The following is a 116,862-nucleotide window of genomic DNA, read 5'->3' as shown; positions in this document are numbered from 1 at the left end:
AGCAGTTTTGTTGGGTGCTTGATGTGGCAGCTGGGAGGCCTGGCAAGCTGTTCCTGGGCCTCATTGCACCATGAATGCAGTTGTCTGAGCACAGGCTGGCTGGTCATGCAAGGCCACCTGCAACACTTGCACCATCAGTGATCCATGCAAGATATTGGTGGCAAGCGCAGATGGTAGCGTCCTGGACGTTGCCATCCATGAAACACTAGAGGAGGGTGAACATCTTTCCACAGGGTTTCCTCTGAATCACATTTTTTTCTGTTACCTAGGCACAGGTATTAGCTGGCGGCTTCCAATTGGTGCAAACCAATGTGAGATGTCAAGTCTATTTCTGCCTCTATCCTGCCTGACATAAGTGCCAGGCATGAGTGTCCTTTCTCATCCCACTAGGCCCACTCGCTTTCCTGACCCATTGACCATTAGCTTGAGAGTCTTGCTCCCTGGTCCCTTTACTGCTGCAGTTGAAGGTGAGAAGTAGCTCTGAAGGGTCTCCTGTATCTTATGCCTGCTCAGATCACTACCCTTTCCCCTTATCAGGAGCCCTTGGCCTTCTCTTTCCCCACTGATTACTTTCCTCATAATTTCACCCTGCTGTTATTCCCCCATTTCTCTTTAATCCAGATTTTTCTGGCAGAAAGAATTAGTTTAGCTTCAAGTGCTTTTTTGATTTCTTGCTGCACTCAAACTGCAGAACCTCAAAGTGAGCCCTGCCTCTCCCCATCACCTTCTTAGCACAGCCAGGTTGTAAGAGTGTGCCATTACTTTAATTCCTTTCACTCCCTGATTGAAGAACACATTTAGTGGGTATTGTTCAGGTTTTGGGGCTAGCAAACCCTCCCACTGATTCTGTTCAGTAAAAGACAAAAATTGAAGGCTAGAAATTTTCTTGACCAGATCAAGCATGCTTACCGAGACCTGTTTGGCTGCACCTGTTCCACGTATGACTGCCTGCTGAAGACCTCAATTGTTGTGGCAATACAGTGTTGAATTGTCCATGTCCCAGGAGGGACTTACTTGGTGCTACTTAAGTGGAAATGTCAACAGGCTTGCAAGTATGATGCTATGACCAGAATCTGCTCATGAGCGAGCTCTGGTAGACTTCTATCCTCCTTAAGAAAATGATGGATTTGTCTGAAGATCGTATCCTCTGGTTTGCACAGCCAAGAAGCATCAATCTCATGGAGTTATTTATGGTGTCTGCCTCACATCAGTGATATTTTCCTCCTTTGGAGCGCTGTGAGCAATCACTGGGTACAGCCAAGTTTGTGAGATTTGGGTGGGACTTTTATTTCAAAAGACTTCTACATAACAGCTAAATAAGGTTTGATTTGAACCCTGAGGAGGAAAGCACAACAAATAAGCAACAAACTCCCACTGATTTAGAGAGAAAAACATCTACTGACATCCCTTGACAAACGGACTTGAGTGAAGCTTAACCAAGAACACTAAGCCATGGGCCCAGATGAAGAAGCTCCCAGAGAAGTCTTCTTGCAGCTTGTCCTTTCCTTTGGCAGCCCCAAGGTGCTGGAGGCTCTAAGTTTTGTTCCTCTCCCAACCCAAACCCTAACCCTATGCATGGGCTAAGCCCTTTTCCAAGGACCACAAGCTATAGCAGGAATCAAGAAGCTATTAGAGAAGAAATAATTTGGCAGCCTCTCTTTTCAGTCACAACCCAACTGGAGTTCAAGGATTTTCCGTCTCCTAACCCTAAATACTGGCCTTGGCTGGACTATCACCGAGTAGCACAAGCCACACCAGTGATGAGGTTTTCAAAGGCAAAATCCTAACGAAGCCAGTCCCTCCCTCTGAGGGAGCTCCTTGGCAGCTCCACATCACATGGAGCTCTAGGATTTGACATTCTCTGAACCTAACCCTAAACCCTGCATGAGCTGAGCATTTGCCAGAAAGACCAAGCCATTGCCAAAATAAAGAAGCTGCGAGGAGAGAAAGCTCTTTGCAGCCTCTCCTTTGGCAGTGCATTAACAACCCCATGCTGGCTGGAGCTGTAGGACCTGTAAGTGTCCTCACTGTAAACCTAAGCTGGGGTGTGGGCTGCTCCATGGATAAATACACTCAGTCATGGCTGAGATGCAAAATTTAGCAGGGGCTAAATTTTTTGCTGTTCATTCCAACCTTTTCCAAACCCTTTTCAGACTTGTGCCAGCTGGAGCTCTAGGCTTGTCCCTCCTCCATCCCTAGCCCTAAAAAGCTTGAGCACAGTTGATGCTTAGCCAGGCACCCAGAGCAATGGTCCAGAAGAAAAAAGGATCAGAGGAAAAGTCTGTGGCCTGCACTTTCCCTCAGAAGCTCCTCACCAGTGCCATGCTAACTAGAGCTTTAGGCTTTGTCCCTTTCCCAACAGTAACCCAACTCTAACACTGTGCAGGGGATGAACCCTTTGCCAAGGACTGAAAGCCCAAATCAAGTTGTCAAAGGATTGGTCTTTTAGGAGACTGCTACTTCTTTTGGCAGCCTGTGGGAAACACGACATCAACTGAAGCTTCAAGGCTGCTCTCCCTCCTAAAGCAGAAGTCTGACCTGAAGTTAACTATAGCTAGGGACAGCCACCCATGGTTCCCATGAAGATATCAGAGGAACAATCTTTAAGGTAGCCCACACCTTAACCCTAAACATAAGAGTGGAATGAGCCCTGGGCCATCATTTAAATAAAAAAGTTGTTGGGGAGAAATATTTTTGCTGCCTCTTCCTTCAGAAGCCTCTTGGCAGCCCCATGTCAGCCAGAGCTCCTCTCCCACCCCTCTCCCTGTTCCTGTCCCAGACTCTTACCTCATCTCATCTGCAGCCAGAGGCCTGCATCTGTGGCCAGAGGAAGAAGTTGTCAGGGGATACGTTTTTTTCAGCCTACACATTGCTTTGGCAGTCCAGTGCCAACTGGCGCTTTAGGCTTTGTCCTGTTCTCAACCATTAATGTTACCGTAACCTGAATTTTAACTTTAACCCTCTCCCTAAACTGGACTGTTCAGGGCATAACTAGGTTATTGCAGTGCTGAGATGTTGACAATTTCTAGCCTTCCTTCTAGCTATAGTGACTCACTTTTACTCTAAGGCCTGTGTTCCTTTTCACTCTTTTTTTAATGCCACAGCTAGGCACAGTGCAATTAAAGATTATTAACAGAGCCATGTGTTGCTAGTGTGCTTGTGAGCATTACTTAGGGTTCTTCTTCTTTAATTAAAAAAGAACTAAAATCCTCTGCCAGGTAGTGCTGTTGTGTCTGTGACTAATTATGGGGAGGGTGGAAGACCAGATCCTTCCTATAGGTACGCTAACCTATGTGGACTGGTATGGCTGTGCGATGAACTGGTGATGACATGGACTCCAAACACCAAGTATCTTCCTGCTTGTTCTGGTGCAGGCCAAGCCAAGCACCATTCCCCCCTCTCAGAGTCTCTCCCCTGGCATTCAGCTGGGCGGAACAGAAGGATCAAACCAGCTCCCTGTTCTTTTGCATCCGGCTTTTGCTGTTCCTGCCAACGGAGCTGAGAGGAAGACTGCTTGCTTATTTCCATGCAGTATCTCCCACCCATCAGCTGAAGCAAGCCATGGTTCCCCACCATCTGAATCCTGCAAGCAATTTCCTTTCCCCCTCTTCAACTCTGTGTGCCTATGCTGGAAAGTAACTTAATAATAATACTAATATTAAAATAAAAGACTTCCCATATTAGAACATGTTCCAGTGCGTACAAGTCACAGGAGTGCAACTGTGGGCTTCTGAATCTCCTCTGTTATGCTTTGATGCTGGCAAGGCTGGGGCATCCACTCCAGGGCATGTACGGAAACCTCAGCGCACATCTGCCCCAGAGCTATAGCCACTGTGTCCACAGGGGAGGGCTCGTAGCATGTGACACTAGTGGGTCATTCTTAAACAAGACATCAAAATCACCCCTGTGCCCATAGGTAACTGGGCTGTGGAGGAGTTTGGGACTTTTTGATGTGGAGCATGCTGGTAGGCTGGAGCTGTCAGCCCCAGCTGGTCTGTTTATGAGTTGTCATCCCTGCCAGCTCCTGAGACTGCTGCTTTCCTCCACGTTGTCCCCCTCAACCAGAGCTCCTCTCCTCTGCAAGCAAATCGCAAAGTCATAGGTGCCTCTGTCATATATTCCAAGGCTCAAACTCGGGGGCTGTGAGGGGATACCTATCATCCTGAATAAAGACACTCAGGGAGATGGTGTTGGGTGGCCAGAAGGAGAAAGCAAGCAGTAAGGGAAATACTTTCCATCAGGAAAAGGAACAAACCATGTGTCTGGAAAATGGAACAGTGGATGTTAACAGATCATTGCCCTGTGGCGTGCCCTCTGCTGATTAGTATTTCAGATGGCCCTGAGAGAGGGTTATCGGATCCTGAGCAAAACAAGGCAACCTGTTTCTTGAGATCAGCCCAGCTGCAGCTAAGTCCCTAATCTGAGCCACAACTCAAAGCTTTAGGAACTAATTTAGATTAGTGCAATGGAAATTAAGGTAAACCTGGTGTACGTGCAATTGCTTTTTCAGAAAGCTTGAGGGTGTGGGGCCAGGAAGGGAGGATGGCTGAAAGTTGGAGGAAAAATGGAAAGAGTCGCTGATAGGAAAGAAAATTTCTGTATTAAGGATTTCTGTAGGCAAACACCAGGTCAAGTGTTGACAAATGTTAACTGCCCAAGCCTCACTCATGGGTTATTGTGGGATGGAAAGTAATAGATTACATTGAGCATCCTCATTCAGCAGGGAGGGCCCAGCTGTACTTTAATGTGATGCACAAGGGCTTTTCTAAATGGTTTTGGTAGTGCTTTAACTCCATCTGTAACAATTAAATCAGGACAGCCCTCTGGCATGGATGCAGTTACACCGACAGGACCCGGTTCCCCCACATCTAGCAGAGGAGGCTGCGTGTGAAGAGCTCCAAGCTGATACAGCCATGACTCACCCAAAGGTTTGTACCGTTGTGATGACACTGGCAGTAAATCACAAGTCTCTACCCAAAGCTAGAGCAAGTCACTAAAAAACCCAAACCCAATCCATGTGTTGTAATTTAAAAAAGAAAAGACAAGTTGTGTTTTGCTGCATGTTCACCTTTCCAGCTCCTTGAAGCCAAGAGTCAGAGGGATACGTGGATCTGCAGGTAGCAGCAGAGGGGAAAGGCAAGGTGAGCTAAGGGTACAAGAGCTGTCCTTGGCACAGTGCACCGAAGCCGTGCTGTGCCCGCAGCAGAGCTGCTGTTGTGCAGTTTAACAGGCAGCACAAAAAGAGCAGGGTCTAAGGGAGGGTTTGGTGAGGCTGGAGTTGCTTGAAGGGCTCTGTAGGAGACAGTGACTGGGAAGGTGGTGAGGGGAGGAGTGAGTGGATGGTGGAGCACGCACAGGGATAATGCAGTTGGCATTGGAAAGTCATAAATCTTCAGCTGTGGCATAGATCTGACCATTTCGTTTGCTTGCTAGGTCAATGGTGGAAGGCTTATTCATCAAATGGCTGTATCCTGAAATGTGCTGCATTTTAGTAGAAATAACGCTTTGGAGCAAGATATATTATTTATTCTAAATCCTTTCACTACAGCCAGAACGTTTCTTCATGTGATTTAAGTGAATTAACAAGTAGGCTGTGTGATCTGATGAAGCAGTGAATTCTGCAGTGGTGCTACAGGGCAGAGTCTTCTTGTCCCTGGGCATGGGTTGTGCCATCAGATCAGAGCTTGAAAGAGCAGCCAGAAGGAAAAAAAAGGAGCTAAAAAGAGCATTTTTAAAAAATACATGTTGAGGTGGTGTGAATGGGCAGGCTGGGGTGAGGGCTTCAGCTGACCTTACCACAATGTTGTCAAACCTGAGTCAGCACTCATGCAGAGCAGAGAGAAGTAGATGAGGAAGCAGCAGAACTAAGTTTGCCAATAGTTGCTGCGACATCTTTTCGTTAACAGCAGTCACAAAAGCTTACAAAAGATCACATCTTGCTCACAGGACCAAATTAAACATTTTTTTCTAGAATAGAAACGAGGCTGAGTTTATTGGATTATATATCTACGATGAGCAATATGCCCATTCCTAGTACGGAAAACAGCTGTATGTCCAGAGGTCCTGTTGTCCTGCTGCATTACATTTAATTGTTACAAAGCTTCTGAAGTGCACTTTCAGCAGGAGGCATGGAGGACATGCATGACCACCACTCACACAGCACTCTGAAAACGTGCTTGTAAGTGATGGTCCTCTCTGGTCGCAGAATTTGGGGTGACATTCAGAAAGCCCAAGGAAATCTTGTGAGCCTTGGAAATGGCTGGCTGCCTCTAGGTACATTTTATTTTTCCAGGAGTAAGTGACCGTTGCTTCCCATGGTTTCTCTGGGTGGGGTTTGTGCTGGCTGTCAGGGCGGTGCCTTGTTGCACACCCTGTTCCCCAGTTTGGGGTCCCTTTGCTATGTCTGAGAGGGATGCACTGGATGAAATGTGTTTACTAAGCCTGTCTCAAAAAGTACAGTGGAAGGAAGAAGAGGGCCCTCTCCCCTCAGAAAGTGCCAGCATTAATGCAGGATGCGGTTGTAGATAGAGGTTAGCTTTCTCCTCGCTCCCCCCAGCTCCCTGGGCACATCTGTCGCACCTTCCTGTTGAAGCTGCTCTACCTCACTTCAGCAGTCACTTGGCTAGAGAAAAAAAGAGCCAACATAAGGCAATTGCAGCAACAATAATAATGATGATGATGATGATGATGATTTACTGTTGGCAGCTGCATGGATCACACTGGGATGTGACTGCTTTTCTGATGACTTTTTCCCCTTGCATGAGAGGGCAGGAGATTTGGTGGCCCTGCTATCCACAGGTGAGTCAGAGAGACACTGAGGAAGCAAATCTGCATCACCAGAGTCTCAGCCTGCTGTGCCTGCAAGACACTTCTTCTTCCTTTCCATCAGAACCAGGAATGAAGGGTTACAGCCTGCTCAGCTCTGCCTGCGAGGGAACACAGCTGACGCTCAGCAATCAGGGTGAATAATTCCTTTTGCACAAAATAAATTTAAAATGTAGGGAAATGACCAGAAGGAAAGAATATGCAAAGGTGCTGAAAATGATTAGTATTTGCAGATGCAGAATTTGCCTGATCAGGAAGGTAAATGGCTGGGGCAAGGCAGAGGCTGATGTGGGAAAATGTATGTTTTTTCCAGCTTTGCACATCATGACTGGATTTAAGGAGGCAGCAGATGGGGGAAGAACTGGCAGTAGTGAGTGTCATTTCCAAAAGCAAAACCGAAAGAAACCTTTTACAAAAGCTAAACCTTGATCCCCCTCTCCCCTTCGCCCCTGCCTTCAGATCACTAACCACTGGTGGCAGCTACTCCAGGCTCAAAGGAGAAAATGCTGAACTAGGGCAACTCTTCCTCCTCCAGGAGATTTATTAAACTAACATCTTTATTATTCAAAATATTTGAACAAGTGGTAGCACAGCCACCTCCCTCTTTCAGAGGTCTGCTGGCGCCGGCTGTAACACAGAGGAACAAAGCGGAGACTTTTGTTCAGCGCTCCATCTCCCCTCTCTCCTGTTCCCCCCGTGTGAAGTGACCCCTGCCCAAGGGCAGGTGGAGGCCTGAGCTTTAGAACAGATTATTTTGTTCACCCTTGGAATTGAAAGCAAACACTCCTGAGTCTCCTTTGATGCCAGCTGACCTGAATCAAAGCTTGCAGACCCCTAGCTGATAATGTTTACCAGGTGCAGCAGTGAAGAAGGGTTTCCAATCTAGTTTCTCGCTTGCGAGGCATCCGTACCGAAAATTAAGTGCACGGGTAGGAGTTTGGCATCTCGCTGCTGTGACAGAAAGCTTGCAGAAGCGAAAAAGCAAATAGAAAACGAAGCAATGATCTTCCTGCATAGCACAATACATTCAGGTACTTGAGTAATAGCTTGTAATAATCTGGGTGAGTGCAAAACCCCCCGTTACAGGTTCTGCAGTGCTGGGGTTCGCTTGCAGCTGGATCCATCCTAACATAGTTTGCCATTTGGGAGAGCAGGGGGAGTCCTGTGCGGCAAATACACATCGGCAGAAAGGCAGAGCCAAGGGAAGGGTAGGAGCAGCAAATGCAACGTTATTAATTTTGCTGACAGAAGCAAAAAAAAATGGGAAGTGTCACCTGAGGGACTGTCAGTGGCAGATACAGGCACTGGCAGGGCCTGACGGTGCTGGGTGACACGGATACCTCTGTCATCTGCCGCAGGGAGAGTGAGAGAGACAGTGACAGCTACCCAGTCACCACATGCCAAATAAAACAGATGCAGATATTACTTCATAACCAGCGATCGTTGTCTCAGAGGGTCCGGTTCTGCCTGCAGCTCTGTGACGGCAAAGCGGAGGAGCCTCGGTACAGGGGGAGGAATGAAGATGTCTTACCAGAAAAGCAAGAAAGGCCCACAAACGCCCAGCTTCCAGAGGCACGATGCGTTACGCGAGCACTTCAGCTGAGCCTATTGAGATGGGGAGAAGGAGAAAGAAGGGGGGGGATATATGCATTCATATTTCAGAGGCCCAGCTGCTCAAAGCAAACCCAGACAAAAGGCGCTGTTGTCCTGTTGCTGGAAATAGCAGCAAGATCAGGCTTTCAGGGCAGCAGGAGAGAGCTAAGCATCGCATGACAGGATATGCCCACCCTTACAAGGGCCACAGTGCTGTAGGTACAGCTCTGTATAAAATACAGAAAAATACCACACAAAAGACAAAAATCCAAGCCCCACAACTCACATGTGTGTCCTTGTGCTGTGGGGCAGCTTGCCAGCCAAGTAGTCACATCCATTCTCCTGGGCTCCTGGGAATGCACTGGCCATCCTGGGGGATGGACCCTCCTTTCAGAAATTGCCTTAAAAAGCAACAGCAGGCTGGGGGCAGGGAAAGCAGCCAAAAGATGCAATGTTGCGCTGAAATCTTCCAGGCTTTTGCAGCGAGCAGGGGAGCAGGGGGATCTGCTATTCTGAAACAAAAGCTGGTGAGTGCAGCCAGCGTGGGGAGTGCAGCCCCCAGCTTGTCCAGGGTTCAGGGCAGTGGCCCGGGGACCCATCACGGCTACAAGTCCTGCATCTGAGGAGGGGGAACATAAAACAGGGCTAGATCTGAGTCCGCAGGGATGCTCTCCCGTCCTCCTCCTCTGGCCTTCTGTGCGTGTGTGTGTGCCAATTACTGATTAATTGCCATCCCCAAGAGATGGTGTTAGGATAGTTTGACCTGGGCTAAGACCTCTCATCTATCTTTACTTTTTAAAGAATTGGGACATAACCACATTGTATGGCCAGAGAGCTTCACGCTGCCCTCCTTCACCCCAGGCTTTGCGGTCTTTGAAAAATCATTAACTTGCTCTCAGCTCCATGAGTCTCTCTAGGGGTGACAGCCAGAAGACCAAAGAGCACTGCATGGGATGTGTACAGCCCCTCCAGAGGTCGAAGCTGCTACTGCATAGTAGCTGGGCTCTCCATTAACTGCCAGACCTGCCTCAGCTGTGTTACAGCTGCTGGGGTGCTCGTGCAAGCCCCCACCCCACGTATCACTGACACACAAGGGCCATTGCCTCTTCCCCAGCACTGGTCCCAACTAAGTCCTACAGCCTTCTCCCAAAGATGTTTTTCCCTCTGTTATTCTGCAGCCCCTTTGCCTGAACAGGATCCTGACACTTGGGATTCAGGCAATAAATGACACAATTAAAAAGTATACATGACCTTGTCTACCGCATGCTGTTAACCTGTTCTTTGCAAGGAGCAACTGGTAGAACCCATCTCTCCTCAGCAGGTCTTATCCTTGGCTCCCAGGAGCCTGCCTTCTCCACTCCCCGTGTCATCACGGAGCTGATAAGACATCACTGTGATGTCTGAGCCAAACCCCCATACAGGTCCAAGTTTTGCTTCCTCCCAGCTCCCTTGGTGCATCCTGCTGCAGCCCCCCACACCCAAGATGCAAGCCAAGGATAGACTAAAAGGGACCCTCTGCAGTCAATGCAGATCCCCAATGCGCAGTGAGAGACAAGGTCAAGGCTCTCCCTGTCAGATCCTGAATCCTGGGATGCAGCATGCCTGGCATGCCTGTGCTTTACTGTAAGAATGTCAGTCTCAAGCTCACTATAAGCCTGGCTGAAATCTTGCCCCCAACCCCTTCCCAGTCTGCCCGGTGCCTTTGGTTCAGTCTTAGACTGGAGCAGCCTGAAGTGAGACAATGGCTCTCTCAGCCAGGAAACTTGTGCTTGGGGCTGGCGCTGGTTTTTGGGTTGGGCAGCGCAGGTGCACATGGCTGCACCCGCCTAGCCCTCCCTCCATGCCCAAGCGGTGCTGGTGTTGCAGCGCCTGCAGCCTGTCTTTCCCTCTTTTCACCCAGAGCACCTCAGGGAGGTCACCCCGGCACAGAGCTGCCTCCCAAAAACAGGGCTGCTAAAGATGACGTGCATTTAAATATTCTGTAGCATGCGGTTTGCATGCTGTCTAGTCTTTGCTTGAAAGAGCAGTGTATAGGAAAAGAATGAACAAGACACGTTTTTTTAAAGTCCTTGAAGAGCTATAAACCCTACTGCTCAAAAGTAAACCAAATCACTGATGAAAGGAAGAGCCATGTGTTGTTGCCACAGGTAAGCAGCCAGGCATCTGCTTTAACAAGGAGTGTTTAAAGGCCCCCAGTGAGCACACCCTTGCTCAAGTTCCTATCAAAAGGAAATTCAGTCTCAGAAGGATATTTTTTTTCCCCTGAGAAGTTTTCCAGCCATATGGTGCAAGTCTCAAAAAATCGTGTCTGAATCATTTATTTTTAATAGGTAAATATCTTCCTTCTGTCTCTTCCTTATTCAGGCTTCCTTACTGGGAACAGAACGAAATTATCATTTTTCTTTTTTCTTTTTTCTTTTTTTTTTTTTTTAATAGAGAACAGGCTTCCCAGTCTTGCTCCCTTGGATTTGTGGAAATTTTTCCTTGAGAAGTCTCCCCAGAAGTGGAAGGTGGACACACTTGCCCCATCCCATGGGGTGGCTTGAGGAAGTGCAGCTCTTCACTGCCTTGTATGCAGCACAGGGCTGCTGGTAAACTTCCCTGCTAACATGGGGGGAAGTCACTCAGAAACCGCATTTATGCAATAGTATACTTATGTTACAATATATCTGTCCAGCTCCTCTTACAACGTCGTTTTCTTTCTGCTGGCTGTCTTGCAGCATCTTTGGAAAATACATTTCATCAATTCAGCGGTCCTGTTGTTCTCCAAGTTGCCTGCGATCATCTCTTGCAAGCTGGAAATGAAACTGTACTTTCTATATCTCCTTTTACCTCATGGAAGCCAGTAATACAGATGTGTGTGTGCCTGGATGGGCATGGTTGTTTGAAATGTGTCACCTGTTCCGTTGCTCTATACCCAGCAGCTGAGCAAGAAAACCAGCACTGCAGTTGTCCTCCCCTTGTTCCTCTAACTGGACCCTGCCATTTTAGTGCTAAAATGTCCTCCCAACAGGGGACTGAGAGCAACAGTGGAAAGATGCTCTGCGTTCAACCTGATATACTCAATTTGGGCTGCAAAAGTGCCTGAATTACATATTGCAATTGCATTGCTATCTGCAGCGATTAGGTGTGCGCTAGCTTATATAAGCAAGTGGGTGCATCCAACTTTGTAAAAGATTTTAAATAGGCAGTTTAGACAGTCCTGTCGATTACTCTCAACATGAGGATTTTCTGCTTTACTGGCTTACTTTTGAACACGCAGACTGCAGAAAAAGAAATTTTCTTAATAGAGGTATGGAGTCTCATTTGTGAAAATAACTTTTCAGAAGTATGAGGGAACATTGTGCTGTTATACTTAAATCTATACATGTTTTGCTGACTTGGAAGTTGGTACCGCATTTCAAAGACTAACTCGCTAAGCCTGATCAGTGTCCTTTATCTTTTGATGTTTAAGAAGCTTTTCTTTCCAAAGTCTCCTTTTCTTTCAAGGCACTTCAATGGAAGTCTTCTCTTGCCCACCTTCAGAACTGCACATAAGATCCTTCTATTCTCCCTGATTTATCTTATCTATTCTCTTGACTAGAAGCAGACCATAAATTTGCCCTAATTTATGATCTGATGATTTTCTTTTATCTTTTATTTCAATTCTGCTATTTTCAGAAACATTTATTCTACCCTAATGAAATAATGTATCTACTGAGGTATGCCCATACCTCTGAAAGTAAACTGTGATGGTCTACCACTGCAGAAAGGACATTAAATGCATCAACTGGAAGCAAAATCAACTGATTCTTTGCTGACATTTTATCAAGCATCTGGCCCTTCCCCCCCCCCCCCTTAAACTACTACTACTTATGCAAAAAAGTGTGTTTAAAAATAAAGTGAAGGGTCAAACTCTGGCCTTGTCTTCTGTGGGAACTGCACTGATGTGGTGCTTAAGACCATGTTCTGGTCAGAATTCTGCAGTAGAAAGAAGAGCATTATTGTTTTATTTTGGCTTTTTTGGGGGGGAAGCAATAGCTACAGGGTAAAAGACTCACTTACGTCTTTTTTGGAGGCTTTAAAACAAACCATAGTCTTCAGTGACAGTTCTGGGACTTATACATCACTTCATTTTTGTATTTCTCTTCTTCTGGCTTTTTGTCACCAAAGATGTTTGCAGGAAAAGAGGATTATCATTATTAATTTTAAAGAGGTCATCTGCTCCTTATTCATATCTTTCTCTCCTGGAATCATTATTTTCTGTTTGTGACCTCAAAATCATTGCTGTGGAAGTGTTTATCATCTCAAAAATAGCAGCACATGACATCATGCAGGAAAATAACAGCAGGAGCTGAGGAACTTTTAAAGGTGCCCTGATTTTTATTTTTTATTTTCTTAAACTCTGTTTTAAACTGCATTTCCCTGAATAAATTAATTTGTCAGGCAATAGGCCTCCTGCCTACCATGTCCCTTGCCAGCATGTATGACTTCCCAGAGCTTTCATGTTTCAATATGAGATGATCAGCAATGTCTCAGGATTTAAACTTCCAAACCAGGGTTGATCAGGAAAATGTGGCTAGATCTTCAGCCACAGATTCCCTGGCAAAATGATCGTGACTCCTGCCAAGTTGGTGTAAAGATTAATTGATCCCATGTTCCTGATGGCCCTTTGTAGGACCCAGGGTGCATCATGTCTTCCCTTCATGCTCATTTTAGTTGAGGGGAATAGAAAGGTTTTGGAGAAGATGCCATGCTTTGTGTTCTTCCTCCTTTTGGAGGTCAGAGGGTGGCTACAGCAGGAATGGGGAAGGTGGACAAGAGGCAGAGGTCCTCTGTGTAGGACCAAGCAACCTTGTGAGTGGTGAGGTCATCTCTTTGGTCCTCAGACTTAGAACTGAGATGGTCACCAGGTCAGAATTAAGAATCAAATCAAGAACCAATGGAGATGTTGCCTCCCGAGGTAACACAGGGTGCAGTCCAGCCTGAAAGATCGTCTGGGCTTTTTCCCCTGACAGACTTCTTACTCTGGCATGGTCCTAGGGCTCTAGGACGCTTTTGCTACTTTTCTGTGGTCCTTTGAGGTGGCTGTTGCGTGCTTTATTTCTGCACCAAAGATCTTAAGTTTGTCACAGATTAATGAAGTGTTTTGTGGCAAAGCAAAGAAGGGGTGTGGATCCTTCCATTGTATGGTTGCTTGTTACTGCCAAAGACTGGATTTAATGACTCAGCAGGCTTCTTCCAGTTGCATTACTGATCCTAGTTGTTCAGGCTGAGCTTGTAGGGGAATCTGGACTATTGCCCTGACAATGCCTTCCTTACTTGCACTCGGGCCTGGGTTGGGAGGAGGACTCTTTTAATGAGCTCTGAAAGTTGCAAGGTACCCAGAGGACGGAGCTGAGGGGAGCAGTGTACCGCCTGAAATCCACAGCCTTCACAGAAGCCTTTTGACTTTGAATCCTGTACTCTTCTGAATTGTTGTCGGTTTGTTTTTTTTGGTTTTTTTTTTTTAGAGAAATGCTTTCTCATTCTCCATGTAGCAATGGACTGTCTTCTGTTATCACAGTCCGAAACTTGCCTGAGGCCTCTGGATGCTATAATCATGAAACAATAGTTCAAGAACCAACAAGGAAGACTTTTGGCAGCCACCGCAACCCTGAAGACCCAGTCCCCTCCTTATACAGTGCACCGGCTTGTGGCAGAATTTGACTGAAGTTGTTGTGGGATGACTCCTTCATGCCTGTTTTTCTTCTGGGGTTTTGGAGGCCTCTGCAGAGTTCTTATCTTTACCTTCTCTGTTTATCTTGTTTGTCCTCTGTTTATCAGGTGAGACCATGCGGTCAACATGTAGAGGCTGTAGGAGCAGCATCCTCACCTCACCCCACAGGCATTTAATGAGTCCACATGGCTGCATTACCATCCTGGCCAGGGAGGCATGACCCTGGCATGAGAACCAGAGACCAAACAATTAGGGTACATGGAAGGGCTGAGGTAGAACTACCCAAGTGATTCTTCAAGGCTTCATCATGAATTCACATGGCCAAAGGGTCTGAATGCAGCATTAACTATGACAGAACAGAGGTACACCCTGCACTGCACTGCCAGCCCTTCTGAGCATCTCAGAGGCTTTTCTGAAATGGAGAGCACAGGGGACCACGGTGCATGCTTCTCAAGGTAGCTCCATGGCGGCTTTAGGGAAGTTGGAAAGATCCACGCTGGTCTTGTGGTAATGAGCCCTGCCTGGCTTCTGGAAGGAGTTATAAGCGAGGAAGCCACCCCTGTCTTCTCAACAAAAGAAAATACGAGACAAAATGTTGCCACAGCAGTTTTAGAGGCCTGCCTTAGAACAATCTTGATAGAAAAAGCAGCAACTAAATGCACACAAGATAATGGAAAATAGAAGATTTAGAAAATAACAATTGTTATGTGGAGATAAGTAGATGTGATTTAATGATGGGAGCTTTATCCTTATATTTTTATTTAATAGAAAAGATGATTACATTCTCTTTCATATGAAAAATAAAGCAGACTGTAAAGGAGTGAATAGTAAATTGTTGGCTGCCTATTGAAAAACACAGGAGCTGCAAAGCATTATTCCAAAGGCATTTTCTTCATCTTGCTCACTAACTTGTAACTCAAGTGGAATAGCTAATGAATCTGAGACATTCTGAAATGTGCAAGTGTGTTTCCCAGCATGTCCTGTAATTGATCGCTCTACAGGGAGATGACTAATTTATCAAAATTAGAAATTCTTGATAGGGCTGTTTCACAGTTCCTCTACGCTTAAAGAGGAAAACAAAACATTGAATTAAACAAAGGGGGGAATTTCTCCAACATTATGATTCCCCAGCCAAATAAGACTGAACTTATTGTGATAATGGATTTATTTTGGGCTTGGTGAGAAACTTGGTGAGCTCAGAAGGTAGGCAGCAGACATAGAGACCAGTGCCTAGAACCTGTATGAGCTCTCAGTCTGGAGCACTGATAAATTATCAGTGCCAGGTCTCTCAGCACTTCCTCCTAAGCTGCTCAGCAACACTTTGAAGCAGCGGCTTAATTTTAAACTTGTTGGCTCACTGATTGACTGCCGAGGTGCAGTTTCACCAAACACGTGGCTGCTGGGATTGGACATCTGACCAGCTGCCCCCTCTGCAGGTTGGTGTCACCCTCAGGAGGTGCTGGTGGTCATGGTCCCTGCAGCAGCCCCTGCTGCGAGATGTGACTTCTGTCCACCCCAGCAGAGTGGAAGCCACCAGGCCTGAGGCTACCAAGGATGGCTGCTGGGCTCTGCCATTTCTCAGGCTCCAGCAGCCATTAGGTAGACATTCACTTACAAATCTTGATGTCTTCCTGGATGCTTATCTGGAGCTCAGCACGATGGTACTTCAAGTTTGGGACTTTTGAGTGCTCCTACAATGCAAATATTAGATAATAATTCATTAAAGCAAGAATAGGAAAACAAAAACCAAAAGCTTGGTTCAAGCTGTGTTGAAATCAGTGAGGCCTTTCTTTTGAGCCCATTAGGACTTTGATGTGGCTCTTGAGAAAAAATATTCTTTCCCATGAAAGAAACACTGAAAGCGTGTTTGTTGTTCTTGTGTTCAAGTATGGGACTCTCCCATGTTTTCTCTGCATAATGAAGAATTATAGACTTACCCCATATCAGTTAACAGCAAGGATTGAAGAACAGATCCTACACACTAGGCTTTATTGGAGAGATGATGAAACCCAGATGACATTTCAGGAAGAACTTTGAAATCCTTTTTCCTTAGATAAGCTATCATCTGCTCTGTAAGCAAAATTATTGTGACTATGGTTTTTTTCCCCTTGGTTTTCATTAACACAGCCATTTGCATAAAAAACAAGACTCTTGTTTCTGAAAAGTTCATATTCTCCTGCTGCTTATTCCCCCCGCCTCCCCCCCGTCCCCGAAGTTTTCACTCTCTGTTAGCAACCTGATAAATCACTTCCACTAAGCTCAATTATGATATCACCAACATGGCTTTATCACTTGGGGTGATAAGGAATACGCAGCAAGCACAGCCACAAAACCTGCAGGAATACAGATTATGTTTCCATGTAATTTGCTCTATTAACAGCTTGTATAGCACGTTTGAAAATAAGGAACAAAAAGAAGACATGATAGAAAGAGATTATGTTCTTTATGTACCTCAGATGCTTACAGCTGGGGTAATGCATAGATTATGAGCCTCAGGTAAGGCCTTCTGAGACCAATGGAAGGACTTCCATCAGATTTAGGGAGTTTCAGATAGAACTATGCATTTGGAGTGGAGCAGAGTATCGCTATGTAATCAACACTGACAGAAATTGGAAAGAAAAAAAAAAAAGCAAGTGAGAATAGAAGAAAGGCTGCAGGCATTTTTGCTGACTTGGATATGAGGGTTCACAGCAGACTCCACTGAAGCTGAAACAGATCCATATCTAAATGAAAATAAGGAAACCACTACATCTGAATAAGATTTTGCTGATTCTGTCTAATTAACCTGGTAAAGGTTCAGGTACTTTAGTAATTAAACATTAACTTTAGAAGCTAAATTGCTTCTAAATAAACTGCTGGGATTTACTTTTGGCATGGAGATCAACAACCTTCTTGTCTTCTACACTACAAGAGCCTGGAGCATCATTATGACGGCCAGCATTATAGTCCAAGCCACCACCAGAGACATATTTGAAGAGTAAGAGACCCATATTTAACTGTAGTCAAGAAGACCTGTGGAAAAAAATATTAAAGAATTTTAACCAGCAAAATTTCATCTAATATTTAAATCATTGAGTGTTACAATCAAGCTGTGCTGTAAAATAAAACGCGCTGTGGGAAAGTTAGTGGATGAAACTATGGTGATAATGACATATTACTGAGAAAGGATGTCTGTTTAGTAATCACCCTTCAAAACATGTTTAAGTATTTCTAAAACAGAGGCAAGTTGCAGCTTTGAAAATGTAAGGAGTACCTGTAAGATAGGACAGTCTGTCTCAGGAAGGAACCTCCTTGACACAGCTTCCCAGGGCAATGCTGCACATGAAGAGGGGCATCAAACAGAAGCAGGCACGTTGCCGTGCCATGTCTCTATGCAGCATGTGCAAGACCACTTCTGGAGAGAGATGCCCAGTTATGTGGTCCACACTGCACAGAGGATGAGGAAATACTGGGAAGAGTCAACAGGAGGACAGTCAGGGTAACTCTCGGCCTGGAGACCAAGCCTGCCCAGGTGTGACTTCAGGTAGACAGGCTGCCTTGCTTACTGAGGAGGAAGCTGAGCAGTGACTTAAGTCCTTACACACAGGAAAATCTATCTGATAAGGGAATGGTGGGGTGGTAGAAAGTTGCAGACAAGGGGCTAACAAGATCCAGCAGCTAGAAATTGAAGTCAGGTGAATTCAACTTTGACACAAGATGCCATTTCCTACTGCTAAAGTTGATGGGGTGTCGTTGTGCCCAAACAGGGGAGGAGGTGGGCTCTATTCATGACTTCACTAGGCACCTCTGTCAGTTTATGGTAACACACGTTCTCTTCAAAATGCTGCTCTCTTAAAATCAACCGCACACAGTCAGCACAAAGTCAAGGAGGGGTGAGTAGCCAAGACGGAGCAAGCTACAGGGGACGAGGGTCAGAGAGGAAATGAGGGCAGAGGAGATTCTGGCACAAATGCATGTTATTTGCACTGCTGCAGATGACTGTACAGATGAAAATACAATGATTTCCCTCTTTGTTGTCTCCTTGCCCCATGGAGAGGCTGGGGAGTGCTGTGGCTGGGTAGTGCTGGCATGTGCTGCTAAGGCCATTAGTGCAATGAAGTTCCCTGCATCCAGGCTTCACGCAGTTCCCAGAGGGGGTCTGGGGGGATACTTTTGTCCTGTCAGTGTGTGACTACTAGATATGTATTTCAAATGAAGGCAGAAAGAAGAAATTTAACTCTAACTGGGCACAATAAATCCAAACAGGACAGATCACAGCACACCAAGGCAATCATTTGGTGCTGGGAGACGGTATTGAGACGTCTTTTAAATTTTGTTTAGCCCATTAGCAGATACAGAATTAGACCAGAAAAAAAACTTTGGGTAACACCTGCTGGTGTCCACCACACCAGGCACAGACCACCTGCTAGCACGGTGTCCCACAGGCCCTGGGATGTGTTGCTTCCCACTGCCCACCCCTGCCTGGCAGCAGCACAGCCTCCTCGGCTGCTGGAGCCCAGGCTTTGCTGGTGTCTCCAACCAGGAGACACCAACACTATGTGGTGCCAGCGTGGGCTTCCTGGCCTTCGGCTGCCTCAACACTGAGCAGAAATGAAAAGCTGTTGGTTGAAGACCGAGCTCCTCTGGCTTCCTGCTGAGCCTGGCTGCAGCCCTTTAATTAGGGGAAGCTAATTACATTTGACAGAGGAAAAGAGGCTGTCAAGTAGCATGGGAGAAATTCTTTTTGATTCAGCAGAAAACATTTTAACCTGAGGTGTCCTGTAGGCAGCAGGCACAGGTAGGAAGCCAGCATGTCTGAGAGCAGGATGTGTTGTCTTTTCAGCAACATTTCACCTTCTCTGGGGACGTGTCCTGTTTGGACAGTGGCCTAAAGACAGGAGATGAAAGGTTGCTGAGGCTGAGGTTTCATACCAGCCAGCAGCACTCCAGCTTCCCCCTGCATGGAGGGGCAGCAGCCACCAGTGGGGTTGGGGCTGCCGGGGCATGCTTAGGCTGGCATTGGACCTGAAGAAGGTTTAGGATGTGCAAAGCCTCTTGACTTATTTTCTTATCAAAGGATTTAAGCTGAGCTTTCTAGAAGAAGCTGGCATGGGCTGAGCACAGCCCAGCCCCACCAACATCCAGGAGGAACTGGGATGCTTTAGTTCCCGGACCTCTTTGAAAACCCCAAACTTCCTCTCCCCGCTTGCCCCTGTGGGGCTGGGACTGGCTCAGGGTGCTTGCTCATGACTTACTTCATAATGTAGTTAAGTAATCACAATATCACAAAACTTAAACTTGTTAAACTCCAACGACTAGTGTAATGTGGAGTTTGAAGAGCTGGCGATCACAAATGGTTAACTAACAAGTGTTTACAGTGCCTCATGGTAGTTGCTGGCACTAAGACAAGGGCAGTAAAAAGTGGATTAGATGAAGATAAATGTGAGACACAGGCAGAAACAAGTACTCCAGCAGATGTGTGTGGAAATTAATGGGGTGGTGATAATAAGAAATTCTGATTCGCCACACCATAAATACGTCTCTTGATAATCGGTTTCCAGTAGGATACCAACCAGGCATGCAGGAGACAGAAACCTGAATGGGGTGACATCTCCACATTGCCAATGCATTGGATAGACTCCAAAAAAAATAGCTGCAAAAGTTGGATTTGTTTCATCCCCAACGGTCTTCCCACCTCAAAATTTTACTTTCTGGATCTGTGACCCAGCCTCTTGACAAATAGATCCTCAGGGCTACCAGGAAAGATTGTTCCAACTCGAGTATAAGGCTGGTGGTCAGAAGATCTTGGTCAAGTTCCAACTGCTGCTGCAGATATCCTGTCTGACAAGGGGCAGGGGGTCACTACCAACCCCACATGTCTGTTCATCTACGGAATGGGGATGTGAAAGCTCTCACACAGCACAATACTTCACCAGATGTGTTGTTGAACTTCAATAGTTTATGTTTGTGAAGAGAACGCAGGATGAAAGGCATTACAGAAAAACAAGATATGATTTGTTATGATTTAAACCCATTCTTTAGCAGTGCCACTTTCAAATATTTGCACGCTGCAGCATTTCCAGTTAGGGACTCAAGCCCAGCTTTTCTTTCCCAGTCCCATTTTTTTTAAAGAAGCAGAGTAGTTTCCAAACCCTTTGGAAATGGATCTTTGAGCTTGCCCATTGCAGCCTGTGTGACCACAGGGACCAGGCTGTGGCTCCACGGTCATGGAGGCATGAAAAGCAGTCCCTGCTCTTGCCTCTCTCCCCCTTGCCTATGGACACGCTTCCTCTCCCAGGTTCATCCTGCACGTCTATCCTTGTGGATGTGTGCAATGAAGGTGGCACACACCCATCAGGGCAACTTCAGCTGCATCCATTCCGTGGTACCTGGGAGGAAGCAGGAGAGGGAATGAGTGGAAGTCGAGAGGAGGGGGCTGTTTTGTGGTTCCCATACAGGAACCATAAGGTGCATGCCTGGTGCGCCGTGGCAGGGTGTAGGTCTGCAATGCAATTTTCTTGGCAGTGAAAGAAATCATTCAAGAGTCCCATTCCTCCATCCTCTGCATCACAGTTTTCTGCTGCCTGAACTGTGCGTATCAAACTAGGCAGCAGCTCTGTCCACTGAGGCCTTGGGAAGCTCCAGCTTAACAACAGCAAATGGAGTTTTTTTCTTTGCTTGCTTTGTTTGAGGAAGGATTGGGTGTTTGTTTTTTTTTTTTGGGGGGGGGGTGTCATTTTGGTGAAGCTGTTTGCAGACCAGTGCTGTAAAGATGTTTCCCAGCACAAGGGAGGTTGGGGAGATGAAATTCAGCTTCTGAAGGACCTGATCAGCCAAGTTGGGATTGCCCCAATGCCAATTTTGCCAATGTGTGTGGAGCTCAGGCTGTAGCAGGAGAGGAGGATGGGAAGCCCTGAGGCTGGGTCACCACGAGGCTATTTGTAAGAAGGACCCACCTTATCACTGGTGCTTGGTATTTCTGCCCATGTGCCTGGAGTGAGGTTGGGTGAGGGTGAGAATAAATCCTGAGGGACCTCTCTAAGCACCTGCTAAAATTCAGTAATTTGAAAATAAAGACAAAAAAACCCAGAATTTGTAGATTTCTGTCTTACATCCTAAAAGAAATATGACATTTGTCATTTCTGGACAAGGCAGCAAGTGCCTCCCTGCCCAAAGGACAGTCTTCCTTGCTGAACATTCTGGACACGTGTGATGGCACTGCTCAGATACTCTGTGCCCTGGCCCCTCTTTCCTGGCCTCCCCATGTTCAGCCACATCAGCCCTGGGCTCCCTTGCCTCGGGCATGGGCAGCAAGGGGTCAGCAGCTGAGTGCGCCGGCAAAAGCCCCAGAAAGCAGCGAGTGAGGACCTGTCAGCTTCAGGCTACTGTCGATGTAGCCCAACTGAACGCATCTAATTTCCCAGTCACTGCTTCTTGCGCACATGACCTGTTAAAAGGATTAAATTAAAAGAATTCCCAGAGCTCATCTAGTGATGATATGATGAGAGACAGGAGCTCAAGCATATCCCAGAGGTGGCTGATCGGGTTTTCTAGGATGTATTATTTATGGGGCCATCTGCTTTAGACAAGTATTGAAAGGGAGGAGGATTTTGATGGCATTCACTCATTTAACTGGGACAGGGGGTGGGAATGCTGTGGGTATCATGCCCTGCCACCAAAAAAATGCTGCTGTAGTTATTTATGGAATAAAGCTGGCAGCAGGGTACCTGTGTGCTGATGCCTTCAATAAAATGCTGCTCAGCCCTGAGAGCTCACGCGTGTCCTCACAGAAGGGGCCATTCATAGCACGGTCCATTAGCGTAAGGTACAGACATACAAATGAGTTCCAGTCTGAGTTGCTGGTACTGTGAAATACAGGCGTATAAACAGAGCTGTGGCTGGAGCTGGGGGGAGCAGCCAAAAGAGTCAGAGTCTGCAGGAGAACAGGAAGAATTTCCCCAAAACAGCTGATTTAGCTACTGTATAGCTCAGTAACTGCAGGATTTGTTTACCAGTATTACAGGCAACACGAAGCAAAATCGCAAATGTAAAAAAAGAAACTGTCTCTCTTTCTGATCGGGGCTGACATGCTATTTAAATAATATGGGTCAAGAAATTTGAAATAGAATATCTCCATGAACAGGATTTGTGTTCTTCTTGTCCATCTCCCATGGTGCTAAAAGCAGCCACCTTCTGCTGACATTTCCCCATCACAGTTGCATCATCAGATTTCTAAATATCGAAGGTTCCTCAGGCTAATGTCTAAGCCTTTCTTAGTGATCAGGAATGAAATTCCTCTCAAAGCTTTAGTTGGGAAGGTTCTACTAAACATGTATGTAGAAATTTGCTGGAAGCTACCTGTCAGTTTTCTGCCCCTTTCCCAGTAATTCAGACTAATGACTCGTCACACCCCCCCCCTTTTTTTTTCCCCTTCCTTTCGCATCTGTCTAGAAGTAGCTTTCTGCTCCAGTTACCGCTTTAATAACAGCTATCTACTGAGGCGAAATTCTCACCCAGTCTTACTTGGTTTGTCTCATGACTGTTTTCATAATCCTTATTTTGATAGTTATTAAAAAAAAAAATACCTGAGCAACTGGTTGTATATCCAAAGATTTGTACCTCTGAATTGGGGTACTGCTCAGGAGCTGTTCTCCTGGACACTGGACCTATGCAGGAAAGTTTTGATTATGAAAAACGCAGGCTTATAGTCACAGGCTGTAAGAAAGGCAGCTGTGTACAAAACCAGAAATCCTTTTATGCAGCGTTTTTGCTTAGATGAAATTTGAGTTTCTGTATTATGGAAAGTTTCTCCCAGAGTTGCTACTGTTTTATCTGGACAAGCAGGGAATTCGGTTTCTGTCTGATAGGCAACTCTTTGTATCATCCATGTGCCAAATGCTCAGGCTGGGAAGCGCAGCCCACAGAAGAAGCCTGGATCAGGCCGTACAATGGAGTTGTTCTCACTCTCAAGCTTTACTGCAGTGTCTTCCTGATTAGCTGCCTCCCACAAACCATCCCACCTCCCCCCGGCTGTGGCATGCCGAGGCCTGTCGGGCTTTTCTGGCCGGGGGACAGTGCCTTGGGACATGGGAGGTGGCAGGAGGGAGCAGAGGAGCTCCCCTACGAGTGACCTTGAGCCACGTCAGCATAACCAGTTATCTGTGAGGACCTACGGCACAGGGCCGGGTGCCCTCAGCATCCCTGCTCGGTGGCACCTGGACAGTAAGGGCCAGGGTGCTATGAGCTGGGTGCATACAGCAGAGGAGAGTCACACGAAGCCCCAGCGCTGGGGCCACACAGGTGGGTGTCCCTTGTGTGCTGCCATAAGGTGCCATGAGGGCAGCCCCTTGGCGCATACTTCAGCCTCTAAATACCCAGCAAGGTGAGTGCTTGAAACCTTTCAAGCAGAAACCTGCATGAATATTAGTGCTTGGGGACACGCAGGGACGTGCACTATCTTCTTGCTGGGAAAGTCAGTGTTAGCAAAATGATAAAAAGCAACCAAGCCACTGGAGTCCTTTTTTGTTCCTGTTGCTGTAAGACAGAGCAGTGGCAGATTTCTTTCCTTTCCCCAGCCCAAAAGCCTCCCAAGGACTTGTTTTCTCTCTCAGAAGTGGTCCGGGTGGCAGCCCTGCACCTAGTGCAGGGAAATGACTCACAAAAGACAAGGCCTTTGGGCAGGACAGAGGGCCAAGGATTTTAAAACCCTTGCAGGACAAAATACTGGAGAGCCTGGCATCAAATAGGTTTTGAGCAGGTGTCTCCACAGAGGCTTCTCTATTTTCCAGTAAATCACCAGAAGAGTCATAAGAGTTTCTTAAGGAATACCTACGAGCAAGAGACATCATGCCTCCCTGTGTGTTTGTACAGCCTTTGTCACAAAGCGTCTGGCTGCTGCCACTGCAGAATTAAATCAGGGATGAATCCAGGCTGCCTGATTGCACCACCATTAGCCACCGCCATGGCTACACTGCCACTCTGGGTGGCAATGCTTCCTAAGTCACCTCTTTTGCTCCAGATAATATTCTGCCAGGCGTCTGGAACAATCTCACTCCTTGCTGCTGTTCAAAGGAGAGCCCCATCACCTGAGTTCAGCTGCCCATTTCCACGTCCTCCCTGGTCCCATGTCATACACTTTTTGGGCATGTCACTGAGCTCAGCTCCTGAAGCCAGCTGGGAGAGAAACCTGCCTCTGTTGCTGCTCGGTTCTGTCTTCTGCTAGATAACTCTTCTGCTGGCTTAGTGAGCTAATCTGGCCGGGTAAAAAGACACACTGTCGGAGCCAGGGTGCCATAAGTGGTGACAGCAACTCCTGAAGGGGATGAAGGGATGGTGCTCATGGGGGTGAGACATCAGGATGGCTCAGTTGTGTCTAACCTGGTCCTTGTCCCTGCCTGGTGCCTTCCTGTCTCCTGTGCTGCTGCTCAATCAGTCAGTGACAGAGTGGATCAGGAGATCAGGTGAAGTGATGGGGAAGTTGTTTTGGTTTTTTTTCCCCTTGGGGTACTTGCAGCCAAAGCCACTTCCCTGACCCGAATTGCTGCGTGACTGTATGAGGAGCTGTGTGGGCAGACACAACATAGTGGGGAAAGGAAGGGTAGGGCTTGCTTAACCCACCTCTGCTGTTAAAAAATATTCACTGCATCGGAGCTTCAGGGACCAGACCTGAACTTACATTTTAGTTTTCTAAGAGGTCAGCTCTTTGCATAAGCGCTTATCTTTTCTGTGAAGTCAGCAAAGAAGGAAAAAAAAAAAAGCAAAAAAAAAAAAAAAAGCTTTTGGAGGCTTCCAGGTCCTGTTCCTTTAGCTTGACATGCCTACACTAGGTGGACTGGGCTTTGCACAGTAAACAGCAGCAAGCCACAGTAGTGATATTTTTGAGGTCTGCAGGATCATGGAATTTGAGGTCTGCATGATCATGTTACTTCCAAGTGGTGGCAGTAAATACAGCCTTGCTTCTCAGTACTCGTATGTAAACGCGGGCGTGTGGCTGGTTGCCTGTAGGTGAGCTTTGTGTGGAGTTTCTGGGCCTTTATAGACTGCATACAGCTGCTTTGCCACTGTATGGCCAGGTACATTCATACCATGGCCATGAATATTCACCCTCATGTGGTCAGGCATCCTGAGGTATGACACAAAGGGTACATCCCTTTCCACTAAACGCCTGGATATGTGTCTTGTCTTAGCTGTTATGGCACTAGAAATATATAATGTGCTTCCAAAATACAGTTGTAACTGCATCAAACATTTCTTTAAAGTGATTGTGATTTCCTTGGGCCGTTTGCAATGCTACTGGGATGTTCCACTGAAACCTGGAGCTATTTAATACGCAGATGTCATGGTCGTTGCCTGTCCCTGACTAGTTACAGATTCAAAGAAATTGTTTTGATATTACCGATGTCCATCCTGTTTATTTCTCCTGGATTATCCATAACAGGAGGTAAAAAACACTATGCCTAGAGTAAAACAGAGTTTTGCTGTTGCAGCCTTGTGAGGGTTTGAGTGTGGCTTGGATTTAACAGCAACATGGGTCTTTACAAAACAGACCCTGGGTTCCTGCAGTAAGCTGAGCCTGCTGGTCACACCTCCTACCTGTGGCCCTCCTGCTGACCCTGGGTGCACCATCTCTCCAGGTACCTCCTGCACATTGGGTCCCAGCTCTGCTGCACCAGTGTGTACTGGCTCCCAGCACCTGCAAGAAATTAAAGAGCACTCAAATACTGCCCAGAGCTGGTCGCTCATCATACAGCCGACACAAAAGCCCAAATTCCTTTCACATGAGAACATGGGTACATCTGCTTGCAATCATCTTTCTCCAGTCAGCCACCTGATTAAGCAGAAATGTGATTCTCCACACTTGGTCCAAGAAGCACTCAGCAGATGCCTGCAGCTGAGGGGCTGGGATTCAGGAGAGGCAGAATAAATGCGCCTTTCACGCCCAGCATCCCCAGCAGTCCTGTGGCTCCCGCACTCGCAGCCTTGGTTGCTTCGTGCCCTGTTTGCAGGACGCAAGACATGCTGAAATAAAGAGAAACTTGTTCTGTGGCAGGAAAGGTCATTTCTTCTGGCCAGGCATTTGGGAAGGAGACAGGAAGCATATGATTTTAAAGGTAAACTGATAAAATATTTATTTGCTGGAAGAAGGGGAGGAATGTCTAAAACATGTCAGTGTTTTTTAGTAAAAAATATTGTGACATCTTACTCCTGCCCTGACAACAACTGCGGGGTGTTGTGAAGAAATATTTTAGCCTTCAGTGGTCTGTAGCATCGTGCAGGGTATTTTCCTTCCTGGACGGATACTCTTTGTTCATCTGTGCACGTGTGTGTGTGTGTGTGTGTACAAGCACAGGGATGTGAATGCACACTCCACAGTGGAGGAAATGGCTGAAAATATCAGAAGTGAGTGGACACAGAGGGATATTAGCAGTCTCTGGTAATGCTATTGTTTGTTTCTTAATTTTCTCTTTATTGCAGCTGACCAACGTGGAAACAACTAAAAATCACTACTTTAATGAAAGCTGCAGTTTGTAACGCAGATGCATTACAGTTTATGCACTTTTGTAGATTTGCCAGATTCCGTTTCAAAACTTGCCTTTCGTGCTGAAAAAGGACCGAAGAAGTAATTTATAGGTGCAATTAAGAATGCCATGTTTGGGGAATAAAGGGAAAGTATTTTTAACAAAAACAAGCTTGACAATCGAGAAGCTCAGCTTCACTGTGATTCCTGAAAGCAAGCAGAAGGCAGCAGCCACAGTATACTTTTAATCCTCAGATCTGATTGTGAGTCAGTATGTTTGTCAAGGCTAGGCTGCGCCCCTCTCCTAAGACTGGTTTTAACCAGCTCATAGTCCAGGTAGCCTGAGGACTTAAGCCAGATCTGCAAAAGGCGTACTTTGCCAGCAATGCAAAGTAATGCAGTTGCAGCTGCAGTGCCCTCAGAGCACGTGTGTCCCAGCCCAGCCGCAGCATCCCTCCTGTTTTACTGATTAAAATGGTCAGAAGTGACAATTCACCACATCCTTGACGAACACAGCTGTGCAGGAAAATGCTGTGCTGGCAGGCTGGGCAGGGGGGCCCGACGCAAGGCGGCCTGCTTTATGTTTGCTGTTTGGAGGCACATGGTTAAACCAAGAATGGACTTCTAAATTCTTTGAACTGAACCCTTTCCAAGACCTGCCAAGGTCTTGTTTTAGGCCAGGCTATATTCCTGGTGTCAGACAAATGCCTGACAGAGAGGAGAGCTCTCCTGAATAAGTCTCACTCTGGGCATTTTTAGGAATCTATCTGATTTAGGGAAGTTCCTAATATAAGGGTAGGGTAAAAGAACATCGTCCCTTAAAAAGTGTAGGGAACGGTGGTGGACAGACAGTGTTATAAAAAAATCTGGCATGCCAGGGTCTATTAACTTGTCTGCATGTTACCATTACAGTTTATTTACCTGCATTCATGTACACATGCAGAATTTTAAGGTGACAGTAGAATGACCTATGCTAGTGCATGAAGATTCAAGGGGAGCATCTGTCATTAAAAAACAAAAAGAAAAAACATTTATTTAGCACAGGCTGAAATACAGAATTATTTGCATGCTGTATTTGGCCTGACTTACTATAGGCAAGACTTAATGATGTACAGAAGGGTTGTCTGAAAGAAACTGTGCAGGCTCTGATCTTTTCTAGGGCTTCTTTCCCGAATGTTCATTTGGATGTTGCAACACACTGACACTCTGTAATAAATCCATTTAGATATTATTTAGAGGTCTCATATTCAATATCTTTTTTTAATACAGCTTCATTCTCTGTGAATGCTAATGTGCATATATGGAGATGAGGAGCTCGCTGATGATAGACACAGATGGGGTGCCTTTAAGGCTGTGTCAATGGCCCCTGACAATATTGATCACCAAGTGTCATCACTGAGAAAAGACACTGAAGTCTTTGGAACCGAACAGTTAACAAAGTGTGGATCAAACCTGGATTTTCATCTGTAGGAAAGATAAACCCTTATATCAGTCTGTCCCTATGCCAGTCAGCCAGTCTGATGGTTGGGTCTCAATGTAGCGATGGGAAAATGCACATCTTTTTTACCGTGCTTAGTGAAGGCTGTGTTTGCAAAGAATATTCTTACCACTTGCCACACAGCTTTCATCCTCAGCAGGAGGATGCACAAGCACAAGTCTAACTTCTGGGAGTAAATGTAATTTGTCAATGCCTTGCAGAATCAGGTCCCACTCTCACCCCTTGGTCTTTCCAATCTGTTATGCTACCACTCTTTGCCTGCCCTGCTGCTTACCTGCAGCCCCTCTGCTCCTTGTAGCACTGTCATCAACCATTGTTCTTTTTCAGATATTGCCTGAAGCCACTGCCATGCAATTGATGGGAAAATGATAACATTTAGGTTGAAAGAAAGTTGGCTTCAGCTGACATTTTTGTACAAATTCGGAGCAATCAGTTTCATGGGTGATTTGTAAATGTACAAACTCTATGCTACCACCTGTCTTTTCCTTCCTTTCACAATCGAGAGAGATGTATTGATTTTAAGGCTAGAAGACATCACTCTGGGCTGACCACCTGCATAATTCAGATCCTCTGACATCCTTGTTTAAACTCATGTTTCAGCTTCAAGAAGAGTACTTGTGACAGAGACTGTCTTTTAGCAAGAAAGAAAAATATCCCCTTGATTCAGAAAGATCCACATAATTCATGACAAGCCTTGTTCCAGTGTTGTCCAAGAAAAACTTCTTATACCTTCCATGCGCTTGTTAACTTCCATCTGATATTTTCCCTCAGAAGAGAGACTCTGAGCCCAGTACACCACCAATTAGCTTATGAGCACTCCAGAAGGGAGGCTGCTCTGCTACTTGCACATGCATTGTCCGTGCACAGAATTAAAATACCAGTAAACAAAATATACATGTTTCATAACTGTAATTGTTCATGTCACAAACTCAGACTCAGATCGTTTTGGATAATTTATTCCTGAAGCTGCTTACATAGTCTGGAAAGGGAAAAGGCAGATACATTTTCCAATATATTGCTATGCAGAGAATGTGCTTAGATCTTTGAATAACATTACTGGTTTGTATTGTTTATTTACATATAAGAGTTTAGTTCTCTGTGTGTCAGAGCTCATTTTTAAATGAAAATAAGTGATTTTTAAGTGGAAACCAGAGATGAATATGGGAGAGGAACCTCTGATGAAATAGGAAGAGGTGGAATGTGTCCATAATGAAACCAAAATGAAGGTATTCTGTCAGCCTTTGTTTTACTCTGTTTCTTTTTTAAGGCTAGCCTGGAGTTGCCTGTGCGCTGGCAGGGAAATCAGTCTGTGCCTTGGGCAATGGGATCTCTCCATGGCTAGGGGACACTGATTGATTGTTTCACATATTGAGACTGTAGGTTTGATGGGAACTGTATAGGAATGGTGACAGTAGTAGAGATTGGAGCATTTGGGCTTCTTTACTAAAATATATACCTTACAACGTATGCTCCTTTTTTTCAGATAAAAAGCCTTCTCTTCACTATGCATTTCTCTTTTCTTTCTGCTGTATGTTTCTCCTCTTTTTTCCATGTATTCCTTTCCTTGGTCTAAACATTTCAGTATGGTTTAAGTAAGTCATGTAAGATTAGTCTATGGAAAAGTTTTTCCATTGGCATATTTAATGGCTTTGTAATGATTTAGTGATCTGGTTATACTGGTCCTTTTTTTTTTTTTTTTTTTTGTGTCTGTGTGTGTGTTTCACACTATTTCTCGTGAAACGGCCAACCCAAACCCCATGATAAAAATGATCAAGGGGAAAGTGTTGACTTTGCTAAACCCAAGGACAAGTGTTGCATTTGAATCAACAGGACCAGCATTCTTCTTGTCCAGGTGCCTAAAATTTGCTTAGTGGCAAGCCAGGCCAAGTCTCTGAAAAATGTGTTCCCATGTCAGGTACTGCGTGCTTCCAAGTATGACTCACTTCTGCTCCCCCAGTTTTCTCTTCATTGAAAAAAAAAAGCAACAAGTCTCCCATCTGCTCCTATCTCCTCCCTGCTGCCCAGGGAATTGGTGGAGTCACCATCCCTGAGTGGTGTTTAACAGACGTGTAGATGTGGCACTTAGGGACCAGGTTTAGTGGTGGACTTGGCAGTGTTGGGTTTGCAGTTGGATCTGATGATCTTAAAGGTCTTTCCCAGCCTAAATGGTTCTATGATTCTACGATCTTACTGTCTCTGATTAACAAGTGATTACCAACAGCAAAGTTATATTGCAAGTTACATGCTGTCCCTGCATCTGCGTTGATCAATGTGAAAAATAAAAAATTAAATGACCATTTTTAAGAAGATGTTTTTAACCTAGTTATTACTTGAGTGAAAATAACTAATCATCTAATACAACTGCATGGCCTCTCCTGATCATGACATACATTCATCAGTAATGACTGATCATACAGTCATTACTGTGCTTGTACTGTTTCTGTAAGGTACATATCTGTAAGGCAGTCCTGGGTTATCGGTTGGACTTGATCTTAAAGGTCTTTTCTAACTTAAACGATTCTATGACGAAGTCCTCAAAGGCTTGTCTGCATGTTTACTCACTGCTGTATGGCTAAACACTGACCTGGACACGCATGGGAGAGAAAGAGATCAGTGTCACATCACTGTGCTGTTACTCTGGTAACAATAATTAATGTTCAGCTAATATGTATTAGACTTACAGCCACTGCCTCATTACTGGTAATTAGTAGATGAAAGCATCTTTCCATTGTGATCATTAGGTGGTAACTTTATCTAATAGGATGGCAGTCACCATCCTTCACTTAGTAAGAGTACCACAGACCTGCAGTGCAGGGTGTGACAAAATGTTAAACAAGTAAAATGTTCTTTAAAGCAAAAATCACTTCAGTAGTCTTTTTTTTTTAAAACCCTTGAACACAAGGGTTTGTAATGGCAGATTTTGAGGAAGGAGGAGGCAAAAGACTTTTGTGCTGGTTTTGGTAGAAGTAAGTGATTAAATTGCTCACCCCGTCTTGAAGAACTACAGCCTCCGAATTCCTGTTTCTGAAGTACATTAGCTTTCTGGTTGAAGTATATAACTGGTCTGGCCCAAAACAGAGTGATCCGGCCCAAAGCAGGGCTGTCTTGCCCACCGGGACATTTCTGGTGGAGAGGACACAGTGTGCTGGAGACGGACAGCAGCGTATTAGTTCCTCTGTGCCACAGCCATCCCCAGTGGCAAGAACTCTGGGGCATACAAGCACTTACACCAATGCCTAGAGGAGCTTGCAGGGACTTCAGAGGCCTGTCTGCATCAACAAATGTGGGCAGTTTCTTTTGCTTGGGTGAAGGAGAGCCAGCCTGAGCTCAGTTGTGCAGCCCTATTAGCACAGACAGCTGATGGGCCCTGTGGTGGCCTGGGTCAGGCCCCGTGCAGGCCTTTGGGAACAGCGCTCAGCAGCATTTTCCTCCACTGAACACTGAACTCGAGGAGAGCAAAGAGCCAGGGATGAAATGCCTGACTTTCCAGGGGAGCCACGTTCCTGTATGATGGCATTCTGTGAGATCCAGGCATATAGCAGCAGCAGACCGGGATTTAATCTCTATGGGATTCCATAGGGCTCCTATGATTAAAAATACTTGTGTGCATGAATACTTGCAGGACAGATGCCTAAATGATCACAACAGGTAAAAAAATCTCCCCTCCAATTTCCATACCCTCACTGTGCAGTCGCTGGCATCCAAGGACAGCTGGGTGCAGCAGGGCTTCATGCAGGAATATTAAAGATGCCATGATCTTTTTTACTCAGCAGCAGCATGGAGAGACTACAGAAAGTGCATTCTCCTGGAAACAAACCGAACTGTAAATCAGCAAGGTAATCCAGCGTTGGATGAACAGAGGCACAGGCTTGTTCACAGGCAGGGCTTAGGTAGGGCATTGGTGAAACTGCAAAGCACAGATATAATGCAGAGCCAGCGGGAGCAGCCACGAAGCAGATCAAGAGAGGTGTAAGGTCACACGTGATAACATCAGGAAGACAAGGGAGGTTTCTGCTCTGATAACCTGAGAGTCATGCTCCAAGCTGGGATGCTCTGCCTCTTATTAAGGCTCCCAAAGGCTGGTGTTCCACCCGCGGAGAGAGCAATCGCCCGCTCTCCGCTGCGGATGACTTTGCTGTGTTTTGACCGCTTGGGCAGACATTTTGTGTGCTGGGGGCCTGCCTCAGGCAGGCTGGCGGTGCTGCTGAAAGGTTCAGCCCATGTGATTCCTACCTGCCTGAGAAGGCAGGTCAGGGAAAGCAGGTTGTTTTGTTCACGCTAAAAATGCCTGGCAGGCTTCAAGCAGTGCTCCAGCTCCCATGCTTTAAAACAGGGTCTTCAAACTGCACAAGGCGTGGCAGCAGCTGTCTGGGATGCATCCCATTTCTATCCCTGTGAAAAAATGCAACCACTTTGTCCTATTTCAAATTTTAAAAAATAGCACATGCTAGATAGGCTTGCATTGTGTCCCTGCAGGTCTCTGAGGCTTACATACACGCTGGTGAGGTTGCAGTGGCGGTGCGTGGGGCTTGCCCTGCCACCCCAGCAACAGTTGCGCTGCTGCTGGGGCTGAGGGGACTGAGGCACAGGGAGCGAAACCTTAGGCAGAGCTAACCCGTCCCTGTATCAAGCCCTTTGCTCTTCAGCAAGCAAACTTTTCTGCTCGTAAACTTTGCTGCACAGGCAGAAATCCACTCTGGAGCATGCCCAAGTGCAACAGGCACTAAGGGATCATGAAGACACCGATTTGGCCTGCAGGGACCAGTTTTAGACATTGCTAAAGCCTCAAACACAAGACAGGAGGAGGAAGCGACCCAACCGCAGTGCTGCAATGGGTTCAGTGTGGATTCAGTTCACTCCTGTCTCTGTACTGACCTGCTCTGGGGACAGTGCTTACTGAGCACCAAGTGGGCCCAACCCCCGGCTGTTCCTCAGGGTGTGGTAGATGTAATAGCCTCCTCCAGCAAGAACAAGAAGAAGAAGTTCTGTTTCACCCGTTTTACCCCATTCTCACTTCTGGCCATACTCTCCCACAGCCTTCTTCCTTGCAAACCACACAGCTCTTGCAAACCACCTACCTGAGCCATCACACACCTCACTAGTCCTGAAGACAACTAACGCAGAAAAAGTGAACTGGCTCTGCTTTTGTAACAAACTGAATTGGCTCCAAAAAGTCCTAGAGCCAGTGCTGGTAAGAGGGAAGGATGAGGGAGCAGGGGGCAGAGAGACTTCCCCATCTTCATGGTAGCAAGTCACCATGTTGACTTAAGCTCTTAAGGGTAAGGCAGCTACCTCGGGAAGCACAATCTGGTTTCCAGCCATTCTCCAGTTTGTGCTGGATTCATCATAAGGTACTGAACTGTGCATTGGAAAGGCTGGCTCCTCTGGTGACGCTCTTTACAAAGGAAGAGACTCGTGTGAGCTGTTCTGCAAAGGGTTTTAGGGCTGCAGGTGGTGCAGGCAGGCATATTGCTCTAGCCATGATGAAGGTACCCAAGTGTTTGAAGGTGGCTGGGCTTGCAAGAAACTCCTTGCAGCTTCCCCTGGTTTTGCAGTTGCTGATGTGATGGTGCTGCATCCCCACACTGGCTTTCTGGTGAAGGACAAGGCAGGAAATAGTACTTTTGTGATGAGGATTTAGTTGGGGGCCTGAGAAGATGGGGAAACCACGGCAGCTGTGACAGGGCAGCTGGCAGCGGTATGGGACACTCTTCAGGGAAGGGCTTGATCACTGCAAACAGCACATGGTCACTGATGACACAATGTAGCACAAGGTCAGATAGCTTTTTTTATTGTATGAATAACATCCACCCCATGTGTAAGCCCAGAGTTTTGGAGAAAGAACAGAAATGTGTATGAACCATTAAGACAGCATTAATGTGTAGAAAAGGGATGCTAAACCCAAATCACTAAATTTAATTTTTGGGGATTTTGCATTTACTATGATATCATACCTATGAATAGTTGCAGCCTGTTTGTTGGGTGGGGTTTTTGTTGTGGTTTTTAGGTGTTTGTGGTTTTTTTTTAAGGGTGTGCATGCATTCTGGATGTGAATGCTAAAATAAGAGAGTAAAAAAACCACAAAAATAGGTCAGAAATAAGAGTTCATTAAAAATGTTTTGAAGCATGGAAAGAAGAGTCCCAAGAGACAGCAGTAAAAGAATGTGATTTGAATGAAATCAGGCTGTGGTAAAAAGACACATAATGCACTACAGTCCTTCTCCATCTCTCTTCCTGTTAGATCTGACTTGCAGACTTGGTATATACTTCCAGGTTTATCCTAAAAATATACTGGAGGCAGTGGAAGAGAAAAAGGAGAAGGATTTCTTAGAGAGAGAATGATTTTGGTAAATAAATCAATAGCTCTGCAGAAAGGTAGCAGCTGTGATCAGATAACATTGCCGAACTAATCTGCTCCTCACACTCTTATCACAAGAGCCATAAGGTTAATTCTGTAGTGAGGGCAGCAAAGTACCCTCAGTGAGTGAAGGGAGGGAGACGGACAGAGTAACAGACACCATTTCTTGTCTGACAGCGTCCGCCAGAAGCTGCAAAAAGTATCAGCAGTAACCAAGCACAAGGAGAAAAAAGAAAGACTGTCTTTTAAGCTATTTTCTATGGAAAATATAAACACTAATAATTCTTAATAACATGGACCAAAGTAATGGTGCACCCAGTTGAGATGCAATGGATGAAAGGTGTCTCAAACCATGTGTCAGGGCCAACGAGACTCATAGCCAGCAACAAATAAAATTTTCCCTAAAGCAAAGGTGTTTGTCCTGGGACTTGGGGATAGTCCTACCATTATCAGGAGGACTCTGGAGCAGTGAAAGCAGAAGTATGGAACTCAAAATGTTTTGGAAAGAACTGACTGATGACTTAAATGTTCTTCCTTCTGTTTGGAATGAAAACATGACTCCTGCGGTTTCTTGGAACAGGCTGCAGAAAACAATCTGGAGTGCCAAATGCCTCTGTCCTAAGGCAAGTGACCAGGCCAATATAGCCGGGAAGTTTTGTAAAAACCTCATTAGCAGAAAATAATAATTTCCTGAGCGTTGGGAGCACTGTTCAACGCTGCCATATTCTTGATCAAGTGTGTCATTTTAGTGGATCATTAAAAACTTCATGGTTCTTCTTTGCAAAAGATGAAGGGTCATCTCCTGCAGTCCCTGGCCACTTTCCAACTTATCTGTTTGCCTACCAAGTTATGCTGATGCCAGGTCTCACTAGTTTATCATGTCTCATTATATGTGGTGGGGTTTTTTTTCATTGGGAATCCAGCTTTGGGAGTCCTGTGATTATATACTCATTTAATCTACATCGTATTTAAGAACATTATTGTGTTGAAAGGCCTGAAAACATGAGACCTAATAAAGGAAGAAGGAAAGAAAGCAAGATAAATCTTTTCAGTACAATTTTTTGTGCTTTGAACTGCTGAATATCTTTGAATGGCCATTACTGATACTATCTCTTACATTTTAATGAATGCAACACAGTTATCTCAACAGCTACTGTGGTGAGATGCAAAAGCAGAAGTGTCTCTTTGCTATTCAGGATTCTCTCTATATTAAGTTTTATGCATAATGTGCAATAATAATCAAAAAATTCAAACACTCAAAAATTCAGTGATGCTTGGAGGCAGATTCCCCTCCCCCTCTCCCCCCGTTTAGGTCAGATCAGTTAAACAGCCATGCATGCCCACACCACTTTAGGCATTTGTAGAAGCCACTAGGCTTAAAACCACTAGGTGTAAACTCAGAGATCACACAGATGAAACGGGGTTGCCCGAGTGGTCACCAAACGTGCCGCGAACTGCAGAGCTGCAGGCTCCAAAGACAGCACTGGCCGGCAGTAGGCTCAGCAATTGGGATTTCTCTGGCTCCAGTGAGCTCTTTGCCTGGCTTCTGCCTGTTGTTTCTCAAGGTCAGGCTCAGAGTGGCTTTCTGTTGGATCGCTCCCAAATTTCTGCCTCAGGCTTGCGAGATCATAGTCCATAGTCCAGCTCCATGCTGAGGAAGTGACAAAACCTGCCAGCTCCATCCCACTATCCTGCTGTGAGCATCCCTCCGGTTAGTGGTCCCTATTATGCTAGGGGGCTTGATGGAGTTTTACACCGTTCTGGGGAACAGTCCTGCTGATGACATTAATTAACATCTTTCAACAAAGTTTCAACTCCAAGAGTCTACTGTTGTCACCAATGGTGATGAAAGACATTTACCTGAATGATGTCATTAGCACAGGCTTGCTTACCTAGAGCACTTGGGGATGATGCACAGCCACGCCAGCAGACAGCTCCCAACCTTGGCATCCAGTGGAGGCAAACTAAGCCCTAAGACAAGCCTTAAACTCCTCCATGCTGAAGAAAGGGGTGTTTTAAAGAGAGCAACGTCACTGCTGATTGAGAGATCAGAGGAAAACATTGCAGTCTCCAGGTCGCATGCACAGCAGCTGTAGTTTTACATGGCAAATAGCAGAAAGGGGTACTGCAGGTGTGTCAATAAACATAGATGCTCACTTGAAGGTAAATACTTCTAATAATGATGCAGCAGTCGCAAGCTCAGCAGAAAAAAATGTGTCTTACTACAACACCAGGGCAACACTGCCTTAGTACTTAAAGCAACCTGGAACAGAAATAAAGATTGCTACTGGAAAAAACACCAGTCACCATTTACCACTGCCTTTGAAAAGAAGTGGTGTTATATTTTTACACAACTTCTTTACTTTTTGTCAGAATCTTCTGTCCCCTGAACTGGGAAGGTGACCTCTTCAGGGAAGATACTGCACTCAGTTTAACCCTGAGCATTATATTCTTCTGTCATCTGCTTCTTCCACCACTAGAGCAATGATTTTCAACAATAACCTTGTACTTGAGTCAATCCATTCTCTGGGTTTCACCAGGTAGCATTTTATCTCAGCACTTTCCTGAGTCATAGTGGTATATTTGGTATCCGGAGGAGGGTTTGTGCTTTATATTCCCAGAGGCACCAAGTACCTGAAGTTCTGCAGAGCTCCATTTCCATGCAAGGCTCACTACAAACTGACCAGCTGAACAAAACACCCTTTGCCATTACCAATATAGCAGTAGACTATAAATATTCACGAGTTATTGCCCTGGTTTTATAAATTGTCATGGCTGTTTCATGTAGCCTTCACTTCTGTCCCTCCTAGCTATATTCTGCAACTAACTATCCAAAAACCTCAGGTGGTTTTAGTAAAAAGGCTGTCAACGTTAAGCTGATGAAAGAGCGCGTTGATTCAGAACGGGTGTTTGCTCCAAGACACAGTGTTAAGTCTGCTGACGCTTGAAGCATGGGGCTGTAGGGACAAACCACTCAAAAGCAGTGACAGAAAACCAGACAAACTAAGTTTGGTTCCCAGCTGCGTGGGGGTTGAGCTGGGACTTCAGACTCCTATGGGAATGCTTCCACCACAGGGGTGTGGAAGGCGCTGCTCCCTCCCACTCTGCCCCCCCTCCCAAAGCCGTGGCTCCTGTGGAAAGCAAGGGGCGTTTTGGCTGGAGCGACTACATTCCTTTTACAAGCTGTTGCTGATGCTGATTTAACTGGGACGACCAGAGAGAGGCCTGAGCTAACGCTGGGGGATGGAGGGAGGCAGGGGAAAGACTTTGCGTGCAGCTCCAAGCACTTTTTTCACAGGGGGAAAGATGCATGGAGCAATCAGGAGTGGTTGCCTGGAGCAACATTTAGGCTGGGGCTGGGGAACCACTGATGGACCAGCCCGTGCTGGTGCAGCTTCTGTGTTTTGCAGCAAATGGTAAAGCCAGACACAGGGTCTTGTCACACTCCCAAAATTAGCTGTGCCTGAAAAACAGCACTGATGGGCTCCACATGTCATCGCAGGGAGTTGCCACACCACTGCACAGCTCCCTCGCCATACACGTGCATGTATGTATATGCACACATACCAATATACGTATTTATATACAATTACAATATATACAGTATATACAGTGTGTATGTATATATTCATCTGCAACGAATCTGGAAACAATCCTTGGATCAGGGAACCAAGGCCTCTGCGCTTGCCAGATTTCTCACAAGTAGGTTACAGAGAGAGCTGGGCTCCCCCTCGCCTCCCCCTAAATCCCCCCACGCTCCCTGCCGTACCCTGGCACAATTTCAGCAGGAGGTGAAACACCCGTAACTCTCCTGAGCGTTGTGGGTCTCTGCTGTGAGGGAAGATAGAGGTTTGTGTCCGAGGCCAGGCAAGGATCTTGCTAGACTTCATCTGGGATGTTTCCGGCATTTGCAGGGGAAGGATCTGAGAGAAGCTGAATTCGCTGAGGGAAGCTTAACTCTGATTTAGGAAAAGGCAGAGTAAGTTTAGGCACCATTGCAGTTATGATCCTGCTGTGCAAGGACTTTGCATTTGTGAGCTTGGCTTTCGGTCTCTGAGGTGTTACTGTAAGCTAAACCTGTCTATATGTAGAAAGAGAAATCCAAGTAATTTTTTAAAGCTGATCAACTAAAATGCATTGTGTTTTTCCATGGACTTGGGGAGTGGGAGGAAGGGAGAAGAAAAGAGACCCTGAGCTAAGTCCCCTTTGGCTGATGGATTCATTTTCCCACAAAGACAATTTCCATCTGCTTTTACAGGTGACTGGCAAATTGGCTTTATATAGAGAAATGTTAAAAGACATGCTGCTACCATTTTTTTATTATTATTATTATTATTCCTCTGTAAGAAAAGCCTGCATGAATTGCTGAAAGTTCTTTACCAGTTGCACTGGATCGTGTGTAACCACAAAAAGAAGGAAAAAAAAAGCAAAAAAAAAAGCGCTGCTGCGAGCGGGCAGACGGTGCCACGCCAAAAGAAAGGGGGGATGCCTCGTCCCAGCGGGACGCACCGCACTCCACGTTCAAGCACAAAGGGCACAACCCCGAGGAAGCCCACGGCCGCCGGTGTCCTCGCCCTCCCGCTGCGGGTGCCCCCGCGCCCCTCCCCGTGGCGTCGGGCCGGGCGGGCCGGGGCGCGGCGTGGGGCGGGCGGGCGCGCCCTGTCCCTCCGCTCCGGCTCCTGCTCCTGCTCCGGCTCCATCTCCATCCCCACCTCCATCCCCTCCGTCTCCTCCCGCCCAGGTGGGTCGCCTCGCCACGCCGCGCCGCTCGCCGCCCCCCGCCGCCATGCCGCCGCCGTGCTCCCGCGGGGCCCTGCCCGGGGCCGCCTTCCTCCTCCTCCTCCTCCTCCTCCCGCTGCTCGGCGCGGCCCCTGGTGAGTGAGCGCCCGCGCCCGGGCCGGGATGCGGGATGCGGGATGCGGGGAGGGAAAACGTCCTGGGGGGCGGGAAGCAGCCTGGGTGAGCGCTCCCCGACACGCCAAGGCTTGTGCAAGTTGAGCATCTTTTTTTTAAAACCTTGTTTTCGAGTGAATAAAGCATTTCGGAGCAGCCGAGCGCTTGCAGGTCTCCTGTTGCACTGCCCGGCCGTTGGCTAAATCCTTGGATCCTTCTGGGAAAGCGTTTCGGCAGGACGGCAGCGCCGATGTGCTGTGGGATGAGATGGGCTGCGAGGCACGGCGCGGAGGTAGCCCGCTTGTAGCGTGCCTCTAGCTCTGTGACCGGGGTTTTCCGGGGTTACTATGTCACCTTGGGCACTGTGTCATGCTACGGGCACCAGCCGCAGTCTTCTGCTGAAAAATACAATGATTTAGTTGGAGAAGACAGCCAGTATCAGGGTTGCCTTGCCGAGAAGAGCTGGGGAGAAGATGCCAGTGTCAGAAGCTTCCCTGCGGAGCCTATGTTTTGCTCGAGCGTGGGGACGGAGGCAAAGGCAGGCACTGGGAGAAACTTGCTGCAGAGTTTTGCCTGTTGGGCTGGAGCGATGACAAAAATACTTTCAGTATTTTTTGAGATATGATCTTTTTTTGTTGTTGTTATTACCTTCTTAGTAAATGCACGTTTTATTTTCGCTTATCCAGATGTTCCGAGGGAAAATAAGCTTAAACTGATGCTTCAGAAACGAGAAGGTAAGTAAAAGGCAGCAAAGTACTTTCCCTTGTTTTCCCTTTGTGCCAATTGCTATCAGTCCAAGCTGCCAGCTCTAAGAGGGCAGTCAGAGGAGCAGCGTACCAGCACCCGTTTCAAAGCTGGTAGCACACAGCCCCTCTCGCTACGTATCGTGCCAACCCCCCCTGCGCATACGAAGTCTGCACCTGCATGTCCATTTGGGATTTGGTACTGGCAAGCTGGAGGCTCTGCTTATCACAGCCCCCTCTGAAAACCAGCGTTCCCAGCCTCAGGCAGTACGCCTGCCTTTTGCTCTGCACCGTGTATAGTACCTACCTTCTCCAGCGTATGCGTGGCCGACGTGGCGTGTATCTGGTTTATTCTGTGAAGTCACAAGTTTTTCCACAGAATTATAATGCATGGAAATACTGCTGGCTCAGGTGCAGAGAAGAAAATGTGCAAACCAGGCTTGTCTGCAATGCCTTGACTTGTTCCCTTTGTTCCTTGGCCCCACGTGTGCTTCCTTCTTGGAAGACTGCTTTCTGCACAGGAGAGATGATGGCCAAGGGCCCAGTGGGCAGATGCACCAAACAGCTTGCTGGTTGAGGGAAGGGGGTAGAAATGAAGCTGGCTAGGGACAAGCAGCACAGCAGCAGATGTGGGGGCAGGCTGAAACACCCCAGAAGTTTTGGTTGCCTCCCCTCAGCCTGTTCTATGGTTGAGGCAGAGGATTTACACCCTCTGTGAGGGACTCCCACTTTATGCAAGCCTGCCTGACTTCTCACTGTTTTTTAGCCAGCATCACTCATTACCTCTTGCCAGCCCTAAAGTAGGTGTCCCATCCACAGCTGCTTTCCACACGTGTGGGTTCCTCACCTCACCATTCTGCAGTGCTTGCACGCAGGCAGGAGTGACCACTTGCAACAGCAACCCTCCCTGTGCCCCAGCAGCAGTCCACTTGTTTGTTCAAGTCCCCTGGTGAGATGCACCTCCCACCCAAGGGGAGAGGTTTTTGGAGCACACAGGCAACATGACCTAGACCAGGAAGAACTGCAAAGCCTTGAATTGATGATAGAGGCAACATACAGCCCCTTAATCCAAGCCTCACTCCCCTTTTCCAGTTGTGCGCTAAAGCGAGCAGGCTAAGCACACAGCACTGGCTCCCTTGCTGGCAGCGCCCCTTGCACAAGGCTCATTCACATGACATTTGTTCAGCTGTCCCCCTCCCCAGTAAAAACACCTAGCTCAAGCACACAGTGAGTTACCAGTTTCCAGCTCATCACTGCAGGGCAGCCTGCTGTTTCCCACTCTTCCTACGACAACACATCTATCACTTCTACCTCAAACCTCCTTCCCACTGCAGTCCTTTGTCTCCCGCTGTGAGTCCGCCTGGCTCCTACTTCAATGGTTTTCACATCTCTACCTGACTTCCCCATCAGTCCCAGCCTCTTCCCTCACATCCTCTGAAAATCCTGACCCACATCCATGTTCCTGGCCTGTTCCTCATTGCAATGAACCCTCTGAAGCCAAGAACATTCCTCCTACTCCTACACATGCTTCTTGTTTGGTCTTGTGAAGACCAAACATCACGTTTTATCATTCCCACCTGTGGCAGGGGGCTAGCTAGTCCTCACATCCATACCTTTCGGAGGTATGTAAATTTTTGTGGCTGCTCTAGCAGCCACAGCAAACTGCCTGCCTCCTAATTGGGCATGGGGCAAGCCAGATGGCACATCTGGGTCTGGCAGGTTGAGGGCATTCCAATGCAGCCACTGAACAGTGTGCTATGAAAGCCCAATGGGCTTTTATTTTCAGGCATACAGGGCATTTAGTGGCAGTCATTATTTAAAAGCCACGTTTTTACACAACAGATTGAAAAATCTTTTTATGTGTGTCTCCACCCTAATAAGTTGGCAGTGTTTCTCCAGCTTCTTCAGGCTTTTTAACGTTACCTCTCATCTTCATTCCCATTTCTGCAACAGCAGCACACAGAGGCCAGCTTCCTGTTCTCTCCTCAAAGCACAAAAATATTGTGTATATGCTCTTTGGGTTTATTTATTTAAATTCCTCACTTAGCTTCTGTCTTCGAGCTCAGAACAGCTTTTTGAAAATCCAAGCGAGTGAGAGTAGATAAGCAATCCTATTACATCTATGATTCCTGGGTTTATTACTGTTACTGCTATTACACGCATTGCACTGCCAAGCACAAAGGTGATGGCATGATGCGAGAAACATTTTCTTACTTGCTGCAAGCAGTACGCTTCGGGCTGACTAAAAATTTCCTGGCATGCCTTTTGGGGGGGAATTAATTTCAGCCCCTGCTGACACAAAGCCTGAAGTGTCGGTGAAAGAAACAGCGGCCAAGGAGTTCCTAAGCAGCCTGAGACGCCAGAGGCGTCAGCTGTGGGACAGAAGCCAGCCTGACGTACAGCAGTGGTACCAGCAGTTCCTCTACCTGGGATTTGATGAGGCGGTGAGTATTTCAAGGGTTGGTAGGGCTTCAGAGTGAGCGGCTGCGAGCGTGGATGCACAGCCATGGGGGCAGCCAGGGAGAGGCTGCCCTGCTGTTCATAGACACTCCAATGTCTTTTTTTTAAAGTAGCAAATGTTGCACAGAAATATAAGCTTTGTTATCTGTTAGAGATTTCTGCATTATTTTTGTAATAGAAAAAAATGACATTAAAAACCTGCATGGAGTTCTTGCCTGCTACCAAACTTAAGCTTAATAAATTGCAAATGGATGTTTAAATAAAGTTTGCTTTGAGAAACAGGTGGCCAGACCCAAACCAATCAATCGTGTTTCAGGATATTAATTTGGCAGCCTCAACCTAATCAATTTGCTTTTAAATATGCCAAGAGATCCACACCAAGCCGGTCATGATCGGCATTCTTCAATGAAATTGCACTAACATTATGTACCTCACGCATGCGTGTGCCTCAATGGTGTGGGCAGCTCCTGACCATCACGAGCACGAGCAGCTGTGCCTTGACTCTAAATGTGAAAGGAAAACCATTTGATAATGTGCAGCCAACCTCTCTTGAAATGAGAAGGATACATTTTTTAAAAACAGTTAATTTGTAAAAACACTGGAATGGAATCGGGAGATCTCAGATCTGCACAAAGCTCTACTAAACAGATGCTGAAATAGGGCAAAAAAATGTGCATTTAGTTGCAGTCCCACATGTAGAATAATTTCTACATTAATAAGAGGTAAAAATAGTTATAGATGTTGAATTCTTGGCTTCTGTCAGCTGCATGAATGTGTTTAATGAGATTGCATTGGCACAGGCAAGCTGGAGTACATTTTGGACCTTCATGCTATGTGGATTGCTCAGAAGATGAATGCACTTATTTTCTAAGCTGGAACAATTAGAAAAATAATCCCTTGCTTGGACTGAAATAATGAAGAATACATTTTTTTTTGGTATCTTCCTGGACATTATGCAGCTAAAAATGACTTTTTAACAGCATGGCTATATCCCCTCCCCCAGTAGGAACAGGAAAATAGGAAAAGTGGTTTTATGCACCAGAAATTGAAGACTGGGGGCAAATACCAAGGAATAAGTAATAAGGACAAGCCATGCAGATAAGATGAATTCTCCTCTGAGTTCCTGTGTCCATTTCAAAAACTGAAATGAGGCCTGTTGTGAAATACAATGAATCCACTTAGTAGGTTTTCCCGAGTATTAAAACACAGTTTTAACAATGAAATAACTGTTTGTTCCAGCAAAGGACTTGGGCCATACTCGCCCATTATGTATTTTGCAAAACTTTTTTTTCAAATCTCAGCCAAAAATATTTCCAAAGAGTCATTCAGATGGAAAGGCTTTGGCTTGGCAAGTATTTGATATCCTTGCACACTGTTTTTCCTCTGCTGTTGGGAGCAGAATTGAAGTGCTTATTGCATTTCCATAGCTAGAAGGCTGTACTGTACCTTCATTTTCACCCATGCATGATGGGAGTGGAAAATCACAGACATAAAGCAGAACTCTGCTGCACCTGCTTTACAGTCAGGGACACTGTGACTAGAGGCATGTGGCAATGGAGAGACATTCCTTTAGATTTTTAATGCAAAACATTGAAATGTTTTTATAGTCCATCACCGCAGAGGTAATGGGAATATTAGAGGTGCTTGGCGCGTGTTTCAGTTGCAGGCGCGGTCAGTTTGAGCATTTTACAGCGGGCAGAGCGTGCAGGGGTGGGTCCCAGGTGGGGCTGGGCAGGGCAATTCCTGCACTCCGGACCATGATAATCCCGTAGAAAAGGAAGGTACAAGTTGCAAACCCCCTTAGATCTACAGACTTTGTTTTGACAAATATGCAAAGAATCTGAATTTCTGAAAGAGACAAAAGGACCCTCCTGCACCACTTCTGTTTCACTCTCTTGGTTGAAAAGTTTCAGGCTTGGAAAGCAAGTATTTTCTTTTTTTTTGGCAGAAATTTGAAGATGACATGTCCTACTGGACGAGCTTAGGGCGTGCTCGTAATGAATACTATGGTGGATACTACCAACACCACTACGATGAAGATTCACCAATTGGCCCGCGAAATCCACACACCTTCAGGCACGGAGCAGCTGTCAACTATGATGATTACTAGTGCCATGTACCATACTATAGCTGGTGCCTATAGGGCTGCGCTGGGCGAGGCCGAGTCCTCCCTCAGTCAGAATGACCCTACTTTCCTTCTATTCATGTAAAATACCAAGAGTAAAGGAACTGCCAGTCTTCAAAGAAGCCACATTTTTTTTTTGAATTATCACTACTTAGTAGTACACTACATATAAAGTGTTCTAGAAATAAAGCTTTTTTGATAAAATAAACAGGTTGCCATTACTTAGTAGTTTGTAACAGGTTTCATTCCAACTGTATTACTAAAGATTAATTTTTAAATGGCTTTTGCATTTGCATCTTACAATCAGTTGCAAAGTTACATTATGTCATCTAGTTAAGTATATAGAATACATAATGTAAGCCAATACATTTCAGATGTGCCTGCTCGTTCAGATTTGTGTCAACAAATAAATCCAATTATTCTTGGAGAAAAAGAAAAAACCCAGAACACATTCATCTCAATTGAAGCGCTGCCTTATTGCCTCCTCTGCCGTTTCTAGACCTACTGTGCAGAGCCCTCCAAACTTGCGTGACACAGCAATCCTAGAGTTCTGTTGGGGCAAGGATGCAGATGTTCATAAAAGCCGAATTCAGCGCAGAGGAGCTCGCCTACCTGCAGAGCCTGTGAAAGGAAAGGATTCTCCAGGGAAAGTGCTCAGTGCAGGAACCTGACATCAGGAGTGACTGCTGAGATGCAGATCACCTAATGTGTGTGGCCCCAACCCCTTCCAGGCACAATAACCCGAAGGTTATCTTTGATGAATACTCCCCTTTATGTCCGTTCTACTTAGCTGCAAGCTTTCAGTCCAGCTCAAAACAGGGAATAAAATAATAAACTAAGCTATTTGAAATGAAGTTAGCGTCAGATAGCATCCAACACAGTCTCCAGTTCCCTCTACCCCCAATTCAAACTGGAATTTATACACATTAGGCTGAGCACCAAAATATGCCAGAGATTGGGCATTTGTTAATGAAGCGTAGTGGATTAACAGGGGGTTGGTTGGTGGGGTTGTGTGTGTTAGGAACCTTGAAATGCAACCAACTTTTCTACCACAGCAACATCAGCCACGTTGCTGCTTCTCTGTTGTTACTGCAGAGAAACTCCTCATGCAGACCTAAGCCTGGAAGGGGGATCTCAGCTGTCAGGGGCTTCAGGAGCTGGATGGGGGAGAGCACTGCTGGGGCTTGACAAGCGTAGAGGACTGGGAAGGGGCAGGTGAGGAAGGCTGGCTGCTCCATGGCTTCTGGAGCTAAGAATCAGGATAGAGGTGAAACGTGTAGTGCAAACTGTAGCAGTCAAGAAGACAGCGTGGATACTTTAGCTGTCCGTCATCCAAAGCTTACAAGAAATTTCCAAAGCATGGATCACGGTAACACCATTCTTTACACTTCACTTCTTTCTTAACTCAGTGTTATTTCCTAATCTTTCCTTTAAAGCCCCCACTACGTGATGGACTGGTGTCTAGGAGAGTCAGCCCAGCACTATCCAGTTCCCTGCAGGAACACTTCCAGGGAGACAGCTCTTTGCCGAGGGAGCCAAGTTGAACAAACACGTTAGTCACTTCTCCTCGCACAGATACATGCCTAGCCTAACATGCTCCAAAACCTCAGCTTTCCCCTGGGTTTTGGACGACTTGCTCTCAGCAGAATCCTTGCCAGTTTAATCAGTTTGAACTGGTGTGTTTCCTCGGTAGAAGACCCTTTGTTCCAAATACGGAATAATCATATTGAGTCAAGCACATACTCTTTTGCACAGTTAGAAAACACCTATTCCTAGAAGAATACTTCCATTTCATCCCCTATCAAAAAAAATGCACCAAATTTGGCAACATTTGAACCATGCTGATAATCTCCATCATTTCCCAGAATTTACAAGTGGGAATTCAGACCTGCTGAATAAGGAGGAATAAAAAAAGTCTTGTATATAAATAACATCCCTCCCCAGGCCTTTGTAAGCTGTGTCCATGCCTGCAGACTGACTCAGTCCAGCAGCTTTCTGTGCCTTGCAGGCTCACAACCAAGTTTATGATCTTTCTCTTCTGGATTCTCTAAGCAGGGGGGGTCGGGGGGTGGGTGGGAATAATCATCTTTTCCATTACGCTGTGTTGCATGCTGAAGTCTCACACCACATACTGGGGTCTGGGACAGAGTTCTTCATAACAATACGTATAATGCCAAGTTTTAGATTTGTGATTGAACCACTGTTGATAGCATACCAATGTTTCCGCAGCTGTTGAGCAGTGGCTGCACAGCATCAAGGCTGCCTGTTTCCCATGCTGTGCCCCAGCAGGTAGGCTAGCGGTGGGTGACAGGTTGGGAGGGGACACAGGTAGGACAGTTGATCAAAACTGACCAATTCTATACCATATAATGACTTGCTCAATGCTAAAAGCTGGGAAGAGGAACAAGAGGGTGGGGGTTTTGCCATCACTGCTCAGAGACTGGCTGGGCATCAGTCCTGCTCAGGGGAGATGGTGAGTGGCCTTTACATCACTTGGTTTCTTTTCCTTCTTTCCTTCACTTGTTAAACTCTTATCTCAGCCCTCAAGTTAGCTCACTTCTGCTTTTCTTATTCTCTCCCTTGTCTCGTTGGGGCAGGGGGAGCAACTGGCTGTGAGATGCTGACTGAGGCCAACCCACAAGGCAATAGCTCTGAGGAGAGCACCCTCCTTGCAGAGAGATGCAATTGCCTTGGAGTGCAGCAGTTGCAATGATGCTAAAGCACATGCAATAAGCTACAAAGCGAGTACAAGCTGTCACAGGTTTGGGCAAAAGGAGAAAGACTATTAAAAAAAAAAAAAAAGTAAGTGCATCAGATTTGCATGGAGTGCTTCAAAATTAGCTACATTAACAAAGTTAATATCCTTTGACTACTTCTGTCCCAAAACACAGACGAAAGCTGTGTGCCCCCTCCTAGCCTTTCCGTTCTGCTGTGCAGACAGCACAGAGCACTTCATCATCATCCCCAGCCACTGGCACCACGTAACCTCCCAGGACAGAAGAGTGGCCATTGTTCATCGTGGCTCCCCACAGAACAGCAATAGCTTGGCCACGGACCAGTGCTTCACGTTTCAAGACCCGATGCTGCCACATCCCGCAGTTTGCAGGTGTCAGCCAGGCCAGCCAGTCTGTCGGAATAATGCAGCCCTGCCTCCTTTGCTGGCAACACCTGCCAGGTCACCCCTCTATCAAAGCATGGAAGTACTACTGCCATGCCCCCACAGTCGCTCTCATTTACTCCCCGAAGTCTAGACACAGATCCTCCTCTCCAAATGCAGTGTCTTCATCAGCAACCTTAAATATATATTTTCTTTCCTTTTTTTTTTTTTTTAAGTTCCTATTTGCAAAGCAAAGACATTGGGGACTGGGTACCTCTATCCCAGGTGGAAGATGTAGGTTTCCTTGCTCAAAACAGCTTTCTCGGCAGCGGAGTGCACAGAGCCCAGGTTGCTGTGCTTGGCTTTGGTAGCTGTGCTGGTTTTGGCTGGGATAAAGTTAATTTTCTTCATAGTAGCTGGTATGGGGCTGTGTTCTGGATTTCTTCTGAAAACAGTGTTGACAATGCAGAGATGCTTTTATTATTGCTGAGCAGCGCTTACACAGCATCAAGGACTCTTCTGCTCCTCACCCCATCCCATCAGCGAGCAGGCCGGGGGCTGGAGGTGGGAGGGGACACAGCCCGGACAGCTGGCCCCAACTGACCCAAGGGGTATCCCGTACCATATGGCATCACGCTCAGTGGGGACGCTGGGAGTTAACAGCATTTTGTCTTCCCAAGTCACAGTTACGTGCGATTGAGCCCGGCTTTCCCGGGGATGGCTGAACCCCTGCCTGCCCATGGGAACTGGTGAGTGAATTCCTCATTTTGCTTTGCACGTGTGCATGGCTTTTGCTTTACCTATTAAACTATCTTTTATCTCAACACATGAGCTTTTCTCTTTTACCCTTCCGATTCCCTCCCCATCCCACCGTGGGAAGACTGAGTGGCTGTGTGGTGCTCAGTTGCCAGCTGACGACAACCTCACAGTTCCTTGTGGCTTCATGTTTTGGACAATCCAGCTGCTTCAGCCATCACATGGACCAAGGCATTCAGAGGATCCCTCTCCTTGCTGAAGAGCGTATCAGAAACTAGGGATATGAATGAACCGACTGTGGCTTGTTCTGGGCTGTAAATGGCAACAAAACCAGGTGGACAAAACGTCGGTTTTTGTTTGCTATTATGGAATAGGCAAGTGACAGAAGTGACTGGGAAAAGAAATAAGAGAACCAGAGTCTCTCCCCACTACCCCACCAAGAAATACAAACTGTTATTGCAGCAGAACCTTCCTGTTGATATGGAATCATATTCAGGAACCTCCTGCCATACAAAAGGAGCCCTGCTTTTCTCCAGAGCTGTTGCTGCTGCTCCTGGTACTCCTAAGGAGTCAGAGCCCCAAGTAAGGCATTCCCTTCTCCTGCCACTTGTGATCCAAGCACAGAGAAATGTTCGCAACAGGGCAACTACGGATTTGTGGTGGCTACATTCCCACTGATTTCAGGGAGGGGATGTACGGATGTTAGGACTAGGAATGTTGAGTACACACTTCCCTTGTTATTAACAAAGCATCTCCTTCCTGGGGACAGGTCGTCTGATCAGCTTCTAACAAACCTCAAGGACTTCTTGGCCTCAAGTAGTGTTAAACTCAATACTGTTAAGGCTGGGGACGAGCCCAATCCATCACACTAATCAAAGACCTGTTTTACTCCCTGTAGCCTGTTCTCTAAGGCCAAAGAATTCATGCAGTTGCGTTTGCCTGTTCCCCCTCCTCCCTTGCCACTTTCTCTCAACTTTGAAACTCAATTCCAGCCCTATCTGACAAAAGTGAATGCTTTTTTCACATCTATTACATTTGTAAAATTAATTGAAAAAACAGATCACTAAGAGACGTTCATAAATGCCCAGGGCGTGGTGAGTTCACTGGCTACTAAATCCACCAGTATATAGGTTAGGAGAAGCTGCAAACACCCTAGACACAGGAAGACTGTCAGATCATGATTTTGCCACACAGCAAATAATCTAACCTAAAGATAGACATGAGGCTTCTCTAGACTATACAGTCATGGAACTACTTAAAATTAGGTCTGCAGGCCCCACTGTAGCTTGTCTGTAGACCTGCAATGCAGTTTACAATGCTTCTGAGCAGTCTGCATATAGAAATAAAGCCAAATTACATCATTTTTTTAAAAAAAAATATAAATCCAACTGTGGGTCTTATGCCGTGGTAACTTCCAGCAGCAAGAGTGGTCTCTCTTCTGAGGTTCAAGGAATCCACAGCAGTGGATGCCTTGCACACCTCTCCTTCTAGAAGGCTGATGTCACTCACAGGCACCAAGCTGGCCAGCTCACCACAGACCTCTGCCACACTGCATAATCCCTGCTGAGAGAGGAGGACTAGCATCTAACAGGAGCTCAGGTGCCCGTTCGTGCAGGACACTGTGGCTAAACATGCACCTGAAGTCTGGTCAGGTTATATTTTGCTGGCCTGACCAGGTGACAGCAGAAAATCCCAATTCTCAAATTTCCTGGGAAAAAAAATATTACAATACATTGTGTTCAAGCATGGAAATAAGAACACATCTTGGCTACCTCCAAGCCCTACGTTTCCAAGCTTTCAATGCTGCATCCCACTGCCCGCCATCAAAAGCGGCTCTTCTGGAGAGGCTGCTTCTTACCTGTGGTTCCTTGCAAACTTGATGCCTCTTTTTCTACAAAGATGTGTAACCCCAGATGGGAGCAGAAAGCACCACCATGCAAACCCTCATCTGCCTTCTCGAAGACTCAGTTCGGATCAGACGAAACTTGAAATTACATCAGACTTTCAGTCTTAAGCACCAGCAGACTCTGTTTTAACACCCACAATTTATGCTTTTTGAATCAGCTAGAAGGCCCGTCACTGGCTTCAAACACAAAGGGCAACAGCTGTCTCAGCTGCTGTCTCTGGAAGAGACTATTTAGAAAGAATATGGGAACTCAACCAGGAACCTCTGAAACAAAAGCTAGAAACAGTACAAGGAAAGTAGCAAATCAATACAGTCTGTCGCTCAGGCCCAGTGGGAGGCGTGCCACATACTCACAGATGGGTTGTATTGGTACCAGCCATTTGCCCTCTCCCTAATTTTCTCCTTTTATGAAGGAAGTCAGGCTGTGAAGTAACCTAAAAAGCTTTTAAATTCCTATCTGTAGTATCCAAACCTTCAGACTCTGAAGGATTTATTTATTTTTTTAAAATGCACATTTTGTGCTAGTCTCCAGAAGCACACTTGTTCCAGTACAGTTTATGTATTTTGCACTGAAGACATCTCACTGAATGAAAAACAGCCCTGGAAATAACAGCTGGTATCTCACACACACACACACCCCCACCCCCACACACCCCCACCCCATTTATTCCCAATGGCTGCTCTAAATGCCGGACTAAGGTTGCACCTTTGTGTATCAGCTCTTCATAGACGCTTTAGCACCCAATGGCACAATTTACATGAGGAGTAACATATACAGAGAAAGAACAACTTCCCTCAAATATAATCTAGAGCTTAAGGGTTAAAACTACCATGGTGGGAACTGATTAACAGTTCTTGCCACAGAAGTATTGAAGAAGCGGGCACTATTTTCACATACATCCAGCTGTGGGTTTGAGTATAGGGAGAGGCTGTGCTTTGTGAGTGTATCGGTAATGACAAGTTACAGGCACATTTGGAGCATGCATGCACACCATGGTGTACTTTTCAGGAAATTTAATACAGAATAAACCCCCTAGATCAACTACTTAGAACAAAGCTTCAAACAAAAAGCAGACCTCAAGCTGCTCAGCTGTGAAAGTATGGAGGCAATGTGCAATACCTAAATTCTACCTCCGAGTCCAGACAGCCAAACGCTCCCTGGCTCCCGATCTTAGTTTCATGGCAGATTTCCACTGAAAGAAAACCTGTGCATGTGAGCAGGGAAGAAAACATTTTGTCTTAAAAGGATCACTGCAGACCCAGCCCAGACAGGGCACACAAATGAACACAGCAGCCCCATCCATCATTGCTGGAGTCCAAGGGAACTTGACCAGGCAGACTGGATGGTACTCCAAGCCTTGCAAGCACTGGGAGGCTCAGGTGGGTGGTATCCTCAGACAAGGGGGGCTAAATACCCCACTGCTCCCAGAGCCTTCTCTGGGTCTGGGCATCCAGTCATCGCTACAGGTAATGCCCACTTCGACCACCAAACTAAAGATACTCAAAAGCTAATAAAACATCAAGCTTTAATGAGATAAAGTCAAGTCGTTTTGCTTGATGAAATTTAGGATTTTCAATTTTGAGTGGCACTAGGCCAAAATACCTTTTAAAAACTCTTTGCCAATGTCCTCTCCTAGGTATCCAGTCTCAGGTATTACAAGTAAAGGGGAATTATTAAAAATAAAGGGAATTGTTGGGGTTTTTTTATTATTTTTTTTCCCAGTGAAGATGACAGGCATCGTCATCAAAGTTGAAAGCATTTACTGGCAATTCAGTAACTGCTTAAAACAGAAACAGTTCCTCGGTTAGGGAGGCTGAAGTTAAAGACTCTATGTTTTAAAGAAAATCTTATACCCCTGCATCACTATCAACTACCTGAATTGGAACAAATCATGTTTTTGTCCCATATATTTCATCAGACATCCTGCAGCCCTTTGTGTATATCTATAAAGAGACAAGCAACAAAAGACAGAAGTTATTAACTTTGAGCCGATTATGTAGAGACAGTTACTTTCTAATAAATATACAATAAATGCACAGATGTGTAATGCCCGAGAAATGCCCACAGTGAAACCCTGAAACTAGTAAATTGAAGTTTCAATATTTTATTAAAATAGCATATTCAACCACTGTAACCAATAATACATTAACTTTATTCCCAGAGTACGCACAACACAGTAGTGATTCAAAATATCCTTATCCATGGTAATCAATGAAAATATCTCAAATTCAAGTGTACAACTAAAACTAAACCTTTGCAAAAATCTCTCCTTTAAAGAATACATAAAGCTCTCATACAGAATTCTTTTAAACTGCTCTATACTTAGATATCAGTGTCTCTCACCTGACAATACCACTAGCTTTTTTCTTATGCATAGTAGAACATCTCATATTTTATAGTACCCATTTTATAAATAAATTGGCATTTTCCATCCCGTTTGTGTTTATCTTCAGCTTCACAAAGAAACCAGTAAATAAAACTGTCAAGGACAGTCTCAACAAAATGATCTCACAGCAAGATATAAAACTCGATACTAAAAGATGCTTCTACTCTATTTTACATAAAAAGACAGATTTAAAAAGTGCAAGGCAAGATTTGCAGGGGAGGGAGAATATTTGTTATTTTTAGGCACATCCACTTCTTTAAAGCAAGCTTCAGAATGAAATTCCAGTTTGTTCTTCATGATACCTGTTTAAAAGTCTCTCTCTCAAAAAAAAAACCAAGAAGAAAAAAAAAATTACATCTGTCAAATGTCAAGGAGGGAATTTCCAAGTCTTCAGTTATGTCTTGTTCTTCCTTTTTTCATCCTTGCAGGTTTTGGTTTGGGAATATACTGATTATTCGCCTGATACTCAAGTTCCTTACGGAAGTAATGAATTGCTTTATTCAAACCTTCTTCCAATGGGACCTGTTCCCAAAAGTGAGGAAAGAATCGTATCACTCCAAGTTCACATCAGCTCTTTTCACAACAGTATCTTTAACACAGCTATCGAAAGACTGCTAGGAAGACTCATTCTTAGCCAATGTAAGTATTAACAGCACCACATACTGGTTACATCTCTGCACTGCTAATGCAATGTTAGCTCTTAAACATCAGATATATTTTCTGACATAGTTAAGTCAAAAGACCCTACAAATTTAAATCTCATCAGACGGTTACGATTGGTCTGTTTAGTGTCAAAACAGACTTAGGTAATTCTGCTTTCAGTTCATAATTCATTGAAAGAGACAGGCACACAGAAATCTACGACCCTTCTGTTTTTACTGATTAAAGATCCTCATCTCACAGAATGGTATATACCACACAAAGGTGATGGGTCGGTGGGGTTTTTGTTTGTTTTGGGTTTGTTTTTTTAGGTTTTATTTCTTCAGTGCTCCACTGATATGTGGAAAAAAGGATACAAATTATCACCCAGTATCTCCTTTGACATTCTTAAATTAGACACAAATAATTGTAATTCTTCATATTCTATGCCTGTCTTTAAACGCTATGATTTGTAGACAGGAACAACAGAAATATCACCCACTTTCCTCAGGAGCCGTATGGTCTGACATGCTTGCTGATACCATCATCAATACAGGAGGATAAAACAGCAGCATAAAACCGACTTGCCTTGATGTACCAACAATGTACTTCTACTTCAGAGTAAGCTTTGTTAAGGACTGTGCCAAACTCAAAAGGTCAGAAGTACACAAAAGTTAACTGCTACAAACCTTTTGTGATTGTAACACTTGCTATTGGCCTTGTGCTTGCAGGCACAGTCTATTAATACCTGGTGCCTCTGTGAATCCTTTCAGAAAGGTCTGGAGCTACCTTTTGACACCAATAAGCTTCCATTTACTAGACAGGTTTGCATGTTTCCTGGAAAGATTTTTCGCTGCACATCTAAAAAAGCCTAGCTAGCCCAGTGGTTTGTAGAATGGGGAGCTGGCTAAAAAAAGTCACACCCTTTCTAGTGATTAAGTAGACCTTACCCTCCCCAAACAAACCAGCTCTTACCATCAGCTATGCCTGGTCACACACCGTTAACTTCACCGAAAAAGGTGAGGCAGGAAAAAACCAGCAAGCATGGGCATTTTGCATTTCTTTAATATTAGCTGTGCAGAACAACCACAACCTTGGCATCACCTCAGGTGACTGGTAACTAATCTTTAGAGGTCAACAGACGTTACTGTGGGTGGTGAGATGTTAGACTAAGCCTGAGCACGTTTCAAGCTTATCAACGCACAGAACAAGCCCTGAACATCTCTACGTATACCTATAGTCCACAATAAGGGCTCCTTATTCTGGTTTAATTTAGTCTACCAAAATTAAAAGAAAACAAAAATGTATCATGCCTCTCTAGCTAGCTTCTGTTTTGCCTGGCTTTCACATATTTCCCTTTAAACAAACTCTATAACCCAGAACGTTTTTCTAGTGCTCATATTTGTCCCTATTCATCCAAACAAGTATTTTGGTTACAATGATGTTACAGATAATCTTAAAAATTTTAGTCCAAATTTCTAAAAATTCTTGAATTAAATAAAAGCCACTTTTTCCCTCCACAGCAAACAGGAATGAGGATTGCTGCAACAGCAAACTCATTAGCTCCCGTAACTACGTACCATGTACTTCAAAGGATTCATCTGGCTTACAGAAAGGCAGACATTTCGTGATACACATGTGAAAAAGTTAGAATGTCTATCCTAACAATGGGTTTTTGTACTTAAGTCTATTACAAATGCTCATCTGCTCTTCCACATGGCACAGGCCATACAATCTTACCCAGCTGTTTCTGGATCGTGAGCTAGGCCAACATACGAGAGAGTGCCTTTTAAACAACTGTCCTGGAGACTGTGTTAAGCAGATATTCTGATAACTGAAATGTGTCGTTACCATGTAGTCCTCCCTGATCCTCCTTTGCCTCCCCATGTTTTTGCACACAGGAACAGCAGTAATACGGCTGTACATACCACAGGTTCCCAGCCAAGCAATAATTTGGCTTTTCTGATGTCAGGTTTTCGTTTCTGAGGGTCATCCTGGGCTTCGGAGAGAAACTGGATTTCACTCCCACTGCCTATTCAAGAACAGAGAGAGCATTACCATCCTCAACTCACTGTTTTACATTTAGATCTTTCTTACCTATTGGAGCATCAGGTCTCTGCAGCTTTCTGCTTCATAATCCTACCACTGAAATGCCTTCACAGATACAGCTGCACCGCATGCAACAGCTAGGTGAACCAGCTGTCCCACAGCAACACAGATTCACAAAGCATTTCACAAGATTTCAGCATGAATGCACGATAAGGAAGTTATGCTTAACCAGTCTAATAACCTTCTACGATGAAATGACTGCTTCAGTAGCCAAGGGCAGAGCAGTGGATCATCTGCCTTTACTTCAGTGAGGCTTTTGACACTATCTCCAATGACATCCTTACTGAGGGCTGGATGAGCAGTGAGGTGGATTGAAACCGGGTCCACGGGCCCAGAGGGTAGTGATCAGTGGCAAAAAGTCTAGTTGGAGGCCAGTAACTAGTGGTGTACCTCAGGGGTCAATACCGAGTTGCTGATACAGCAGAGGGCTGTGCTGCCATCCAGAGGGACCTTAAGAAAGAAGGCTAGAGAAAACGGCTGACAGGAACCTCACGAAGTTCAATAAGAACTGCCAAGTCTGGCACCTGGGGAGGAACAACCCCAGGCACCAGTACAGGCTGGGGGCCAACCAGCTGGAAAGGAGCCTGGTAGGAAAGGACCTGGGGGTCCCTGGTGGACACCAAGTTGAATATGAGCCAGCAATGTGCTCTTGCCACAAAAGCAGCAAATGGTACCCTGGGCTGCATTAGTAGGAGTGCTGCCAGCGGGTTGAGGGAGGTGATCCTGCCCCTCTACTCACACTGGTGAAGCCACACCTGGAGGTCTGGGTCCAGGTCTGGACTCCCCAGTAGAAGAGACACGGACATACTGGAGAGAGTGACAAAAGGCCACAGAGATGATGAAGAGACTGGAGCATCTCTTCTGTGAGGAGAGGCTGAGAGACCAGGGACTTCAGCCCTGAGAAGACAAGGCTCAGGGAGATTTTATCCATGTGTATAAACACCTGATGCAGGAAGTAAAGAAGAGGGAGCCAGGGTCTTTTCAGCAGTGCTCAGTGACAGGACCAGAGGCAATGGTCACAAACTGAAACACAGGAGGTTTCCCCTGAACATCAGGGAATGCTATTTTACTGTGAGTGTCGCTCAGCACTCGTACAGGGAGGCTGCGGAGTCTTCAGACTTGGAGATACTCAAAAGCAGTCTGGACATGGTCCTGGGCCACTGCTGGCTGTAGGTGGCCCTGCTTGAGCAGAAAGGTTGGACCAAGTGACCTCTAGAGGTCCCTTCCAACCATTCTATGACTCTGTTAGCCCTTTTGCATCTTAAAGGGACTTTATCTCCTCTTTGCCCATACTCTCCAGTCTGATTTAAATAGAAAACATAATACTTGCCTTTCCTCATGACAGTACACAGAATAAGGACAATTTTTCTAACCAAATCTATCAAATAGTTTATATGCCATGTTGCTGTCGGATTTTATGGATGCAGAACTAAACCGCCTCTCTGGAAGGACTGAAACAGATCAAATTATTTGTGAACAAACAGACGAGGGAAGGTAACAATTATTCTATGTGCTTGATGCGTTTGGTGCTGTGATTTTTTATTTCCTTCCCTGATCTGTGGATTCACAGATGCTTTCCAGAGGGGACAGTCCTCTATCAGAAACATTGCATGCATCAGCTGTACTGTAAGTTTGAATTTGTCTTTTTCAGATCCCTCAGAAGCGCTTCTGGAATCTACGGACTAAAACCCCTTGGCTAATGGCATCAGTATTTTTATCTCATTAGGAAGCCACATTAGAAGACTAAACACAGCCATTCACTTCTATTCTTGAGAGCTCCGATTTGCTACAGGTATCAGAGCAAGAATGAAGAGAAAGCCACGGTGTTTTCTTCCCAGCCGCACACAAGGGAGGTGCTGACAGCCCTTGCAAGAGTCACTGCTAGATTGGTGAGAAGTTGAGAAAGACTGTCATGACAGCATGAGATTTTTGATGGTAGTTGAAGGCGAACAGCCTACGTAACTGCGAAGAACCACCTTGCCGCAGTATCCATATTTCAGCTAAGATGCTATGCAAAACATTCTCATTCAGGTGTTTCAGATTTATGTATTGTCCTTTTGTCAAAACAAAGCTAAAAACTGCATAAACATTATACAAAATAATGTGTACAGATTGCACAGATACACAAAACCACTGTATTCATTCTACTGTTCATGCAATATTTTATATACAATTGAGAGGATTTGGATTATTTTAATAATATGTAATTATATGATTAGGATACAGTTAAATGCCTGTGATAAAGTTATTAAGAAATCCAAAGACTAATTAATGATCCATATATTACACACACTTATCAAGTAATAATTACCTAACAACAGTAAGTACTTCATAAGCTTTACTAAGAATTAGTTATCATACTCACCAACAAGTTTCTTGATTAACTGAGCAAATTCTAGGATAGTGTGCTCTTCTGGGTTTCCCTAGAAGTAGAAGGAATATTCATTACAATAACAATTAAACACCTTAAGACATGCTAGCTTTCTGATGTGAGACAACTCTTAACAAGTTCATGTTAGAGTCTGAAAAAGGTAATCACTATGCTTTATTCCTACTTTGACGAAAAAAGGGTAACTTTGACAAACTCCATACTCGTTAGAAAAGTTGCCTTCCATTACATTTGCCTTGGCAATTCAATGTATGTAGGGAAGTGCCCCAAACAAAATAATTTTGTAAAGAATGGGCAAACGCATGCCAATCACAGTAAAGGCATGTCACTCAGCAGCCCACACAACCACGTCATCAATTTGAAATCTGGATTCAAGGACTTAAGGACTACTTACTTTCCTATACAACATTCCTTAACTTTTTTTTTTAACCAACTGCATGTAACCTCCTCAACATTTTAGAACAAAATGCTGAAAGCTTCCTGTTAGCATTAGCTCACCTTCATCAGACTCAATTCCCTCCGTCCCTAGCTTTCCTTGTTGCAAAACTCTTCTTTACTATATCTTGTTTAACCTAAAGCTGAGCATTTTGGTATAGATTTGAACACTGAGTTTTCTGAAGATAAAACATGTGACAGGGCTTAAAAATATCAGCATTTGGATCGAAATGTAGAAATGAATTCATGGCCACAGCAATGAAGGAAAATCTGATGAACAACTGTCCTGCAGAGTTGAATGGTTGATTTTGCAAAAGCTGGCATACACAGAAATGACCTGGCACATGCATCCTTTTTCTATTATATCCACTGCTGAGAGTAAGGTGACAACGCATGGGACAGAACAAGAATCTTATTAGACAAGTTATAAGCAGCCTTAATCAATATTAGATAATTATACCATCAAACGCTACCCCATTTTCCTCTTATAAAGGATAGTATGAAGTGATTTCTAATTATTTAGAGCTAAGTATTCCTTCAGTGCTTTTTTTCATTAAAAGCAGTCTTTAAACATTTCCTTGGCATATTTTGCATGCCACACCTGTCCCCCCCTCCATATTTTGTTCCTGTTTATTTTCATATTCTAATTACATACATCTTTTTGCTAAAACAAATTAAAAACTCTAGAAAATTTATCCTGTTCTTGGAGCGGTAAGATCTCAATATCTAAGGGTTTCATTTTTTTCTTATAAAGAGAATACATAGAAGAATACATTATTCATAATGGAAATAAATTTTTGCTCCCTTTCTTTTTTCTAGAAATCAGCATCAGTGACAAGGAGGAAAAGAGAGGTGATGTTGGCCACTGCACAGTGAACACAGTAGAGTGGAGCTCTCATACTCACCAAGTTGACAGGACTGCTGACATTGCTGTTCATCAACGCCACCAACCCATTCACAAGATCACTATAAAAAGGGAAGAACAAACCGAGGCAATTTCCACTTCCCTATAAATAATACTCTTGTCTAAAAAGAGAGCTGCCTTCTCAAAGCCCCAGTAGCTGAGGAATGCTGAAATCAGATTTGCAGTGTATACTTCAATGGGTGTATGCTTTCTTGGATGTTTGTTCTACAGTCCCTGAATGTTATTTGAATGTTGTTTGAAAGGGTGATTATCTTTGGGATACACTGGCTAAGTTCACCTGAGCATACGAATGAATACAAAAAAATAAAGTTACTAAAAAACAATTAATACTTCCTCTTCTCTCCAATACCCAAGCATATTTAGAGGCTGGAAATCCAACACATTTCAAGCAAAGTAAGTTATAATACAGGAGCACATGACATGAACACCTGTTTTGCAAATTGTTGTTTGAATTGTCATCTCGCTTTCAGAAATCCTTAAACCAAGTTTGTTAAAAATGATATTTTGGTGTTACCTACCCCCAGCAAAAGAACACAAAACCCTTCTGCATTATCAGCAACAAACTTAGCAGCTTGGCCCATGGCATACAAATCCAGATCCCTTTCATTATGACTTAGAATCAGGAAAGGAGTGGCTACTTTGAACGGATGGGGTTTCCGTAATGCCTATCACTGCTGTTACTACTTTCAGCAGTGGGAAAGAACATTTCCAAGCAGAGAATGACGAAAACAACCCAGAAGCCTGGCATAGAAAGTTAACTAGCATGACAGAACAAAAGAATCTGAGGAACAGATTCACTTTTTTGTAGTGAAAGTACATTCTGGCGTTGCTTACGCTGCAAATATTAGCTGCAGCAATATCCCCTTAGCCTGCTCCTTCCTCCAGAAGGGGACACACATGTACAGCCCACGCACGGACCGAGCACCCCAAAGGCACAAGGTGGCAGCATTGCATTAAAATGCAAGGAGTGACAAACTGCTTGCCTTGAAAACTTAACCTACAAGTTGCTTGCTGTCCCTTGAAGGGAAGAACATATTAATATCTCAGTTCAAAGCTCTAAACCAATTAACATTTTGTTTCTCGGTACTTTTAAAAACTTCTGTGTCTCCCTTCTGAATGTACAGCTGGCCTAAAAACGAACATCATTTCTTTGACTAAAATGCACATGCATACAAGGTTGGCCAAGCTCAAAGAACCATCAAGTAAAGTAAGTAACAGAAGGCTTACCTGACATACTGGAAAGCTCTCGTCTGAGTTCCAGGTCCATAGACCTAAAACCAGACAAAAATTAGAAAAGTTACATAAATATAAAAGTCCTCTCTAGCCCAATTATCTTGTCCTCCCCATTACAGAAAAACATCCCAAGGAGAAACACCTGAGACATCAGCTCAATGTTACGGGAATGCAAAAAGATGTGCTTGCAAAGCCTTTGGCAAAGTATCAGTTCTTTGAAGGTCGTCTTCCTCTTGGACGTGTCTCCAGTAAACACCTCCTTAGGCATTTTGTTAACCAGAACTCTGGATGTAGGAAACATTCTCAGGGATGTAGGACAGAGTGATCCTTTGTCCTCTCCTGGAACATTGAAAGAGGCTGCAGCATGCACTCAGCCAGAAAAGAGCGCCAAGCATTTAAAGTAAACATCAGGCTACTAAGATGTGGTTATGACAAGCACTTTTTTATTTGCTTATTAACAACGGCCAGCTTCAAAGCGACCAGCAAATGTTAGTGGTGTCTAAAAAAATTGTCAAGAAAAACAGCACTGTGTTTAAAGCAATCAGAACAACAACAAAAAAATAAAATTCATGTCACACTAAATATTACTGTCTGAGGAAATGAGAAGTAGAATAATTTCTAAAGGATGGCTCCCAGAGTCACTTGTACAGATTTGTACCAAAATTTACAGAAGAAAAACTAAAAAGTTTTCTCAGGTTATGTGATGGCACTTTGGAGCAAGCAAGTTGTTTCAGTTCTGACATTGAAGTATACTTAAAATGTACATAATGGTATCAGATAATAGTTTTTTTCCCACCACAGTTTAATTGTGTGCAGTGTGAAAAAAAGAGTAAATCTCTGGGGAAAAAGCAAATCCTTAGGAGATGCAGTGAACACAACATTCAAATTACTACAGCTTGTTACTCTAAAGTAACCACAAGTCTAAACCAAAAATTTAGCAATGGTTAGGAGCAAGAGAGTAGCCAAGATGCATCACTGATGACATTAAAACACAGTAACAAGCTACTGAAGTTAACAATCACTGATAAACAGCAAGCAAGTAAGCAAATGCTGACCTCCAGAGAAGACCAATCTTTCAAAAAATTATCAGCGTACTTAGGTCAGGTGACATGCATTGCTTTGCAGAATATAGACAATTTGAGCTTTTTAAATTATTTTTTTTTTTTTATAAACAGTTCTAGATTTCATCCTGTCAGTAGGGTAGTGTCTACTACCCAAGTTTTGCAGATAGCAACCATATTTTGGCATATTATTTGGAAAAGATTAAAGTTAGGGGAGATCTATCACAGGACACTACGCTTCATCTTGCCTGGGAATGACTTACTCCCTGGTCTATGATCTTCAGTGCTCTGTCCAGTTTCAGATTTTGCTCTATGAGAATCGTGGTAGTGGCAGTTGCCACAAAACTTTCATCCTTTTTCTCTTTGGATTGCCTGCTCCTTCCTAGAGGAATTCCTGGCTGAACTCTGGATTTTACAGTCTCCAGTAGAAGGAATCGTGTCTCAATCTCAAGATAGCTGCTCTGTGGAGGTACTTAGCAACATTTTTAGCTATTTAGCAGAAGCCATTAAGTGATTTCCTGGCACTTCATTCTTCTAATCTAGGCAACATTAACAAGTACTTACATGAAATGTCTGTTGTATATCACATAAACTGAAAATGTTTCCATGGCTCACAGCTGATCCCAGATTCCGAACTACTACTTCCCATTTCAGCACATCTCCTCGTTTATTTTACATAACCTCATTATTTTGTAACAGTAAAGTAAGCAGGATCAGGGTATAGGTCAGGCATTGTCTGTATTGCTAAATTACCAGCAGCATCTCTGTAGAGTATTGGCCTGTGGCAGCTCTTGCTCTCCCAGACAGTGTTGTGACATTGCTTAAGCATTATCAAGAGCCAAGGACCATTCACCACAAACAGTTTGGATGTGGCAACTTGTTTTGGCAGGGAAATTTAGCTATATGGATGAGGGTCATGCCACACCAGTTTGTCAATGGTAATAAGAAACAGTCCTGGCTGGCTTTGTTTACTAATAGGTGATGTAGCCTGAAGGCTTCTAACGTTGTTATACGTGGAAAATTTAGGCTGATCTCCAAACTTGCTAAAAGACATTTAAATGCCTAACTTCCCAAAATGGTTCACAGAAAGTTCCTCAACAGAAATAAGTACCAAAACACGATTCTGTGAGCCTTGTCATGTCATGTCCCCATAGCAGAGTTGTGACAGACAGAGAGATTCAAGTTCAGGATGACTAAAATACTTTCTCAGACTGCAACTGGTAATCTTGTTTCTCTCTGGGAAAGGAATACTAATATCATCAACAGAGCACATATTTGGATATATAATCCTATAAATTTGAGCTTGGTACACTGAAAGACTACGGTGGGTTGGTTTTGGGGGGGGGGGGGGAGGGCCTCAGTCTCAGTGTTTTCTACAATCCATCCTCTTTCACAGCACATGAGGACAGGATACAAAGATGAACAGTTCTTCATGTCACTAAGAGGTCATTACTTACTGTTAGTGGTTCTCCCTGGAGAGCCTGCAGGATAAAATTACTGACAACTCTACCATCATTCATATGCATTCGAGGACCAAAAGTATTGAATATTCTGGCAACCCTCACTTCAACTCCTTCCTGTAGGCAAAGAAAAAAAGAATTGTTACTATCTTAAAATAAGAGTGTCATTCTTCCTAAGTTAACTCTCTCTTGCCCAAAAGCTTTCTTAAAATCCCTCTTACAGCTTTAACAAGCTTGTTTTTTCACCATAAAATATTTCTAACATCACCTCAATGCTTCTGGAAACCGTAGTGCATACAGCAATGTAATTTATACTAGTTCTCAGTATTTGTAATGCAAATTCTAAATCAGTGCTGGAACAGCTGATGATTTCAGTACATCGTTTTCTTCCAATAAGAACTTTAAGATTTTTCAATAGTGCCCTTCCAACAACAACTTATTTCCCAGAACGTATCTACATTTTTTGCACATAAGTGAAGTCCCACAATCACCAGAAAAAGTATATATACCAGATACACCAAAGCAGCATTTCCAAAGATTGGAAAAGTTGAGTACTTCAGATAAGTATCTTTACAAATGCCATAAAGTAAGTCGCTTTGTAACCACAGCTACCATGTTTCTTATCTCCCTGCTACTTATTAGGCTATGTAAATGCATGCATTACAATCCAGGCTTAGTTTTTTCCTGAGAAACATTTATATCATTGCCCAAAGTCCTTTCTGCAGGGTATTCTGCAAATCTTCGAAGTAAAATGCAACAAATACGTGAAATTAGAAACTGTTTGGACAAAACATTTTAACACTGGGAGACTGGAGACTGAAGTAATCTCTCTCTAGGTATTTTCTGTTTGTTGATACTCATTTGGACAAGCCACAATTCATGACAGAAGTCTACAAGACGGATGTTTGGTCTTTGTGAGCTGAAGCATGCACATGGCTCCTGATGAGTTCAGAGCAGTGTGGTATGCTGTAAACATCTTGTATTTTCAATGCCCTTTACTAAGGCTTAGACTGATGCTTGGCATTTTCTTGGAAGACAAGTGTGTGGAAGAAGTGTATTGTTGTTACACCTGCAGCTGAAGCTTGTAGCTCACACGTCACTCAGGAGAGTCCTGGGAACATGTTTTTCTTGGAAATAAATGTAGCTTCATGTACAAGAGAAATCTGCAGGAAAATCTGATCTTCTCTCTTGGGTCTCCAATTGATTCATAAACAAATGAATACTCAGAGAAGTTTTGTGAAAGCAATAGCATTAGCTTTTCACAGATGAGAGGGACAAAAAGCACATTTAACACTTTAGCTGTTACTTAGTGTTGAGAAATGGGAAACATCAAGCTTGTATAGGTAAAGCTCCATGCTTCCTAGTATGGAGAAGGCCAAACAACATCCATTCTGTTTAACTGCGGGTAAACTTTCAGTCACCATGATCAAATGTTGTTTATATTTGCAACTAAATTGTAAGCTAACAGTAATCAGGGAGGTAACTTGTGCCACAGGAAGAGCTACAGTCTTGGGTCTTTGTCACATAACTTGCTTGCATCCCCAACAGAGCCAAAAAAAATAGCCTCACAACATTCACTTAGTCCTGCTGAGAGACCCTGGAAAGCGCAGAAGTCCCTTCTCATGCAGAAGACATCAGCTGGGAACACATTCTTTATTTTCTGTTAGCTAAAAAAGCACGGCAGTGCAACATGGCAAACATATACTGCCAGCAGCGTATTACAGAGCCATTCCAAATCCCTTCACTGTATCTGCAAATATATACTCTGACACAACTGCTCCTTCTTTTGTTTTGCCCAGCACTCTATCTTAAAAAGGACACTGACTCTTCAGGGAGGGACTGTATTTCATGTGGGCTTTCCAGATATTGCCATTAATAACAGGTACAGAAAATGAGGCACTTGGAAGCTAGCACTCAAAAGGAAAACAACTCATTAAACAATGCTGACCAAAAAGCTTCTCTTGTACTGTTACAAGCTACAGCAGCACCCTTGTTTTCCAGTATTAGCTAGACAAACACCACGTTCTCTATAGGCACTTATCCATAGCCACAGTGAATCCTGTGTGTCTTCTCCCTTCTATTTATTCTCCTCCCTGCACCATAATGCTGTCTTTTAAAATGAGTAATTTTTTATTTATAGTGTCATCTAGCAAAGCTCTTCTTTGTAGCCTACTGCTTTGAAAAATCTATTTTCTATGTGGCTGAACTACTTTTGTGACTGCAAAATTGGGATCTATCTTCTCAAAACAAATTCTTCCACAAACAGATTTTGGAGCCAGGAACTTAGAAATTGTCCTAAGTTTCCCTTGCCATTTCATTAACATCTTTGAAGTGATCCTTTCTGCATGCTGAGCAACTATTCCTTTTTGTATTAACTGCCTATGAATACTTTTGGTACACTCTTACCTATGTCCTGTTACTCTGAGCATCAACAATGTATTAGTTACAACTGAGTACCTCCACCATATTCCCCCTAGCATAGCCAATTACTTTCCCAGATTCGTGCAGTAAGTCATGTACAGTATTTTATTGTATACTGGAAAAAGGAGAAAAACTTCTTTGACCTACATTTATACTGCTAAACAAGAGAGCTTGAGACCAATCCCTGATGCCAATATCAAATGAGATCAAGTGGCTTCTGTCCTCATGGTTTAAAACTATGCCCTCCCATAGCAGATTAATCAGAGAAAAAGTTCCTTGAGTAATCCAAAAAAGAGCCTGGGAGCAAGCTAATAAAATGCAGCAGTGTAGGCTAGCAAAACGATTTACCTCACTCTATTATTTACCAGTAAGGACACGTTCCCAGAGACTGTGCCTGTACAGATGGAGAGGGAAGACAGAAAAGGTACAAGAAAGATCGTTATGGCTTTCAGAGATACCTCCTCTGAATAAATACTCAGACTATTCTATAGCTGTTAGTCAAAAGGTAGCATAGATTAGAGAGTGTCCCCCGCAAAACAAACCTGTCCATGGTCTTCAGCATGAGTGTTTGCCACTTAGTTCTACAGATCCCTGCTCCGTATCAAGGTATCAAGGATGCTATGGTAACATCTTAATTTAAAAATATGTATTTTAATTTTATCAGCCTTTCAAGAAAAGATCTCTCCTTGTGTTGACTGTATCAGAAAAGAATAATACAGAATACAGCTCAAATGTCAAGACATTCTTTTAAGTGAAACAGCTTGAACATATGCTGTGACTGTAATTCATAATGATATTAGGCAAGCTTCTCTTACTAATTAACAGCGTTTCCTTCTTTGTAAAATCTGTGGAGCTATCTGAAGAGTAATCATGAATTAGACCTCCCTGCATACAAAATAATCAGGAAAGGAAAGCTGCAATTGTTTGCTCTCCAGCAGACAGCTGGATTCAAATAATGTTCTAGGGAAAGCCCAGATAGTTGCACGGGTATCATGGTGACCTGATACAAGTCTTTATCGATGTTTCAAATTAAATTACTAAGATTGTTGCCTACACGCTTTGCTTTACTAGTTACTTTCTTCCTGATTTATATTCTTTCCCATGTGTCCCAGAGATCATTAAGTCTCAAAACTGTTCCCAAAACCCTGAACTGTAATCACAGCAGAATTACCAGCACAGTGTTCACCAGGATCCACCTGTGACGTGCTTAAGCTACAATGCTCTACACTGAGGCTTGGTCCAAGGTATTTTATATACATGTACTGTCTACTGTATAAGCAAAATTAGATTAATTCCTGGTTACTAACAGCTTTTTAGACCTGTTCTGCAAAAACAGTGATGCTGAGATCTGAATTTCATAAACAAGCTAGAAAGGAGAATAACAATCATCTGACTATTTTTGCCATAACGCAGGTCCCTGAACACAACCAAGGCACACCTTCACTACTTTTATCTTACAGCTGAAATATTACCATGGTTACAGTTCAATATTTCTCAGACTAGAGAAGCTACAACTTCTCTTTGACAACTCTTCATACCATTATTTATACCTCCCTGCTAAAAGTATGTCCTATTTCTAGCACTTGCCTCAGCTTGCATACCTCTTGTACATGCTGTACATGGCCAACGCAAACAGCCACAGGCCTGTTCCACCAACACCTTGACAGGAGACATTGCCATTGGGAAGGGATGGGTACCCACTTAAATGCATCTGTGCGTGAGTTGCTAGGATATTCCCTTCAGACAGGGCTTTTAAATTCAGTATTATACTGCACAATGCGGCTTCTGAACATGAGGTGGCAAATAACATAACCAGTGCAATAACAGCCAAGGAATGAGACCTGTTATCACAGCTTCCAGTAGGTTTCCAGTAAGGGCCAGGAATACATGCAATACAACATAAACCTCAGGCAATTTAATCTTAGTCGTCCGCACAACGGAGAGTTCTGCAGTTATATTCATGAACTAGTGTAACAATGACAGTTACAGGTGAAAGACAATGCCTTACCAATGCTTTTAGAGCAACGGTGGCTGTTTGAGGAGGACGTATCTTAACAGCCAAATTAAAAGAGGTGTACCAAATTGAAAAAAACATCAGAAACAACACACACTTTGCATCAAAAGATGAATGCTGCTATGGATATATACTTATTCAAACACTGATTGAACTTATACCTCCCAAAAAAGCTTAAAATCTTCGTGACTTCAAAATTCTATTTGCACAACAGTGCAGCAATATCAAACCGAAAGAACTAAGTTCTTCAATTACCTGAGGGAAATCAGAAGATGGGATTTCTTACAGAACAGCAAGGAAAGAAAAAAAACAAAACCCAAGAGGGCAGAGACTATGCAAAGTATTCAGACTTTTCTTAGGAAACTGGCTGTATTTGTTTAGTCCACGACTTTGATAATCATCATAATACAGTCTTCTAACCTTGTCTATGGAACAAAGTTATTTTGCAATTGTTATCAGCACAGAGCACATAGAAGCAGTAAAGATACTAGAGCATTAGTAAAACCACTGTGTGTGAATACGGGCCAGAAGACCTGACAGTTTTTTCCTGCTTTATTTTCATATAATTTGAAAAAAGTGTTGCTCCACTGACAGAAAAAAAGCCCCCTATTACACCCATGCTGTTTGTATTAGGAAGCTCTGAGAACACAGCTAAAACAATACAATTTAAAAACAGATACTCAGATAATGAAACTCTCCACTTAGAGGGGCTTCTGTTACCAATGATCCAGTGAAACAACACACTGCATTTTTATAATACTGCCTCATTACTGCACTGTTCTCCTCCCCTTTTCACCTCACTTCCTCCAACTGAACATTAGCAACAGATAGCTTTGGAGAACTATATGCCACTTCTGCATTTGTACAGGACCAAACACAACGTTTTGGTTCATGCGCCGAGCTCCTACACAGCAAAAAACACTCACAAAGCTACAGACGGCTCTAACAACTCATTAGAAAATGTGCAGATCCATTAATCCAACAGCATGGACAATACATATCAGCAGGTTTTAGAAAATGGCAGGACTATCAGAAGGACCGTACAAAGGTAACTGGAAGAAGCCAGTTTCAAAAGCTTAGCAATATTTAATCTCTACATTATTAAGTTTGCAGGACTTAACTTTATTGAACTATGGGGAAGGATTTTTTTCTGTGGTTTCTCTTTTCCAAAGTATAAAAGCCTATTTGTGAGCCATACAGTTACAATGGCTGAAAGCAGCACTGTTTCCTCTTTCAAAGTGGAGCCAGTTAATCAAGAAGATAAAAACAACTAACAACAAACAGTACTTGAAATATTCAATGGAAATGCCATATTTATTGAGAATGTTACTATAACTGCGCGTGTGTGACCTCTTAGACTGCAGAGAAGGAACTGTGGACAATTTTTTTCTTTTCTTTCTGAATTTCGTTGTCTTGGTATATAACAACTCAGATGGGATACTAGTTGCAGCACTGACACCTGCACTTCAGTGGTGTCAATGCCCTCTCAGTCAGCAGTGCAAGGGACTGTAGCATCTCAACTCTTTACAGGCAGTGCTCAAGGTGGTTGACTGCTTGTAGCATCTTATGGACTCCCCTCTCAAACCTTCGCCTCACTAATATTCCTGGATGTGAAACTTCTCTGCATGACCTCTAAAAGGCTAAAGGAATCCATGATAGCTCTTATCACTAAAATTTAGCTTTGACATCGTATACATCCAACAGTAACCACCATCTGTATCATTAAAGGGCTGCTGTCTGGGCCTGTGACTATTACCCCAAGGAGATGCAATGCCTCCTCTTCCTCTCACAAAAAAATCAGTTCCATTCTTCCACAAAAAACATCAATTCTGCATCTTTCCTTAAGCAAACTGCTAGCAAACATATGTGACAACACCAAAAAAGAATGCTGCATGCTTAAAAGCAATCTATATTGAGTATCAAGGAAAGAAAACAATGAGAAATTATTGGAGAATACAGGATAAACTCCCAAAAGACGTTAAAGCAAACTAATCCAACACAGGTATTTGTTTTCTAATTATTCGATAACTACCCGTTTATTCACTGCCTTATTCAATGCCTTCTCAGTTGCAATTCAATCAGAAGTTTTCATTAGCCCCACATTTTACATCAAGGCTTTTTATGATTACTGAAACCAACTCAATTTGCGAATTAAAGATTAGGGGGAAAGTACAACTCAATATAAAACAGAAAATCACCCTCATGTTGCAACTGCAATGCACTTCTATATTTAACAAATTTCAACATCAGTTTACATGTGTTATTCTCTCACATTAATATAATAAACTTCACCTCTAACATCTTTCCATTCTTCTGTTACCTATTAAGATTTTTTGGCATCTTGAGTCTTTGCAGTCCTGGTTATAGAATATTCCGTAAAGCAGAGCATAACACTTGTCCACTTAAAGAAGGTTATAATTAATAGTTGATTCTGACAACTCCATTCACTTCTCTATGCTTAGAAAGGCACCCACTGGAATTCTTAATTGGAAGATCTAAGCTATTCTAAGGCAATTTGAAAACTATCACATCACATCATGTACAACTAAACCCACTTGCTACCACTGATGCTTGCAGTCACACAGTTGGTATGAAAAGAAGGACAAAGGAAGCAGAAGAAGATGAAAAATTTCCCTGCAACATGTCATGGTGACCTGAAGTTGTTGCTTCAGCTCTGGAGAATTTCCTTACAGATCAATGGTATAAGAGAAGAAATTAAATCTAGTTCACAAAACACCCTTAATACACCAAGCATTTAAAATGCAGTGTACTTGTATTTATGATGTGCTTATGCAATCATACCAGATCCCTGCTATGAAGGTAGTATTCAGATTCTGTGTAGTATTTAAATGAAGCCAGCATTGGAGCACACATGAATATCTGGATTTCTAGGTAGCTCCATAATTCAAACCACAACTTTTTTAAAAAGTTAAATGCATACAGAATGGAGACTCCTGAACAAACCACAAAATTCACACTGCAGTATTATGTGCTGAAACTCTCCTCTCACCCCTGTAATGTTTTCTCTGCCTATATATGTCCAAGAAGACCCTGCATTTGGAAAACGCTGCTCATTCTGGAAAATGATGGTATTACCTTATCTAGCAAAACAGAAGTGCCATAGTGGAGGAAAAATACTAGGTGTGCAATCGTATCACATCTGTATCACATCACACGCCTGTATATGAAGTTTATGCAAAAAAACACTTTGGAAGAACAGGGAAGGAGAGGCAGAACAGTAACAAAAGTAAGAGTATAGAATGGTGAAAGCAAACAGATCAACAAGCTGTTGTTATAAGCGAGTTTCAAAACTATGCCTTGAATCTTGTTACGGCAATTGAGCGAACTGAAAAAGGCTTTCCAGCAGGGAGTGCTAGCAAGCACTGAAAGAGAGATGATGACACAGGATAAGCATGGCTGACCTATGCTACCACATGAATTTATGGAGGGAAAGCTGCTCCCAGAAGCCTACAGAAAACATCCTCTCAAACCACATGCTCGGGTGCCTCATGTGATGAGATGAACTTGTGTACGTGCTTTGAATTCCTGAGCCCTGCATTTCTCCAGCAAATATTTCACTCCCCACCTCTCCTTTCAAGCACACGCTTATGTATTGTTGAATGTTACTACTGTTCTTGGACTCTTTGATAAGGAAGTACTGCTGGGCTTTTTTTAAAGACAGCAGTTGTAAAGGGGAGATGAAGTCAAAAATATTTAATTCATAGGGTCAAAACAGGTGAACAAAACAACGCTGCCAGCAGTGCACCAAAAAGGTCTCGGTCAAGGCAGGCTACTGAGGAACTCTGACAACTGTGAATCAAGAGTCATCTTTGACTAGATTCAAGAACTGTTCTGATTCAAAGAGCCTGTCTGCAAGTATAACATAGCAATGAATTTTTATTTTAGTTTTTGGAAACACGATTCAGTATTTAAGGTACCTAATAATGTGCATGATGATGGAAATCTTTGGAAGAAATGACAAAAAGATGCAGACCTAAGTTTGCTTGTTTCTTTTTTTTTATTGAAGCTGAGAAGATTCTGGAAATATTTTAACCTGAAATCCTTCAAATCAAATTGTTTTGGGCAATGTCACTTTTGTCTCAAAATCCTCTTAAAAGCACAATATTTATTTTCATAGTAGACATCAGACCTTTCCACTAGCAAAAGATAACGTTTCCTCCACTAATAACAGCCTATCATCTAAGCTCTGAAAAAAACCCAGCTCAACAATGTTTCAGAATATACCTCAATGTGGGACAAGCTCAGGCAGACTTCACTAACCCATAATAAAGTACAAGACATTTCATACAGAGCTGCCCCTAGGACAGAGAGCTCATTTGCATCATGAGTTCACACTTAATGTATGTGTGCACTGCAGTTCCACCTTATAAACCTTCTCTTTTGTAAATCCTGCAAAAAAATTACCAGATAGTACCATGACTCATCCTGTGGCTTTAAGATTTTAAGTGACCCATGATTTTCAAAATGACCTATAGTCTTGCCCTTCTAAAAGAATACTGCAGAGTACCACAAACTTGTAAAAAATTTGATACCCTACAGCGCAAGAATTTCTCATAAAAATGACAATATTCAACAGTGAATGGATTTCCAGACCCATGAGGAGTATTTTGTTACAGTGAAGTACAGAAGACATCATCCTGAACAAGAGCAGTACCACCACGCTAGACATTAAATGACTTAAGAGAACAAAGGAGACACTAACTTCTGCCTTCTCTGTCTGGCAGAAAAGAAAATTACTACCACCTCTGTACTAAAATACCATCCACAAAGTCTTACTACTTACTTTTGTTTTCATGGTTTTTAAAAGCACCTAGTATTTTATCATTTAAAGATTTGAAATTCTACAGAATATACAGCTGATTTATAAGTTTAGTCTATTAAGGCTGCAAACACCAAGAAACAGTGATATGATATTCTTTAGTCTGTCACATTGTCTAATTGAATAGCCTCACAGAGACTAGCTGAACAGCAATTAAGATTTACATACAGGTAAAGAGTCTATGCTGGGTTAGTTAATGAGGAGTTTCTACTTGTTGATTATGAAACCCAAGGGAAATGGCACGTATCATTTCAGAAACATATTTTAAATTGCATTTTTATTCTGATGTTACTGTATTAGTCTGAAGAAGTGCACTACATAGCTAAGTATAGGTACCCTCCATTAAGGTCTGTATTTTTATCTACATAATTATAAGACATTTCTAAAGAGATTGAAAATACATTGCTCCTATATAGGTACTCATTAAAGAACTTCCTCATTTTTATCTCTATATTCTGATTTCAATTATGCTCATTAAACATGCCACATTTATCTGCAATAGTCCTATTCAGCAAAGCACTTCTCAGCACAGGACCAACTTAAAACAACTCTTACTTGGCTCCCAAATTGGCAAGGTCATCTCAGTTTAATCTGTCTAAAAACTATTTACGATACTCAAAGACTTATTATGTCTATTAAGAAAAGTAAAGCACATTTTCTTTAAGAACGCTGCTTATCTGAAAAAAACAACAGATGGGAGCAATAAAACTTCTGCATTAAAGAAAACAGTTTTTGCAGCTATAGTACGAGTATTCCTACTTAAGACATTCTCTTTTGCCCTCCTACCTCTAAATACACATATTCCAGTTTTGCCATATGTTTGGCCTTCATTAATTACAGACAATTCATTGAACCTGATACAAGTTTAATACCTGCTTCATGTATGCATAGCACATTGTCTCTGCAACCCGTTTTCCTTCATCATAGCAGGCTCTTGGACCTATTGGATTCACATGGCCCCAGTAATCCTCATTTTGAGGGTGAACTTCAGGATCTATAGAGAAAAAAAACACCACCTTAAATGATCTTCTATCCCAAAGGTGACTATATACAATGAATCTTTCATTAGTGTTATACAATTCAACAGGTTCTCTTTAAACCATGCATTTAAAAAATACTATGTTTCAACACCATTCCTTGGAAGTGTATTCACTGGTACCATGAAAATGACAGTTATGGAAGATGTGACACTAGTAAGGTAACTGAGTAAAGTGAACAGCTGCCATCATGATGCTTTTCTTTCCCCTAAAAGAGTGTGTGAACAGAGGGTTAAATTCAACTCTTCTCTGCAAAGACAGACTACCTCAAGGGCACAAATATGACTCCTATCTAATGTAATTCAGAGGAAGTATTTTAGGTTATGTAGGCAGCATTTTTTACTGTATTAGGAAAAAAAGAAAGTAAAGCATCTTCAAGTTTTATAAAATAAGAAACAAAAGAAAAACAGAAAAAACGGAGAGAAGTACTGCACTTCTTAAAGAACAAAGAGTAGAGCAATATACCACAACATACTTGCTATGTTTCTTCTGTTTTATCCTAAGCATTTTTACTAGCTGTCACTGGGCACAGACAATCAGGTTAGGCAATCCTCTGGTTTGATCCAGTACAGTAGTTCTTGATTAAAAAAAACCCCACCCAACCAAAAATCTCCTAGGAATCCTTGTGTGCGCATGCTCCTTATGCTTAAAATAATACAATCACATTTCCCCACTTTGCTACCTGTGCTGCCATATTCTTCTTACTGGGTTTGAAGTTTGCATACATTGCTACAAAACTTTCAAGTGTTACAGGCTTTTTTGAAACAGCTTTGATGGTCAGTTTCTGATTAACCCTTCCAGTTTTTATGCTGCTTACAGACATCATTACCGATGAATTCCTGCCATACAAGAGTCACAGAGCAATGGTAAATGCGGAGAGGTTTCACATGATCATAAAAAACCTGTAACCATTCTTAAAAGGGCCCCAGAAGGTGCCGTGATCTGGAAGGCACCTTCAGTTTCTGTCTCCTTTCTGGCAAAGGCAGCCCTACAAAGTACTTGGAACCCCCCTACAAAACACTGCTTTGAGAGCTCTTGTGGAAACAGCTAACAGATATTTTCTGACTTTATTTTCTGTCCTTTATTTTTCAACAAAATTATTTTGCCTGTTTAAGTCAGAGTATAATGTGAGTAGACTCTCCCTGCTACATTTGATTTACGGACACGACAAAGCCTGAGTTTCAAGTTTTCCACCTCAGCAGGCAGATTGCAGCAGACCAATGAAGCTTCAAAACTTGGTTTCTTTTTTGCCTGTTGGTCCCCTGTTCCAGAAGGGAGTTTGCTCAATTACAGAATAGTCCTTAGGGCTAGCGTTTTTCTCTGTGGAGCCTGACCATGGATAATCAAAGGCAAGGGACGCAACAGGAATGCTGCACGTGCTCAAGCCACTTATTTGGCTGGCTGGTCACCTTAGTTCTCTCTTGCTTGGGTATTTGCTTTGAATCTTCTTGACTGAAGTTAAACCACCGAAAGTGTACACCTTGAGGTATGTCCTTTGTCTTTCCTCACTTTTTCTTCAAAAAACTTTGTATCTTGTTACACAGATGAGTATTTTTGTTTGCTTGTTTGCTCTTTAAAGCCCACTCACAACCACTAATGTTGAGCAGGTGACTGTGATTGCAAAATTGCTATTACCTATTAGGCAAGAGTTCCCAACAGCAGGAATTTTCCCTAGTAAGGCATATGGTCTGTTACACACCCCAAGGAAGTACTAAAGATTCTTGCTGCATTCAGCCAGCAGTTCTATCAGTCATCCTCTCACTACTTCAATTCTTAGTAACAGTAATAGGATCTTGGAGAGATATGACACTATTGCTGAATATTACATTTTCAGAGACACCACAAGAGCCTGCATGAACAATCACTGTTTTCTTAGCTTGGAGGTTATGTCCTTGTCTCTTGCACACCAGGGTGATTGCTGATTCACAACACAATTCATAAGTGACTGGAAAAAGAGATGCAGATTTACTACCGAAATTATCTCTCTTCACAGGTTTTCATTATGGCATCTGAATTTTAATTAGCATTCAACACTCTAAATTACCCCACAAGCCCTTTGCAAAAAGAGACACAAACTATGACAAAGGGAAGTTACAAACAATAGTCAGAGCCTCCTTCTACCACTCTGGTTAGAGATTTAAAGCAAGTGTTAGTTGCCCACATTTTAAACTGTGAGAAATAAATCTGAAAGAAATCAAGCAAGTGATGAGAAGTTATCACTCAAACATCTGACAAAAGGTTTGTAAAAATCGTTTTTTTTTTTACAAAGCCACATTTCAAGAGATCTAAACACTGTTTTATCCTTCTTACCTCCATATACCTCCGATGTAGAGGCCAGCAGCAGCCGTGCTCCAACACGTTTAGCTAACCCTAAATTTGGGGTAACAGGGAAAGAACAACATAATTATAGTAAGCGCAAGGATCTCTCCATCATGTTAACTGTTTAAGTGTAATCCTTTACTTTTACTAGATAAATCTAGCTGTAAATCACATCCATAGTGCCCACTTCCAAGCTAGAAAAAGAGAAACAGCAGAGTAGCATTCACATGCATGTGTTTGCTACTGGGACTAAAAGTTACCCTAAACCAAGATCCAAGAACTTAATATATTATTTCACCCTAAATAAAGGCCAAGGAAGCATGTAGTATTCCAGTTATGAAATCAGCATCTTGAAACAACTCACTATATTATGATTACCAAAACTTAAAGATAAGCTACATAAAGAAACTGGTAGAGAATAACATGTTATAGGATAAAATAAATCATGTTCCCTTCATTATGCCCCTTTAAACTGCCTGGATGATCCTACCAATCACTCAAGATTATTCTGCACTCCATTTCAGTGACTTTCTGCCCTTCAAGTTGGTGGCCAATCAAAGAAACCTCTCATCTATGCCGTACAACTGTCCGGTACCTCCATAGCTTCTAAATCACTTAAGTCTCTGAATTGTACTCAGTAGAGTATCATTCAAATGAGAAACTCGGCTGAGCTAATGCCCAGGAAATTTTTTGCCTCATAGCTCCTCTCAGGATCACTGATACTCCGTTCAAGCTGCAGCATATGCCAAATGGATCAAAGATGAGAGGAAAAACTAGTGAAGGCTTGTGGCCTTCTTTTCACAGGGCCATTTCCAGCATAAAACCCAACAGACAAAACTGAAAATGTAGCCTCGTAATTACCTAGCGTGAAGCTAGACATTACACATTCTTGCAGAATTTGCTAGCCAAGGCATGCACAAGAGGGTGCAGTGCTCTTGATGTCTGGGGTTTACAGTTCCACCTAGTTCAATGTTTGCTGTGGTGGAAAGGAACAGTCACTCATGGCAAACGTAGGAATGTTCCACAGTCGCCAAAGCAAGACACAACTTCGCTATAAAAATCCCATGCTCTTAGTTGTTCCTATGACTTCTGTAATTACTGCACGCCACAGCCAAGATACAGGCATGAAGTCCCTGTGCTTTGACAACCAAGTCTGCATGTTGTCAGAGTTTATCTGCAGATATATTTAAAGGAAAAGTAGAAAGGAAAAAAAAAATCTTCAAAGAGGGAAAAAACCCAAACCCAACCCTCATTTTTCTTTGAGAAACAACTTCTTAAAATGTACAACTCATCTGCTCTATCCTCCCCTCTCCCAAATAACTCTGTCCATGTTATATTATGTCTAACCAAGTTAAGAAAAAAGATTTCCACTTACCCAGCATGTTTAATGTCCCAATAGTGTTGGTCTTTAATGTTTTTATAGGATTATACATGTAATTTGGAGGAGAAGCAGGAGAAGCTAGATGATAGATCTGGTCCACTACAGAAAACCAGAGAGAGGGGGAAAAAAAGCATTATTATTTTCCCATTAACATATAAAGCATTAGCATCAAGAAACAAGTACTTCTTTCTGCACTTCCTAGCACTGGAACTCGGCACTTATATTGCTACCTACGGATGATACGTATGCAAACCTGCTGTAACCCAAAGACAGACTTAATTTTTAGTAAAAAAAAATAATAAGCATAATCAACACTGTTGACAGATACAGAAGTCTGTGGGTGTGTTGACACTTTCCAATTGCAAAAATTCTAGTTTTCAGTACTTCAGATGTTTAGAAGCTGCAAAAGCATATGCAACATTCTATCACCCTCAAGTTTTTAAGTGACCACAGGCTTCAAAGTATTTTTCCAAGATGAATTCCCAATCAAAGATGGTAGAAACATTTTTTAATCCCTGGAGAAATGTTTTGGGAAAAATAAATATTTTTATTTATAAGCCACCTGGCAATGAAATATTAATAGTACTCGTATCTTACTTATATTTTAAATATATATGCCAAGATATTGGCACGCAACCTTTGCCCTTTTTCCCCTATTCCCTTTGTTCTATGCTATACTTTGAATAATACAGCATTTTAGCTTTAATAAGAAATAAAAATCCCCAATACAGAGATTGCCCACCCCACCTGATCCCTCCAAGTTATGAAATATAATTATCCAATGCACTAGACAGTACCTTACAATCAAGGAAGGTATACTAATGCCTAACCTAAATTAAAATAAGGTAGCCTGGGTATTGGCAACAGATTGCCCAGGTAACAGAAGTCCCAGTCTTAAATAATTGTATTTGCTGCATTTCTGTGACTGCACTGTAAACAAACCTAAAGATACCTATCACCCACAGGAAATACATATCCAACACAACAGCAAAATAGGGACTAGTACAGCAAAGCTAAACAGTTACACCATTTTCATGAGCATAGACTCGATTAAAACCTAGGATTTCTTAATTTAACAATTATTCCTAGCACAAGAGTGCAGAGAGAAACAAGAGAACTAAAGCTGTAACAGATTTTAAGTTCAAGGGCCAAATGTATCATCAATCAGGGCTTCTTTTCCTCTCCACCATTTTCTACTTCAGTTTATTTCTATCTTAATCTAAATAAATTGTGTTTTGCTGTCTATTCATCTAGTAATCAGGTGTACTTGTTTATTTTCAGCTGTTTACCTGTCTTCCTAAAATGGGTTTATTCCCTGAACAAGCATGGCAGTCATCTCTGTCAAGGTAGTTCAGAAGACACATACATATATTTGATACAAGGAACACAAGCACACAAGACTTCACTCAACTTTGGTTTTGTAACAGACCATCAGGAAAGTTGCTGGCTCTGTACTTCTGAACTTCAGAGCTCAGCTCATCCCAGGAAATTTAAAGAACTGAAAAAACCCCACAATAAACTGTGCGGTAAACCAGAATTGGTCTTAAATATGAAACCTAAAAGAATCCCAAAATACTAATTGATTAACATTGGTAATCATGAAAATCTCTAGGCAAATCCTAATTTGAGACCAGCTTCTGCATATCAGAGCTGCCGAATTCACTGCATGAGATAAGGGTGCAGAGGCTGGAGATAGTACAGGGAAAAAAAGGCTTTTTTGTTAAATCATAATAAAAACAAACCAATCAAAACTAGACTAATTTTCACAAGCAGAAGCCAATATTCAACAAACCTCAACCTGCAAGTCTTTCATTATACAACTATTGTAAATATAAAACCATATTTGTTTTCTATGTAACATGAATCTCAGTTAGCCAGAACTACTTAAAAAAAACCCTACAGATAAGCGAATGCCAAAAAAAAAAAGTAAACAGAAGATCAAATTAGAAATAGTGATGCTTAAGAAAGAAAAAGAACAAATCCCCCCCACCAAGGTCATCCAAGAAATGTATCCAAAAGGTTATGTAAGAATTAGAATAGCAGGATGAAAGAAAAGTAATTACTTCTTTATGTTACAAAGGGAAAGTTTGTTTTTTAAAGCATATTCAGCACTGAAACCTGAAGCAACCTGGAAAAGTCATATTCTGACAAAAGACAGTACCACGTGGCATAAGGCTGTCTTGCCCTATAACAGAAAAGTATTGGTCAAATGGCATACTCAAACAACCCTTTTTATTTTTTTTTCTCCGGTGTTTTACAATTAACAAGCAGTAGCAAATGAGAGCAATACGAAGTAAAGCTTTATTTTGTCAACGTATTATTGTCACCCCTCTGTTGGGTTTAACTTTCACAGTATCTGTGACATAATGAACTTTTTTCTCCAGTTTTAAATTAATTCTCCTGTCAAAAACAGAGTAGAAGCATCCTTGACTTTCAAATTAAAAAAAAAATAATATTTTCATTTGACAAAGCAAGCACACAATCCTTTGCTTCCTGACCTCTATCCAGTATAAAAAAAAGCAGAGTGGTTAGGGTGACAGTGTGTATAAGTGGCTTGATTTATCCATGTAGAATGTACCTAATTACTTTCCAACAACCTTTTAAGAAATGAAAAAAAAATAAAAGTAGTTAAAAGGCTTCAAAATGCAAGCCTCTCCTCCACACTGAAACATTACATCCTTTTTTTAAGATAAGAATGTGTTCTGAAAATAAAGCTTTAAAAATACTGGCAACAGTGGCAAGGTAAAATATTGAACCTACTTTCTTTCAGAATCCTTAGTCAAGTGTGCTTGCAACATATAGTCACATTTTTCTAGATTAACTGTTTTTTCTAGGTCTACTGGACAAGCTCATAGCTCCTTATGAGAGCATATTAGCTCATCTCTAAGAGGCATAAAAGTTTACCCCATACTACATCTTTGCATTATTGCCCCGACACAAGAAACCCTGCAAAATAATTTTAGATTTTATTCACTGCTTAAGCTTACCGTGTCGATAGTGACCAAAATAAGGAGACATTCTTTCAAGTCAAACGTCATCAGGCAGAACAACTATCAGCACAAACACAGGATCAGCTAGCTTCTAAGGCAACCTGCATGACTCCATCACCCCAAGTTTTACTGTCTTAGCAAAGTAATGATATTTGACAGTTAGTATGCTCAAGCAGATGCCACAAAATATTTCTGCTTCCTCCATGTTGCATGCTGTCTTCGGTCTACAGTTGTTTAGAGTAGTAGAGAAGACCAGCTGCCCACAAGATGTCAAAACAGCCCAGAAAGCTAGAGAGATACAGTTTTGGCAGATACGCAATATCAGTGAAGATTTATTCTCACATTAAAAGTGTAGAGAAATACAATTTAACGTAGCAGATTTCCTGCTATTTGTTCTCAAATCAGCAGAAACTGGTATTTCCACTATCAGCACTAGTGCAGCATCAAAAGAAAGCTTTTCACAGAAGGCAGCGTACAGTAGTACTCAAAGACAGCCTGACACAGTGAGTGCTGGAGGAAGCAAGCTCCCAGCACAGGCTCGATTCAAAGCCCTGCCTGCTCTGCTAATGCAACTGAAACTTTTAGGATGGTCTGCAACATGGAGATAAGTTAGTTGTTTTGTGTGATGGACTGTGACACGGAATAATTTCTCCTTACTTTGGTCCCTGTTGACTCTGTAAGCTTAAGCAGTGAATAAACTTTAATTACATTATTTTGCAGGATTTCTTGTGTCAGGGTAATAATGCAAAGATGTAGCAAGGGGGAAAGTCTAATTGGTCTGTTGAACTTTGATATGCCTCCTACATATAAGCCCTGAATATGAATAAAATATATGACTGCCTCAAGCTATGCCTCTGAATGTAAGCATCCCCTTCCCACAGCACAGTGCTGTCATGAAAACAAGGAAAAGGAGCAGACTGGAAGCTGACAAAAACATCAGAGTAGCCACTGACTGCTGCTTGCAGGCAGCAGGTAATTCAAGCACAGTGGCTCAGAAAAATGAGCAACGCAATTGACAGTTATTGCAACCAACTCAGTTTAATTCTGACCTGCATTTTATGCTATTCCTTTCTATCCATTCCTTTACAACCCTTTCCAAATCTAGTTTTCAGCAGGCTGTGGTGGAATTTTTGAAGAGTGAAAACAACACTTAAAAAGCGTTGTGGACCACCAGTAATTTACTGCCCAATCATAGTCTGTCAAATGAACACTTCCCTTCCTCCCTCTCCATTCACTTTGTTTTTGCTGTTTTCTAAATGCCTGCTGAATTTTCAACACACAGCATCTTCTACGGGAGCAGTTCCTTTAACAGCACGTGGCAATTCAGATGAACAGGGCCAAAACCTCCCTTTCCTTTTGCTGCATCAGGATACAGCTAGGCCTTTGAGTATCCAAGTGATCATATAATTGTTAGTGGGAAACAAACACAAACAAAATACAAACCCCTAAAGGTTCCTTATAATCTTCAAGTTTGTTTATTTTTAAACAAAAAGCTAAGTGTAATGGACAGTGCTTAGAAAAAAAGAAAGAAAGAAAAAAGAGAAGGCACTCTTCTCCTCCTCCTAGTCCTTCTTCTTCCTCTTGTTCTCCAGCTAGTAATTGCTTTAAATGAAACTAAGATAAGGAGCTGGGGGGAAAAAAAGTACCTGGCTCTGGTTGGCCTCAATGTACTTCTTCCCATAGGTGCAAAGGCAAAAATAAATCCTTATGACAAAAAGGGTCAGCAAGGGCAGAATCAGCAGAGAGATGGAAGATGGGGCATTTGCCAAATGTCTGATGCCCATCTTCTAGATCAAAGGGGTAGGCAGCCAGGCAGTTCCAGGACCTTTCCCTCTTGCCCAGGAAGGAATCTTTAGAGTATTGAGCCTCAGACCAATTAAAAACATCACTAGTATTCCAAAACATTTAGAGAATGTTGGATATTTCAGAAGGGTAGAGAGACAAGTTTCTACCCAAAACTGGTCAAGTTTGCATCATCAGGCTAAGGATGTTGAGACAAATACAACTATTTCTCCTTCCACCTTCCCTCTTTTAACTGCTAGGTCTAACACCACATAATTTTTCGTGTCATCATTTCAGCAGGCCAGCCAGAAATGCCAGACAAAGCCATCCACCTAGTCTAGCTGACAACCCTGTGTGCTCTAGCACAAATTTTGCAGTTATTTAAGAGGCAGCAAGCAGCAGGCAACAAACTCTCCTCAAGCCAGAACTGTGGAAAGCTGTCCTAGCTACAGCTTTTCAGGGGATTAACTGTCTGGGACAGCATCTACTGAAGGACAGGAACGAACAAATGCATCTTGTAATTGACCTCCACACCTCTTCCTTTTTTATGGGGTAAAGAAAAAGAAGTTTTACAACATTTAATTGTGCCCACTAAGAAATCTTGAGCTAGCTTTGCAATTAAGCCATAATACATTTAATTGAAAATAACTCTGAAAGGCTGTGCAAAGCTTTACTTAGGTAAGGACCACAGAAGAACAGATGATAACAATAAACTTCAGCAAGTTTTGTACGTAACTCACATCAGGGGCTAGAACTCTGTAAGCCACTGAACACTGCAGCAAAAAGTCTTTTACAAAGCACAGGATGGTAGACTAGTTATAAAACAAAGAAATACATCTTTCATGTTACAATTTTGCTGAAAAAAAGCCAAACATTAATTTCAAAATAGCACAAACGTAGAAGCTGGCATAAACATTCAAGCCATCAGGTACACAGTGACAAATACAGAAATCCACGATCGTTGCAAAGTTCTAGCAACATACTACAGTATCAACAGCAACTAAAATTTGTCAGCTGTACCCTTTTCTATGTGAAAAGCTCAAAAAGCCTGTATAATTTAGTATGCATGGAATCTGTAATACCTAAATCCAGACCCAAGCATTCGGTCTTGTGTTTTCCTTAATGCTCAACAAGTATGATCAATACAATCACTTACTTTAACAAAATATTGCAATAAAACTACCTTCCTTGCTATCATCAATCTTTATTTTCCAGCCATGTGTTCTGTGTGCTTTTTAAGTGGATAGTAAGGGTAGAATCTACAACCTTTCCTATGACAGGAAATTACATTCCTTCCTTCATCTTCAATTTCTGCCTTCAACATGTGTCGCAGTACCAGAAAGGACTGAACGGGTCACTATGTCCACTAAACATCTGCATCCATCACTGTACTTGCCAATCAGGAAGTACAAGCAGTAAAGCTTTGATCAGAAGCGAACAAACAAGTTTCTCCAGCTTATACACAAGGACTTTTCTTGTAAACAGCAGCTATGTCAATTCCATTACTGTAGGTCAGGCCAGAGAAGCTGACACAATGAAGTGAGACATTTTTATTGCACTGAACTAAGGACGACTACAAATACAAATCCACTTTCCTGATGTTAAAAATGTTGCCTGTAACTCAAGGCAAACTAAAATATCCTTATAAAGGTTTACCATATTGCTTGTAATGTGGAGCAGTTTTGTGGAGTTTCACCAGAGTGGCACCATTGCACTTCGCTCTGGACAAACAAGATTAAGTTAAGTATATGTTATCTCCCGCCTTGCCATGATTTTCCCTAATCATACAGTTTAGAACCATTGAGTTGGACGTATTAAGTATCTGGCAGAGGGAATGAAGACTAGAGGGAGAAAAACCTGGGATGGAAGTTCTGAAGCAAAAAAAAAGCAATGTATTGAAGGCACTCACATAAAAAAAATTAGAAGCTGTATGTGTTTTAAATTACCAGTGAAATGACTTGGAGACTAAAAAATTCTGGGATACTGTAGAACAGTGTTTAGTAAGATGTTATCATCTTGATTTCTGGAAGGCTGTTATTTACAAGGCAGCTATAGCCTATTCTTTCGGCCAATTTTGTGAAACTGTTCATTTTAGCCTTAAAGTCAACTCAGACCCACAAGCCAGCAAAGTCCTTAAGAAAAGAAGCATTTTTAGTCCCAGTCAAGCCAATAAAGCTATTAAATTTCTATAAATGTTATTTTACATACCTATGTGCCTGTTACTAACAACTTTGTATCTTCTGAAAACTCTGAAAGCTAACCTCCTTGTCACTATGTATGCAATGTGCCTACAGCACTTTTCTCAACTTGCAAAATGTGTTTTTATTCTATCATTTTGAAAGCTTTTTGATGAAAGTCAGAAGAGCCCAAACTGCCTCTGCATTTGCAACAGTCACTGAAACAGAGCCAACATTTTAATATATGTTTTGCCAGAAACCAGACTGCTGCTATTATGAATTAAAATTTTAGAAGTATCGTACTGTTATTTTTACCAAGAGCTCCTGTATTTAAGCAGTGAGATGTAGAAGTTTTGTTGATGGTCTCCAACTCCACAATTGTGCTCCTTTGGTTCAAAACCAAAGTGGGCAGTGCAATCTAATTAAGTTGGAAAGAAAAAGAAAAAATTTCAAAGTGAAGCCTTATGACTAAAAGCATAGTAACTCTTGAGGACTACTGTGAACATCTTTCAAGGGAAGAGGATCTTTAAGCTACATCATTTTTTGATACAATGATGAAGTATTCAAACCATTTGTGACTAGGGAAATGAGATCAGTTCAACTGAGTTAACAGTTTCCACTGCTGATTGGAAATCTGTGGCACTTTCAGGCCTGGTTTTGTTTCAGATTTGTGAAGAGTGGAAAGAAAAAACCCTCACAACCAACCAAAAAGAAACCAAAGGCCTACACGTGTTCATGTGAACTGTGAAAGAGTTTGGCTGAGGAGGACGTCTTTCAGACACAAGAGATGGCTGGGGGTAAATGGAATGTGCATGTATCACCTTATAAAAGACTGCTTTAAGGCTTCCAAAGATTGCTAAGTAGGAAGGAGAAACACCAACGGGAGAAGTATAGGGGCTGTGCACACCTGTCTGATATTTTCTTCCAGGTTTATTCAGCTGCTGTAGCTACTGTGGACAAGGAGGTTTGTATATCGAACACCAGTTGATAACCAAGCCTCAAGACTGAAATCTGAGAGGTATTCCTTCCTTTTTAGGAGTCCAGTTTAAGATCTTAAGACATCATCTTGAAACTGGCTTTATTTTTCAGGGTGTGATTTTTTCAGGGGTTTGGTGGGGCATATAGTTTGGGACTGTTCTAGGGCTTTTTTTTCAGGGTGCTGCTGCTTTTTCAGGTTTTTGGTGTTTTGGTGGGTTTGTTGTTTTTTGTTTTTTGTTTTTGTTTTTTTTTTAATGTGTGTTTGTCTGTCCTCCACCCCCCCTCCCCACCCAATATTTCAGGCATAACAGTACTTCACAGTAGAAATACAGACACAGACTTTGGTGGCTCAACATTTTTTTAAAATATTTTTTCTTTTTATTACAAACACACAGTCAACTCTAATGCAAAGGTGGGTATAAACAAGACAAGACTAATCCTCAAGTCACTATATAAATTAAGTACATTACTTCTCGCCAACAGCTGTTTATTCTAAAATTTCATTTGGTAGTTTTTAATGCAATTCTATTACTGTGAAGTGCAGTAAATCACAGTAACACCAGATCAAGCATTCATTCTCATTTCTTCTCCAACTAATACCTTGTGTCTTTTTACACTACAGTTTGCAGGAACAGGAGACAGTACTTCAAGTAACCACCTTAGGGAGCTTGTGATCTTAAAGAACGTAGAGAGTGAAAGGCAGAAAATAAGCAAAGGTGGACAGGTGGATTTCTATACATTTTTTTTTGCTTTTAAGAGAAAAGAATAGTAAGATTCTGTCCTTTACACACCACCCTTCTGAAAAGAAAATTTTCTTCCTGTACCAAAAAGCTTCCATTTATTAGTAGATTAAACCTCAGCATCAGGTGTTAGGAATTTTAAAGATATTTTCATTTCAGCCTAAGTACTTAAAAAACACAGAACTCAACTACAACAGAAAAAAGTGTTAATACAACTATTATGCAAAGTTTTGAAAACTTTCTTCTCAGACTCTCCCCCCCCGCCTTTTTTTTTTTTTTTTTAAACTGTCCTCTGTCTTTCAAGTTCCCTCAAATACGTTCATTCCATTGAAGAATTCAGGGCCTTTGTTTTTGTTCTTGAAAAAGCCTAAGTGAAAGCTATGTTCTTGTGTGTTGCTCTACTCACATTTTCCCCAAATGCTAAAGCAAAGGGAATTCTAGTGAAAGAGAAGAAATTCAGCACTACAGTTAACTATAGTTACCACAGGGCTAAGAAATAAGACGTGTGTTTAGATGATTTATTACTGTCTGGCCAATCTAGATCAAGATCCAAGAATGCTCAGTGCCACTTCATACCATGGATCAAAGATAATGACTCAGACAAGGCAGACTGTGCATAGGCATCACTGTGAAGCTAAAAAAAAAAAAAAGCATCAAGAGATTTAGTGAAAGCTATACATCTTGAGACTAAACTCACTTTCCATATCAGAAGTGCAAACACTGTGTTCTTTTTAGATCAGAAATGAGGTCTCTTTCAGAAATAAAGCACTGATTACTTTCTCTGGAATTTAAGTGTCAAACAACCTTATATGACCTTGTTTAAATAGGACAGCAAATAAACAGGAATTCTTTAGACACAAACCTTCTTTTGTCATGACTTCACAACTTTCAACTTTATTTACAAGTAAAAAGGAGAAACTGGGACTAAGAAAAGAAGTATTGATACATATGCCAACTTGTTACTCTGTTAAAATAACTATCCACATTCCCTCACCTTTCCCCCCCCCCTTTTCCCACGTTGGGCTATAAACTCGGCTATGAAATGAAATTTTATCATATTCTTACACTAGTATATACAAGTTAATTTTATTCTAACATTCAGCCATGCCAGCTTCAACTTACGCTGTTAGAGGATAAGACGACATCCAGTAATTACTCCCTGAACAACATGTTCTAATTTGTTGTCACTACAAAATGGGCAATCGGTGTCTTAATTACATAGAACATGGGAGATGTAGCCGAAGAATCTCAGAATTTCCATTCATTAGTGCTAGTACTGGGCAACACTATTAGCAACGATGATAATTCTCTGAGAAGGTCTCAAGTGTAATCAGTCAGAAAGAAGGTAACACAGGGGAAAGATTAGGAAAGCTGACAAACTGAATTGGCTGAAGCATAAGCTACCAGCACCTGAAGCCAATTAATAAGACCATAGTCCCCTTATCCCGTCAGTGGAAGCAAAAGTTTGAAGTAAAATAACAGGCAGTAACTACATCAGTGCATTGTCAGAGCAGAGGAGGAGCATGTATTTGAAGGACTGTTTTCAATGGTATTGTCAGAAATTCAACACAAGCAAATGCAATTGCTAGAAATTTTCCCTGTGAAAATCCATCCATTACAATTCAGGAAGAATAAAAAAACAACCCACAACCTCAGATTCATTTTTTTGTTTTAAGAAATGAAACCACTACCTTGCTACAAAATTTTAAAGCGATACAGCAAACCCACCAGAACTACAGTATAACCTGAGTAACGTTTTCATCGATTCACTATGTGCTCATATACTCCGAAAGACGTCTATAAATGCTTATCTCAACTACAGCTATGTTAATGCTGTCTTGCAATTTGCCGTAATAGTTTGAGGTTTATGACAGCTCAGATATTGAGTTACTTCTTCAAAGCAGAATGGGTTTTTGTTTCTTTGTTTAGGGTTTTATTTTGGTTTTTCTGTGGAAAACTGGGGAAATTCAGTTCTGCTTTTTCCTATTCTACAGGCTGTGGAATCACTAAGGAAAGTGAGATGACTTGCCCTCTGAAAGAGCTTAAGTCTTCTCTCAACTGATGATACACAGCTGCAGGATGCATGTCATCTAGTAACTGCAACCCTGAATTAAACTTCTCAGTTCATGACATCTCTAGCCCACAGAGACTCTGTGTGCAAGCCTGTGCACGCACACAGGGATGTGGGACAATGGATGGGACAGATAAGACTGACCCATTGCAATCCTGCCTTCTCACAAAACCAGTCCCATTAGCAAGTTTTGAAGATTTCCTTCCTCCTATCCACTCAGAAAGGAAGAACTGATTTCAAAGATGAAAGCACTCTGAACCTCTCACTGCAACGGTCCCAGGAAATAGGCTAATAATAAACAAAGCATACAGGCATTAGGTAGCTCAATCCAGAAGTCAGTGCGTAAGTTTCACTTCTTTGCAGACAGACATACTTACAAGGGTTAAGCACAACAAAGTGCAGATACCAAAGCAGAGAGTACTCACCTTCAATGTACAGGGGCTCAACGACATCGTGATTTATCAGTTCGAAGTTCTCATGACCAATCCAGTGTTCCACATTTCTTTTCCTGCCCGTAAAGAAGTTGTCCACAACTGTAACCTCATGGCCATCCATCATTAGTTTGTCAGTAAGATGAGAACCCACAAACCCTGCTCCTCCAGTTATCTGCGTTAGGACAGTTGGTATAAATTTCTTTTTCTTTTTACAGAAACACCAGACAAAGTCTACAAACATGAAGACAGAAGAACAGTAGCTTTCAGATCTTTGCTTACTCCAGGGGAAATAACTCCATTTCCATGCTTAATTTTTTTTTCTTCCAATATTTACAGCATTTAAAATTTCAAGAGACATGCTTGACATGTTTCATCAATGTCAGGCTAGAGGTTCAGCTAACCATTCACATCAACAAAACATTCAGATTACAATATTTTCCTTTTTTCCTTCAAATTGGATTGTGCCCTTTTATGCAACAGCAAGGCCTATAAAGACCCAAAAAGGTAAGAGGAAAATTCTCTGCAATTTCTATTTCTCAGAAAAAAAGATGACAGAATGCCAGGTTATTTTTGTGTAAGATTAATAATATCAGACATGTCAAATCCAGCTTTTGTCTGGTTTAAATGGAAGGCATATGCTGGACGTTTTAAGTTCTACAAATTCTTTCAACCTTCAGAGAAGGAAAGAAGGAAGGAAGGCTATTCTTCGAAGACCTCTCATTTGAAATATCTGCTAAAACCAGATCTATTCCTTTTGCATTTTAATGCATCCGTAGCCCACATCATTCTGGTCTGAACTGGTCTGGCAGTTGGATTGTCGTAGGTCCCTTCCAACTGAAAACATTCTATTCTATACCATTAGTTCCAACATCCAGCATTTACCTGTCTTGGAACTTTATGATTTTTTACTGCAAAAAAACAAGCAGAAATGAAGTATTTAACACCTTGTACTCTTGTTCCACTGCAGATGTAGAAGCAATAAAGTAGTTTACTTTTTCCCTTTCTGCACATCAGTCTTTAAGAGAAAAAACAAAACAAAAACACTCTGTATTGAAGCAGTCAACACAGCAAGCAGAACTGCAAGTTGTGACACATCCAGACAGATCTACAGAAGCAATTGTTTTCTCTTCATTTCATAAGCTATTTTCAAGAACACACAAAGATATGACGAATGACCACTCTCAAAGAATGAAGGGACATGTAAAAGCCCTATGTGGCATCAGCTGTATTATATGACTGCATGATCAAATTCACATTTTGAAAGTGATTCAGCTGTTGATCTCCACTCTTCAGCTGCAGCAACACAAAAGGACATGGTGTAACCGTCAAGCAGGAATCTAATGAATGAATGGTGTGCTACAATGGCAAAGTGCTGTGTGGAAAAGGATGTAGATGCCTGAAAGCTCTTTTACTTTGGGCTAGTCAAAGCCTAAACATTTATCTTGTCCACTCCCCCGCCATCTACTACTGAGAAAAAGCCATATTAGCAGAAATTCTTTTTTTTTTAAACTAGGAAAGAAGACAGACAAAGTAGAAAGCTATCAAAAAAACAAAAGGGAAAATTATGATAACTACATCTGTTTTCTTCTGTAAAAACTTGAACATCCATTTAGATTCTCACACTTGTTTTTCTTATTAAAAATTCAGGGCCACCAGTGTGTCAAAGACATTGTAAGCACTAGTTAATAAAAGAATCATGTAGTTGCTCTGTTTAGTATTCTTCTGGGTTTGTCAGGGCTTCCTTGTAGCAGATTCAATATGTGATTCAGTTCCTTGACAAATCTGAAGGAGAAAGAATTTAGGAGAAGTCTTCCTTGAAAGAAACACATAATCTCAAGGTTATCACCACCCCAGAACAGACAGGAGGGAAGAACAGGTTTCTGGCAGAATGCTACAAACAAGGAAAGAAGAGTAGTAACTAAGGGAGAACAGCCATCTGCCAGGTGCCACCAACTTAAAAAGAGAAAAATGATATGCATGTAAAACCTACTGCCACAAGCTTCTCTGGACTCAGAAGCAAGCTGCAGCCTTGCTCAACGTTCCAAGGGTTTTGCGTTTTTGTGGTGACCGGGACAAAAGGTTTCTGTAGATGACCTGAATCTGTTCCTTCAACTGAGGCCGAAGAAAATCCCCTGCTGCTACTTCTATTTCCAGAATTCCAGAGAAGACAAACTTGACGCTCACAATACATCTTTGTTGTAGTAAAAGAAAGCATCTCCTTCCCCATCTCTCTTTTGGGAAAAAACATAATGAAACCAAGGACTGCTTACAGCACTCTTCTATGCTATATGCAAGCAAAAAAAAATAAAAGGGAAGAAAAAGCACAAACCAATTTTGTCTGAAAAGAAGTTTCCAATTACTTTAAATCTCTAAGTTGTTTTTATGATAAATCTACATTAGCTTTATTAACATATCACTTCCACAGGTATTTGATAAAGAACTACTTGGAAAAGGAGCTGAATTTCCCCTGGAAAAGTAAAAAACTGCATAAACTATGTTTTTTACCATTACTTGAGGCTACATTAAAAAAGAAAAGATGATTTATCACTGAAGCTCTCTGTGTAACCTTTCTCTAATCACTCATAAAAGCAAGGTCAATATACTTCATTTCTAAATATGATTTCCTGCAAATCACAATGACACATTAATCTACAAAATCATATACTGTACATGAATTATTTCCACATCAGAATTGAGTACCACCACCTGGAGCTTAAATAGGCATTATTTAATAAGACATCATTAATAAAAATACTTAATTACTGAGTAGTGCCAGTATGCTTGGTAACTTAAGCATCTATTATTACTGATAACTTCCTCCCCTAGAGGGACTTAAAAGTTTGTCTAATTGTTATATGAGTTCATTTCTGTTGGCTGCAGATTCAAAACAATGTCTCATATGGAAGTTGTATTAGTTTTTTGTTTTATGCTTTCATCAGTCTACTGTATTCAATTCAGAAAAAACCCCACACAACAGACTGAACCAACGTCAACACTGTCTTCCATAAGACTAACAGAATTCCTTGCATACGAAAGCCTGTAGCCTAGTCACTTCAGAGAACTGAGCAAAAAATCACGACAACAGGATTAAAACCTGAGTTCTTCTGAATGAAAGAGTATCTAGTCTCAGCTGAAATACCACCCTTACTGGCAATCACCTCCGAATAGATGCAGTATAATAAAAAAATAATTGCTAGAACTGTTGTCTGGTCAGGTCAGTGCTGTGGGTATCTCCAGGCTGGAACTGGAGACTGCATTCAGAGAAAAAACTAAAATAATCAGAATACAGAATGGATTCTAGGAAAAGACACAGTATCAACAAAATATGAAGCAAATAATCTACCAAAGTTCACTTGGCTCATGAATTCTTGAGAAATTTCCAAGTGTCATCCAAGGTCTACATGAGTCCTTTATTCACTGACCTCTGCTACTCAGAAGCACACAGATTATAATTTCCTGTAGGATTATGACAGCAGCATCGTAACAGAATGGAACTGCCCACGTGGGCAAGAGGCGTGTGAACGTCCACCTGAGTTTGCACTGAACTAGTCCCCAACCATGACAGACAAGAAATGAATGAACAACTCCCTCATCCTTTTGGCCAGCTTTCTCTTCAGTAATTTAAACTCTACAAAACAAGTGGACGCCAAAGAACTATTCAGCTCCAGGTCTACAGAAAACAGTTCTATGCCAATGACTTGCCATGTCTGTTGAAGCAATAGATTTCAACAAAATATCCAGTGTCTTTCAGTGGCAAGGTCTAATACTAAGAGCACCCTATCCAATTAACAGCTTGTACTAAATACTTTTCCTGAAAGCACCTTCTCACTTATACAGAAAAAACATTACACTAAGATAACTTTGCTACCCTTGCACATATGTGCATGTGATTCAGGAATTTTTAGAATTAAGCCTCTCTCTGCTATTTTGCTTAGCTTATCTTCCGTATTCAACAAGGGAACAGGGAGCCTACAAGTTTATTTCCTTCAGACTGTCATAAAAAAATGACAAAGTAACATTGCAGAAGTAAACTAATTTGACAACACACAATGTTTTGCAATAGCAATGAAAACCATTGTCTAACAACACAGTAAAAATAAAACTTCTTTTTGTTTGCACTCTCTCAGTGTTTTTCTTAAATTTTGAAGTCAAAGCAAAAGAGAACACCAGATACATTAGGCACTTTAGCAGGGATCTGACCCAGAGTTTACTCTCTACTACAGAGGCAGAAGTCCATACTCTATATTTACACATCAAGTAGCTATACTTTCTCTGCCTCTTCAGAGCATGGAGACATTGTTTTTCCCTAGGACAAACAGAAACAAGGAAAAATTTAGGATGCAGCTAACTTCAAAAGTGTTTTCAGATAAAACTGTAACACTGACGTTGCAGCACAATTCACTGAGTTTAAGAATGCCTTGAACAACTACTTGTCCTGACTTAACCTGTTCTCCTCTTGTATCCTAAAATGCCTATGATGCTTCAAAATACCAGAAAAAACAGAAGAGATGAACATTCCCTCAGTCTAATTACTGGTCCCTCTTAACAGTGCTGCAGAGCAGCTGCTTTTCTAGCCTTATGATTAGATTTTGTCCAATTTGGGTACACAAGCTTTCTGTCAAGATGTGCTTAAAAAGTTTCCCAGTCTTTGCAAGTTTAAGCTATCTGGGAGCACACAAAAAGATCGTTTGGCAATGCAGTCCTGAGATGTCACAAGAAGAGAACAGCAGCTTATCTGGCAAGTCAAACCTCCAAACCAGAGCCCAAGTCTATTATCCATATGCTGAGTTTGAGAACATCAGCACGAAGTGAAGCACTCTTCTAAACCCTATGCAGCACATACAACACCCAAGGCAATTTACTTTATTCCTGCTCATGTCTTTAATTAATCCTACAAGACTGATTTATATTCCACAGAATTTTTTTATATTTCCCCCAAAAAACCCCGAGTAAATACCAACTTACCAGGATTCTTTTACGATCCTTTTCTGATAAAAATTTCACTGGTGGGTACTTCTGGGTGAAGCTACAGAACATTTCAAAACAAAGAAGAAAAACTACGTAAGTTTCAGCTTTGTTTCTTCTTTCATGTATCCGTCTTTGCAATATCAAAAACTACTTTGACAACCTCCCATTCTAAAAGTTCTGCCAAGGGTACCACCTTTAGTCCTATTTTCTGAAGAAGGATCTGGGCCAACATGAGAAAATGCCTATGCTTTGTAAAAGCACTGTGAGAAATATCAAAATTATCTCTAAAAGGTGCTTTTAAAATTTCTGCTTAACTGATTTTATAGAATTAATCACTTCTATCTCTTGAGAGCTGAAGTGGTGCCAAGCATGACATCACAAGAGAATAAAACAATAAAACACAAGCTGCAATCGGACTTTTTTTAAAACTTTAAAAAACAAGCAACCTTTTTAAAAGTTCTGGAAAAGAAAACAAGTTGTGTTGACTTAGCACACTGACTTCAAACACTTCTCCTTGAAGTTTCAATGTGAGGCTTACAACACAAAGTTTTAATTCTCCTTAAAGTTTCACAGTAATCAATGTAAAGTTTACTATCAGAATGTCAAAAACACTCTAAGATACTTCAGATTCTTACCAGAGACCTATACAGTATAAAAACAGATTAATCTAATTTGCTTCTCAGAAATAGACTGCCATTGTTCTGATGATCTTCAAGCTACTTTCACTTCAATTTTTTTGCACCTTCTTCTTTACAGGAACTTAATCAAAACTAAAACATCCTAAAATAAAGTTATGTGACATATGAATCTTAGGTATTCTCTCAAGCTTTTGATGCTTGGAATCTTATATCATTTAACGAACATGGAATTATATCATTTCTTTCTCCCCCCACTGGCAGGCATTACATAGACAGCAATGAACTCTTCCGAATTCTATTTTACTTCGGTAATGAGTACCGTAGTCTTCACAGTATTTTAATAGCTCAGGTTTTTCTTAACTAAGTATCAGTGTGACACTGGACAGAAATCAAACTATGGTTACTCTTCTCCTCCAGTAAGTCCATATGCTAGGGATGCAACTGGACGTAGCATGCAGGAGCATGCATATATGCCAAGAGTTCACACTGAACTACGTTTCCATCTACTCGCAGATAGACTCTGACTGAACTGACCCTACACCTCTGATCTTGAAGCGCTTCCTCTGCTTGTAACCTGCAGTACTGGCTCAACAGGAATTCTTTGGAGGCAAAGCACAGATGCTTCTGTACTTGTGTCAACTTTTTGTCCCAGAGTGAAAGCCGTTTTCAGTTTCCTGGATAGGGGAAATACAGCAGCAGAATCTTCCAATGTTACCCATACAGGAAGACTGAAATAAGCTACCTGCACTTGCCTTATTATCACTACATGGGTCACTAAAAGTAACCCTATTTCTTTGATTAAGCTGAAGCAATGAGAAACAGCAGTGCATATGTATAATTCAGACATGTAAAGCACAGCCTTGCTGTGAGAGAAAGGCAAATCCACTAATCACAAGAGGTTTTCTGGAGTTTAAACAGAAGTGCCAAATAACTTGATGCAAGGTAGAAGTCAGTCCCCTCCACTTTTAAGACCACTATTTTAAGGTCACATTAACCCAGCACAAAGTCATACAGCTGCCAAAGGGACCTCCCAACCATTTTTGCTCTTTGCATTATACCAGCACTAGCTTAGAGGCAGTGCACGGGAGTCTAGAATTGATCCAGACGAATGTTCATCTTTTGGCAGCAACGTTCAGTTTATCTTGACCTAATGCTTGCTTTGATGACTACACTGCAATGCTTTTGCTGTGCAAATTATTAATAAAAGCTTTCCAACTTTAGCTTCATTTAAACAATCTCATCATGAGACTAGCATTAAGGAATTCTTGTCTTTCCTGCTTCCCAAAAGCATGACAATGGCTTGCTTTCAGGTTTTATCAGCTTATGAGGTAAAAAAACCACTGACACTAGCCAGTAAGCTTTGCAAGCAGGATCAGCCTTCAGACATCTGACAGTGATTAGTTACTTACTGTCACTTTACACAGACATAAAATTCAAAAATTATTTGCAACAACCCACATGCATTTGAACCAGAAGAGGTAAATGGCTACACTATTCAAAAAAACCCAACAACAACAGAGGCACGTATTTTGATATGGGCCATAAGAGCCCATAAGCCCACATTTTATGAAAGTAGAATTCCCAGACTGGCTCACAAGGAGTTAAAGAAATATTTTCCTTCTCCTTATTATTAGACATTTGAAACAAGACTCATCAATACACTGTAAACACTACTCAAAAAGAAAAGAGCATTTAGATGGCTCCTGGGAGAAGTTTTAACCTAATGGTTCCACCCAACAACTCATTGCTCATTTGGAAAAATAAACAATTATTAAAAAGAGAGAGAATCATGATAACTCCCACAAAGGTCCTCTGTGAATGGCAGAAGAAAATACCTAAATTGCCAACAACTGAAGCTGAAGATACACTGGGCTATCAATGAAGATTAAATAAGTCAGCTGAACAGAGGCAGTACATCAAAAATTTCATTTTAATATAAAATCTTTACAATGTAATTTGACCATTATAGTTGGTACGGTAGTATCACATGATGCAGCCTACAGTTCGTTTCATGTTGTCAATACACAGTCTAGCTTGATCCACGAAGGTCACATTCACATTAAGAGATGAGCAATCGGATCAGTATTCTCACTGAAATAAATTGCATGTGGCAGTTCACTGAACCTTTCAAATCAATTGTAAAAAACCCCAGAACTGACAACTTTTTTAAAAAAAAAAAAATCTCCCCTCCCCTCCCCCCCTTTTTTTGTTTTACAGCACAGGAGGGGTGGGAGGAGGAGGGGCAACTGCTCACTGGCAAGACAAAATTCAAAACACCAAAACACTGCAGGTGTTGAGCATACCTCTCACCAAAAGCAATGGGATTCTGCTCTCTTCTCCAGAGAAATAGCACACAACTACCAGTATGCCACACGTAACCATCCAGGCTTACTGGTACTGCTTGGGTAAGCCCAGACTTGGCCCTTTGTAATGCAGCATTCTCACCTAGCTGTTTGCTTGGGACATCAACAGTGCCACCTCTGAAACTGTATCGTCAAAAGCAGCAGTGTCCTTGTCAGAGCTGACAATACCCACCCCTACTCCAGACTTTAGTTTGTGATGAAAAGTGTCTGCTCATGAGGACACTCGGAAGAAGTGACCTGGCAAAAGGCAACCATGCTTGGGAGCAAGGGAGTTATTTGCAAAGAGAGATGAAATGCCCAGCTTCCCCATCCAGCCTAACATCAACACTTAAGTGGTTCTGCCAACATGAAAGTGAGGAAACTATGTTGCAGGGTAGACACAAGCAGCCAGGGACAAATGGATCAGGCTTGGATTTTATCTCTTTCTTTTTAAAGAACTATGTCAATTTCAGGTGCTTGAGGAACTACAGCATGTTTACTATCTGCAGCTCATCAAAAAGCTTGTCTGCTTTTCCTCAATTGCATCATCCAGTTTAATCCAAGATAACACATTCCCTTACCAATCTTGAGAGGAGTGAGCCTGTTGGGCTCATCCAAACCATGTGCACAGACCAAGGTTCAGAAGCAAATCACTGTACGCTAGCTGGACCATGGTAACTGATGACAACCGTGGGAAATACGTGGTAAAGCGTATTTTCAGTCTCAAAGTTGAAATGAGTATGTTTTAGCACACACCTGGGCTGGTTACTATACCATAGTAATCTGTTTACCAGCTGGACTCCAATGAGCAAATTCCTCCATTGCTCCATAAGATTTGAACTTTACAAAATTCCAGCACTCTCAGTTTACTTTAGTGGGATTAAATAACATGAATACCTTAAGCATTAATGTCTTCAAGCATTCAAGGCCCCATCCTCACTTAGATACAATAAAAATCCAAAGGTACTGAGGCCAAACATTTCTCTCAAGCCTACGACTACAGAATTGACTGCTACAGAACAGAAACTGTGCATTTTAACTGCTTTCCAGATTTAGGTAAAGACTTACCTTTTTTCTAGATCTTTGATTTTCTCCCTTAGAGGTGCAACAGCCTAAAATGAAGGAATGGTATTTAATCTTTGAATAGAACAAGATTCACATCACAAAACATGCATACAGGAAGTTACTTCAAAGCAAAAATCATGGCAGCCTCCTATGAAGACTTCACTGAAGACACTCCAAGAACCCTGCATCTTAAAGCAAGCTTTATTGTCAAAAAAGCCTTGAACACTTTTCAGCACAAATCAGATCACCTAGTATAGAGAAATCCCTTAGCTTATCACTGAAAATAAAACATCAAGGCTATAAGTACCACAGCCTTGTTGAGAAGAACATCCCATGTTATGACTCCTATTTGATAAATCGAAGTAACAAACAAGTGACTTGTCTGAGGTTGTCAAAGGCAATAACAGCACAACAGGACAGTCAGTAAAGCCTCAACTATTTAAATGGACAGCAGATGCACATACTTAAGAGTACACAGACACAGCAACAGAAGCATTAGCTCCAGTGCCAAGGCTATAATTCTCTCAGAACATGATATGCGAATGTAAAGAAACATCAAGTTTAAAAATCTAAGATACATTTCACATCATGATCTGAGGGTATATTTAGGCTTTTAAAAAAATATTAGAAGGAAATCTGTTTAAAAAATACAGCTCACCTACCAAGACTTCTGTTTGCATTTTCACTACTTTGAAACAAGAGAATCACTTAAGTCTGCATCAGTTTCAGGTTCTTTATCACAAGACCCAAATATCTAGCAGTCCAGCCAAATTTCAACAAGTCCCTGAACTCCTGTTTTTAAGTTTAACAAAACCTTGTCACAAAATTTACCATCTAAGGCCATATATAAGTTGAAAGCTATCAGAGGGTTATCACTTGAAATGGTACTATATAGCAACACAACACCAGCCACCATTAATTTGTTTTGTACAAATACTGCTGATTACAGCTAGAAAATTTGGGAACTTCATTGACTGAAATAAGCTGCATAGTCATGTTAAAAGGAAATACAGTATTGTCATTTATATTCATTAAATATCTAGCTCTGTGGAGCAGCAAATAGTTCTTGAAGCAGTTTTACTTATTCTGATAGGTCAAGATACTGTACTAGTAATGCTTTAGAAACAAGATCCAGAAATGCTCAACTTCTCAGTCCTTACGCTAACTCTGACCTACTCATTGAATTTCAAGTGTTTGACCATTCTTAAACAACTGGGATTTTCAGAATGCTTGTCGCAATATCTACCAGAATTGAAAAAAAAAGAAAAAAAAAAGAAAAAAAAGAGGAATGCAAGACACTAAGAACACAATCTTCCCACTGATTTTAAGCAATTTCAGGGGGCTTCTCGCTGTGTCCAGAGGAAAAACTGCTAAGTAAACCTGTTGGAATACAAGACACTAGGCAGACAGACTACACTAGTACAGTCACAGACACCTACACAAGGAGTAGATGGTATTGACCTCAAAGACTCTTGTATTTATTAAATTCTTTATTTTATTGTTATTAGATTGGAAGTCTAAAAACATCCTGAGAAAGGTCTGTTGCACACACTCTTAACATTTCACAAAAAACTGAGGTTGAAATGGAAATTCAGAGGTATTGGTACAGAAGTTCAGAAGCACTGGTGTGTTCAAAACCCATGTCCACTACAGAAATTGCTAGGACTTGTGCTTAAAGCACTAGTACTGCACACCATCCCAAATGATGAACACAGCTACCACTGCTCATTAATTAAGAGCAAAACAAAGCATTTTGGGGAAGTTTCAAATTTCTTATAAAACACTTACATATATGTAACATTTTATAAAGGTGATACAGGAAAAGAATGTGTATATCCTTCATTCGGCAACAAAAATGCAGTTCTCAGGAGGACCCTACCACAGTCTCTGCAGCAAATAAGCCAGAAGAGCTATTACTTTCAAGAAAGGTTTAAAGGAAATAAAGTAAAAAGATGAGTTGCCGATCTATGTTAGAAACTCCTATATTAGATCCTATGTTAGAAACACTATAGTGAAGAACAGTTCAAAAACTTGTGTACAGACACAAATACAATGCTTTGAATAGTTTTAGTGGAATGGAAAATAATGAGATAGAACTAAATACACCCTTTCAGTATGAAATGAGTGAAATGCGAGTCCTCAAAACGTAACAGACTACAACTATTAGCAAACCAACCTCCTCTATTTTACTTTCCACCTTCTGATCCCCATTTTCTTGAAGAGACCTGTTGGCAAGAAGAGAAAAAACATAATCTATACCTAAACAACAGTTGCTCCACAGAACCTGCATCATGCGTTTCTTGTTAAAACACTATCTTCAAAGCACCCCAAGCTAGTATTATTTCAAAAACATACTCAGAGCATATGAAAGTGGATGGTCCCATTCCCACGGAAATCAGCTAGCCCTCGTCACTAACTTTGGCAGAAACTGAACCAAGCCCACAAGAAAGATTAACAACAATAAAAATGACATTAATTTTACAGAGAAAATTAACTTCATTGTAGAAAAGTGTCTAATCACTACACTGTAGCTGTAGTATCAATCAAAAAGAGAGGACTAATGTATCTAGTTTTGACTTTGAACTTCTCCAAACCCAAGGGAAAAAAACCTCTTCTACTGAAAGTTGTCTTAAGCGACCACATAATGGGCAATATTGACTTCTGACACAAATGCTACTCTTGTGAAATGAAGCCAAGAATTAAGGACGTCAAGGTAACTTGTGAAAACAGAGTACTGTCTAAGAAGCTGGTGTCTTGCACAAATCTGTGTAGTCTTATTTAGCATCTAATTGTGTAAAGTACCTTGATCAGTTGTGTTCATTCCTTGAGTAAACTTCTACAAGCACAGAATACATATACAATTTTCCTTAGATTCGTAATTCTTTTTTTCAATTAAACCTTCTGAAAGGGGAATTATTTATCTTTCAGTAATAATTTTTTGCATACTAGAGGATTCATGGGTATCCAACATAAAATAGAGTTATTTCAAATAAAACAGAGCTCCTTTACTTGAGACCTGAAGTCATTACACCCAGGGAAACAGAAGATCCTTTCTTAAGCAGATATACATATGCCACACAGTTAGAAGTTAGAGCAATGATTCCTTTCATATCCCTCTGTATAATTCTTACTAAAAAGTCAGTTCAAAGAAGCAGAATCAAAAATATTATTGATCAGATTAGCTTTTGTTGTATCAGTAAAGAGTGCAATAAGTTCCTACACTAAGACACACTGACCCTGAACCACCTTTTCAGAACTAATTGTAATTTACTGTAATAGTGGCAAATAAAATCCCTTTGGTTAATACAGCACAAAACAATAGTAAGTAATTCCTGTGAATTCTTCAGATGATTTCCCAAATAACAGAAATTGTAAAAAAGCTCTGCAAACGATCTGTGGAATACATAGCCTTTCCCCTCTGCTAAATGAGCAAAGAAAATTTGGAAAACCCCTCAAAAATGGTTCCTACTATTGTTTATTCACAAATCCTGGAACCTAAGGACTGGCACTCTGCAGTTTAGCTTTTAATGAGCTCTTCCTCCTAACAAAGACAATCTTATTGGCTGAGGACTAACATCAGACATTCAGAAATAAAGCCTTCCCCTATAGCTCTGTAAGAGACACCTCAAATAAGAAGTCAGATGCAGCTAATAGTAGAAGTTGCAAGGACACCTTATCAAGGAATGAACACACTGGATCCCCATGTCCACCTGCCCTCCTCAAACCCCTCTCTGAGGTTCTTGACTTCCTTCAGAAATGCTCAGCTGCCATAGTTTGCTGGTCACGATAACGTGGTAATCTAAATGATATCTCCATCTGGAAGCCAGGCTGCTCAGCAGCTGTTTGCCTAACAGCTGAACACTTTGTGGCAAGGGTGGGAAACTCCAAGAGGAGTAAAATGGACAGCTTGGGACAGGAACAAATCCCAGGATAAGCTGCCCTGGGTGAATCAGAGCCCAGAAGAAATTGAGCATTTCTCTTACTTTGCTTCAAACTTTCTTTACACTGTGCTGCTAAGATTGGCAACAGACTATCGAACTCCTTTACCAGCAAAACTACATGGTGAAATATTTTGTCCTCTATGCAAAAAGACTTAGTTGTAAGGAACAGACTGTCTCCATATTCTCTTCACTTTCTTTTTCAGCCTCATCTTCCTGGTGCATTTTCCCAAAGGACAAACACTCACATGCAAGCAGAGGTGCTTTAAAAATCCACATTTTGCATGCGCGTGCTATGCCTTCCTATTTCTAAGGGCAAAAATTCTAGCAGACAGTGCAGGATTTATTTTGCTTTTCAGCAGTTAAAAAACATCAAATTCCCTCCCTGTTAATTGTGGAGGAGCAAAAAACCTCAAAACCACATTTCTAATTCTAGGTATAGAAACTTACTTATGGCAAATAGTGGAGAATCTGCTGCTCTTCAATGTTTATGCCTGTATTGTCACTCAGTCAGATCTGTACTGAGGAAAAGTAGAATCCAATCTTATGTGCCCAGCTATGCTAACCAATTTCCCCAAAATCCAAAATAGTGAGATGCATTTGTGTAAAAAAAGGAAGATGCTGAAGTGTAAGATCCTGGGTGAGATTTGCAGTAGACATGCAACCCTTTTTGAGACTGAACACTTTATATTTAAAAAATGACATCAGCTGCTTAGCAACCATCCAAACAACAGTGTGAGCAGTTACTGTTCTGTCTGCTCCCTACCTGATATACAGTGATATGTGCTGATGTGAAAAGGTAAGCTAATTTTACTTCAGATAAGAATATTCAATAAAAAAATTAGATACATTACCTCATATGGACAAAGTTTCCCCATACAGCTAGAAAATAAGAAGAGAGAGAACATTACAGTCTCATGTATCAGTACATTAAGTAATTTTCCTACAATCACCAGAAGGAATTTAAAACAATGTTAAATAGCTTAATCACAAATTGCCTAAAGTTTCACACATGATATATACACACACCCCCAAGTGACTAGAACACTGTTTAAGAGTATGGCAGGAATTCTGATAAAATTACACCAGACTATAAAAAAAATTAGGAAAATACAGTAATTAAATAAAAAAGGACCAGACTTACTGCAGTGCACACCAGTAAATGAGCAGATACACTTATTATCCCCACACTACATTACATAAACAAACTGTACAAGGATTCTGTGAACTACCATTTGTCACTGCACACAGATTAAACAAACCACAACTCTGGACTTAGTAGGGATACTGGAAAAAATGGCAAGAGCAAGACAGGAGTCCTGCAGACCTGAGCCACACAAATTGGGAACTGCAGACTGACATGAGTAAAAAGACTGGCCACCAACAGGTGATAGCTGAACCATTCCAAAGAGATGCCACAAGAGACCTGCATTAAAGGTAGCAAGTACTTGTGCACATATGCGTTCTCTCTCTAAACACACGTATATTGTGATGCAGACACAACATACACCTAAGCAATATAACCAAATGCCTCACTAAGCAAACAAAGCTCATTATTACACTTTGTATGGATAAAAGTTTTACGGAAGACAAACTGCAGTACAAAACAGCACAGTGAACATGTATCAGCTGTGTTCACAAAAAGATTCAGCTGCCCAATTTATTTCCTACTAGAAAAAAAAATATCTGAAACTGTTCAGGGTTTAAGTGATTACACAAAAACTATCAGAACACGGATTTTCCTTTTAACTTTCAACTAGAACACAGAATGTAGTTTGAAGTGAAAAACCAAGGAGCCGTAAACCAGGCTACACACAGAGCTAACAACTTCAGGCTGTCAAGACAAACGAGGTTAATACGGAACAGTTACGTAAGGGACTCTGCAATAAGCAACACAGGAAATATATCCCCAGTATCTCCAGAAAATCATTCTGCAATTGCTCTTTAACAGACAAGGCTCAACCTAAGGATCCAACTCCTACCGGATCTTAAGAAGGAGTAGCACCCTATATGCAATATTAACATACACACAGAAAGCTTCTGAAGTGTCCTGAGCTTTTGTAAGCTGCGTTTCAGGTCTCAAGTAGCAGCTAACGAAGTATTTTGCTTACATTCAGGCTTTGCACATACATTTTCATGATTATTACTTACTGATCTCAAGCAGACAATGTGGTGTTACAGAAACAAGAAAAAAAAAAAAAAATGTGGCTACAGGCACATTCCAGGCAAGAGAAGAAAGGAAGCATACTCAATAAAGAGGCGTAGGGAGGATGTGAGTGAGGATACAGTAACGCTGTTGCTGCTAGGACGGCAAAGCTACTGCACTTTTTTTAACTACTAAGTGCTGATCAGTAATTCAAAGAGTAAGTCAAATTAATCCACGACAGACTACCAGGCAAACTGTAGGAGGGCACTGTGATACCTGTGGTGTATCATAAAACCTCTGTTGTCTTCTGGGGAAAAAGATACAGGAAGCTTTATATTAGAACAGAATATCAATAAAATCCAACTGAATTAAAAAAACCACTGTGGATTTTATGTTAATTAGATACAGTAAATTCTCTGGGGGAAAAAAGGATACAGTGTTGAGCACGAGGTGAAATTCAAGTTATTTACCCTCTGGCTAGGATTTTAGAATTATTTATGATAACATTAATGGAAAAACACTTTTTTTTTTTTTAGTGAATGATGACCAACTGGTAACTACAGGTACAGAATTCTCAAGTTACATATTACTCTGCTATACTTAAAATCAGTTATTTTTCTGGGCTACAGAAACCTATACAAATAACGTAATGTATTGTTTACACAGTGGCAGGAAACATCTGGGCTTAGTTCGTGAAGCATGAATCCCTTTAAAAAAAAAAAAGAGTTGCCAGCTGCACCACAAATACCACCCTGCCAGTTCTGTTGCAAAGACAGTGTAGCTACATTGCATACAAGAAACTTCCTAAAGTTTCCTAAAGTCTTCCTAAAGAAAACACGTTAATTGTGTGTGTTCAGCGTCCACAGCAGGGAAGGGGAGCTCAGAAAGCCATTTGTGTATTTCCAGAAACACTATGCTTGATATCCCAGTTCTGTAGGAATAAATGACCTTCCATTAAACTTTTAGGAAATGTATTTTTGTACATTGAAGGGAAAAAAAAAAAAAAAAGAAACTGCAAAACTAACCACGTAGGAAATACCACACAGAGGGATCTGAAGAACCCTAAAGTCAGTCTTGCATGGAGGGAGGTGCCACAGAAACGTGCTTGAGCATACTGCCCTTACAAAGGATTCTGAATGCACAATTCTAAGGAGGATCTCTTTGGCTACTGTGTGTTCATATACAGCTTACGTTCAAGGCTGAAGGGATCAGAGGTAAGGTTTTGCACTACAACGGAATTAAGGCTTTGTTGGTTTTTTTTCTAAATTAATATCACAACTGTTTATATAACGGACTTACACAGCTGCAGAACCAGCAGTATAACTATGGCTTACAGAGGACTTCCTTGACTTGTTGCAACCTTGTCCTAAAGGTTATGTCAAGATGAGTTTGACATTCAGGCAAGAATGTGGAAACATATTAAGGCAAGTGAGTCCAAATACACATGCAGAATGATGCAGATATACAAGCTTAAATCCAAGATGAAAACTCTCATGGGCACCATAAAACCCCTTGACAGGCCCACCAAGTTCAAGCACCAAAAGCTGCAGATAGTAGATGGTTAAAAAAAACCTTCTATACCAGCAAGAAGGCAGGTAAGAATCAGGCACTACATGCAAATCCAGTTTTCAAAAGTATCAGGCTCCTAACAGACCCAATCTGAGCAAATGCACCTCACTGTAAAAGCCAATCTTAAAAATATACAATTAAAAAAAATGCCAACTCTAAAGCCAAATCTCTTAAGCCAAGAGGTATTCATCCAGGATAACAGTCCTATGCCAGTTCTCAAACCTTAGAGATTCAACACCCTCACACCCCACAGCCACACACAGTAAATACTCTATGAAAAACTTCTATTCATCAAACCAGAGCGCATTCATGGCCAGAAAGTCTACCTGCCAGCTACTGAAACTCTATCCAAGGGAAGAATTCATGATTAATTGGATTAGACAGACAGGAGCATGACTTGTAACCAAACAGTTAAGACACTCACCTACAAGAGAAAAGAAACAGAGATTCTGCTTATTTTCTCAAAGACTATTTGTAAACCTCACCTACAGACTGATTAAAGTGATAATAAATTGCCATTAGGAAGAGATCAGAACATCTGGATTGTTCCGAGATGCATGAAAACCTGGATTAATGGCCTGTAAGTGTAAGGTATAGTCCCATTTTTACTTTTATCTGTTCTGGGATGTTTTCCCCTCTCTGCATCCCTTCCATAAAATAATGACAGCAGTAATTTTTATTGCAGTGTTTTTGCAAGGATTAATTGCAAGTGCCGTGAAGATTAAAAATACATTAGAGGCATTAATCACTCCCACAGCCATTGCACTTTAAAGCGACAGCTTCCAGCAAAGAGGAATGACATGACTTAGATGAAGCAATAAAGAGCTGTACTTCTAGAAAAGAGAAGATCTGTTTCTTAAAGCCTTAATCACAGTATTGTTCACTCAGGGTTTTCAGAAAACCCCAATCCTCTTTGTTTGGTTTGTTTTTTAACCCTCCGGCCTCTAAGAGATAAAGCTGTAACCATTTGGCAAGCACAGCGTTACAGTAAAATTGTTGTGGATTTCCAACACTTCTCAAAACTGCCTTAAACAAAAGCCAGTCAGTCACAGCTGAATACAGAATGGTTTTCTTTCTACTGAATACACTTATATTCCTGGAAATTTAAGGGTTTGATTATTCTTTCTAGAGAAGACCCTTTCTGAAATTGTGGCAGATGCAGCGTAGTACAATGACCAGGCTACTTTGAGCAAAGGAATATTCCAAGAGCTATCCTTTGGGTACAAACCAGCTCTGCTTACATGCAGTAAAAAAAAACAAACACAAAATCCGTTAAGTCACACTTGAAAAAGTACAGCAGAATTTGCAAGCAATTTGCTGTTGAGCATGCACTATTAAATGGACATTTCCCTATCTACTGTAGTCATACTTCTAGCTCTGACCAGCTGTACTTCAACAGCAAGCAAGAGTTATTCTTCCAGATCCTCAGAATATAGGAACAGAATGTACATTTCCACCTGAATATCCTTTGAGTTTGTCATCTCCAATAATTCGTAGGTTTCTGTAAAACACAGATTACTACTCTGAGAACCTTGCATGCCTTAATTAACCCCCATCCACAACAGGCTAGGAAACCAGAAAAATAACAGACAATCTGAACATGGGGAAAAAACAGAATCTCAAAGAAGTCTGCGCCTTCACCCCAGGATGATCCCTCCTCTCCAGGTCTCTCTAAATAACATCAAAATCAAGTCATTTACCATTACTGCCTTGTGACAGTCATTACTCATAATCCAAAATTATTAGTGACAATATTATTTTATCATCACATGCATTTTAAAATGGATGTTTTAAAAAGCAAGACCATCATACGTATAGAGATCCAACTGTACAAAAAACAGATGTAATCTCTTTCAAAACCATTTTCTTTCCCAATGGCTTTGTTTGCATTTTCAAGACACTCAATTAAAGAAACTTTTACACAAACTTTTGTCTGACTGAGCTGAAAACACAGGACTTTTCCCCTTTACTGCCCTCCTTATAACCTCTGCTCCTCAGAATAAGAGTACAAGATGATGTTCATCTCAAACAGATCTCACCATAAACAGACATGAGCATGCAGGAACAACATGAACTAATATACGGTTGTAACTTGAACATCTACAGCAAAATCGTTAAGGTCTGAATGTCCAGAGTTAATTGCTTCAGCCAAACTTCCTATTTCAGAGACATGCAATGTCATTCAAAAGAGTTTTTTTCCCCTTAAATATGACCTCCATAGTCACTCAGCAGCTTCAGTCTACCACCAGAAATAAGTTTTTTGTCTCTAGAGGAAAAGTTTACAAAAAGGATTAAGTAGGCAAAAGGAGCTCCTAAAATGCTTATTTTTACAGATGCATTAAAGTCTTACTTTAATTCTTTTGCAGATCTCAATTAGATATATAATAATGTAAAGAAAACTATAATTTACTTCAGGAAACTTATTTCCCACACAATGTCCTTGTCACTAAATTGGAGAGATACGAGTTTGATGGATGGACTACTCAGTGGATAAGGAACTGGCTGGGTGGCCATATCCAAAGAATTGTGGTCAATGGCTCAATGTCCAAAGGGAGGTCAGTAAAAAGTGGTCTCTCAGGGGTCTGTACTAGGACCTGTACTGCTCAGTATCTTTATTAATGACACACAGTGTGATTGAGCGCACCCTCAGCAAGTTTGCAGATGATACTGAGCTGAGCAGTGCCACTGACGGCAGGGATGCCACCCAGAGGGACCCTGACAGCTTACAGAGCAGGCAAATATGAACTTCATGAAGTTCAACAAGGCCAAGTGCAAGATCCTGCACCTGGGTCAGGCAATCACCACTATCAATACAGACTGGGTTACCAATGGATTGAGAGCAGCCCTGAGGAGGACTTGGGGGTACTGGTGCAGGAAAAGTTGGATGTGAGCCAGCACTGGGCAAAAAGCCCAGAAAGCCAACCGTATCCTGGGCTGCATCAAAAGAAATGTGGGCAGCAGGTCAAGGGAGGTGATTCCACCCGTCTACTGTGCTCTCATGAGACCCCACCTGCAGTACTCTATTCAGCTCTGGGGCCCCCAGCATAAGAAGGATCAGCTTGCTGGAGCGGGTCCAGAGGAGAGCCACAAAAATTATCAGAGGGCTGGAGCACCTCTCCTACGAAGACAGGCTTAGAGAGTTGGGGTTGCTCAGTCTGAAGAAAAGGCTCCAGGGAGACCTTACTGTGGCCTTTCAGTACTTAAAGGGGGCATGTAAGAATGATGAAGATAAAATTTTTACTACATCCTGTAGTGGCAGGAAAAGGGGGAATGGTTTTAACCTGAAAGAGAGTAGGTTTAAATAAGATACAAGGAAGCAATTATTTATTATGAGCGGTGAAACACTGGAACAGGTTGCCCAGAGAAGTGAGTTCCCCATCCCTGGAAGCATTCAAGGTCAGGTTGGATAGGGCTCTGAGCAACCTGATCTTGTGAAAGATGTTTGGGCCCATGGCAAGGGGACTGCTCTAAATGAATTTTAAAGGTCCCTTCCAACACAAACCACAAACCATTCTTTGATTTTGCCAATGCATTTCAAACTGCATTTCACAGTCTAGATTCCATAATAATAAAAAACCCTCAATTGTATCCTATCTGTAATTCCAGTTTGTTAATTTGCTTTAGAAAATCATTATACTGATGAGAGTATGTTGCAAAATTAGTGGAGATAACATACAATTACTTATCATAACTTTGTGTTACAGAACGTCACCTTCCGTACAATCATTTGAACATTAAAAAAATTCGAAAAAAATATCTACTTCTCTGGTATGTTGATATGGATTTCTATATGGCAAGTAGTTCTTTCTGTTGTATCTCCTAAACTGACTTCTTGTTCAACAGTAGAGTTCCTGCCCCAAATAAAAGACAGCAGATAACAACTGTAGCTTTTCCCACGTGGGAAGTACCCTAGATACCAGGATACAGGGTTTTCTGAAGTGGAAGATGCTCTCTCTTCAACTTGGGTAACATGACTACTCTATGTCAATCCCTCAGCTAGTCATCACCCAGCAAAACAAAAGCAATATAGTCACCAAGACCTTTTCTGTATCTCCTCTTAAAGAACACATACTGAAACTTTGGCAAACAAATACACTTCTACAGCTATGAGATATCACATTATGCCATTTTTATTTCTTTACAGGGGTTAACAAAGCTTCGTACTGGATGGGAAGCTAACCATGAATCCTTATTTTAACAGTTCAGTTAGCATCATCACTTCATGACTGAATTCTATTCTTCGTTTCCCTGATGGCAAATTCTTTCCAACTCTTCTGTTAAGTCTTTTTTCCAGTTCTATGTTCAGTGTTTCTACTCCTTCCTGTCTCATACCTTTAGCATATAATTCTTTACCACTACTCACCCACTTTTGTCTACGCTTTGTATTTTGACAGAAGTGAAGGTAACACACTCCAACTGTCAGTTATTACAAACAGAAAAAAAAATCCAGAATTTACAACAAAAAATAAGAACACACATAACTCATCACAGTTATGGAGTTCCAAAGAGGAACTTTCACTTTTCCTGACCACCTATATTTGAGTGTGCTTGGACATCATAAAATGTTCTAGCTTTGAATTTACTGTCTTGAAACAACAAAGGGGTTTGCAAATACATTGACTGCCTACAAAAGGTTTGAATTCCCAAGGGAGACAACAGAAGGACTTTCAGCTATACCTAACTGGAGTACTAAGTAATAACTGCATTCTGAATTGGATTAAAATTATTTTGGCAATGTGAAAGCTAAGCAATCTAAACTGCTAACATCTCTGTGTCCCCTTTTCACTTAGTCATAGAGAAAGAACTGAAAACCCTAAGTGTCTTTTCTTAAACAGCAGCAGATGATGGAAAATACTCTATGGAATTACCTCTATCTCCACATAAATCTGATCTACATAATTCAAAAATGTACAAAAATTGTTAGAAAAGCATTTTCTCCCCTTGCTTTAATGCAACATGAAAGGTTAAAGAAACCAGCAGAAACCTTCTAAGCCAACAGACCTGTATATGCTGCTGTTAGGGCCACACACCTCCCTGTTTCAAGTGAAGGAAAAAAGAAACCAGCAGAACTATTACCTCAACAACTAGAATACATCGTATGCAGTTTTAAAAATCATGACTTCTCCAATCTAGATGGCAGTGCTGTTTTTTCAAATTACTTAAAAAAAAAAAAGGGGGGGGGGGGGCGTTTGCACGGGGGAGCACCTGCACAGGGGCATTGTCATCTTTAATTTAGCTCTTGACCTTCCCTTTGTTTCCCAGACATGGCTAGCAAAATAGTGGGACATTTTTCAAGAAACTCAGGGAGGCACAGAATATTCCACACTCCCAAGACAATGATGATACAGCAGCATGCACGTCAAACCCCAGAAACTGAGCAGTCAACCAAGGTAACATGACTCAAATCAGGGTCAATTACTTTCAGCATTTTAAGTTTGTTTACTGCCAAGATTGTTTGCAGCAGACTCGCAGCATGCTCCAATGGTCAGCACTGTAACTGAAACAAACTCACTTCTCCCAGTTGCCTTTTACAAACCTCTTCAGATGGTGCAGCAACCCCCACCTCTCCCTCCCTAGCGTCCACAAATGAGAAGTTGAAAACTACCAGTTTCAACTAAACTCTGCTTTGGTCAAACAACCTTACATAAAAGAAACAATCAATATAAATGATAAGGAAACATCTCCTCTTTGCAAAAAAAACAGAGGAAATAAGATGAAAGTTCAAAGAGCGTTTGCCCTTGAGTGGAATAATGACAGGACCACCTCCTGTGGCCCATGCCACAGAACAGGTAAATACTAAGGTAAAATATTAAAAGCCAAATACTAAACACAAAAATTAAATGGAGATAAACTGGGAACAGTAAGGGTGAATTTCTCTAGGACGCCAAAAAATTGGTTTAAAACATCATGGCTAGCAAAGCAGCGTTGGGAGTCCATCTATTCCCGATACACTCAACTGAAGCATGAACCAATTTTCATAAGCTACACAGCCATGGCTAGTTGGAAGCCTGGTGAGCAGGGAACTGGAAGCTGTTGAAGACAGTAAACGTATTTGCATAAAGCCACAGATGAAAGGCAGCTCTGCAGGACATGAAGCTAGCAAACAAATGTTTTTGGTTCTTTTCATGAAGAATCCATGGCATGCTGACACAAAAAGCAGGCGAGCCTGATGGCACATCAGACCATTTCTAACTCTTCCATGGTCAGTCAATCCTGTTGTCTAGTTGTAAAACAGCTGGGGAACGAAGATTTGTGGTATTCTCCACAGCAGTGCTGAACAATTTTCAGAGAACTAGCCTGAAGCAATAGGAGACACCACAAACTCACAGCTACTTTTCTATTATGAAAAGTGAAAGTAAAAGCTTACAGAACGCAACAGTAAGAGAATTTAACCTTTGTTTTGAACACCTGCAAGACAAGTAACATACAAGGGGCTGGTAAGATTCAAACCAAAAAGCATAGTCACACCTTGATATTTTGAGAAAAAGTGTATGACATTCTTCCTAGCTGATGTAAATCTGACAAAAATACAGCTAACCTTGTAAAACAAAGGATAACAAACTATGGAAACTAACAATGCTGGGAGAAGACAAGCCACTATACTGCAGGATGTACTTCTCTCCCATCATTTTGACATTTTAAGTTGTTTCAGTAGCTCTGCTGTAAATTATCGTATAAAGGTAACGAGAGCTTAAGCTTCGATCTCATGACAGCACCTTAGTGATCCCTCTTTTTTCCCCCTTGGAAAAGGAACGAGGGAACTGACATACTTCCTGAGAACTATGTGAGCTACAAATGAGCAGAGAACTGTTCTACCTCACCAGAAATAGAGCTCTCAACTTTATTTTCATGAAGAACGTGCAACTTCCTTGTTACAAAAATACAGCAGCAGATTATTTACATTAGCATCAAGTTTAAAGCAAACCATGCAGATTGATGAGCTCTAGTCTTCAAATCATGGCTACAAGATTTTACAGGGTATTTCCAACAACTTAAATAAGGTTCTGTTTCTACAAAGACCTCACTGAAGGATTCCATATAAAGCTGAATAAACATTTAAAACTTCAGAGGGAGTAAGTTTAAGGTGTCTAATGTATCAACATACCAAGCCGCGAACAGGTGGGCTCTTTAAAAAGAAAACTCTCGGCTTGCATGTAAGTTATTCATACTGCGGTGACACTGCATTTATATTTTTTTAACAGCATCTATTTCATTGCTTGCTGTCTTATGATCTGTCTACGTTTCTCATTATAGACAACAAAAATCAATTAAACCCACTTCACTTTTGTTTATAATCACCTCATGCTCTTAAGCTGTCATTTCACAACAGCTTCAAGATGATGCAAGTGCAGACCATGACTGAAAAGATTTGTTTCAGTTCACCCACACATGCTCCCTTGCTTCTTTGCTTCGTGCTTGCACTCCTGTACTATCTTGCTGTGTATTAAATCAGAGAAAAGTTGTAGCAGATTTTGTCCCTTTAAAAGGGCAATGAAAATTCAACCTTCCCACTATATGTAGTGCAGTACAGCCACGCAATGTCCACAGAAGGAGACAGCACTGCAAGTGAATCAACTAAGCCAATTCTGAAAATTTTTTTTTAAAAATATATTGAGTAGCATTTATCAGACCACAGTGTGATTCAGACAGCTCACTAGCTGCACTATCTCCAGATCTGTCACTTGGGCAATGGGGAACAAAACCATCCCTTTCACCTACAGCCTACAGATAAGTAGTTTAACTGTTCACTTCAGTTTTTCCAGGGAACTGTTGCTTAAGTTACTGCAGCTTTTAACTGCCTGCTGCATAGAAATGTTCCTTTTGGGTTCTATTTTTATATACACAAACTATGCATAGCACACTGTTTAAAGTGAAAAATTTTTTATTTTTTTTTATTTAAAAGAAAATAGATTTACAGGAATGAGACATCAAATATTAATTAATTCAAACCCCGAAGTAAAGTAAGGATCCTTCTTATGCTAAGTGCCACTAGGGAAACCAGTGAAGTCCATAAAAAGGTGTTCTAGGTATCTTTAACACAATCCTGGCTGTGCACCTCATATCACAGCGGTACTTTGACTAAAGTCAAAAAGACTCTTCAGGTGAGACACTAACTGCAGACCTGCAAATGATGGCAATGCTGCCAACAGCACTCCCAGCTGCCTGTTTCAACACTGCAATGCCTCCTCAGCTGGGCCAAAACAGCTGTCTGAATTAACACCCGTACTGCCAAATGGTTATAACCTGAAAAGATCATCATCATCCAGACCAGTTCCTTTACCTGGTGTATACCACAGAAATTTCAGCTCTTGTACATGGTGGATGCTGGCAGGAAATGGGAGATGGGGAGCAGGGATGTCTAAGCCAGCTGAGCCATCCAACACCTTGTGCTGTGAAACTACCAAGAAAGCCACTCAATCAATGACTCTTAAGAGTGAGATGGCAGAGAGCCTTCCAACCCACTGTAATAAGCTTTTCCTCTAGTTTGCAAACTCTCACAGAGAAGTTCATCAGGCACATTTGTAACAAATTTGCATTCAAAAGCAGAAGCTTTTTTATGAAATAAGACACTTTTCAAAAAGATACTCTCTAAACAGTCTCTCTGAGTTTCACATACAAACTGACAAAATGGCACTGTCAAAAATGTCCTATCTCCTAGTTCATAAAAAAATAATGTACTTGCCAAGAATTTCATTCCCTGTAACACAGCATGCTCCAAATCTGACTCCCCATGTACAAATGTTGAATGCCAATTCAAGGAAAGGAGGTGCACAGCCTGAAAACACTTAGTCATTTGGAGAGTACTTAAGAAAGAAGGAATGTAAGAAGTGCCAGCACGTACACCTACGCCAGCAGCTCAGTTTTCTCAGATTCTATGCTATTTTAGTCTGGCATTATCTAACTGCAACCAGAGCACAGTGATGATTCAGTAATATTGCAAGTACGCTTTTAGGATAGGGGATTGGGATCACAATCACTTTCATAGAAAAGAAAACAAAAAACAGTCTCGCTAGAATCTATTAGATCAGTGGTCTGCTAGCATATCATACTATATTGAAGACACCAGAGACATAATTAACAATTCCACTATTTTTGACCACTAGTCAAAAGATTGAAAAGGACAGCAACCTGACATGTTAGACATGCAAAAAAATTACTCCCATCAGACACCAACCTATTCCTTTTTCAAGCTACTTTTTGCCACACTGATCTGCAGTCCCTGTCCTGCCCCATCTTCTCTGAATCCAAAAGAACAACCAGAAACAAGCGGTGAGAAGACTTCTAAGACTTACAGCCCAGCCAGCAAAAAACATATGGCAGTTCTTCCCTTCCTTAAGACTAGCTTTTACTCACAAAGCTAGAAAGCAAACACCAGCTACTGTCCATAGAATCTAAAGTCCCAATGACCATGTCAATTGCCACTCAACTCCAGTGTTTTCACAGCAGCCTATTGATTTTGTTTTCAAAACTAAGTATCTTTTTTGACGAAAGATCAAGCCTTTTCAAAATAAGAACAGACATTAAGCTGTCCCTGCTTCAGTATGTTGGGACCTGAAGTCACTTGGATAAACAAACTGTCCTAAGAGCCAGAGCTGGCACACAACTTCAACAATAACAGCAGTAATGAAGTCCTGCAAAATACAGTAACATATGGTAGTAAAGGGAATTCTTATGTCATGGTTCTGGGGTAGGAAACACCACCCCTTCTGCCAAATTACTTGAGCTGTAGCTTTCCACCCTCCCAACCACAAAGGGAGAATACAAATCCGATGCTCCCACCCATCCCCGAAGCTAGCTCACCTATATGTGTTTTGAAGCACCAAGAGAATCACTGGTCCCTAGCTAAGCTGACACGGCATCAAAGATCCTTCCTCATGATATGCCATCTACATAAAGTCTCCCTAAGCCTAAAACCAAAACAGGTGGACATAAAGTAAAGTGAATACAAAAAATGCAACAGAAAAATCTGGACGAGAAAGGGCAGAGCGCTGACAGGACAGCGTTATAAAACTGAAGCCATAAACATCCCTGTCAGTGGTTATTCTAAGATTTTCCCAAACACCTCTCTGCCTCTCTTCAGGCTCTTAAGACTCCAGCTACGTGCTGAGCTAATAAACAAACAATCCAACATTTATTTAACCCTAAAGGCCGTCGGAGGATTTTACAGAAACCAGACACGACGCCCGCCCTGGAAAACTTCCCCACAGGCTCGCCTCACGCAGCCCCCAGGTTAAGATCAAGGCGGACAAAGAGCGGTCTGAGGCGGCTGCGTAAACACTCACTCCTTGAGCCACGTCTCCCTCCCACGGCTCCCCCTCGGCCTCCCTGCCCAGGCGGCCCACCCCACCCCACCGCCCAGGCAGCACGCCCGCCCGCCGGCTCCGCTTCACGCCCGGGGCTCGGCCCGAAGGCCGGCCGCCTGCCGCACGGCGCCGCCGGGCCCCGAGACACGCTTCCCGCGGGGCACCGAGGGGAAGCGCGGCCGCCTGCCCCCGGAGGAAGCCGCCCGCGGCGGGCGCCCCCAAGGCCGCCGAGGGGACATGGGGTGTCCCCCCCGCAAGCTCTCGGGGCGGGGCAAGGGGAAGATGCCCCACGGGCACCCCCGGCACGGCCCGCCCGGTCCCAGCGGCGGCCCCGCGGGCCCCTCCGCCACGGCCTACCCGGCTGCCCGCCGGACTTGGGAAAGTTTCAGCAGGGAGGGGAGAGGGAGGAAGCCCCCAGCCCCGCTGCCCAGAGACGCGGGGGAGACCCCTTCCCCGCCGCGGCAGGAGCAGCAACCGGGCAGCGCAACGGGGCGCGGGAGGAACTGCTGCCGCCGCCGCCACCGCCAGCTCCTCCTCCTCCTTCCTGCCGGCGGCGGAGGGCACGGGGGACCGGGGGCGCGCGGGCAACGAACGGCCGGACCGGAGCCGCCCCCACCCCCGCTCACTCACAGGCGACATAGGCGACGAAGGCGAGCCCCATGAGCAGCTTCATCCTCCTCCGGTTGATGGCGGTCAACAGGCGCAGCAGCGGCCCCTTGCTCACCATGCCCAGCGGCAGCGGCACGCAGCGCCGGGCGCCTGCACGGCCGGCCACGCCACCGGGCTCGCGCGCGCGCGGCCACCCACCGCTCGGCTGCGCTCGGCTCCCCCCCCGGGCACCGCCCGCGCAGGCGCAGCAGCGCCGCCCGCCCGCTCGCTCCCCGCCCCCGCTGTGGATGCGGGCGGCGGCCGAACGGCGGCCGGAGCGGTGGCGGCGCAGCGTGGCGCATGCGCGGGGCCCTTCCCGCCTCCGGGGCGGGGGGGCTGCAGTGAGGCGAGGCCAGACCAGGCGCGGCCGTGGTGCCGCGGGGTCCGTCCGTCCGTCCTTCCTCGCTAACGAACGCCGGGCTCTTGGCTAGAGTCGCCCGCCTCCCACACAGCGTGCCAGAGGAAAAGGGAGGGCGGGCCCGGGCCCATGCCTCGCCATGCCCCTAGCCCAGCCTTTCAGGTTGCGTCAGCATTGGTGGTCTTGGTCACCTGTCGCCTCCCGCCGTGGTGGGCCTTGGTGACCTGCCGGACGGACACGGGCACAGCATTGACAAAAAGTGTGTCACGCCATCTTCTTTAGTGCCCGGTATTTTGCAAGTACCGTTTGCCCCATCCCAAATGAGCTTTCCATATCTGCACACATTATCTTTGCTATGGCAAATGATAAATCTGTGATTTTTTTTTTCCCCCAAAGTACTAGTTGATGAATTTGCCTGTGTTTAGGATAATGAGATTGCAGTTACCTTAAAATGTTCTACATTTCTACTGCAGCTTCCATCTGAGGTCCTTGTGGCCTGCTGGAAACTGCAGGTTTGTATTTGCCTGGAACGGTAGGCACCTTCCTCACATGTCAAAACATGTTCCCCTTCAAGTAAAATGCACCCATTTAATCTGAAGAGAAATCTTCCTTCACA

General features: G+C 42.4%; 2 protein-coding genes across 3 annotated transcripts; one reads left to right on the top strand and one right to left on the bottom strand.

The window, feature by feature from the left end:
• The first annotated feature begins 26,070 nt into the window (after positions 1-26,070).
• On the top strand, positions 26,071-44,910 carry ECRG4 (ECRG4 augurin precursor). The gene is made up of 5 exons (XM_055703282.1): positions 26,071-26,205; positions 39,210-39,342; positions 40,048-40,095; positions 42,391-42,548; positions 44,513-44,910. Exons 1-5 carry the CDS (start codon positions 26,194-26,196, stop codon positions 44,672-44,674), a joined length of 513 nt encoding a protein of 170 aa, XP_055559257.1. The 5' UTR covers positions 26,071-26,193; the 3' UTR covers positions 44,675-44,910.
• Positions 44,911-52,537: 7,627 nt separating this feature from the next.
• UXS1 (UDP-glucuronate decarboxylase 1) lies at positions 52,538-116,090 on the bottom strand. Of its 2 annotated transcripts, XM_055702198.1 has the most exons (15): positions 115,871-116,090; positions 102,076-102,103; positions 99,460-99,508; positions 97,287-97,330; positions 93,236-93,296; positions 88,262-88,442; positions 77,093-77,197; positions 75,709-75,768; positions 73,234-73,355; positions 63,084-63,203; positions 60,560-60,603; positions 59,313-59,373; positions 57,949-58,006; positions 55,403-55,506; positions 52,538-53,357 (listed from the first exon to the last, which is right to left on the bottom strand). In XM_055702198.1, exons 1-15 carry the CDS (start codon positions 115,965-115,967, stop codon positions 53,226-53,228), a joined length of 1,266 nt encoding a protein of 421 aa, XP_055558173.1. In that variant the 5' UTR covers positions 115,968-116,090; the 3' UTR covers positions 52,538-53,225. The 2 variants fall into 2 exon arrangements, with proteins under 2 accessions (XP_055558173.1, XP_014140149.1); XM_014284674.3 differs by lacking the exons at positions 97,287-97,330; positions 99,460-99,508; positions 102,076-102,103; positions 115,871-116,090 and having other exon boundaries at positions 88,262-88,501; positions 93,236-93,295.
• Between the last annotated feature and the right edge of the window lie 772 nt (positions 116,091-116,862).

This window comes from Falco cherrug, chromosome 2 (genome assembly GCF_023634085.1).
Source record: "Falco cherrug isolate bFalChe1 chromosome 2, bFalChe1.pri, whole genome shotgun sequence".
Lineage (NCBI taxonomy): Eukaryota > Metazoa > Chordata > Aves > Falconiformes > Falconidae > Falco > Falco cherrug.
The sequence above is the reverse complement of the archived record's forward strand: the minus strand, read 5'-3'. Positions and strand labels throughout refer to the sequence as shown.

Coding starts and splice junctions, on each gene's coding strand:
- UXS1 (XM_055702198.1), bottom strand. CDS start 115,967: ATGGTGAGCAAGGGGCCGCTGCTGCGCCTGTTGACCGCCATCAACCGG. Junction 77,198..88,261: donor TGAGCCCCTGTACATTGAAG/GTGAGTACTCTC, acceptor GGTTTTCTGTAG/TGGACCAGATCTATCATCTA. Junction 60,604..63,083: donor TCCAGGGAGAACCACTAACA/GTAAGTAATGAC, acceptor GTCTGGTTTTAG/GTCTATGGACCTGGAACTCA.
- ECRG4 (XM_055703282.1), top strand. Junction 40,096..42,390: donor GATGCTTCAGAAACGAGAAG/GTAAGTAAAAGG, acceptor AATTAATTTCAG/CCCCTGCTGACACAAAGCCT. Junction 42,549..44,512: donor ACCTGGGATTTGATGAGGCG/GTGAGTATTTCA, acceptor TTTTTTTGGCAG/AAATTTGAAGATGACATGTC.